Source organism: Cajanus cajan, chromosome 9, assembly GCF_000230855.2.
Source record: "Cajanus cajan strain Asha chromosome 9, NIPB_CcT2T_4, whole genome shotgun sequence".
In the NCBI taxonomy this organism is placed as follows: domain Eukaryota; kingdom Viridiplantae; phylum Streptophyta; class Magnoliopsida; order Fabales; family Fabaceae; genus Cajanus; species Cajanus cajan.
Window position 1 is genome coordinate 51,312,214 of NC_138525.1, and position 121,896 is coordinate 51,434,109.

The 121,896-nt window shown below is 32.1% G+C and overlaps 8 protein-coding genes and 1 long non-coding RNA gene across 10 annotated transcripts; 5 read left to right on the plus strand and 4 right to left on the minus strand.

Annotated features, from left to right (window-relative positions):
• Positions 1-8,748: 8,748 nt before the first annotated feature.
• Positions 8,749-9,171, minus strand: LOC145952160 (protein DOWN-REGULATED IN DIF1 11-like). The gene has a single exon (XM_083064384.1). The coding sequence runs from the start codon at positions 9,169-9,171 to the stop codon at positions 8,749-8,751; it is 423 nt and encodes a 140-aa protein (XP_082920510.1).
• A 6,034-nt stretch (positions 9,172-15,205) lies between these two features.
• Positions 15,206-21,212, minus strand: LOC109792244 (SWI/SNF complex subunit SWI3C). 2 transcript variants are annotated; one of them, XM_020351638.3, is made up of 9 exons: positions 21,046-21,212; positions 20,485-20,934; positions 18,953-19,485; positions 17,395-17,758; positions 17,250-17,323; positions 16,736-16,863; positions 16,491-16,573; positions 16,207-16,391; positions 15,206-15,973 (listed from the first exon to the last, which is right to left on the minus strand). In XM_020351638.3, the coding sequence occupies exons 1-9, from the start codon at positions 21,077-21,079 to the stop codon at positions 15,500-15,502; spliced, it is 2,325 nt and encodes a 774-aa protein (XP_020207227.1). In that variant the 5' UTR covers positions 21,080-21,212; the 3' UTR covers positions 15,206-15,499. The 2 variants fall into 2 exon arrangements, with proteins under 2 accessions (XP_020207227.1, XP_020207229.1); XM_020351640.3 differs by having other exon boundaries at positions 16,500-16,573; positions 21,046-21,211.
• A 1,799-nt stretch (positions 21,213-23,011) lies between these two features.
• Positions 23,012-31,991, minus strand: LOC109792245 (beta-galactosidase 16). Its single transcript, XM_020351641.3, has 18 exons — positions 31,700-31,991; positions 30,956-31,051; positions 30,693-30,805; positions 30,156-30,222; positions 29,856-29,948; positions 28,937-29,080; positions 28,376-28,470; positions 28,144-28,249; positions 27,926-28,010; positions 27,725-27,843; positions 26,983-27,144; positions 26,629-26,810; positions 26,432-26,523; positions 26,059-26,168; positions 25,453-25,545; positions 25,167-25,271; positions 24,423-24,568; positions 23,012-23,437 (listed from the first exon to the last, which is right to left on the minus strand). The coding sequence occupies exons 1-18, from the start codon at positions 31,880-31,882 to the stop codon at positions 23,320-23,322; spliced, it is 2,109 nt and encodes a 702-aa protein (XP_020207230.1). The 5' UTR covers positions 31,883-31,991; the 3' UTR covers positions 23,012-23,319.
• A 29,537-nt stretch (positions 31,992-61,528) lies between these two features.
• LOC145952161 (uncharacterized) lies at positions 61,529-63,382 on the plus strand. Its single transcript, XM_083064385.1, has one exon. The coding sequence runs from the start codon at positions 61,529-61,531 to the stop codon at positions 63,380-63,382; it is 1,854 nt and encodes a 617-aa protein (XP_082920511.1).
• Positions 63,383-67,257: 3,875 nt separating this feature from the next.
• Positions 67,258-72,922, plus strand: LOC109816055 (proteasome subunit beta type-3-A). Its single transcript, XM_020380918.2, has 6 exons — positions 67,258-67,522; positions 67,612-67,719; positions 70,160-70,249; positions 71,136-71,220; positions 71,902-71,996; positions 72,615-72,922. Exons 1-6 carry the CDS (start codon positions 67,335-67,337, stop codon positions 72,661-72,663), a joined length of 615 nt encoding a protein of 204 aa, XP_020236507.1. The 5' UTR covers positions 67,258-67,334; the 3' UTR covers positions 72,664-72,922.
• A 922-nt stretch (positions 72,923-73,844) lies between these two features.
• On the minus strand, positions 73,845-78,182 carry LOC145951711 (uncharacterized). Its single transcript, XR_014429599.1, has 2 exons — positions 76,913-78,182; positions 73,845-75,761 (listed from the first exon to the last, which is right to left on the minus strand). It is a non-coding gene; the product is annotated as an uncharacterized LOC145951711 (long non-coding RNA).
• Positions 78,183-79,165: 983 nt separating this feature from the next.
• On the plus strand, positions 79,166-80,155 carry LOC109816071 (uncharacterized). Its single transcript, XM_020380935.3, has one exon. It carries the CDS (start codon positions 79,357-79,359, stop codon positions 79,960-79,962), a length of 606 nt encoding a protein of 201 aa, XP_020236524.3. The 5' UTR covers positions 79,166-79,356; the 3' UTR covers positions 79,963-80,155.
• A 10,618-nt stretch (positions 80,156-90,773) lies between these two features.
• Positions 90,774-92,572, plus strand: LOC109816070 (NAC domain-containing protein 2). Its single transcript, XM_020380933.3, has 3 exons — positions 90,774-91,191; positions 91,275-91,549; positions 91,750-92,572. The coding sequence occupies exons 1-3, from the start codon at positions 90,789-90,791 to the stop codon at positions 92,119-92,121; spliced, it is 1,050 nt and encodes a 349-aa protein (XP_020236522.2). The 5' UTR covers positions 90,774-90,788; the 3' UTR covers positions 92,122-92,572.
• Positions 92,573-110,649: 18,077 nt separating this feature from the next.
• LOC109816073 (protein CELLULOSE SYNTHASE INTERACTIVE 3) lies at positions 110,650-120,584 on the plus strand. The gene is made up of 7 exons (XM_020380936.3): positions 110,650-110,694; positions 111,037-111,132; positions 111,606-114,675; positions 115,299-117,843; positions 118,600-119,054; positions 119,626-119,742; positions 120,097-120,584. The coding sequence occupies exons 2-7, from the start codon at positions 111,074-111,076 to the stop codon at positions 120,256-120,258; spliced, it is 6,408 nt and encodes a 2,135-aa protein (XP_020236525.1). The 5' UTR covers positions 110,650-110,694; positions 111,037-111,073; the 3' UTR covers positions 120,259-120,584.
• Positions 120,585-121,896: the final 1,312 nt, after the last annotated feature.

Genomic DNA, 121,896 nt, shown 5'->3' on the forward strand with positions numbered 1-121,896 from the left:
ATTGTTGTCAACTAAGAAGCTTTGATCATGGCTTTCAAATGGTTGGAATAATAATGCTATATTTATAGGTTACATGTAGTCTTAACGTCTACATATGTTAATTATCTTCTCTGGAGAAATAAAAACTTAATTTAATTGTTTGATGATTATCTATAAACCGAGAAAACGAGCACCCTTCAGTTATTAATTCTCATACTAATTAACGTTTTCACTGTATTTTTTTAAGTTTAACGTAAGAAGACATTTAATTTAGCTGCAGTTAAATCGTGGAGAAACATTAATGCACTTGACATGTAATTGGTACTGAAATAATATTATTAAATTACACAATGGTAATATGAATGACGGTTGCAATTAATATGAACTTTTAATCTTTAAAAAATAAAATTAAAATTAAATATTAACGATATAATGAGTGGTCATCTAATACTCTCTATGTTAAAGAAAAACTAATACTCTCTTTCCAATGAATTTTTTCCAATTGAGTGAAATTCATATAAGTCATACTAATTAAATACATAACATTAATTTTAGGGAGTCCAATAACTAATTTTTTATCCATATCTAATAACTAAATTAATGAACTTGTAACGACCCGTCATAGTCGCCACATTGCGCAACGCACAACTAATTACGCATATACATATACTGAAATAGTAATGTACAAAAATATAAACATATATACCACAGATGGCCCAACCTACTATAAATATATATATATATATATATATATATATATATATATATATATATATATATATATATTTACAACTAATTACAAGATATTCTACCCCTAAGGATAGTCTACAAAATATAAACATCTCCAGCTCTTGCCACTAGGTGGCCTTCATCTTCAACATGTCAGCCTATCCCTGCCCTGCTCTCATACAATGTATGATCATCACAGTCCAAACCACATGGAAACATGTAAGAGTATGCCAGGTAAAATAAACAACACATAGTATATATATATATACAACATAGCAACTTATGGTTCATCATCATCACATTCAACGCAAACAACAAACAACTCTTATATTACTCACATTTTCTACAACTTACAACACATCATCACATAACCACACATTATCATCACATCAACACATCATCACATAACCACACTTTATCTTCACATAAACCCATGTTCAACTCATCAACACATATGTGTCGTCACGCATTTCAACTCGGAGATCTCTTACAACACAGGGTAAGCAGTCTAAGTGGCTAGGTCCTACCGAACCGACAACATAGAACCTTTTTGGACTTGCTAGGTAAACAACAAATTTGGATAACAATTAACAACACGATAATAGTTTCTCAGACTTTGCCACTTAAACAAAGAAGTATAGTACTATGTTAGGATAGGACAACTGGGTTTTAGGCCTACTACGGCATTAGCTAGCTCAACTAAGCCACCTATGGAATTAGCCTACTGACTATCTTCCAAATACTACAACCCTCTGATACTCAATTAGGAACTAAGTTCCTGACTTCGTACTTTACTCGAATTGGCCGCTTGTAATTGGTATAGCTCGATCTGGCCCCTATACCGTGGTCGCTTTGTACACGTGTGCCTCGACCTTGCCCACACATGGGACCAACTAAGTCCTAGGGGAGAACAACACATCATCCACTCCAAGAGATAACTTCCCAAGGAGGGTTTGTCAACAAATTGGGCTCTCAGAGCACCACAACTATCTCAATCCGCACAATGAGATGAGCAACTTCAAAAACATCTCCCCTACTCTTAGTGATCAACAACTCATCATCACAGCTTAATCAACACACAACTCAACAACACAGTTCATCTCAACAACTCAAAATAACAACACAACAGCTCAATTTAGCTCAACAACTCGAAATAACAACACAACAGCTTAATTCATCTCAACAACTCAAAATAACAACACAATAGTTCATTATATTTTTCAGCACACAACTCAGACAACACATGACTTTTCAACTCATATATCATCTCTATATAGTTACTTAACTTCACAACTCGTTTACAACATTATGTTTCAACATGCATCTCAACATCTCACAACTCAATCATCACTATTCATATTCAACTTTAAACAACATAGTACAACTTTATAAAAACCTACACTCTCATCTAACAACTTAGCAACGTTATCATCATGCACTTCACAACTCTCAACTAAATATCTCATCATATTACACAATATATACATGGTCAACACTCAACATATAACAACTTTAACAACTTAAGTTTTAACATGCCTCAACAATATCATCTTTTAACATGTAATTGATCAACATACCACTCTTAAACAACTTCAACAACATACAACATATTTAACACATAATGTTCACATAATATCCCAACACACTATACAACTCCACAACACATTTACCAACATACAATTTATCAACATTCAACACCTAAAGTTCCTTATCATACAACATCTCTACAACTTATTCATCATCATTTAACAACAATACAACTCAAACAACAAGCTTTAGACATATAAGTCACTCATCAAGCAAACAACCAACTCATTTGGAAAAGAAAATTATCAAGCTAAGTTTCCACGCTCAACCCAAAAACTCACGCTCAACCCAGAAACTCACGCTCAACCTCAGCCTTCCAGAGGCACAACTTAGCTCCCACGCTAAGCCTAGGATCCCACGCTCAGCGTGAACCTTTCAGAAACACAATTCACTCTCACGCTAAGCCCTGGATCCCATGCTTAGCCTCAGAGTTCTAGCAGCATTCAAAATTTCCCAGCTAAGCCCCAAAATCCCAAGCTTAGCGTCCAAACCCAGAAAATTCATACCAAGAGATGAATAACTCAAATCTCCCGATCCTCTCAATCCATGCAATGATCAAGACATGCAACCCCAAATACTTCAAGTATTAACATCATATAACTTAGAAAATCAAAGAAAAACAACATGCATCCACAAAGATTCAAGAAGATCATCAATTTTCAACTTTGCCTCAAGAACAACAAAAACCCCCATTTCTACACAAAAACCCCTTTGAATTCTCTCCGCATTGTGTAGATTTCATAAGTCTACCAACATTAACCTTCAATTCATTCAATAGTACCACGTTATAAACCCAAAACCTCAAAATCCAAGTTTTCCTTACCTCGGAATGGAGTGAACGACAAACTCCGCACGACTTTGAGTTTGAAGAAGATGAAGAATGGTTGATGAACAGCCTTGGTGCTCACTACCTCAGCCTTAGGGGAAAGAAAACTACAATGAAGATTTGAAGGTTTGAGAGAAAATGAGGGTGAAGGTTCACGGGTCTTACAAAACTTACAAGAATTTACTATAAATAAAAAAAATAATGCATTAAAAAAGTGTATTACTAATCGTTTTGATAAAATATATATGAAGTTTATACTAGTTTTTTCAATACATATCATGATTTTTTTTATTATATACATGGTTTACCCTTAGTTTTTCAAAATTTACAACTAAAAATCAAAGATTAATAACGTTTCTTTCACTCGTCAACCATTATTTTTAACGATACTCTTTGATTATTAATATGATACTCATCGATTGTTATGGTTGTAATCTATTTAAGTCTAAGTATATTGTTATTATAATTTTCTTAATCAAACAAACTTTATTGTTATTCTCCTTTAAAATTTACTATTATCTAATTTTTACGTGCTTATTCGTTTGCTTTATTGGGTCAATGTATTGATAGGGTTATGGAAAAGTCTGCCTTACTAAATGATTTTTATGCGTTGATTATAATATATTTTTATTATTAGTAATAGTAAGGTTGAGATAATTTATGTCTCTATATTTATTTAATAATTATTAATATTTATTAAATTAATTGATGTTATAACTAGTCTTTGAACTTTAAAATATTATATTTAAAGTCTTAGATTTATAAGAGTAATTTATTTTTAATATTATTTTTATTATTAAAAAAATTAAAGATAAAATAATCTAAAAATTATTTTAAAAAAAATAAGAAATCACTTTTTTATATAAGTATTGATTATTATAATATTTTAAATATTCTTAAATTTTATTCTATCTTATACTTCACCACCGTAGTACGCGCTTTCTTATCGTACTTTTTTATATATCATACTTCAATTGACTACATATGTAAATGGCTATTATGGTGATCAAGTGTAGTGATGGCATGGTTGCGAACACTTTGGTCACTATAAGATTATCGATAAAATTAATTAATGACTAAGATTAAAATTTAATTATAAATATTTCATTACAAAATTTTTGTTATTATCCATTTCATAATTATCAACATCATCACTACTTATCATTATGATTGTCATCACCATTATCATTATTATTATCACTACCATCGTTATTGACAACAGTGATGATATTTGCAACAATGACAATAGTGACATTAATTGTGATAATGATAGTGACGATGATAATATATTGTCATCATCACCACTACTGTAATGACAATAATGGTAATGATAATGATGATAGTGGTAGCGACAATCATAACAGTGGTGACATTAGTAGCAATGTCATTAAAGTCTCACCATTATTGTTGTCATTCACTACAAGAAAAATCAAGATTATCTACGGAAAAATCCGTAGATAAACATAAAAATCCGTAGATAAATGTCAATTATCTACGGATTATCTATGGAAAAAAATTCGTAGATAAAATGGTCGTAGATAACGTTATCTACGGAACATTATCTACGGAATTTTCCGTAGATAATGTTATCTACGGATTTTTTTGTAGATAATGTTATCTACGGAATTTTCCATAAATAACTCGTTTCAGGAAATTTTTATTTAATTTTAATAAATTTATTAAAGTAATAACCCTCATATTTGGCATCTCAAGGATGCTATTTCATTACACTTCACTTTTCAACATGTTTTGTCCTTATTGCACATTTTCTGGGAAACTTCCCAGAAGGTCACCCATCCCTATACTACTCCAAGTCAAGCACGCTTAACTGTGGAGTTCTTATGAGATAGGCTACAGAAGAGCTAATGCATGTTATCAGTATAAGTAGTACAAATTAATTCATTTAAGTACAATCTCATACTTATACTATTTTTGGATCCCTCTCATTTTGGTATGTTCAGACCGCTATAAAAATATAAAAATATATATAATAATTATATTATCAATAATAATAATTATTATATTATATTTAATTAATATTTATTTATAAATATACTTACTTGTATAATTAACAATTTACTTATTTCTATTTAAAAATAATATTATGATACAATTTAAATTAATTATTATAAATTTAAAAGTTTAAATAATAATTTATATATTTTAAAATTATAATCTTAAATTTTCAATCATTAATAAAATACTAATTTAAAATCTTATCTAATTATATCCTAATATTTTCATATCAAATTTAAAACCATATATTAGTATGTTATTTTTTTTATCATCAATTAATTTATAAAAATAAAAAATTTAAGATGACAATTTTTAATAATATTTATTTTAAAATATTATAATGAATTAAATAAAATTTTAAAATATATTTTAATCATAAATAATTTTAAAATGTATTTTAATCAAAAATATATTTTTTGGTCAATACGATAACTAAAAGTATTATGATAAATAATTAAATTAAAAAAATTAAATCTTATAATGATTCTTTTTTTAATGATGCTAAATTAAATATTCTAATTATTTTACAATAAATTAAAATGAAAAGATAATAAAATATGTTAATTGATGTTTCAAATATGTAACCTAAGAAATTTATTTACGGGTTAAGTTATCTACGAAAATTTCCGTACATAACTTATCTACGGAATAATCCGTAGATAAGTTACCTACGGATATTTCCGTAGATAACTTATCTACAGAAAAATCCATAGATAAATTATCTATGGAAATTTTCATAGATAACTTATCTACAGAAATTTCTGTAGATAACTTATCTAATAACAATTTTAAAAATATTTATTTTAAAATATTATAATGAATTAACTAAATTTTAAAATATATTTTAATCAAAAATATATTTTTTGGTCGATATGGTGTCTAAAAGTATTATAATAAATAATTAAATTTTTAAAAAATTAAATCTTATAATGATTATTTTTTTAATGATGCTAAATTAAATATTTTAATTATTTTACAATAAATTAAAATGAAACGATAATAAAATATGTTAATTGATATTTCAAATAAAATATTTTACCTACGAAATTTATCTATGGGTGAAGTTATCTACGAAAATTTCCGTAGATAACTTATCTAATAACAATTTTAAAAATATTTATTTTAAAATATTATAATGAATTAACTAAATTTTAAAATATATTTTAACCAAAAATATATTTTTTGGTCGATACGGTGACTAAAAGTATTATAATAAATAATTAAATTTTAAAAATTAAATCTTATAACGATTATTTTTTTAATGATGCTAAATTAAATATTTTAATTATTTTATAATAAATTAAAATGAAACGATAATAAAATATATTAATTGATATTTCAAATAAAATGTTTTACCTACGAAATTTATCTATGGGTGAAGTTATCTACGGAAATTTTCGTAAATAAGTTATCTACGAAAAAATCCGTAGACAAGTTACCTACGGAAAAATCCGTAAATAAGTTACCTACGGAAAAATCCGTAGATAAGTTACCTACGGATTTTTTCATAGATAACTTATCTAATAACAATTTTAAAAATTTATTTTAAAATATTATAATGAATTAACTAAATTTTAAAATATATTTTAACCAAAAATATATTTTTTGGTCGATACGGTGACTAAAAGTATTATAATAAATAATTAAATTTTAAAAAAATTAAATCTTATAATGATTATTTTTTTAATGATACTAAATTAAATATTTTAATTATTTTACAATAAATTAAAATGAAACGATAATAAAATATGTTAATTGATATTTCAAATAAAATGTTTTACCTACGAAATTTATCTATGGGTGAAGTTATCTACGGAAATTTTCGTAGATAACTTATCTAATAACAATTTTAAAAATATTTATTTTAAAATATTATAATGAATTAACTAAATTTTAAAATATATTTTAATCAAAAATATATTTTTTGGTCGATACGGTGACTAAAAGTATTATAATAAATAATTAAATTTTAAAAAAATTAAATCTTATAATGATTATTTTTTTAATGATGCTAAATTAAATATTTTAATTATTTTACAATAAATTAAAATGAAACGATAATAAAAAATGTTAATTGATATTTCAAATAAAATGTTTTACCTACGAAATTTATCTATGGGTGAAGTTATCTACGGAAATTTCCGTAAACTAAATATTATCTACGGAAATAATTCCGTAGGTAATATTCCGTAGATAACTAAAAATTATCTACGGAAAAAATCCGTAGATAATATTTCGTAAATAACTAAACATTATCTACGGAAAAAATTCTGTAGATAATATTCCGTAGATAATAATCATTTTTCTTGTAGTGATTATTATCGTTGTTGACACTTGGTGACGGTAGTAGTAATGATAACAATAATTGTAGTAGTGATATAATTTAGATGTGATTGTAATAATGGTAACAATAGATGGTGGTCATGTTGATAATTATAGAAGAGATATAATTTAGTAATGAAATGACTATAATTAAGTTTTAATCTTAATTAATAATTATTTGTATTTATAATTTAAGAAATATGATTTACTCTTCTCATTTCTCAAATTAAGACATATTTTCATTAGATATGTTATATATATATATATATATATATATATATATATATATATATATATATATATATATATATATATATATATATATATATAATACCTGAGGATAGGCGACTAGACCGAACACGTCTAATGCGGCCGATCATACCAATAGACCTAGCCCAGTCCACCCGGTCGACTCGGTACAATTGGAGTCGGTCGGCTCGGCCAATAAGAATCATATACACGCGAGGACACGGAGTTAAGCCAAGTGAATTAGGACAAGATTAATTCACTTAATACATCGGTTTATTCCCCTAATTTCCCGGGGCTTATTCCCTAATCGCGGTCCAACAACTAGTATAAAATGGACCCTCAACGAGGTACGTAACTAACTCTAACTACTACATTTAATACGCCGATCACTTACTTGAGCATTATAGTGTCTTTTGCAGACACCTCCCCCTCCTCGGACCACCTAGAGCGGAACGAGAAAACCTAAACCAAGGACCACGATTGTGACAACTCAAATAACCAAGGTGTGTCTCCTAATACAGGAACATATATATATATATATATATATATATATATAATTGTCTAACTATTTCGATCTTTCATCTTTTATTTTTCAAAGCTCGACGATTTTGGGATCTAGAAGTCAACAACATTCCCGCACTTGGATTATCCCCTTTAGACATACGCCATGTTTTCCAGGGATAAGTTGTTTGTGTCTTTAGTTCTTTTTTTCTTTCTTTAAACCAAAAATACTGAGTTTCAATATTTGTTTAAAATAATAATTAAAAAATCTTACATTATAATTTGTTGTATAACATTAAATATGAAATAAATTATAACATTAAATATGAAATAAAATATGTTATGAAAGAAATATTCATTTTAGGTGTTCATACAATTTTTTACAAATATTAATTACTATTTTCATCATCGAATACGCAAAAAAATTTAGGCACAGAAAGGAGAAAATATCCTTTCCTATCCATGAAAATAGAGGATTATTCAATAAGCCAACAAATTATTAATTAAAATATTGTATTTTTATGAGAGATTACATTGTGTCAATAGTATAAATTCTCCTCATTCAACTCACCAACTGGTTCAAGTGCAGGGTAATCCTGTAAAACACAATGATTCCAAACTATCTCGCTTCTCTTCAAGATCTGATGTTCAATATTTTTGGGAGACTTTTTCAATGTCAAAATATATTTTGTCATTTCATCATGGCATTCTTTTCCCACATCACTCACAAGTGTGTCACAGCATTCACCACTAACTGTTTCATTACCAAAAACTATAGCTGAGAATACCTCTTTACCACAACTTGGATCTAACAAGCTTGCACAATCGGTTAAATATGATGAGGATGGTTCTGGTGCATTTGATGGTTCTGGAATATCACGTGAAAGTCCAATTTTCACTATCAATGCAAAACTAACCATGAAACATACAACTATCAGAGAAAAGTTGTTGAATGTGGCCATAGTTTGATGATCAATTATAAATTTAAGCTTTAGATTGTTGGCAACTAAGAAGCTTTGATCGTGGCTTTGAAATGGTTGGAATAATGTTACATTTATAGGTTAAATGTAGTCTTAACGTCTTTACTTCAGTCGACTAATCTTAGTTATCTTTAATCAAGAAATAAAAACTCTAAACTACTTAATTAATGTCTATAAACAGAAAACAAAGACCCCCTTTCAGTTATTAATGGCTAACTTACATTTTTTATTTTCTTATAATATTAAATTCACAATTTTAATCCCTCAATTTTTAATTTTATAATTTTAACCTATTCACTATATATTCATTTGTTAATTATTGAAATTATAATTTTTGTCATGATCAAATATTATATAAATTGATACAATAATTAATATTTAATAATATTTAGATTAAATTATACTTTAATCTGAATATTATTAAATATTTATTGTTTCTTTTTAAGGGGAATATTTATTGTTATATATTTTATTTAATGTTAAATTATGATTATTTTTATAATCTTAACAATTCATAAATAGATAATTAATGAAAGAATCAAAATTAAAAAATTAAGCATATACAAAAATTTTATAATTAAAAATAGAAACAAAATTACGAATTTTATATTGTAAAGAGATGTAAAGTTAATTTAACTTATTTTTTAAGTTATTTTAAGAAGACATTTAGCTGCAGTTATTGAAGAAACATTTATGCACTTGACGCGTAATCAGTACTGTTGTTACAACGGTGCAATTCATATAAGACAAATTTTACGGTACCCCTAATTGTGAGATAATTGTGAGAGTACCGGAATAGTCATTTTATTTTTATTTTTTTTATTGTACTTACTTGTTTTATTTTTATTTTAATTTAATATTTTTAATAATTTATTTGTATAAATTTTCTTTTATATCTTTATATTATTTTTATATTTTTTAATTTATATCTTAATGTAGCATTTATTATAATTAAAAAGTTTAATATTAATATTTTGTTAATATTTTTTAGTTTTTTTTTTATGATAGTTTTTTTGAATTTATAGTATAAATTAGGATTTCAGTTGTATTATTTGTTTTTTTTATTTTAATGTTTTTATAATATTATTATAATTTTTTGTTTTTAATTTTTTAATTTTGTCACATGTAAACAAAATTTGTTATGAAAATTGACCTTTTGATTATTTTTTTTTTAATTAGTCTTTTTGATTGATTCATCTTATACAAATTTTTAATCTAAAATTTGTTATTTTGAATTTATTTTTTAAAATTTATTTATTCACATAATTTGATGTACCAAAACCCTTCAATTTTCATGGATACCATAACAATTCCCTTCACATAAATCACTAAAACATTATCAAGTGAAATTCATGCAAATTTTATTTGATACGGTCGGTTTCAAAATATTTCGTGTATTTATATTTTATTTAATAAAAATATTTATAAATTATTAATATTTAATAAATCAATTAGTGTTGTATTTAATCTTTAAATTTAAAAATCAAGTTAAAACCTTATTTTTTAAAAATAATTAATTTTTAATATTATTTTTTATTATTTAGAAATTTAAAAATAAAATTATCTAAAATATATATATATATATATATATATATATTTATATATATATATATATATATATATATACTAAATACAAAAAGCCATTTATTATATGTTATAGATATTATAAATATAAATCACTTATCTAGGTATTTTATATTATTATCTTTTTGAGTCTTTTAAATATCTAAATCAGTGAAACTTCCATTTATTTCAACTAGCGAGGCAGAGCTTATTAGAAAAAATATTAGAAATTGTATTTTGCTAACGCTTTTCTGAAATTAAAAAAAATAGAAAAATAAATAAAGTTTACATTAGTTTTTCTAAAACTTAGTTCTTTTTAAGAATAATACATAAGTGCTCTTCAATTGTGGTTTCAATATTGTTATGTTATTCTCTTTTACAATTTACTGTTTACATTTTTTTTTTCTGTTTTTTTCGTTTGTTGTTTCTGGGATCAATGTTCTCTAAATTAAGAGAGGTTGAAAAGAGTGGCTTACTAAAATTGGAAATATGAACGTTGATAATCACACTCTGTTTATCATATAGCACCACCTTTAACACTTCGAACACGTCAAAAGGAAAGGGATCAAATCCAAAAATTATATAAATATAAGTGTGACACCCTCTACCCCAGTATTAATACACATTAAACATAAACAATAATTTTTTTTTTAGTAAATAAAATCTTTCATAGTTTAATTACATCTTTCAGGTATAAAACAATTGTCTCAAATATAAGGTAGAAGATTCACATTCGTAACTCATAAATCATAAAAAGTCAACATATAAGTATCAAAACTCAAGAAATCATAAAAAAATAATAAAGGAAATATAGATTAATTCCAGCAAAGGTGGCAGTGCCTCCTAGTTAGGAATTAATTTATAACCTCCAAAATCATGTAATAAAAATAATATGACAAAGATGCACATCTTGGTCTTTTATCAAGAACGTTCAAAATTACAAAAGAAAAGGAAACTAAAGCTTTTAAAACAATAACATCCTAAACTAAGCCTAGCTATGCCCGATGTTACATCCTATCAAAGCATGCCCAACTGAAGCCTTAAGCCTCATCACCAACATCCTTATGATGATGATTACCTACAACATAATTTAAACATATACAAGAACAACAAGGGAATGAGAAACATCTCACTCAGTTTCAGGTGCAGAAATAAAGGTTAGATAACACACACAACAATCATAAGTCATAAACACTAATCACATATAAACAATACCCATACATGATCAGTATCACATGTACACTCATTTATCATGCTATGATGTCATGGACTCGACTCATAAATGCATGCATGTGGCGCCATATGAAAGTTTCACATTTCATCACTGGTGACCCTAAGGTACACCTGGTTACATCACTAGTGACCCTAAGGTACACCTTGTTAGCTTGTTACATCACTAGTGACCCTAAGGTACACCTTGTTAGCTTGTTACATCATTGGTGACCCTAAGGTACACCTGGTTACATCACTAGTGACCCTAAGGTACACCTTGTTAGTTTGTTACATCACTGGTGACCCTAAGGTACACCTGGTTAGCTTGTGACATCACTGGTGACCCTAAGGTACACATAGTTACATCACTGGTGACCCTAAGGTACACCTTGTTAGCTGGTTACATCACTAGTATGCGGCCTCAGCGGCACACCTGGAGTTATATATGTATATGATGCATGTCATATATTCATTATTTCATTGACTCAACATTTGACTTATTACATAATTTCATTTAGTACATCATGTCATCATTTTTCATATTCTCATAATCATAGCTTGTCTCAATAGTCCATTCTTATGTCTCATGTCATTTGTGCATATTTCACATAGTCATGTCATAATTATTTCTCATAAGGTCCGCACAGGAATCCACAGGAGCATTCTTATTCATATTAAAACTTATTTATTTTTAAAATTAATTACATATTCATTCATTACTTCCAACAAGGAACAAAGTAGAGCAAACAGAAAATAAAACAGAACACATTAATACTTTGCATGTTTCTAGAAGCATCCAACAGGCAAGGGATTGGGGGTCAATCCGACAATCAGACTATCCAACAATTATTCACACACCCCCGAGCAAGGTTTCTCACTCCCCCCCCTTACCTGGATAAGCAGGAGCTGAAACTAAAGCAGAACCTTGCTAATCTCCTTCTCTGGATTCCCTATTTCTTTCTCTCTCTTTCTTTCTCTTTCTCTCTCTCTCTCTCTCTTTCTCTCTCTAAGATTTTACCTTCTCAGTTATAATTTTTTTCACAACCCCTCCCTCCTATTTATAGGCATTCAGGGGTACCCGGAACGGCTCGTTCTAAATCCGGAACGGCCCGTTCTAGAGCCATTCGTTATATGCAAAATTTACAATTGGAACGACCCGTTCTAAAATCAGAACAGCCCGTTTTCAAAAATCAGAACGGACCGTTCTCAAATTAGAACGGCCCGTTCTGGGGTTCATTTTAACACACATTGACCGTAATTGGAACGGCCCGTTTCTAACTAAACTTTTTAGGCTTTTTTAGAATCTTAGAACGGCCCTTTTCACTTTGGGAACGGCCCGTTCTGGAATAACCCAAATGGGCCTCTTTATTAATTTGGAACGGCCCGTTCCACTTTTGGAACGACCCGTTCTACTACTTCAGAAATAGTTTACTTTCATCGTTTGGAATGGCCCATTCCACTTTTTGGAACAGCCCATTCTGGCCTAAAAAATAGAATTCTATATAAAAATTTTCATAAATAATTTAAATTATTACAAACCTTTACGATATTCTATAAAAACCTTTTAATTAACTAAAATAACTATAAAAAATAATCTTCATAAATATAAAAATAAATAATAATTAATATTGTATTAGTAGAAAATTTGGGGTGTTACAATAAGATTGTATAATTGATGATAGTTTAAAAAGAATTAATTTGTATTGTCTATACTAACAATATGCATCTATTTCTCGATAGTACATTTCATAAAAACTTCACAGTTAAACATTCTTGACTTGGAGTAATTTAGAGATGAGTAACCTTTTAAAAAAAATTCAAAAAGTATGCGAGTGAGGATAAAATATGCTAAAAAGTCTTGTATTGGTTTGTGGGATCAACCCAAAGAGGGGTCGTGAAGTGTCATCTTGTAAAATACTGGAGAGTGAAACTATTATGAGGTCAAATTTGATGAGTGTTACACCAGCCATTGATAATGTAAATCCTAGACTATTTTAATAATCACTTCATTCCATCTATAACAAGTATTGCGTAAAATAAAAATAAGTTAAATAAATTTTATTTTAAATTATCAATATTGTATTAATTATTTTTTTATTCATATTCCTATTATTATTTTTTAGAAAATGATTATTGTATTGTATCATTTATAATAAAAAAATAATTGTAATGTTAATTTTGCAAAATTATTATTCTTTTATTCAGTTTGCATAAATATTTTTCAAATACACCTTAAATCTTCAAAAAGCTTAAGAAAAAAAAAATATATATATATATATATATAAAAATTCACTTACTCCAAGAGTAAATTTTAGTAAACTTATTTCACTTAATAACTCATGTTCTATATTAAATTTCAATAATCAAATCATTAAATTAAAAGTTTTTAACATATAAATCAAGTTTACAAAATTTAAAAAGATTTGAAAGTGATATTATACATTATTTTATAAATCTAACTCAACATGTAAAATAATTTATAATTATTCATAAATTTGAATTAATAAACAAAATACTAAATAATTTTTAAAGTTTAAATAAATGTATAGACTTAATCTATACATTAAGAACTTTTAATTTAATAATTAAATCGTTAAAATTTAATATAAATATAATTATTAAATGAAATAAATCTATATATGAGTAAAATTTAAACGATATTACTGTAACTTTTACCAATGTGACACTGTTGAATAACTATCAATTAAATATAAATTTTATTAATCCAATCATTAAAAATAACTTCTTATGACATCATATGTATATTGTCAAAATTTTATTAATATTGATCAACAATTTGAATATAATAAAAAAAATTCATATTTTAATATATTTTAAAATATATATTATCTCTATTTTAATATAAGAATAAATTATCAAATTATTTTACATTAATATAAAATTATATATATATATATATATATAATTTAAGAAAAAAATTAATTTAATAATAAACTTTTTTAAAAAATATTTAATTAAAAATTATTAAATAACATAATAGTTAATAAAAGTTACATTCCTGCATTGCAATAATTTTCTGAAAGTTTTTTAATGATTATTTTCGTTCCTTTCTTTGTACTTCCCCGCACGTGGCGTTGTTTTGTATATACAGGACAATAAGCTTGAAATTAGATGCCTTGAACTTTGCAGACAATCGCTGGCAGGGGCTAGCCTACAATCCGCGACAAGTCTGCACTCTGCCCGTGGCACAGACGTATATAAATAAGTAACATGAACTAGATTGTACAACAACAAAGACAATGGAGACAGAAAGTCACCAAGGCCATATCATGATTCCTCCATGTTAATTGTTTGTATAAACTTCTCATGTTCCCTAAAGCATTAGGAACGACACTAGATCTTTGAAAAATCAAATGCTACTTATTTCCTTTAAGCAACACTTTCATAGTCTACTGCAACCAATTATAGGCCCTAAAACTAAACAATTTTTTTTCTCACTACTCTTAATTACTGAAAAGAATGACAAAATAAAAACTATAATGTGGATGTTTCAAAACTACCATTGACTCCCTAATTAACCTAAACCAGAGTTAGTCCTTGACACAGGCCTCGAAAATGAATGATTGGGATTAGGCTGAACATCACCGGGACCATTGAACATTGGATTTGAAGATGCTGATTGTGATTGTGATTGCGATTGTTGTATCATTGAAAGGGGCAACCTTTGCCCTAACCCAAACATTGAAGGCCGTGGGGCAAAGGACATGTGTGGATAAACTGGTTGGCTGTTACCATAACCTGAGATGCTAGGCTGTGAGGAAGAAGCAGAAACCATTTGTTGCCTACTGTTGCTATTATTGTTAGCCATGGAAGGACCAACACCCGCTACATTCATTGGAGTGGTTCCACCATTTCCAAGACGTGCTGATACAACATGCGACCGTTCAGAAGCATACCTCTGCCTCACCTTCTCAACTTGTTCGCATTCTTTCATCAACTGGGTTTCAATTTCTGCAAACTGCTTCAGCTTCAGTTCCAATCTTTTCAACTGTCAATCAAGGCGACCCACCAACACATTATACAGAGCAAAATACTAGCACTGTCTGCTTTTAAATTTGACTAAATTGTTTTCATTTACTTAAGTCAGCAAGAAAAATATTTAACTAGTGCATACACATGCATCATATGCACCCAGATCGAAAGGGCAGAAAGGGAGATGAAGAATTTTGTCAGTTTAGGTGAAGCAATTGAGTGGAGAAATAAAAAAGGAAGCAGCTGTACCTTATTATTAACAATATTAGCACATAGTCTCTGAATTTCTCGCTCTTCATGATCAGCAAACAACTTAGCTTTCATTGCTGCAGCAGAGAGGCCTACTTTTGCAGCATCTTTGACTTTCTCAGCAGATAACAGGGTCGACCCACCATCATTTTGAGCACATGAACCAAGTACTTTTGCCTTGTCCTCTGAATTCAAAAGAAGCATTTCTCAAAGGGAATTATACAGTGGGTATTACTAGACAACGGGGGTATAATTACACATCAGCAACTGAAAAATGCAACAACCATAACTACCGTTTTTCTGATCTGAGTTCGCAAACTCTCCATGATGGCCACCATCTCTACTATGCATGATTTCTGAATTTGTCCTTCACAGATGCAAATAAAACACTATTAAATATATGTACAATGGAATAAGGCTGGTTGTTGTTGCAGAAGGAAAAGAACTTTTGTTAGCAAAGAGAAAGTGAAGAGCACAATAGCAAACGACTAAATATCCTTGTACGAGTTAAAGTGACGGTCACACTCACCTATTAACATTTTCCGGTGCTTCTATATGTGTAGTGCTCCCAGAATTATTCCCTGACAAAGCAGCTAATGCTGCATGAGCACAAGTTGCAGCTACTCTTGGTCCAACAGCCGAGGCTAAAAAGGCAACCTTTAGAATGCATCCACCAAAACAAAACAGAATGTGTAAGAATCAACAAAAAAAAACTCCGGAATATAATAGACAGACTGATTTGTTAAGAAACTAGGACACATAATCATGAATTGCATGTTTAGGAGAGCTTCTACTGGAGGAAACAATATTTCTTTTTCCAAAACCTCTCAAAGCTGTCAACAAAATGAGATTTCACCAAAGTAAACTGAAACAAACATCAAAACTTGCTCCTTCAAAGAGGAGAAATGCAACTAGAAGAAACAAGTTAAGGACAAGATATTAGATGCAGCACTGATAGCCACATCCTTGTCTTCTTAAAAAGCATAGTTCAAGCAATCTATTAACAAATGACAAACTTAAGAATATCATTACCAGTCACCTACCAGTGCCATAACTGGATTTCCAGAATTTGCAAAAGGAAGCCTGCCATCAGAATCTCGGCTGTAATGTACAGGTCCTGTGAGAACATGGATATGAAATCAAAACCACATCACAAGTATAAATTTCAAAGGTTTTAGTATGACAGACCTGCAGAATACCCATTTGAGCAACAACGCAATCTTCCATTATCATCTTGATTCATCACATTGGATGACAAAGACAAGCTTGAAACATTCATATTTTCCAATTTCCCATCTTCCACAGGTAGACGGAGGAAATGAAGAATGCATTGTGCTTTTGACTTCGTACCAACATGATCAGCAATTTCATTCCAATTGTCATTGTAAACCTCCACTGCTTCAAGCAGCAGCAAAGTCTCCTGTTCAGTCCAACTATCCCCGTCTGGATCACCATAATCTGTAGTAGAATCCACCCTTATAAAATCTATACTAGAATGACCAGTGACGAATCTCCCATCATGAAAGCAATCAGCGCAGAGTAAAATGTCAACCTGTAACATGAGATGCCAACTACAAATAATGACAAATGTTTTCAAAAGCAATCTGCAGCTTAGTTTGTATAGAGGAAGGCACCATAATGGACCCATAAGTAGTAAAGTTTTGGTAATATTCATGATTCATCAGAGAAATGCTTCCTTGCCGAAGAATGTCAAACTTTTAAAATAATCAACTGGCATTGCATGAAGATTCCCAACTAAGCTGTATTGATCAAGCACTATCTGGCAATCATTTGCCAGCTGTCGAGAGTATGTTAAGGTTAAATGGAAGATTTTCAAGTCAGAATTTTCAAGGCATGAACACTAACTGCAGCAAACATGGAAGTTCAATCATCAGATATTTCTTTATTGATACCTTCAGATATCCTATTTCTCCTATATCACTTATCTTACGTCTTTGAACTCAGAATAACACTTGAGTTAAAAAAAAAAAAAAAAAAAACAATGCAATACTTACAAAATTTTAGTTCAATATACCAATCTAACAAAACCTAATTGAACACAGAAGCCTAGTAAAAAACCAATGAATCAGTTCAAGTTTAGTCTGAACTTTTCTATTTTTAAAATACAGTGTTCCCATCATATGAGAAAATCTTGTACGATGAATTGGTCATATTGAAGTAGTAGTTTCACATCAGCACATTTTCCTGTAAATTTTCTTTTACAAATTAAACACAACAACAGAAGAAAGCATAATAAACCATAACTACGAATCAATATGAAGCAACAAATAATCAGCACAGAAAATGTTCCACCAGGTGATATCCTTACTAGAGAAGTACATGTGGCTTCATACAACAAACCAAACCAAAATCACTTGCTTTATCTTTTACTTTCTTTCCTTTTTATTAATTAGACAGAATTCAGTTTGCATGGTCTAATCATTACCTAGCATTTGTAAATTTGATTTACTTTTCAATCAATTTTAAAAGCAAGGAAGCGAGTTGCTAATTACAAAAGTGGTACAGAGAGTGTAATGAATAATCTGTTAAATAACAGAGGATTGTCTCCAGCAATTATACGTAAAGATAATTCAATATTGTGTTCACACTCTGTACATATGCACTGTTGTGTTAATACTTGACCTAAGCCAGCATATTACCAAAATGACAAAAGTAATTGGCAGCCACAGGATTATTCTTAATAGAGCGATCAAGGAATTGGATTTAAAACAAAAAGGCAGTGTACCTCTTTTTGTGATTGGTAGTATGCAACAGGAAGAGAGCGAGAACAATAATGGCAATGGTTTTCTGATAGATGCTCTCTTATTCTCCCGTCCAAATCAGAAATATCAGTATTGTGCACTGTTCGAGATGAATAAATTTCGTCTGCTTTGAATTTACACTTGGGCTTGTCAAATTCAATCAAACTATCTATGGATCTTAAAGCCACTGATGGCACACATATTGCACCACTTTTCTCCTCCTTCAGGCAAGTCTCATTGTCAGGATACTTGTGACTTGGGCACCGAGCACAGTAATTGATAATTCCCCAGTGCTCAAGGAACCGGACAATTCGAGTTAAATCTTCATTTCCAACACCAACTGACAATCCCAGGCAAGAGACCGTAATCTTCTTCCCCGGGTCCTCCATGTATCTTGCAACAATGTAATTCCTACATTCCATGTACTTCTCTGGCGTATGATCTGTCGACTTTCCAGAGAAGAAATGTGGCACTGCTTGTCTCTCAAGTCGATGCACTGTGGCTGGTGAAAACCAATCTGCTCACATATATTTCAAATTATCATTTAATTCAACAAGATCAATCAACGAGATTCATTCTTGACATCTCAGGACTAATCCCCCACAACCAAAACATTCTTGGAGCTTAACAAACTACATTTTCTTCAAGAGGATTAAACAGAATGTATATATGATTTCTTAAATTCATCACAACAGAAAAAGTGCCATATGTTTGCATAGAGAACTAAATTTTGATACATGGTCATTGTATAGAATATAGATGTTTCCATTTTCCAATATCAACCAATTAAAAATCACCCTAGGTGACTTTTACCACATGTATTACATAAGTCACCAGTTAAATTCGCATAAAAAATAGGCTTAATTATCCTTTTAGTCCCTATAGTTTCATAAACTTTATCTTTTATTCCCTGTAATTAGAGCATGTTTGGATAAAAGCCTAGAAAAGATTTTAAGAACTTCTCTACTAAAAAAATTATAAAAAAAAAAACTACTTCTAATATAGAGGCTCTTAAAAGTCCTTCGGGATTGTAACCAAACATGCTATTTTGATCCCTACATACAGATTTTACTTCCTTTTAGTTCTTATAGTTTAATACACTTTAGCTTTTAGTCCCTATACTAACCTTAGACACTAAAAGCAAACAAATATATAAGAACTAAAATAAAAAGCTATTAATTATAAGTACTGAACTACAGTTAAAGTTGATGCATAGAACTAAACCGTAAGTGAACCTCATTGCATATTAATTGTTCACCTCCAATTTTCAATGAGTTACCACAACCTCCCTAAACTAGGGAGAAAAGTTAAAGAAATAAAATATAAATGAGTCACATTGCTATTTTATATCATCATGTACACCTAGCAGCCAAATAGAAACATTCCAAAAAAAAAAAAAAAAAACAGAAAAAATTCAAATATACAAAAGATCTCATTGAATATTAATTGTTCACCTTCAATTTTCACATTCAAAAAAAAAAAAAACAGAAAAAGTTCAAATAAGAGAGCCAAAAACCTGAGTGCATAGGAACTACAAGAACCCTACTCCCGAACCGCTTAACGACGCCGGAGCCTCTCAAAACCGGCGGCGGAGCAGCAACGAAGGCCGAGCCATCGCCGCCAAGGCAGTCGGCGGTCACAGCCGACACCGCCTGAAGCTGCCCGTGCGACACATTCTCCAGAACCGGAACCTCGTGCTGCGACTGCCCCCTGCCGGACTCCAGCGCCGCAATCGCCGCCACCGCGGAGTGAGGTCGGATAACGGCGCGCTTGATCGCCGGCGGGAACTGCGAAATCTGGAGTCCGTCGCGCGACACCGCCTCGATCTCCACGCGCGCGTTAGGCCTGCGGAATTGGTCGTCGGAATCGCCTTCGTCGGGACGGTCGTCCTGGTCGGAATCGTCGCGGTCGGCATGGCGCTTGTGGGACTCCCTCCGGCGCTTCTTCCTCCATTTGGTTCGGTTCTCTGTCAAAAGCAAAAGTAAAAAAAAAAAAAAAAAGTAGTTATGAAGTGAAAAGTGGTTATGAGAGTGGAGAAAGTAAAAAAAGGAGTGAGGATTTAGGTTATTGTTGTAACCTGAGGCTGAGGGGAAGGAAGGGGAAGGTGGCATGAGAAGTTTAAGAGGGAAATTTGAGTGTGGGGTCTTTGATTGGCGCAAAGGATGGTGCGAGATTTGGTTTTGAGGATTGTTTGCTTTGTGTCAGATTTGTATTGTGTGGGAGTGAACCGACCAAAGCAAAGTGGTTGGGGACATGTAATATGATAAGGAGGAAAAACTTTTTCTTAATTATGTTGTCTACTTGTCTTCCCGAATAATTTACTTTGTCAGTGTTCTATTTACCGGAAGAGTAATCTTACAGTTATGATTAAAATTTTACAGCTACTTTTATATTTTTTATTATGAAAAAATATTATTAATGATAAAAAATATTTAAAAAATTATATAAATTATTATAGTTTTATTATAGAAATAGTATTATATTTATAGCATAATATTTAAGGTAATTTGAGAGGAGTGCTATACACGCGACCTATCAGTATTCCATGTCTTCAGCTGGCTAGCTACTGTGTAGTGTACTAGTGTTTGCGCCTTTAATTTGCCGCGTTGGCTCTTTTATTTGTGCTTGGAATAAAAGATAATTTAAAACATAGAAAGGAAAATAAATAAACTATAAATAAGAAAATAATATTAAAGAAATTCTTATTTATAATTTTAGTTAATATTTATAAAAATTTACACAAGAATGAAAAAATAAATTAATAATATATTATATTTTTCTCTTTTACATCTAATATTATGATATCTTTTTAAATTATTGGTTGATTTTTATTGACTAATAAAGAAATTAATTATTAATTAATTGTTCATTATTATTTTATTTTTTAATATCTTTTTAATAATCTGATTGTTAACTTTTTTTCATGTTATAAATAATATTTTTAATAAAAAATATTGGCTGTTATGAGATCAAACACCACCTTTGTTGGAGTAACAACAAGCTTTACTTATTTCTCAGTTATTTTTATGAATTAAATTGTAAGTTAAATTTTTATTAAAAAATTAAATATTTTTTAAATTTCTTTATTTGTCGACCTATCTTATTTTAGTCTTCGTAATTTCTTTTTATCATTTTTAAATCTTTAATTTATTTTACCATCTTTTTTAATATTTATTATTAACCCTAGTTAATATCTTACACATATAATTCAATTGGACATTGTATATACTCACGTACAAAAGAAAGATTTTCATTTTAATGAAAGGGTAAACTTATAAAAAAAATGTAATAAACTTAAAAAAAAAATCACTAAAACCAAACAGAACAGATCAAGTAGACTAAATCATTTTTTTTCTTCTATTTCATTGAATTGAATTGACATTATAAGAGTTTGAGTAATTGTAATTTGAATTACAATAGATTGTTATGACACTTTGAAATAATTGTTTTGACCCTTTAGTCCATAAGATAGGATAATTTTGCTAACTTTATTTTATTTTATATTTTATTTAAAATTTTTAATATATATATATATATAGATATTTGGACAAATAAATTTGGTAGATTTCAAACTTAAAAATTAGTAGTTTAACGTAATTTGGTTAGTCCACTTAACTTGATCAAATTAGCACAGTATTTTTTTATCACTTTCTTTGAAGTTTGGATTGTTAGATAATTGAACTAATCCATTAATATAGACCATTCTAGATACATTTAATTTTTTTAAAACAATTCAAATTTTTTTATAAATAGAGTACAATTCAATTCATCATCAGTCCAATTTAATTTTTTTTTTCTCACCCTAAAAAAGTATAACCTGATAAAATATCTAAATTGATAGAATATTAGCCTTTTTCAATTAATCTTCTATGTTCTTCTATGATAACAAGTCTAAAAAAAGATGAGACCTTATATTTTAATATTTTATATTATATTTAATTTGACTTATATAAAAGTTAAAAACTGAATTTCTTTTTTATAATATTGGTGTTATATAGGTATCAAAGCAACGCAAGTATCAAATGTGGATTTAACTATCCAAATAATAAATAATAATTTTTTAATTGAATATAAGTAGAATTGTCAAACAAGTTTCAGGGAGTGTTGATGTTGGAAATGTGTCTAACATGACAACATTTTCAGGGAGTGTTTGTGCTTAATGGTACACAACACACATAGATACACACCCCTTAACTAGTAGCTCCAATCTTTTGGGGTTGTATATCTACATTATCATGCACAATAACCATGAAGCAAAACAACTCATGCTACTTTATTTATTCTATGATGTAGAATAAAAGTGAGGTTCAAGCTATATATACTGCGTTCTTGACATAGGAAAAGATATCTTTCACACCATAGTGTAAACAGCTGTGTCCAGAGTTATTCCTAGTGGGTTTCCCTTTTCTTCTTCGAGTAGAACTAGAAGGTTACCAGCAGGTTTCAAGAAAGATCGAGGTATGTGATACCTGAATAAAACCACTCAATTGTAAGTAAACTCTTGCTTCACATAATGCATGAGACTAATAATAATATTAAGTGATAAGGCAGAACATATATAACAAATTAAAAAAAATTATAACTACAATAAAATCAGAAACAATTTATATTCCTTATAACAAAATTATTAATGAAAAAGACATACCTTGAACAAGATAGGTAGTGTTATTTAAAATTTTAAAAAGAAAAATCGTAAATATGCATTAATCAAGAAAGACCCATAAAGACTATATCATGGGTCAACTGTCTAAAAAGATAGATCGTTTATTTTTAATGTCACATTAAGATATTTGTCTGAAAAATAAATATATTTATAAAGAAGGGGTTATATTATGTCTTATTATTTTTATTGTTTGTTTACACATATTCTACAAGATAATATTTATATTGAACTTTGACTCTCATAATTTTATTTTTAGACATTATTTAAAATACTTTTTATTAATATAGTATTATTTTATAAACTCTTATTTCCCAACATTTATAACTTGCCTCATGAAATAAATTTTAGATGAGAAAAATGAGAAATGATATAGAACTTCTAGGTAAACAGTCTATATATATGAGTGTAATATATTATTATTTGGGTAAATATTTTTATATTATTAATTAATTAAAAATTAATTTAATATAAATATTTAAAAAATAATTATTGTAAAAATATATAATATTATCATGCATGTCAATCAATAGTTGGATCAGAATATTAAAAAAAGCACATTTACACTGACACTATATTTAAATTAAACTCATATTAAATTACATACTTATACTTTTAGAGTGAACCAATTTCGTTGCTAAATAATGATAATAGAATTTTTTTCATAATAATTATTTTTGGATCCTTGAGTCTAAATCATAGTTATTATTTTGCCTTTGTAAGTGTATATTGTTGTATTTTGGGGCAAATTATAATAGACAAAAAAGAAAATGAATTGTGTCTGAGAAACATACCATTGTTGTGTAGGAGTTCCCTCATGCGTGTGAAAAGATACCCAATAGCGACCAATGTTATGTTCATTAACCCAAATTTGACCCTTTCCCATTGAACCAAGGTTGAGTGCTACAGGATCGTTACCAGCTGGTGCATCAAATGTGGTCTGTGAATAAAACAGGGAAAAGATTAGAAATGTTATAAAATAACAAGGTTTTATTCAAATATATGATGAAAGATTTTTTATGAGTGATTAACATAATTATCCCCTCTCCAAATCATAAATTTTTTAATGACAACCTTAAGTAGTTTGTAATTTAACACAAACTTAACAAGTTGGATTTTGGAATAAAGTTTAAGGATGAAAAATTGAATACATTGACACAAAAATAGTTTGATGTGTCATTTAAATGAGGTAAAATTTAGAGGTCACAAAATTAAAACTTAAGATATCTATTTGCTTCGAAGGCATTGTAGTGGTGGCAAATTCTCTTTTCAATGTTTTGTTTTGCTTTTTTAATAAAAATAAACAGCTTTTTTTTAGTGTCTTTATCTAAACTGCTTATTTTAAAATAATAAGTTTTTTTTTTTACTTTTTTTAAAGAAGTAAATTCTATTTTTATTGAAAAAACAATATTTTAAGAAACTTTTTTTTTTTTATGTTTAAACAAACTTTTCCAAATTTGGATCGCACGAAATAATATCTATGCATGATAGAGAAATAATAAGTAAATAAAATTATTTACCAACAATTATATATATACCTGATACCATGTGAGTGGTTGAGCAAAGTTTCCAAGATTTCCCCAGTAAACATTACGTAATCCAGTGCTTGTATATATTTTCAATTTTTCTCCCAACAACCCAACCTTCATTAGAAAAACAACATTAGTATGTACTGAAAAAGGAAAATTTAATAAATTTTTTTTTTTGACAAACCATCATGAATTGTATATAAAGATGGTTTATAATTAAAAAAATACATAATTGAGAGATCTCATTTAACTACATATTCTATCATGTCAGTATGTCGTAGCTTAAAGTATTCACCTGATATCCCCATGATTGACTTGTGAGATCTCTGCCATCAACTTTCACATCATACAAACCAGCTGTTTTATGTTCTAGGTGTGCTCCCGAATCCTTCACAAACAAAAATATACAAAATTCATGTAATTATATGCCTTCTTGAGGCTATTTATATTTTCTATTATTTGTCTTTTTAAAATAATTTTGATGCAAGGGCAAGGGTGTATCTAGCATATATATATATTTTTTTAAATAACATCGGGATGCTTCATTATTAGTGTCTTTGGTACTTCCTGTGATCATGAATGTTTGAGAGAAGACATAAATGAAATAGTTACATGTAATTTCCTTTTTAGAATTGGCAAAGACTTGTTCAGAGTTTAATGTATAATGTTCATCACTTTTATGTAAATTAAACACTCATTTTATGCATAATTAAGACATTGTCATATTGGTTCTTAAAATTAAAAAATTGTCAAATAAATTTTTAGAATGTTAAATAAATCCTTATGATTCCATATATATATATATATATATATATAATTTGGGTGTTTCCTTCTTTTATGTGCTTTATTTATCTTATTGATGATGAATGAATTAAGAAGTATAAACAACATAGACAAATACCGGTAATCCAACTGTTGCACTGAGTAAGGAAATATTGTTCTCCCCCATTCCCAAATTGATCTTGATCTCCAAGTTGCAATGTGTATTTTTGATACTACCATGTGTAGAACCTGGAGTTGATAGCAGGGACAAAGCATACATTTAGTTTCTCACTTTATGATACATATGAAAGATAGAGTAGTTTCTTTATGTTCTTCCTTTTTTCCTTATATAAATATCCATTCTCAAACGTTAAGGAATGTAGGCAATTATGTGATTTCTCACAATAAATATGTATATTACATGAGTCATATTTTTTATATATGATTTCCATGCATGTTTTCTAGCCAAAGAAATGGGGGCTAGGGGTGAGTCGATAAGATTAGATGCTTACCTACTAATACACCATTGACAAATGCATACAAAACATGTCCTCTGCTAAATGCACTGAGAACTGATTGAGTATTGGGAGATTGAGCATGTATGCTGCATAAGCCAGATTTGACAATCAACATCTTGAACAGAATAAAACAATTTTGCTACATATAACGTTAAGCATGGTAGGTTTAACTACTTTTGTTGTTATTTTACCTAGAAGTGTACCACAGATAATCAGAAGTATCTTTTGTTATGCTGAAATGATCCAATACTTTATTTTCTCTTAATGAAGTATCAACATAGTTAGGGATGGCATCTATGTGCACTTTCCACTTTTCAGCTGAATTGAACTGTAACTGGGATTTCATTGCTCTCATTAGATGTTGTGTGTTTACCTACAAGAGCAGCATAAAAGTAAGTGCCTGTTGCCAAACATCATTATGTTATTTTAAGTCACCATACTCGGGAAGAATATTGGTAGAAGGATGATCACAAGAATAGCTTATTTGTGTCAATAGTGTTGCCTTAAAATTAATGACATAATAGATGTTGAGCATTTCATCTCACCTTTGCTGTGTTGAAGGCAACATTCTTGCAGTCTGGTAGGATACTGATTGATTGTCTGGGTAACTGATATGTAACATTTTGAAATTGGATTGTGGCATCTATATGAGCACTATTTCCCAAGAAGGCAACACAAGATGTTGAGTTCTTTTTGAAAACATAAGCCTGAAGTTGAAGGACAACAAATATTTTAGTTTTTTTTTATTTTTATTTCAAGATTAAGCATTTTAGAGTATTTTAAAAATTCCAAGATTTTCCGAGTTGCATTTTACTAGGATAAAAACTTCTCTTCTTTTTTTCTTTATATTTTAGTCTAGTCCATTAAGTTGAGAAAGTTTTACTTTGATTCCTAAAAATGTTTTGTTAGACCAAGGTAGTCATTCCATCAATTTACAATAATAACATGGTCAATTTGGTAATACATACAAAATGTGAGAGATGTCATATCAGGTGATTATTTGTCATGTTAGTCAAAATTAACACTATTAATGTAAAATAAAAAATAAAAAAAATAAAAATAAAAAAAACAGGTAGAAAAAAAAATTTTGTCTAACATTTTTTAAACTTAAGAGATCAAAGTCGAACCAAAAAATAAGATAACATCAAAAACGTTTTTAGCCTTTTTATCAATGGTTGTTTACTTTAAGACAATTCTCTACACATCCAAGGACCATTTCCCTTCACTTAAGTACATTAGTTAAAGAAAATATAGGCAATTTTTTTCGGGGGAAATCAAATTTCTTACTTCTTGTTGTGCACCCAAGTTCAACGTAGTTTGTGTTCCATACAGTAAAGGCTCAGAGCAATTCTTAATTACAGTATGTAACTCCTTTAGATGCCCCCATTTTGGTTGCTTAACCAAACCTGATTACATTGACATAACTAATAAACAACACTGTAAATCAATATTTGAAACAATGTAGATTGAGAAAGGAAAGAGAGATACCATATTCATCTAATGGTGCATCATCATAATAAGCTGTTGTTACAAAAGCAGAAGCTGTTCTGTCAAAATTTGTCCCCCCATGGTACTACATCAAATCAGTGAACATGAAAATTATCAACAGAAAAAACTAGTGATTATTTAGTTTACAATTTACATGCTTAAGAAAAAGAAAACAATAAAAAACTGCTACAACTATAGCACAAGGATGAAAACATTACCATGTAGTAGTTGACAAAGCTTCCATTCTTTGCAATGAACAAGGCAACATTATATGCAATGTCTTCAGCCGATCTTAATCGTGTTTTTTCACCAAAGGTTGGATATCTGTGAAAGAAAATTGAAGTAAAATGAAGATAAATTAATTGTGTCAAATAAGAAGTTATTATGGATTGTATTTTTCATATAACTTTTTGTCTAAAAGTTATAATACAAATTTCCACAATAATATACCTCGATGTCCAATTCTCTGTCCATAGTGAAGGCTTGTTAGGTGAGTTAGGCCCTTTAAATGTTTCCCCGCATCTCAGACCATTGCATGTGTTGATCTGTATATTATATGACATAATAGACAGATATTATAACATTAGAATATTAATCGTGTGTTATGAATCAATGGTCGTGTTCGATAAGAATGAAAATTAGCTATATACAAAGACATTTCTTGCATCTATATTCATTTTTTGTTCCAATTTGCTTATCTTTTAGCATACTCTTATTACCTAAAATTTATCTAGCTTCATTGTGCTTTTCATTTTGACTTTGAAGAATGTTTTCATTCAACATTTTTTTCCCACAGTAACTCATGTCCCTATACAACTATACTAGGCCATTTGATCTAAATGATAATTGGCAAAGGACCAAATTTGAGTTTTCCCAACACCAATGACCAAATTGACCAATTGTGTCAATTTCAACAATCAAATTGATGTTTTACTCAAACTCTTAACATTGTTATATGGAACAAGAATGATATATTCATTGAAAAGAAAATAACACATAGTAAAGACTAACCACAAGATCAGGAGCATCATCTTGCCTGCACATTACCCAAGGCACTCCAGTTTGGAGTCCCACGGCCATTTTTGCAGCCCAGCGAATATATTTAACTCCATTCTTGTGAAACGCCCCTTCAACCAAACTGTACTCATTTTCAATCTGCATGCATCATAAACCATGAATAAGTAGATCATGAAGAAAAAAAGACTATACACTATCGGTGAACAACAATTTTAGGGTTTTATTTTTTTTTAATCGATGTACAACACTTTTACAGTATTATTAAATTACAAGTCATCATTTTTTTTTTATGAGCCAATAAATATTTATATTATTATATACCGGTATAAGGGGTACCAAAACCCATATACATAAGATAGGTAGAAGATTATAGAAATTTATCCACCCACATAAAACCAAATTAACTTTTCAATTGAACCATTTCCTTCTCTCCTTAGCATAACTCCCCTCCCTAGTCGACCCGCCAATTTTGATTATGACTGCTATAATATCCCCCGACTCTTTCCATACTAAATCCTAAATTTAGGATATAATATTTTGTAGCCCTTTTTACCCTCTCACACATGATGATGATAGGCAAGCTCCTGGATTAACCACCCATTAATTAAATGAGTTTAGGGTTTAGGGTTTAGTTTGACTTTTACACCTTAAAAAAGTCAAAACAGTAATTTCTCATTGATTGAAAGTGTATAAAAGTTATACTAAGCCATATATAATCAGAAAAAGAGTTGTGCAACATTGGTGTAAAATAATTTTACATTTTTATCTAATCACAATCATGTATGATAACTTAAAAAGTCATGCCTAAAATAATTTCTGATTGGCTAATAATGTAAAACTTTTACATAAATAGTGTGTGATTGTTGAACCTTATATAATTGGTAAGTGTTTAAAGTAGTATTCAAGTTTATACCTGTGATAGTATGATGGGTCCTCCTTGTGATGCAAAAAGATTAGCTGATTTCATCATGTTGACTATTTTTGCAGTGAAATTTTGCATGTAAAACTGTCATTAAATACATGAAGAAGAGTTGTTAGGATTTTCGAATGATGTATTAAATACTAACACAAGTTTTTCGGTGTGCGATTATTCCGATTAAGCCATAAATAAAGAGTGCACTCTATCTTAAATAAATGTGACCTCAATACTTCACAATTCTTAGAAATTATGAGATGAGTTATGTTCTATTGTGAAGAAGCAAAGAGTTGGTACCTTGAATGGCTCGTTATCTGTTCTAAAAGTAATACCGGGAATATCATGCAACCAAAATGGTAGACCCCTGGAACAACAAAAGTAAAACCATATATTAAACTCTTCCAATATCTTTTGATGGATACATGAAGAACAAATTGTTTAAATCATTATCATATTATTTATAATTTAATATACTTTTAATCCGTTGAAATGACTTTTTTTATTCATGGGAAAGAAAAGACCAAATGAAAACCGAAAACAACTATATATCTAATTAACTCTATAGTGCCCATTGCATTACTTAAACTCTATTCATTAAATCTTTAAAATTTTGAAAATATGTATTATCGTTATTTAGTAATAACGTTACATGCATTTAAGTATGTCACATTATATATCATCTCACTACAAAGACTAAGAAAATATTTAATTTTATTATTTATGATTATCAAATTAAATTCCCCAACATTAAACTAGGATGTATTTTACCATTGAGTTGTGTCCCTGTGCTGGAAAATTACACCAACAAGTGATTAATAGCCATAGAGGGCTTACCCGTAAGTCCATTCACTTTCAATGAATGGTCCAATTCTGAGGATCACATATAAACCCTGTGATTGGATTTCTTGAATGAATCTCACTATGTTACGCTTTCCATTAAATTTATACTGCAAAGTAAGCCAAAAATCACAACTCCATTCTATTATTTATACATATTTACAATGAGACAAACATAAAATTACCAAAATATTATATATATATATATATATATATATATATATATTTATTTATTTATTGAAAAAGGGTTTTGAGTTTACCAGGCCTCTGTGTGGTTCGTGAAGGTTCCAAAACACATAAGTATCTATGACGTCTAATCCTCCTTCCTTGGCTTTGGCAATTAAATCAGACCACATCTATTAAAAGTAAAACTTATAGTATATTAATTAAGGGATCAAATCTTCTTCCCTGATAATTTTTTTTACTGTCTCGTATAAAATTAACATAAATCCTATAAAATGTATGGATTAAAATATTATGTAGATTCAAGTTTAGAACTAAATACAATGTATGACAAAATAAGAAAATTGGTGGGATTTGATTGGATGACTAAATTTCTTCTAAAAAATTATACAAACAACAATCCACCTTTTTCTACCCTGTATTATAATTTTTTATGAGTCCCCATTCTTTAAAGCATGATAACCTCTGTACTTACCCGTGCAATCAAGTGTTTTTCTTATCTTGTGATATGTGTTGTATGGACATTTATATAAAATCATTTTTTTTTATAAATTATATATAATTAATCTCAAGAAAGTTTTATTTTTATTAATTATTTTAATTAATATTATGTATAATTACATGTAATAATAATTCCCGAACAAAATAATATTTACCAATTAAACTTTTTTATTTATATTTTTTTACATTATAAATTTCAATTACCTATATATTTTTTTAATTATTAATATATATATATATATATATATATATATATAATCATTGTAATTAGAGTATTTGGTTCTTCTAGGGCATATAATATGATGATAAAAATAAGGTACCTTAGGAGTGCTACGAGGATAGTGAATTGAACCAGAGAAGAGGATTTTATGTTGACCATCAATGATCAATGATCTTCTGTCATAGGTGACACTGCCACCATGGACAATACCAAAAGCTACCATTAGAAGTAGTGCAAGGGAACACCAAAACCCCATCAACACCTTCATCACTACGTACACCATTAAATCTTCTAACTTAATTGAAAGCTTTAGGTAATGCTTCTTTCTCTAAGAGACACTCTTTTTCATTGCTTATGTTTGGTGTAATCACGTCTATATATGTAGTTTTGGTTTCACTCGAGTTGGACATTGCTATATACATATATGGAACATTCCTTTCGAATGAAAAGAAATCAACAAGTATCTTATTTACTATATAAAAATTAATATGAAAGACATAAAATGAAGATAAAGTCATTATCATTATAAATGCATTCGTGCTATTATAAATATAGATGTGAATTCAAGTGTGAATAACATCATTAACATGTCAATTTTGTAATATTTCGTAACATAATAATCTTTTACCTAATTTTGTGATGAATGAAACAATAAATGAAATAACAATCATATAAATTATATTATTATACTCTATATATGGAACATAGCATCGATATGATGCTCATATATTCGATTTTCATTTGAATTAAAATAATGCTTAAAGAAATCACATCCCGCCAATATAAATTAATTCTTAATTATTAGTTTTTGTGTATTATATCAATAAAAATAAATATTTACTACAATAAATGTTATATATAGTGATATATATATATATATATAAAGTGTCATTATAGTTATAATATATGTAGATAATATATCTATTTGACATATATATAATTACACACAATTTTAGTGTTAATTTTGAATAAGATTTAATAACATATTTTATGTGTCACTATAGTTTATACATATATTTTTTAACAATATACCAATATATATTGTATTTCTGTAGATAAAAGTAATTTTTAGTGACATATATAGTGTCACTATAAGATATATGTTACTATATTTTTTGCAGTGGTTCGACAAAAAATACTTCTTAATAATAAAAAATATATAAATCATATGAAATAATGAATCGACATTAATCATAATATATTTTACAATAATCAATATTTATGTTATACAAATTATTATCATTTTTATTTTCTAATTATAAGATATAATTCTTGAAAACTAGTTAAAAAATTATTTTGAACTATAAAAAATCCATATAAATTATTTAAGTATAAATAAATTATAAATTATAAAAAAAATCAACATAAAAGCTAATTATATCAACGTAATTTTATAAAAAAAAAATAGTTATTAATAAATACGTAAACCTAATTGGATATTATTAATAAAATCAACATAAAGCTAATTAAATTATTCAAAATATACGTTTTTATCTATAAATAATTGCACGATTAAATACGTAAACCTAATTAGGCTATTACTGATAAAATCAACATTAAGCTAATTAAATTATTCCGAATATACGTTTTTATCTATAAATAATTAGACAATTAAATACGTAAACTAAATTTGGCTAGCTATTATTAATAAAATCAACATAGAGCTAATTAAATTATTCAGAATATACGTTTTATCTATAAATAATTAGACTATTAAATACGTAAACATAATTAGGCTATTATTAATACAAGTTTTCTTTAGATATAATTAGGCTATTTTTTCCAATTACATTCATTTGATTTAGAGTATTATTTTCATATACATTTTCAATCGCAAGACTATTCAAAAATATTCCATTTATTTATTGAAAGCTCCTTAAAGATTTTTATTTCAATTTATAAAAAAAACGAATATAAAGATTAAAGTATCTATGTTTTATATGGCTATGTTAAATTAAAATTTTCACCAAGTAATTATAATTTGAATAATTAAAATTTATTAATTTAAAACTTTTCTAAAGTTTATTGTCCTATAGTTTATATGAGTTTGAAATGTATCGACGAATATTTAAATATAAAAAAACAATATATTCATTATGTTTAAATCTATTGAATGACGAGTATTCTATAAAACCTCTTAATTAAATTTTTTGAGGGGAACCTCTTAATTAAATTTTATTGAGTATAAAAAACATACATTTTAATAGTATTTCTTTCATATAAAAAAATAATTAAATTGATTGCACTAAAAAAAATCATAATTTCACACAGTTGTTCGATAATTACATTAATTATATAGTAAAAATAACTATAATAATTATTATATATTTTTAAGTTTAAATTGTACTTTTGATCTCCTATAATATTAAATTTGTAGTTTTGTCCCTTAGTTTTTAAATCTATAATTTTAGTTTCTCAATTTTATAAAATCTACAATTTTAGTTTACTCGCTGCATATTCATATATTATAATCGTTAAAAATATAATGTTTTCCATGACTTAATATTAGATAAATGATAGAATAATTAATATTTAATAATATTTAGACTAAATTATGTTTTTATTTCTCATTTTAATCTTATTTTATTATTTTATGAGATTAAATAAAAAATAAAAATTAAACTTAACCTAAATATTATGAAATATTAATTGTTATATCATTTATTTAATCTCATATTGTAACTAACATTACAGTTTTAACTATCAATAGATAAACATCCAATGAGAGGATAAAATTTGTAAATTTTATATAATTGGGAGACTAAAATTACATAAATAAAAATAAAGAGACCAAAATTATGAATTTGATATTATAAATAGACCAAAGTATAATTTAACTATATTTTTATTTATTCAATTCATTATAATCATTATATAGGTTTGGAGACAAAAATAAATAAATAAAAATCTTCTCCTAAGATCATCACTTAAAATATTTAGTATAAACTTGAAGACTTTTTCAACGGGAACTCGCATAAATTTGGTTTTGAATAAGGGAGTTGCTATGGTACTCTCAAAAATAGAGGGGTTTCAATACATTTTTTTATATAAATTCATAAAATATTTTAAAAAAAACTAATTTAATTATAAAATGAATAATCTAAATTATACTTATAAAATAAAAAGTAAGATAAAATTATAGAAATTAAAATTATAAGATTTTAATAATATTATAAAATATTAAAAAAGAAAAAAATTAATAAATAGTAAAAATAAAAAATTATTAAAATTACAATATAAAAACTCTAAAATTTAAGACAAAAAGACAAAAAAAATATACTTAAAAAATTATTAAAATTAAAATATAGAAATTCAAAATTTTTAAATAAAAAGATAAAAATATACTTAAAAAATTATTAAAATTAAACTATTTAAATATAAAATAATATTATTACAAATAAACTGGAATATATAAAATTAAAATAAAATAACTAAATAATTTAAAAATTAAAAGAATAAAATATTATAAATATTATTTAAATAAATTATTAAAAATATAAAATATAAAAAAACTGTACCGGTACCTCTCAAATAAGATGGGTACCGTAGAATTTCTCTTTGAATAATATGTTCAAAATTAACCATTTTTAACATGAAATGGATCGATTCATTTTCATTTTTTTTCATTTTTTTATTTCTAATTCTTTTAAAAATCAATAAAATAAAATTGATGCATATTTTAGGATGAGTTACATTTATATTTTAAAATTTTAATAATAGAAAAAATAGAGGAAAAAACATTGGAGAGGAATCTAAGCCCTCAACATTATGGGGGACTTCATATAAAGCATTGAGAAGATTGACGTTTGGCTACACATCAAGGAGGATAAATCGTCCAAAGCAAGGCAATATACCATGAATCAGTCTTTTTAAATTATTTAATGTAAAATTTTAAAGGTTAAAAATAGTAAAATTTTGATCATGCCTCTTTTTAAAGCTTTTTAAAACATTTAATTGATTTATTTTATGTAAAACAATGCTAAATAAATCAGGCTTGAGGGGAAATTTATGAAATAAGCCTTAAGAATCAAGGGCATCAATTTTTTGAGAGGAAAAAAAAAAAGTTACGCATGAATTAACATGTAAGTAAATGTACAATTATAATTTAATGATATGAAGATTATTTAAGTTAAATAATATGATGATTTAACATATTGCTTCAGTGGCTATTGTGGTTTAAACATCCCTACCAACCCAAGTCGAGTCCTAGCTTGCCAAGAGTTCCACGCATTCTTATTTTGGAGTTTTAAATTCAACTTCCTAATTTTTACCTTAATTAAAAAAGTTAAATTAAGATGCTAGTTACTTCAAAAAATAAAAAATTGATACTTATCCTAAAATCAAAGTTTAACTGTAACCTCAATGTACTCAAAATTTAAATGAAAAATAATGTTGTTTATATTTTAGTTTAAAAGAGATAATTGAAACTTCATAATGTTTCAATTTCCTTTTACTCAGAAAATTCTCCCTCAAATTTTTAATTCAATAGAAAATGTGAGGGTATTATTCTCTAATTTTGTCCTACAATTTTCATGTAGCATCTTTCATGACTTTTTTTTTTTTTTTTTTTGCAAGTTATTAATGATGGTTTGAAATTGTCTAAACATATGTTTAATGATTTTATGGTCTTTCATCTTAAATAACTTTTATTATCTTACCAACATGTTTATTTTGGAATCTTACATGTGAGGTTCCCTCATATGAAATGGCTAAAGTGTCTCACATTTCCTAAACCCTAAATTCCAAGCAAATCTTGGAAGTTCATTACCTTTTTTTTATCGATGAACATGTATGATTGTCATTCTCAACTATGTCCCACATATCTATATAACATACATTAAGGAATGCAATCATTATACTCTTCTAATAATTGTAGTTTTGACCTTTGAAAAAAAAGGGGTCTAATTGCTGATTTTTGATTATCCTTCATTTTGATATAATTTTAAATTAAAAATTTTTATTAAAACCTTGAGTGGAAAAATCTTATCATATTTGATCACGCATTATGTAAGAATCACATGGTGTTTAAGGTTTATCTCTTGTAGTGTGTTTTACAAAGACAACATGTGTTTGGGTTGGAAGCCTACATGAAGTTCTTTGTTGATCACCAAACACAAAAAGGATGATGTTTGTGCTCAATCTAAGCTAACAACCCAAAATGGGGTGTCATTACTAGCCAATTGATGATAAGTGTTAGAATTTTGTGTGATGTCGTGATGGTACAAAACCTAGCAACTTTCTCTAATCACAAAAGTGCGGTCAACATGTTCTTTTATATATTGTTGCAACTTTATCTTAATACCTTATTTAGTTTGTATGTTATAAATCCAAAACCTATCAATTTAATTAAACTTTTGTCAATTAATCAACAATTAAATTTAATTTAATTACTTGCTTCAAATATTTATTTTATGTATGTGATCATGTAAGCTTTCATTTATATTATAATAATATTAAATATTATAAGCAATGATTGACATCTAAATGTATCATTGTGACCCACCAATGAGAGAAATTGATGATTCAATTTTAACCTCTATAACCAAACCCTTCATCCATATGTTTTGATCGAATATGAAACATAAGATTGTCATTTTTGTTTAATTTGATCATCTACTCAAGTTGACATTTAATCACAAATAGGTTAATACCATATATTGGCTCATTTTCGTGTGGTCAAACCTATGACATAACTCTTATTGTGTAATAATAGGGTTGAATCTTGTCTATATCATTCACACTTCTCAACATGATTCATTGTGTGTCTAACAACTACTTTTATAATTACTTTGCTACAAATAACATTTCTCATCAGGGTGATAAAAGAAAGTAGAGTATTTTCCCAATTCCTCAAACTTAGAAGCATATTCTCCCGCTGTCATGTTCCCTTGTTTTAATTGCATAAATTCTATTTCTTTAGCCCTCCTAACATCATTAGGAAAATATTTTTCAAAAAATTTGGCTCTAAATACTTCCCATGTAATGATTATTCCGCCTCCTTCTAATAATCTCCTGGTAATATCCCACCAATATTCTGCTTCTCCTACTAACATAAATACTGCATAGTTCACTTTTTGGTTATCAGGACAGTTCATAGCTCGAAATATTTTTTCTATTTCTTTAATCCATAATTCAGCTTTTCAGGATTATATCCTCCGTCAAATTGGGAAGGTTTATTGCTTCTAAATTCTACCAGTCCCTGTGATTCCCCCATTCTTTCCGGTCGTTGATTCCTTAACAAGGCGGCAACCATGTCTGATGGAAGAGCATGGGCTAAAGGCCCAACCACTAGAGCTATGGCCAGGAGGTTACTTGAAGATTTGACTGCTTCAGAGCTTAGTGGGCCCAATGGGCTTGGTGGGCCTAGGGTGCTTCTTACTTGGGCTTAATTGATTATACACCATGTTTAATTGTACTTTCTTAGTTTAGGAATCTATTTTCATGTTGGTCTTGTATTTTGACCATAGATTAGGGTTTAGGCTAGTTGGGCCTAGTTTTGGGTTTCATGGGCCTTTGGGCTTTTGGTACCCAATATTGGGCTCATTATTTTCCTTGTAATATTTCCTATTGATTGTATTCATTAGACCATTGTATTTTGGTCATTAGTTTAGGGTTTAAGGAGGTTTAATAGTTCATTTGAATTAGGATAAATTAGGTCAAATTTAGGATGAATTTAAGTTGCATTTAGGTCACACTTTTGGCACCACCTTGGTTGCACAAGTGTGACACCGAAATGCAACCCTAAATTCACTCTAAATTCAACCTAATCTCTCATTTAGCTCTACATGACCGGTCATGAGCATGTGACACAAGGTTTGAATTCAAATTTGAATTTGAATTCAAATCTTGGCGCCAACATGTGACCAATCATGTGGCGCCAAGTGTTCTCCTCAAATTCGGATGCTATATGTTTCCCTCCTCTCATATATTGTACTCACTTTGAATATTGAATAGAAATTTGAGAGCCTTTGGCCGAGTTTCTCCCCTTCAAAGCCACCAAGATTACTCACCTTAAAACCTTAGGAGTTCATCTTCTTCTTCCTCTCTTTGAAGTGAGTAATCCATTGCTTCTTGAGCTTGGATACTTCCCTCCATAGCTTAGGAAACCTAGATCCGAGTTTCTATTGTCTTCAAGTGTTCTTCATCACGGTTTCTAATCTCCTTTGAAGAAGATCCTAGCATTGGCGGATTCAAGGAGGAGGCCTTACTTCACTTCTCCTAGTCTTCTCCATCATTTTTGGTATCAAGAGCAAGGTTCTTCAAGGAGATAAGTGTTCTTCAAAATTTTGTGTCCATTTTGTGTTTGTATGTTCTTGTCTTGTCTTGTTTGAGTTTTTCAATTTTCGGATCTATATTTTGAAGTTCTTGTGTTCATAGATCCATTGGTTGATTGTCTTGAATTTCTTCCTCAATCAACTTGTTTAGGAACTATTTGCTTGTGCTATTTTGATTTTATTTTGAGTCTCTCCATTCTTGTATGTGTCCGTGATTGGACCTCATGCATTGCATTTAGATTTTGGTTTTGAATCTATGTTTTGTCTTAGAAGTTTGTGTTTAATCCTTACATGTTGCCAATTCCTTGAATAGCATGTTTAACCTAGTTTTATTTTGATTTTTGTGTCTACATATTGGTCTCGGTCATTGCTCATTCTGTGCCTACCTATATGTGCTTTTTCTTTACCTTTTTGTGTTCATAATTTGCTATTAGTCCTAGCAAGTTTCTTTAGAGTTAGGTTTCTATTATGTTCTTAAGTTTTCAAATCACATTCCATTGAAAATCTTATAAAAAATTTTGTGACTCAAAAAATTTCAAGTGTAAACCTACTTCTAGTGCACTCTTCTTGTGGATTCAAATTTTAAAAAAATTAGAGGCTGAAAACAGAGATAAAACAGAGCCTAAAGTGTTCAAAAGATAAAAAAAAAAAGAGTTCAAAAGGAATCCAAACCAAAAACCTAAAGACTAGTGCACTAGTTATTCAAGTTACTTGAAATTTGACCTAATTTTTGGCTGATTTGTATTCTCGGTTTCTATAGCTTGGAATCATTGAAAATTTTGAAACAAAAGGCAAATATACTCTCTGGACTCTTAATTTGATACTGAAAAAAGAAAGAATTAAAAAAAAAAAATAGAGAAAGAAAATTAAAAGGAAAAAGCCGAGAGGTATACAAGTTGAAAAACCTACTTGATTCCTTGTTATTGTTTTGGCTACTACTTTTGCTATACTTGTCCAATTGTCTTCAAATTTTTTTTGTTTTGTTCATCTATTCTAGTGCCTATCTAGGAACTCTTTTCTCTGAGTGCTAGCTTTTATTTGGAGTCTTAATTTTCAGTTTTACTTGTTGAACATCTTTGAGTCTTGTCATATACATCTATTACTCTTAATTTTGGTATAAGCTTTTCAAATTGTGCTTTTATTGCTTGTCTTGTTTTCTTTCAATAAATTCCTGTGCTGGAAGTGGCCTCAAATCCTTGCTCAAGGATCAAGCATTGCTCAACAAAGATTAGGAAAAGTTTGGACACTAAGACCTAAAAAAAATTTGACCTAATCTAGTGGCCAAAAACTTATCCTAAACTTCCTTCACTTGAGTGACCTTTTCCTTCACCTTGTGAGGCAGCCAACCTTAACTTCTTGTTGTGTATCTTTTGCAGGTCCAGTAGCATCCATTTGAAGGATTAGTGGCGGATTAAGACATTTAAACAAGTGTTAGAAAAGTTGAACACAAAACCGCCACTAATTGGTCACCAAAGCCGCCACTTTATTGCTTTTTAGGCTAGTTTAATTTTTGTCAATTCTCTTGTATTTTTAAACCAATTTGTAAAGCTTGGAGGGAGTATTAAGAAGCTGGTCAGGTATATCTACATCCTTGATAGACTCTCACGTGTAGTACTAGTGGAAGTGGCTTGGAAATTTCATATGTTTCAAGCTTCCACTTAGGATATCCGACTAGTTGCTTAACTTGCTTCTTTTAAGTTTTCTTGTACTTAATTGCTTTACTTTGTTGCCTATAAACGTCTAGAATTGTGTAGTTTTATTTGCTCACGCTTAGTTAAGTGTCAAAAACAAACAAAGTTGTAAAAAGCATACAAAAATTTTTGTGAAAAGTTTTGGGGAATTGGAAATACCACAAAGGAGTTTAGTGATTTCCACTTGAAAAGGCTTGGTTATTAAGTGGCTCTTTGTAGCTCACCTCCCTTGATAGTGCAACTTGTACACTTAGACTTCCAAGTGCTATTTTCATTCCTAGAAAATACCAAAAACATTTTATAACTTTTTGCATAGCATACAAATTCTTTTTGCTTAACCATGAGTCATCATTCTCAAGGTAGTAGTGACTTTGATACTCCTAAAAGTTTTGAAAGAATTGTCAAGGAGGTTGAAGCACTAAAACTTTGGAAAAATGATGAGATGCTTCAAAAACAAAAAGAGAAACTTGAAAAAGAAGTACAAATCATGGCTTTGGAACAAGAAATCCAAAAGATTAAGCAAAGGGAAGAAAAACTTTTAAAAAGATTAAATAAAAATAAAAGTCCAAAAGGTTCTTCTAGGAGCTCAACCAAGAGCTCCAATGATTCTCAAAGTCAAGATAATGATGGTAGTATGCATATGGATGCTTACTATCAACCAACACCTAGGAGAGTCATTAAAGAACACAAAGTGAGGGAATCAAGGGTTGATCTCCCTTACTTTCATGGAAAAGATAATGTGGACACCTACTTAGATTGGGAGATGAAAGTGGAGCAAATTTTTACTTGTCATAAAGTAGGTGAGGAAAGAAAAGTTCCTTTAGCCACCCTAGCTTTTCAAGGACAAGCCATGTATTGGTGGACATCCTTGGAAAGAGAGAGAAGACTTCATAATGATCCTCCCATCACTTATTGGAATGAGTTAAGGAGTGCTATGAGAAGAAGGCACATACCTTCTTATTATAGTAGGGAGTTTATGGATAAGCTCCAAAGACTCCAACAAAAGGGTATGAGTGTTGAGGAGTATAGGCAAAAGATGGAGTTATATCTCATGAGGGCTGGGATAAGGGAAGAAGAAAGATTGACCATTGCTAGATTTCTAAGTGGTCTTAATTTTGACATAAGAGATAGAGTTGAGTTACTCCCTTATAGGGACCTTGATGATTTGGTCCAACTTTGTATAAGGGTGGAACAACAAAATTTGAGAAAATCCTCTTTTAAAGGTAAAACTCAATCTAGCTCTTATGTTAAGAAAGACTACAAGAGGGAGGGTCACTTTGATTCCTCTAAGAAATTTGGCAAAGAAAAAGAAAAAGAAAAAGAAAATGAGAAAAATAAAAATATTGTCACTTCTAGTAGCAAAACTAGTGATATCAAATGCTTTAAGTGTCTTGGGAGAGGACACATAGCCTCTCAATGCCCAACTAAAAAGGTGATGATTTTGAAGGGGCAAGACATTTATAGTAGTGTTGATGAATCTAGTTCCACTACTTCAAGTGATAGTGAATCAAGTGAGGAAGACCATTCCATTGAAAGTGCATATCCTTGTGATGGTCAACTTCTCATGATTAGAAGGCTTCTAGGAAGCCAACCTCATGAGTCCCATCTTTCACAAAGGGAGAACATTTTTCACACAAGGTGTAAAGTTTTAAACAATGCTTGTTCTCTCATTGTAGATAGTGGGTCTTGTTGCAACTGTTGTAGCACAAGGTTGGTGGAGAAGCTTGGTCTTACTATTATTCCTCATCCGAAACCATATCAACTTCATTGGATTAATGAAGATGGGGATATTAATGTTAATCAACAAGTGAAAGTCAAGTTCTCTATTGGTAACTATGAAGACCAAGTGGTTTGTGACATAGTTCCAATGGAAGCTTGCCATATTTTGTTGGGAAGGCCATGGCAATTTGACAAGAAAACCATGCACAATGGCCTTACCAATGAAATTACTTTCACTCATAAAGAAAAGAAATTTGTACTTCATCCTTTGTCTCCTTCACAAGTGATAGAGGATCAAGTACAAATGAAAAAGAAAAGAGAAGAAGAAAAAAAAAATTTGAATAAAAAAAAAGAAAAGAAGGAAAAGAAGCATAAGTTTTCAAAGAAGAATGAAGAGAAATCTTTTCTAAAAGAAGGAATTCAACAAGAACCTTTAAAAGAAACTTTAATTGTTGAAAAACCTTCTTACATTCTTCTTTGTAAAGGTATGCTTCAGTGTCATAATTTAAGTATTGAACTTAGTTCTTTATCTCCTCAAGTTTCTCATTTATTAAAAGAATTTGATGATATATTCCCTAGTGAAGGTCCACAAGGCCTTCCTCCTTTTAGGGGTATAGAACATCAAATTGATTTTGTACCTGGGGCTAGTCTACCCAATAGACCAGCCTATAGGACAAATCCTCAAGAAACTAAGGAGATCGAGAATCAAGTCAATGAATTATTGAATAAAGGTTGGGTACAAAAGAGTTTGAGTCCCTGTGCTGTGCCTGTATTGTTAGTGCCCAAGAAAGATGGAAAATGGAGAATGTGTTGTGATTGTAGGGCCATTAACAATATCACAATCAAGTACAGGCACCCAATCCCTAGACTTGATGATATGCTTGATGAGTTACATGGTGCTTCCATATTTTCTAAAATTGATCTTAAAAGTGGTTATCACCAAATAAGAATTAAAGAGGGTGATGAGTGGAAAACTGCTTTTAAGACCAAATTTGGATTGTATGAGTGGTTAGTTATGCCTTTTGGTTTAACTAATGCACCAAGTACATTCATGAGGCTTATGAATCATGTCTTGAGAAAATGTATAGGAAAATTTGTTGTTGTTTATTTTGATGACATATTAATCTATAGTAGGTCTCAAGATGATCATTTAGGACATCTTAGAGAAGTTATGATGATCCTTAGGGAAAACCAATTATTTGCAAATCTTGAAAAATGTACTTTTTGTGTGGATCATGTGGTTTTCCTAGGGTTCATTGTAAGCAAAAATGGGGTTCAAGTGGATCCCGAGAAAATTAAAGCCATTCAAGAGTGGCCCAAGCCTAAAAATGTTAGTGAAGTTAGGAGTTTTCATGGTTTAGCAAGTTTTTATAGAAGATTTGTACCTAACTTCTCTAGCTTTGCTTCACCCTTGAATGAGCTTGTCAAAAAAGATATTTTATTTGAATGGACTTCCAAGCATGACCAAGCATTTCAATTACTTAAAGATCAACTTACTAATGCACCCATTTTAGCTCTACCTAATTTTGAAAAGACTTTTGAGCTAGAATGTGATGCATCAGGAGTTGGCATAGGAGCTGTGTTATTGCAAGGAGGACACCCCATTGCATATTTTAGTGAAAAACTAAAAGGTGCCTCCCTCAATTACCCTACCTATGATAAGGAGTTGTATGCATTGGTTAGAGCTTTACAAACTTGGGAGCACTATCTTGTGTCCAAAGAGTTTGTCATCCATAGTGACCATGAGTCACTTAAATATTTAAGAGGTCAAGGTAAATTAAATAAGAGACATGCCAAATGGTTAGAGTTTCTTGAACAATTTCCATATATTATTAAATTCAAGAAAGGAAAATCCAATGTTGTAGCTGATGCTTTATCTAGGAGACATACCTTGCTTGTGTCCCTAGGGACTCAAATTCTTGGATTTGATAATATTAGGGAATTGTATGAAGAAGATCTTGAATTTGGTGTTAATTATAAAAAATGTCAACAAAAAGCTTTTGATGGTTTCTATATGGCTGAGGGGTATTTATACAAAGAAGGAAGATTGTGTATACCCCAAGGATCCATTAGGAAACTATTAATTAAAGAGAGTCATGAAGGTGGGCTTATGGGGCACTTTGGTGTTGATAAAACCCTTAGTTTGCTAAAAGAAAAATTTTATTGGCCCCATATGCGAAAAGATGTCCAAAGGCATTGTTTTAGATGTTTAGCTTGTTTACAAGCTAAGTCTAAAGTAATGCCTCATGGAACATACACACCTTTGCCTGTTGCTTCTTCTCCTTGGGTGGATATTAGCATGGATTTTGTGCTAGGTTTACCTAGAACCCAAAGGGGAATGGATTCTATTTTTGTGGTAGTGGACCGTTTTAGTAAAATGGCTCATTTTATTCCATGCCACAAAGTAGATGATGCAAGCAACATTGCAAAACTCTTCTTTAGAGATGTGGTTAAACTTCATGGACTTCCTAAGACTATTGTTTCAGATAGAGATACAAAATTCCTAAGCCACTTTTGGCGTGTCTTGTGGTCAAGACTAGGAACCAAACTCCTTTTTTCAACTACTTGTCATCCTCAAACAGATGGCCAAACTGAGGTAGTGAATAGATCTCTGTCTACTATGCTTAGGGCAGTCCTAAAGGGTAATCACAAATCTTGGGATGAGTTTTTACCTCATATTGAATTTGCCTACAATAGGGTAGTTCATAAAACTACCAATATTTCTCTTTTTGAGGCTGTTTATGGGTTTAATCCTTTAACTCCTTTGGACTTGATACCTCTTCCTAATGTTGAACATTTCATTCATAAGGAAGGGGCTTCAAGGGCTGATTTTGTTAAAAAACTTCATGAAAGGATTAAAATTCATATTCAAAATCAAAATGAGAAATATGCAAAACAAGGAAGTAAAGGCAAGAAGTCTATGATCTTCGAGGAAGGTGATTGGGTTTGGCTTCATTTAAGAAAAGAACGTTTTCCAAATCAAAGGAAGTCTAAACTCAGTCCTAGAGGAGATGGTCCCTTTCAGGTCTTACAGCGTATCAATGATAACGCTTATAGACTTGATTTACCCTCTGACTATGGAGTCAGCACCACTTTTAATGTCAGTGATCTTAAACCTTTTGTAGGTGCTAGTGATGATGAGGAAGAGTCTTCAGATTCGAGGACGAATCCTTCTCAAGAGGGAGGGAATGATGGAAGAGCATGGGCTAAAGGCCCAACCACTAGAGCTATGGCCAGGAGGTTACTTGAAGATTTGACTGCTTCAGAGCTTAGTGGGCCCAATGGGCTTGGTGGGCCTAGGGTGCTTCTTACTTGGGCTTAATTGATTATACACCATGTTTAATTGTACTTTCTTAGTTTAGGAATCTATTTTCATGTTGGTCTTGTATTTTGACCATAGATTAGGGTTTAGGCTAGTTGGGCCTAGTTTTGGGTTTCATGGGCCTTTGGGCTTTTGGTACCCAATATTGGGCTCATTATTTTCCTTGTAATATTTCCTATTGATTGTATTCATTAGACCATTGTATTTTGGTCATTAGTTTAGGGTTTAAGGAGGTTTAATAGTTCATTTGAATTAGGATAAATTAGGTCAAATTTAGGATGAATTTAAGTTGCATTTAGGTCACACTTTTGGCACCACCTTGGTTGCACAAGTGTGACACCGAAATGCAACCCTAAATTCACTCTAAATTCAACCTAATCTCTCATTTAGCTCTACATGACCGGTCATGAGCATGTGACACAAGGTTTGAATTCAAATTTGAATTTGAATTCAAATCTTGGCGCCAACATGTGACCAATCATGTGGCGCCAAGTGTTCTCCTCAAATTCGGATGCTATATGTTTCCCTCCTCTCATCTATTGTACTCACTTTGAATATTGAATAGAAATTTGAGAGCCTTTGGCCGAGTTTCTCCCCTTCAAAGCCACCAAGATTACTCACCTCAAAACCTTAGGAGTTCATCTTCTTCTTCCTCTCTTTGAAGTGAGTAATCCATTGCTTCTTGAGCTTGGATACTTCCCTCCATAGCTTAGGAAACCTAGATCCGAGTTTCTATTGTCTTCAAGTGTTCTTCATCACGGTTTCTAATCTCCTTTGAAGAAGATCCTAGCATTGGCGGATTCAAGGAGGAGGCCTTACTTCACTTCTCCTAGTCTTCTCCATCATTTTTGGTATCAAGAGCAAGGTTCTTCAAGGAGATAAGTGTTCTTCAAAATTTTGTGTCCATTTTGTGTTTGTATGTTCTTGTCTTGTCTTGTTTGAGTTTTTCAATTTTCGGATCTATATTTTGAAGTTCTTGTGTTCATAGATCCATTGGTTGATTGTCTTGAATTTCTTCCTCAATCAACTTGTTTAGGAACTATTTGCTTGTGCTATTTTGATTTTATTTTGAGTCTCTCCATTCTTGTATGTGTCCGTGATTGGACCTCATGCATTGCATTTAGATTTTGGTTTTGAATCTATGTTTTGTCTTAGAAGTTTGTGTTTAATCCTTACATGTTGCCAATTCCTTGAATAGCATGTTTAACCTAGTTTTATTTTGATTTTTGTGTCTACATATTGGTCTCGGTCATTGCTCATTCTGTGCCTACCTATATGTGCTTTTTCTTTACCTTTTTGTGTTCATAATTTGCTATTAGTCCTAGCAAGTTTCTTTAGAGTTAGGTTTCTATTATGTTCTTAAGTTTTCAAATCACATTCCATTGAAAATCTTATAAAAAATTTTGTGACTCAAAAAATTTCAAGTGTAAACCTACTTCTAGTGCACTCTTCTTGTGGATTCAAATTTTAAAAAAATTAGAGGCTGAAAACAGAGATAAAACAGAGCCTAAAGTGTTCAAAAGATAAAAAAAAAAAGAGTTCAAAAGGAATCCAAACCAAAAACCTAAAGACTAGTGAACTAGTTATTCAAGTTACTTGAAATTTGACCTAATTTTTGGCTGATTTGTATTCTCGGTTTCTATAGCTTGGAATCATTGAAAATTTTGAAACAAAAGGCAAATATACTCTCTGGACTCTTAATTTGATACTGAAAAAAGAAAGAATTAAAAAAAAATAGAGAAAGAAAATTAAAAGGAAAAAGCCGAGAGGTATACAAGTTGAAAAACCTACTTGATTCCTTGTTATTGTTTTGGCTACTACTTTTGCTATACTTGTCCAATTGTCTTCAAATTTTTTTTGTTTTGTTCATCTATTCTAGTGCCTATCTAGGAACTCTTTTCTCTGAGTGCTAGCTTTTATTTGGAGTCTTAATTTTCAGTTTTACTTGTTGAACATCTTTGAGTCTTGTCATATACATCTATTACTCTTAATTTTGGTATAAGCTTTTCAAATTGTGCTTTTATTGCTTGTCTTGTTTTCTTTCAATAAATTCCTGTGCTGGAAGTGGCCTCAAATCCTTGCTCAAGGATCAAGCATTGCTCAACAAAGATTAGGAAAAGTTTGGACACTAAGACCTAAAAAAAATTTGACCTAATCTAGTGGCCAAAAACTTATCCTAAACTTCCTTCACTTGAGTGACCTTTTCCTTCACCTTGTGAGGCAGCCAACCTTAACTTCTTGTTGTGTATCTTTTGCAGGTCCAGTAGCATCCATTTGAAGGATTAGTGGCGGATTAAGACATTTAAACAAGTGTTAGAAAAGTTGAACACAAAACCGCCACTAATTGGTCACCAAAGCCGCCACTTTATTGCTTTTTAGGCTAGTTTAATTTTTGTCAATTCTCTTGTATTTTTAAACCAATTTGTAAAGCTTGGAGGGAGTATTAAGAAGCTGGTCAGGTATATCTACATCCTTGATAGACTCTCACGTGTAGTACTAGTGGAAGTGGCTTGGAAATTTCATATGTTTCAAGCTTCCACTTAGGATATCCGACTAGTTGCTTAACTTGCTTCTTTTAAGTTTTCTTGTACTTAATTGCTTTACTTTGTTGCCTATAAACGTCTAGAATTGTGTAGTTTTATTTGCTCACGCTTAGTTAAGTGTCAAAAACAAACAAAGTTGTAAAAAGCATACAAAAATTTTTGTGAAAAGTTTTGGGGAATTGGAAATACCACAAAGGAGTTTAGTGATTTCCACTTGAAAAGGCTTGGTTATTAAGTGGCTCTTTGTAGCTCACCTCCCTTGATAGTGCAACTTGTACACTTAGACTTCCAAGTGCTATTTTCATTCCAAGAAAATACCAAAAACATTTTATAACTTTTTGCATAGCATACAAATTCTTTTTGCTTAACCATGAGTCATCATTCTCAAGGTAGTAGTGACTTTGATACTCCTAAAAGTTTTGAAAGAATTGTCAAGGAGGTTGAAGCACTAAAACTTTGGAAAAATGATGAGATGCTTCAAAAACAAAAAGAGAAACTTGAAAAAGAAGTACAAATCATGGCTTTGGAACAAGAAATCCAAAAGATTAAGCAAAGGGAAGAAAAACTTTTAAAAAGATTAAATAAAAATAAAAGTCCAAAAGGTTCTTCTAGGAGCTCAACCAAGAGCTCCAATGATTCTCAAAGCCAAGATAATGATGGTAGTATGCATATGGATGCTTACTATCAACCAACACCTAGGAGAGTCATTAAAGAACACAAAGTGAGGGAATCAAGGGTTGATCTCCCTTACTTTCATGGAAAAGATAATGTGGACACCTACTTAGATTGGGAGATGAAAGTGGAGCAAATTTTTACTTGTCATAAAGTAGGTGAGGAAAGAAAAGTTCCTTTAGCCACCCTAGCTTTTCAAGGACAAGCCATGTATTGGTGGACATCCTTGGAAAGAGAGAGAAGACTTCATAATGATCCTCCCATCACTTATTGGAATGAGTTAAGGAGTGCTATGAGAAGAAGGCACATACCTTCTTATTATAGTAGGGAGTTTATGGATAAGCTCCAAAGACTCCAACAAAAGGGTATGAGTGTTGAGGAGTATAGGCAAAAGATGGAGTTATATCTCATGAGGGCTGGGATAAGGGAAGAAGAAAGATTGACCATTGCTAGATTTCTAAGTGGTCTTAATTTTGACATAAGAGATAGAGTTGAGTTACTCCCTTATAGGGACCTTGATGATTTGGTCCAACTTTGTATAAGGGTGGAACAACAAAATTTGAGAAAATCCTCTTTTAAAGGTAAAACTCAATCTAGCTCTTATGTTAAGAAAGACTACAAGAGGGAGGGTCACTTTGATTCCTCTAAGAAATTTGGCAAAGAAAAAGAAAAAGAAAAAGAAAATGAGAAAAATAAAAATATTGTCACTTCTAGTAGCAAAACTAGTGATATCAAATGCTTTAAGTGTCTTGGGAGAGGACACATAGCCTCTCAATGCCCAACTAAAAAGGTGATGATTTTGAAGGGGCAAGACATTTATAGTAGTGTTGATGAATCTAGTTCCACTACTTCAAGTGATAGTGAATCAAGTGAGGAAGACCATTCCATTGAAAGTGCATATCCTTGTGATGGTCAACTTCTCATGATTAGAAGGCTTCTAGGAAGCCAACCTCATGAGTCCCATCTTTCACAAAGGGAGAACATTTTTCACACAAGGTGTAAAGTTTTAAACAATGCTTGTTCTCTCATTGTAGATAGTGGGTCTTGTTGCAACTGTTGTAGCACAAGGTTGGTGGAGAAGCTTGGTCTTACTATTATTCCTCATCCGAAACCATATCAACTTCATTGGATTAATGAAGATGGGGATATTAATGTTAATCAACAAGTGAAAGTCAAGTTCTCTATTGGTAACTATGAAGACCAAGTGGTTTGTGACATAGTTCCAATGGAAGCTTGCCATATTTTGTTGGGAAGGCCATGGCAATTTGACAAGAAAACCATGCACAATGGCCTTACCAATGAAATTACTTTCACTCATAAAGAAAAGAAATTTGTACTTCATCCTTTGTCTCCTTCACAAGTGATAGAGGATCAAGTACAAATGAAAAAGAAAAGAGAAGAAGAAAAAAAAAACTTGAATAAAAAAAAAGAAAAGAAGGAAAAGAAGCATAAGTTTTCAAAGAAGAATGAAGAGAAATCTTTTCTAAAAGAAGGAATTCAACAAGAACCTTTAAAAGAAACTTTAATTGTTGAAAAACCTTCTTACATTCTTCTTTGTAAAGGTATGCTTCAGTGTCATAATTTAAGTATTGAACTTAGTTCTTTATCTCCTCAAGTTTCTCATTTATTAAAAGAATTTGATGATATATTCCCTAGTGAAGGTCCACAAGGCCTTCCTCCTTTTAGGGGTATAGAACATCAAATTGATTTTGTACCTGGGGCTAGTCTACCCAATAGACCAGCCTATAGGACAAATCCTCAAGAAACTAAGGAGATCGAGAATCAAGTCAATGAATTATTGAATAAAGGTTGGGTACAAAAGAGTTTGAGTCCCTGTGCTGTGCCTGTATTGTTAGTGCCCAAGAAAGATGGAAAATGGAGAATGTGTTGTGATTGTAGGGCCATTAACAATATCACAATCAAGTACAGGCACCCAATCCCTAGACTTGATGATATGCTTGATGAGTTACATGGTGCTTCCATATTTTCTAAAATTGATCTTAAAAGTGGTTATCACCAAATAAGAATTAAAGAGGGTGATGAGTGGAAAACTGCTTTTAAGACCAAATTTGGATTGTATGAGTGGTTAGTTATGCCTTTTGGTTTAACTAATGCACCAAGTACATTCATGAGGCTTATGAATCATGTCTTGAGAAAATGTATAGGAAAATTTGTTGTTGTTTATTTTGATGACATATTAATCTATAGTAGGTCTCAAGATGATCATTTAGGACATCTTAGAGAAGTTATGATGATCCTTAGGGAAAACCAATTATTTGCAAATCTTGAAAAATGTACTTTTTGTGTGGATCATGTGGTTTTCCTAGGGTTCATTGTAAGCAAAAATGGGGTTCAAGTGGATCCCGAGAAAATTAAAGCCATTCAAGAGTGGCCCAAGCCTAAAAATGTTAGTGAAGTTAGGAGTTTTCATGGTTTAGCAAGTTTTTATAGAAGATTTGTACCTAACTTCTCTAGCTTTGCTTCACCCTTGAATGAGCTTGTCAAAAAAGATATTTTATTTGAATGGACTTCCAAGCATGACCAAGCATTTCAATTACTTAAAGATCAACTTACTAATGCACCCATTTTAGCTCTACCTAATTTTGAAAAGACTTTTGAGCTAGAATGTGATGCATCAGGAGTTGGCATAGGAGCTGTGTTATTGCAAGGAGGACACCCCATTGCATATTTTAGTGAAAAACTAAAAGGTGCCTCCCTCAATTACCCTACCTATGATAAGGAGTTGTATGCATTGGTTAGAGCTTTACAAACTTGGGAGCACTATCTTGTGTCCAAAGAGTTTGTCATCCATAGTGACCATGAGTCACTTAAATATTTAAGAGGTCAAGGTAAATTAAATAAGAGACATGCCAAATGGTTAGAGTTTCTTGAACAATTTCCATATATTATTAAATTCAAGAAAGGAAAATCCAATGTTGTAGCTGATGCTTTATCTAGGAGACATACCTTGCTTGTGTCCCTAGGGACTCAAATTCTTGGATTTGATAATATTAGGGAATTGTATGAAGAAGATCTTGAATTTGGTGTTAATTATAAAAAATGTCAACAAAAAGCTTTTGATGGTTTCTATATGGCTGAGGGGTATTTATACAAAGAAGGAAGATTGTGTATACCCCAAGGATCCATTAGGAAACTATTAATTAAAGAGAGTCATGAAGGTGGGCTTATGGGGCACTTTGGTGTTGATAAAACCCTTAGTTTGCTAAAAGAAAAATTTTATTGGCCCCATATGCGAAAAGATGTCCAAAGGCATTGTTTTAGATGTTTAGCTTGTTTACAAGCTAAGTCTAAAGTAATGCCTCATGGAACATACACACCTTTGCCTGTTGCTTCTTCTCCTTGGGTGGATATTAGCATGGATTTTGTGCTAGGTTTACCTAGAACCCAAAGGGGAATGGATTCTATTTTTGTAGTAGTGGACCGTTTTAGTAAAATGGCTCATTTTATTCCATGCCACAAAGTAGATGATGCAAGCAACATTGCAAAACTCTTCTTTAGAGATGTGGTTAAACTTCATGGACTTCCTAAGACTATTGTTTCAGATAGAGATACAAAATTCCTAAGCCACTTTTGGCGTGTCTTGTGGTCAAGACTAGGAACCAAACTCCTTTTTTCAACTACTTGTCATCCTCAAACAGATGGCCAAACTGAGGTAGTGAATAGATCTCTGTCTACTATGCTTAGGGCAGTCCTAAAGGGTAATCACAAATCTTGGGATGAGTTTTTACCTCATATTGAATTTGCCTACAATAGGGTAGTTCATAAAACTACCAATATTTCTCTTTTTGAGGCTGTTTATGGGTTTAATCCTTTAACTCCTTTGGACTTGATACCTCTTCCTAATGTTGAACATTTCATTCATAAGGAAGGGGCTTCAAGGGCTGATTTTGTTAAAAAACTTCATGAAAGGATTAAAATTCATATTCAAAATCAAAATGAGAAATATGCAAAACAAGGAAGTAAAGGCAAGAAGTCTATGATCTTCGAGGAAGGTGATTGGGTTTGGCTTCATTTAAGAAAAGAACGTTTTCCAAATCAAAGGAAGTCTAAACTCAGTCCTAGAGGAGATGGTCCCTTTCAGGTCTTACAGCGTATCAATGATAACGCTTATAGACTTGATTTACCCTCTGACTATGGAGTCAGCACCACTTTTAATGTCAGTGATCTTAAACCTTTTGTAGGTGCTAGTGATGATGAGGAAGAGTCTTCAGATTCGAGGACGAATCCTTCTCAAGAGGGAGGGAATGATGGAAGAGCATGGGCTAAAGGCCCAACCACTAGAGCTATGGCCAGGAGGTTACTTGAAGATTTGACTGCTTCAGAGCTTAGTGGGCCCAATGGGCTTGGTGGGCCTAGGGTGCTTCTTACTTGGGCTTAATTGATTATACACCATGTTTAATTGTACTTTCTTAGTTTAGGAATCTATTTTCATGTTGGTCTTGTATTTTGACCATAGATTAGGGTTTAGGCTAGTTGGGCCTAGTTTTGGGTTTCATGGGCCTTTGGGCTTTTGGTACCCAATATTGGGCTCATTATTTTCCTTGTAATATTTCCTATTGATTGTATTCATTAGACCATTGTATTTTGGTCATTAGTTTAGGGTTTAAGGAGGTTTAATAGTTCATTTGAATTAGGATAAATTAGGTCAAATTTAGGATGAATTTAAGTTGCATTTAGGTCACACTTTTGGCACCACCTTGGTTGCACAAGTGTGACACCGAAATGCAACCCTAAATTCACTCTAAATTCAACCTAATCTCTCATTTAGCTCTACATGACCGGTCATGAGCATGTGACACAAGGTTTGAATTCAAATTTGAATTTGAATTCAAATCTTGGCGCCAACATGTGACCAATCATGTGGCGCCAAGTGTTCTCCTCAAATTCGGATGCTATATGTTTCCCTCCTCTCATCTATTGTACTCACTTTGAATATTGAATAGAAATTTGAGAGCCTTTGGCCGAGTTTCTCCCCTTCAAAGCCACCAAGATTACTCACCTCAAAACCTTAGGAGTTCATCTTCTTCTTCCTCTCTTTGAAGTGAGTAATCCATTGCTTCTTGAGCTTGGATACTTCCCTCCATAGCTTAGGAAACCTAGATCCGAGTTTCTATTGTCTTCAAGTGTTCTTCATCACGGTTTCTAATCTCCTTTGAAGAAGATCCTAGCATTGGCGGATTCAAGGAGGAGGCCTTACTTCACTTCTCCTAGTCTTCTCCATCAATGTCCCTAATAGCTTGCACAGCCTCAGTCACTTCTGTATTTCTCCTTCCTGCCATCTGAAATTTATAGATTAGTTTATTATACTAGAAACATGGTTAGCACATTTCCCCAAGTTACACATGGAACGTTGCTCTGATACCATTAAAATGTAACGCCTAATCGTATTAATATTAATCTCAGTAATATTTTATATATAATATTTGTAGCTAGAAAACACATGTATAATAATATTATACATTATACCATACCATAAATATTTTCCACTACGCGCGTAGGTTCTTTCCTTACATATATATAGTACAAATTATTACATGTCTATCTACATATCATAGTTTTTCTTTTTCTACTTCTATAATAATTACATGGGTGGTTAGAACAAATTTACGATAGGGTTCACATGATTTGCTGGGGTAAGTAAAAAGTAACAACGATGGGTCCATCTATCACCGTGGGAATTTCTTGATAGGGAGAAAAAGTGAACGAAGACACAGCTACTCCATTGAAAGTTACTGAGTTGGCTAGAACATCAACACTCCATGTTGTGCCAGAGAAGACTGCAGAAATTACTGAAGGAAAAGGAGTGGGAATCGCTGGAACATCCATTTATATTTATTTTATGATTTTTATGATTTTATTACACAAGAAACATAAGGAGTGAGAACGAATTTCAAATAAATATTTATAATCACATAACATGTGTAGCAATAATTAATAAAAAAAATATGTATATATATATTAATAATGATTAACATTAAAATTTGAATTAAACTTGTAGTGACTAGTCTGGATAAATGAGCATTATCATATCAACCAATAAAAGGATATTTCATCTTAATCAACAATAGGATATTTCACCTTCATTTCTTACTCATTTAAATCCCCAAGGTCAAACCTCCAGTTACAAATAATTCAAATTTTATCTTCTATGGCCATAGAACAATATTTATCTTTAAAACGAATCAAAGACAATTTAACAAAATTATATTATAATCAATCATAAAAATAATCACGCTAAATAAATTTGAGAGTTTATCATTATTTAAGCTTTAATCAAATAATATATACGTATATAACATATTTTAAGAGCACCAATTAATTAAATGACAATGATAATTATTATAGAATAATTAAACAATATAAAATATAAGCACCTTAACAGTTATTATAGATAAAAATAATCATAGATTAAGCAAATAAATGAGGTTAAGGACACCTCACTAGATAAATGTACAAAGAAAATAACATAAATAAATAAACATAATGGTATATAAAATTTTAAAGAGACAAGGTTCTTCTCCCCCTTACCTTGAAACGTAGACTTATCAAGAAGGAGTTGTGTAAAAGGAATTTTCTTACTTCGCTCTCTTTCTCTCTTCTTTCTCTCTTTTCTTACCGTTGTTACAATGTTTTCTTGTTTTTCAACTTTCTGTTGAGGTGAAAGCACTATTTATAGGCGCGGTTTCCTTTTCCATTTCGTAAGCGCTTGCGTAATTTTTTTCTTATCTACTTATCTACTGCTGTACGGGGAATATTTACCCTGAAAATAATCTTAAGCATTTATGAACATTGTTATTCTCTGATGCACGAAAGAATTCACTGACCCAGGTGTATTGCTAGCATGTGCAGATAAGGTAATTCTTATCTTTGAGCTGTTCAGAGTAAATTCTTTAATTCCTTGTCCTTGTGCCACGTAAATGTTCACGGTACTATGCCACGTAATGCTCACGGTATTGAACTTACACATCACATTATTGGTAGTCACGTTGCACATTACGTTTCTCTTTTTGCCACGTAATGCTCACGGTATTGAATTTTGCACAGCACATTTTTGGTAGTCACGTTGCACATTCCCTGCATATATATATGCACATTTCCAATCGTAGCATTTTTTTTTATATAAAAATATATAATCTTAATATTATAAACATTTATAATATTATTGGATGTCATCTATATATATATATATTTATATATGTGTATTTTAAAAATGATTTATATATATATATATACATGATGTTTAAAATATTATTCTAAAAATGTGAATTATAACTATCTAAAAAAATTAATACAACCAATTTTTATTTTAAGTAAGGTAACTAAAATTTAAAAGAAATATTATTTTTAAATATATATATATATATTTATATATATATATATAATATAACATTGTATTATAAATTTAGAATATTACACCTTCCAACTCCATACAGACACAAACAAAGGATATTTTTCCACCATCAAACCATAGGTAATGTTAGCATAGGTTGAGGAAACAAAGGATCCACCATCAGCCTGCTCCATCCAAGAGATTGCATTCATACCTCTCAATGCATTAGGAGGATGGATGACCTTAATACAATCCACAACCAAACTAGGAAGAAAATCCTTAAAAGCTAAAAATTCTAATCTCCTTCAACAATAACAAAATCATTCAGAGTTTTGTTCTCCCATTTATTAGGAATCTTCTTTAAGGCTTCCAAAGAGAGACACCTATGCCCTGGCATCCAAACATCCTGCCAAAAATGAACAAGTTCACCATTACCAATATACTAGGTAACCATTTTCAAGAAGTTGTTCCAACTACTACACAATCCTTTCCAAGGATTTGAACCAAGTCTTTTATCATCAATAATAAGTAACACCAAATTCCCACAATGATACTTAGCCCTCACCATTTGCACCCAAAGAGCATCCCTTTGCATACACAAATCCTAACCACACTTCATTAGAAAAGCAATATTAAACTTCTTTCTTGATTGTAAACCTAAATCACTAACATATTTAGGTTTGCACAGTTGACTCTAGGCCACACCATATGCACCTTTCGATTGCCAACTACCTCCCCCTACAAAAAGCTCCTACATTTTTTTATCCAATTCCTCACAGATGGAAATATGAAGCTTAACATACTGCATAACATAAGAAGGTAGTGATTGAAGCACTAATTTAACTAAAGTAAGATGCCCAACAAAATATGGTTGGCAATCCTTCCAACTAGATAGCCTTTGATTGACCTTATTAGACATGATAAATTGAAAAGAATCCTTCAAAATACGCTTATGAAGAATAGGAATCCCAAGATACATACCTAGATTACTAAACAACTAAAATCCTAGTTTTTGACTAAGGAGTTATTTTCTCTGTCAACCCACATTCTTGGAAGACTCTTGTTTTATCTCTACTAACCTTCTAGCCCAAGCTTCTACAAAACAAACCAAGAACCTGACTGATGGCCTCAGCCTGATCCTCACTTGCCTCTACAAAAAACAAAAGATCATCTGCAAAAGCTAAATGAGATAGCTTAGACGCCCTCCTAACTATCTTAATTGGCCTCCAATTCTTGGTCTCAACCTCTAACTGAATCGCCTGAAATAAATGTTCCATACACAAAACAAAAGGACAAGGTGAAAAGAAGGTTACCTTGCCTTATGTCTTTAAGTAGGCATGGCAATTTAACCCGCCCTTGTGGGTACCCGCCCCGATTTGGACGGGAAAAACCCGTGTTTATCGGGTTCAGGTTTGGATCTTCCCTGACTAATAAAATTCGGGGCGGGGGCGGGGACGGGGATGTTAATACCCGTTCCGCCCCCACCCCCGTCCACGTAGCTGCCCCGCCCCCACCCTCGCCCCGCTTAATAATATAATTAAAAAATTATATATATATATATATATATATATATAAACCAAAATTAGAAATATTTACATGTAAAAATTTGTATTATCTTACTTTCTCTTTTTTTTTCATATTTATTAGAAACAAAAAAAAAGGTTCAGGAGCGGGGACGGGGGCGAGGTGGGGAAACCCGAACCCCGCCGAGGACGGGGATGGATACCCAAATTTTATCCCCAGCAAGTATCGAGGGCGGGGTACGGGGAACATAAAACCCACCCTTGTCCCACCCCGTTGCCATGCCTACCTTTAAGCAGCTTGAAATCCTCCAACATATCCTCATTGCAAAAGCACATTCATAGTAGATGACAAAATACAACACCCAATAATCTCAATAACATTATCAAGACAACCAATATTCAGAAGGGCATCCTGAATGAAATCCCACCGAAGTCGATCTTAATAGTCATTAATCCATAACCCTTTTTATGCCTCATGGCATAAAAAACTTCCTAAGCTAAGATGATATTATCCCTAATCTAGTAATTAGGGATAAAGCTAGATTAATAAGGGCTCACTAAAGTGTCCATCAAAGGCCGCAATCGATGCACCAAAAGCTTAGTGAGCACCTTATAAAGAGACATTGCATAAACTTATAAGATGAAAATCCTTCAACCTAGATACATTCTCCACCTTAGGAATGACAATAATGAGCATTGCATTAATCTTTGCCAATCGCAAAGGATTTCGAAAGATATCATGCACCAAAGCCAAAAAACTATCCCCGACCACCTCCCATTGAATCTAGTAAAAACTAGCTTGAAAATCATTTAGCCCTAAAGCGTTAAAACCCTCAATACTATTAATAATTCCATATACCTCTTGTTTAGAAATGGAAGTGGTTGAGCAATTGATCTAATCAACAATAAGAAAAGGAAACATACCATGTAGAGGGAACACCTAGTAGACCTCTTTAATAGCAAACAAACGCTTGTAGTATTGCGTGACCATACCTTGTAGAGCACTAGGATTAGAATTCCAACAACCCTCATCATCTTGGAGGGCCTTCACCTTATTATGTTTCCGCCTTATCACAATAGACTTGTGAAAAAAAATTAATATTCCAATCCTAAAAAACAATCAATGAGATCTCACTTTTTGGAACCACAAAAGTTCCTCCTAAAATAAAATTGTTCCATACTCTTTCCAAATATATGCTAAAATGTCCTCGTGAAATTGACTCCTACTAAATGCTAAGTACTTAAACAAATGAGCTTAGCTTTCAATCCTCATGATTTAACCAAGATGCCTCAGAATGAAAAGGTCGACGAGATAGAGACCTAGCCACAAATCCTAATCTAACTGATGGAGGACCATCCAAGGAGGCTACACACTTGAAGACCATTGGGCCTTTAACTAGGTCCATGGTTAGGAGGCTGGAGGAGGCTTCTACAGAGGAGGTGCTTCTTAGACCTATGTTCTTCATGAGCATGGAGTATGATCCCTCTTATTAGTCTCTTAGCTTCCATTGTATATATATTGTATAATACTTGTACATAGTAGTTACTTGTATAAGTGTATTTTGCCTTTATATTTGTGAGACACTTTCTTTTTTTTCTTATAGGTCATACCTTTAGGAATTTAGGATATGTTACTTGGAGACTTTTGCTTCATTTGACCTTGTATTAAGAGTCATTGATTTTTATATTTTTAGTAGCAGAAGTGGGGTGACAAATGGTAAAACGTGTAGGTATAGCTAGTAATTGGGCCTTTGGTGGGCCTAGGCTAAATTTACATATTAGGCTTGTTCTCCTCCATTTTTTTTCTAAGAAATTGATTTAGCTAGGTCTCACCATCACTTGCTGAACCTAACTAAACCAATTCCAGGAGTTTTGGATTGGATTAAATGAAGGAAACAAGCTTGGCCAAATTACCTTTGGCTTCTCCCACACACTTGGATAGCTTGTGCTACAAGCTTCTATCTTAGCTTGCTCCCCAAGTTTCAAAGCTAAAGCTTGTTCCACAAGCTTCCAAGCTACTAGACCGGTTAGTTTGAGTGTAAAAAGGCTAACCATGGTTCTCTTTAAACCATGGTTAGCCTACCTTGCACCACAAGCCACTCCCTCACTATATAAGTCTTTTCCTTCACTTTGTAAACACTTTTGATGCATCTATTGAGAGATTTCTGAAAATTACTCTCAAATTTTCTTTCTTCCAATTCTCTTGTCCTCTTTATACAAGAGTGTGGTGAGTTTTGAAGTGGCTAATCTTCCTCCAAGGAGTGGTGCCACTTGAGATTATTTTTCATCTTCTAAGGTGAACCTTGGAGCTTCTACCTCCATTGGAAGCTTCAACAAGGCTTAACGAGAACCAAAGAGTTAAAGATCTAGGGAGGAGCTTGGAGAAGATATCAACACCAATCCAGTTGTTCAACAATTTTTCCATCACTAACCAGTAAAGGTCTATGATTCAATTTATAGAACGAAAGATAAAACACAGAAACAACCTGAAATCTCACCCTCTAGTGTAAGTTAATCAACACCCTATCCAATCTCTACTCTAGGTTCCCTTTTCATCAAGAAAAAGGATAACCTTAGAACCTAACATCAACAAGTTCACAATCATTAATCATTCCCCGAAAACTAGCAATACTCCTGAATGAAGGATTATTAGAGCCACCAGTTCTTTCATGCTAATGATGGATAGAATTAAAATCTCCAACTATAGCTCATGCCCCATAAATGCCATATGCAATGTTGCGAAGAACGTCCTAAAACCCTTGATGTAACTGATAATAAGGACTATTATACACCACTATAAGAAACCAAGAAATATCATTCTTCCACCGAATACTTTCATATGGACACGGTACCGCAAATTTCCAAGAATCTCAACTTTTGAAATGCTAGAATTCCAAAGACACCAAATCCTGCTAGAGTGACCTAAAGCCTTCTCCACAAAAGCGCCCATCCAACCTAATCTTCTTAATAATCTTTATTGTTGTAGTCCCACTAACACGAGTCTCCAATAGAAAAATTAACAAAGATGCATATTCTACCATAATATCCTTGATCAAAGCAGCAAAACTCCTATTTATCATACCACAACAATTCCACGAGATGATATTCATTAAGACTGATGGAGGGTAATGGCGTCGACTGACCTAGAAGAATCCTCAATGCAAATAAGCATGTCACCATTGTCCAACACAACATTCTCTATATTATTAGGGGAAAGAGGAATAAAGGATGAACCTCCCAATATAATTACATTAAGCTTGTTGCTAGGGCAAACAAAATTTGCAACAGGTAAGCTATTCACCATCGCAAAGGCATCCCCCGTACGTTGGAGTATTTTGATCAAACGCAATTCTTCCTCCTTGGTTAGTTGTTTCTCCTTTAGTATCACTGCCTCATCCACCATCGAAGTCTTCTATGAATTGATTTAACCCTGAACTACTCAACCTTTGCTGATAGCAGCAAGCCCATTGACTCAAGCTCTAGTATAGATGAGGCTGGATCCATTAGTACCAGGCCCAAGAGGGAGTACAAGAAACCGAGCTATCTCAGTGACTTTGTCACAAAATAGGGATTGTTATTTAGTTTCTTATTTGCTGAGGTGTACTTTCTAGATATTTCCTAGTATGGAATATTTTTCTGTTATTACCAAATCATGTACAACCAATCATGTGGTGTCATGAGAACTTTATATTCAGCACAGTATGAATGAAAAAGGCAGAAAAAGTATTATCTAATTTTCTCTCTTTTACTTTTCTAGGAGGTCCTTGATCCTCGAAATCAAGGCAAGTACTCATATACTATCAATTTGGTGCTCTCGTTGCACTTTCCTTTTCCATGGGTGACCACAACACACGTTCCAAAACCATTGATGATGCCCTCCTCAAGCTTACCCAAAACCAGTCCATTCTCACTGCCTCCCAAACAGACCTCAACACCAAGCTTGATTCCCTCCTCACACAACTAGCCAACACCGCCTTCACCGCCACACCCTCCTCACCGCCATCAGATCCACCCTCCTCTACCTTCTTCAAACCCCATATGAAACTCGATGTTCCCCGTTTTGATGGCCATGATGCAACCGGGTGGATTTTCAAAATCACCCAATTTTTTGAGTACCACTCCACACCTGATGACGACCGCCTCAAAGTGGCCTCCTTCTACATGGACGGCGTCGCCTTGAGCTGGTATCAATGGATGCACAAAAACGGCATGATCAAGTCATGGAACGGTTTCATTGAGGCCCTTGAAACCCGTTTTGCCCCTTCTTACTACGAAAATCCTCGCGGCTTACTCTTTAAGCTCACTCAACGAGGGTCGGTCAATGAGTACCTCACCGAGTTCGAGCGGCTTGCTAACCGTAGTCTTCCTCCTTCATTCCTCTTGAGTTGTTTTGTTTCAGGTCTCTCTCCTGACATTAAAAGAGAGGTCCTCGCCTTACAACCTCTCACTTTCAACCAAGCTGCTGCCTTGGCCAAACTACAGGAAGATAAGTTCCTGGATCAGAAACGCCTCTTCAGATCTCGTCCTTTCTCTCCTTCCCCATCTCAATCTACCACCCCACCACCACGTCCTCTTCCTCCCCTCCTCCCAACACCACCTAAAACTAACTACAAAAAGCTCACCCATGAAGAGATGCTGTCCCGTCGCGAGCGTGGCCTCTGTTACAATTGTGACGAGAAATTCCACCCCGGTCACAAATGTAAGGCACGTTTCTTTCTTTTGGTTGCAGAGGAGGATGACGATTCTACCACACCTGAACCATCCCCACTTGACCCAGACCCGGATCCACTTTTATTAGATAATGCACCTCCAGAGCTCTCTTCAGCCCAAATAAGTTTCAATGCTCTTTCGGCCCTTCCTGCCCCTGAAGCACTTCGGTTACCGGGCCTTATTGCAAAACAACACGTTTCTATTTTAGTAGATGGGGGAAGCACTCACAACTTTATTCAGACCCGTATTGCCAAATTCCTCAACTTACCTATGCAGCCCACAGCCACTTTCAAGGTAATGGTTGGAAATGGCAGTGTTATTGAGTGCACCAATATTTGTCCAGTTGTCCAGCTTAGCATCCAGGGTCATATTTTTGCTGTTGACTTACACGTGCTACCCATAAGTGGTGCTGATGTGGTTCTAGGCATTCAGTGGCTTAAACCTTTGGGCGCAATTGTCACTGATTACTCCAAAATGTCCATGCGGTTTGTTAGGGATGGACAAATGATCGAACTCAAAGCCAACTCTCCTTCTGGGCCTAGTGATATTTCAGCCCAACAGCTTAAACGAATCTTTCAAACTAATTCTGGGGCTGCCTACTACCACATCCAGGTATTGCCTTCCTCTCCTACTCTCCATACGACCTCCCTTACCCACCCCATTCCACTCATCTCTTCCCTTATCCTCAAATATCAACCATTATTCCTACCACCACATTCCCTTCCACCCACCCGTTACACTGATCACCACATCCACCTCTTACCCAACTCTTCCCCCGTCAACGTACGACCTTACCGATATCCTCACTACCAGAAATGTGAGATTGAAAAGCAAATTGAAGAGATGCTGCATTCTGGTCTGATCCAACCAAGCAATAGCCCATTCTCATCCCCTGTTCTCCTTGTCAAGAAGAAGGATGGTAGTTGGCGTTTTTGTGTCGATTATCGGGCACTCAATTCCATATCGGTTAAAGACTGATTCCCACTACCCACCATTGATGAGCTCTTAGATAAATTGGGTGGTGCACAATGGTTTTCCAAGCTGGACTTACGACAGGGCTTTCACCAGATTCGTATGCACGAATCTGACATTCATAAGACAGCTTTTCGTACTCACTTGGGGCACTATGAGTACAGGGTCATGCCTTTCGGCCTTTGCAACGCACCCTCCACATTTCAGGCTACCATGAACGAATTGCTCAAGCCTTACCTACGCAAATTCGTTATCGTTTTCTTTGACGATATCCTGGTTTATAGCCCTTCCTTGGATGATCACTTAACTCACTTGGATTTAACCTTTAAAACACTTCTTGCAGGTCAGTTTTTTTTGAAGGATTCCAAGTGTCTCTTTGCCCAACAGCAGCTTGAATATTTGGGTCACATTGTGTCCTCTAGAGGCGTGGCGGTAGATATCTCTAAGGTCCAAGCCATGGTGGATTGGCCAACCCCAACTTCTGTTAAGTCACTAAGGGGATTTCTGGGCTTGACAGGGTTTTACCGGAGATTTATCAAGGGTTATGCATCCATTGCCTCTCCTCTTACTACATTACTTAAGAAGGATTCCTTTTGTTGGTCCCCTCCAGCCCAACTTGCATTCGAGCATCTTAAGAAGGCCATGACTGAGGCCCTGGTCCTTGCCCTTCCCGATTTCAACTTGCCTTTTCAGCTTGAAACAGATGCTTCGGGTACTGCTATGGGTGCGGTTTTAATGCAAGAAGGTCACCCAATTGCTTTCTACAATAAGCCTTTTTGCCCCAAGCTCCTTCGATCATCCACTTATGTCCGCGAATTGCATGCCATCACCTCTGCTGTTAAGAAATGGCGGCAGTATCTCTTGGGACACACTTTTGTCATCTTGACTGATCACCGCAGTCTTAAGGAGCTCATGTCTCAAGTTATACAAACACCTGAGCAGCAAATCTATTTGTCCAAGCTTCTGGGATATGACTACACTATCCAATACAAAGCTGGGAAACAAAACGTAGTCGCCGACGCTCTCTCACGACCTGCAGAACATACAGAAGGCAGCTATTTTATCCTCTCTATGCCAAGATTACTTTTCTTGGATCAGCTCCGTAAGTCTCTTCAAGAGAGTCAAGCTTTTGTTTCATTATTGGCCGCTGTTCGCTCCAATCCCTCCGATTACCCTTGTTACAGCATTCACAATGGGTTCCTTTTATTCAATGGCAAGTTGTGGTTGAATGTTGATAATCCACTCATCCCTCTTCTTTTGGAAGAATTCCATAAAACTCCACTAGGAGGTCACATGGGTGTATCCAAAACCTTGGCGAAGGTACAGGGCAATTTCTATTGGAAGGATATGCGTGCATCAGTTCACAAATATGTCTCTCAGTGTGGTACTTGCCAACAAACTAAATATGAGACTCTGAAACCGGCTAGCTTGCTGCAGCCACTTCCACTTCCTAATGACACTTGGGAGGACCTTTCACTTGACTTCATCACAGGGCTTCCTCCGTCTTCGGGGCAGACGGTTATTCTAGTTGTGGTTGATCGCTTTTCAAAGGGGGCTCATTTCGGAACGCTACCAACCCACTTCACTGCTTACAAAGTGGCCCAATTGTTCCTTGATATGGTTTGTAAACACCATGGCATGCCTCGCAGCATCGTCTCAGATAGGGACCCGATTTTCATTAGTAAATTCTGGCGTGAATTGTTTCGTTTGAGCGGTACGAAGCTGCGCATGAGCACTTCTTATCATCCTGAAACCGACGGGCAAACTGAAGTTCTGAATCGTACGCTGGAGCAGTACCTGCGTTCGTTTGTCCATGCTCAACCTTCTCAATGGGGCAGGTTTATTTCACTGGCTGAATGGTCGTATAATACCTCCACTCACTCTGCAACTGGAATGTCCCCTTTTCACGTTACTTTTGGCAAGCCTCCACCCTCCATTCCTTTTTACTTGACAGGTTCTTCTGCAATTGAGGCTGTTGATTCTCTCCTCACTGCACGACAGGATCTCATCTCTATGCTGTGCAAGAAACTTGAGAAGGCACAACAGAATATGAAAACCATTGCTGATCGTAAGCGTCGTGACCTTGAATTTCAGGTTGGTGATTGGGTTTATCTCCGCTTACGACCCTATCGGCAGCGATCACTTTCTGCTGCTACTAGCCCCAAGCTTTCCAAGCGATACTATGGGCCATTTCAGGTTGAGGCTCGCATTGGACCAGTGGCGTATCGTTTGTCTCTTCCCCCAGACTCAAAGATACACCCCGTTTTTCATTGCTCGCTGCTGAAACTTCACAAGGGACCCTTGCCTTCGACCCCTGACCCGCTCCCTCCTCTTGCTCAAGATCACATGCCTATCATTGAGCCATTGGCAATCCTTGACACCAAAATGGATGCCTCTACTGATCCCCCTACCAGGCTTGTTTTGGTTCAGTGGGCAGGATTGTCTCCAGAGGATACTTCTTGGGAACACTGTGATACACTCCTCTCTGATTATCACCTTGAGGACAAGGTGCTTTCCGCAGCAGTGGGTATTGATAGCAGCAAGCCCATTGACTCAAGCTCTAGTATAGATGAGGCTGGATCCATTAGTACCAGGCCCAAGAGGGAGTACAAGAAACCGAGCTATCTCAGTGACTTTGTCACCAAATAGGGATTGTTATTTAGTTTCTTATTTGCTGAGGTGTACTTTCTAGATATTTCCTAGTATGGAATATTTTTCTGTTATTACCAAATCATGTACAACCAATCATGTGGTGTCATGAGAACTTTATATTCAGCACAGTATGAATGAAAAAGGCAGAAAAAGTATTATCTAATTTTCTCTCTTTTACTTTTCTAGGAGGTCCTTGATCCTCGAAATCAAGGCAAGTACTCATATACTATCATTTGCCCATACTACTTAACAGAACAATATTTTTGGGCCTAGAGGAGTATGCTAGGGGCAATGGGGTTGGCCCAACCGAGACCCCTATTTTAACTTTTCCTTGACTTGAAGACTTGGTACATCCTTTGTGAATAGGATCGTCTATCTGAAACTGTTTTTAGCATGCCAAGGTCCCCATTTGTCAACAACCCTTTTTTCATGGGATGTTTCTACTTGCGATAAACCAGCATCCAAGGTCTAATTGCATTCTCATGAACCTACTTTGTAATCTCTACTACATTAGTTGCCAAATTCAAAAAAATTTGTGCCTTACTTGGAGATTTATTTTCAAAATTTGAATTTTCTATTACATTTCCAGCAGCTAATGAGTCATTGTCTCTAATGGATCCCTTCTCATCAATTAGGATTCACTATGTTTTTAACACCATGCAAGGGGGACCATCAACCTTCAACCCACATACAATTTCCTTTTGCACATATCCTCCATATAAAAAACACAAAGAATGTAGTCCCTCATGCTAAATATTTAACAATTAGCCCCTATCAATAACCTTAGGTAATAAAGGCTTATCCAAATTTACATTAAGCTTACGTTTCACTTTTCTAATACTATGAAGAAGCAAATCCTCCTCCTTCATAGAACCCTCCATGGGAATCCCGTAGAAACCCTACTAGAACCCATTTTTGAAAAATATTTGTAACGTAGGTTATAAATTAACACTAAATAGATAATACAACAATTAACATTAATAATATTTAAGTTAATTTATTTTTAGTTTTAATTTATCACATAATAGTTATAAAATAAGATAAAAAAATAATAATTAAAAATATAATTTAACTTACATATTATTAAATAATAACTATCATGTTATTTTATAAAATTTAAAAAAATTGCAAATTAAATATTAGATGAAAGAAAATTGTAAGCTTGGAAATAAAAGAAGGAATTTAATATATTTATATTTGGTGGCTTAACCACAAAGAAAACTAGGATGCTCTTAAATACAAAATTTCATTTCACGACTTAACTAACCCTTGAATCTGCTTGTGCGATCAAATTGAAAGCATAAACATGTCGATCTTCGAGTACAACGGAAGTGCCGTCGTGGCCATGGTCGGCAAGAACTGCTTCGCCATTGCCAGCGACCGAAGGCTCGGCGTTCAGCTCCAAACCATAGCCACCGATTTTCAACGCATTTTCAAGATTCACGATAAGCTCTTCATCGCTCTCTCTGGCCTCGCCACCGATGCGCAAACACTGTGCCTACCCTTTGCTCTTCTTTTTCCTTCCCAATTTTCAATTTTCAATTTTCAATTTTTTTTAATTGGCTTTCTTTCTTTCCGTTCAGGTATCAGCGTCTCGTTTTCCGCCACAAACTGTATCAGCTTCGCGAAGAGAGGGATATGAAACCGGAGACCTTTGCCAGCTTGGTCTCTGCTCTGCTCTACGAGAAAAGGTAATGCCATTCAGATCTGAGGGGGAAAAATCTCTCTTTTCAAGGAATATGTGTTGAATGTTTTACTTTTTTGCTGTGGTTTAAAATGGGGTTTGCCTAGTGAAGTCGTGTGAATGAAATTTGATTATGGGTTGTTGCTAGTGAGTTTTGAATAAATTGATTGATGCCCTTGTTTATACAGTGATTTTTTCTGTATATGATTCACGGTTTGCTTTCAATAGCTCGCTGGGGTTAGACACTTTTTTATGGGGTAAATTTGTTTTTTTTCCCCCCAAATTTAAAATTGATTTTATAGTGTTAAATATATATATATATATATATATATATATATATATATATATATATATATATATATATATAAATTAGTCTCTTGGCACTAAAGTCATTAGTGAATCTGTCAAACAAAATTTACCTATTACTTAATCTGTCACACAGAGCTCACTCATTAGTGTCCTAGTTAGTGAAAATGTCATATTAAACTTAGCTACAGTTGTTAAGGAGTGTATTGTTAGTGTTTTTCTAATAAATATTCCTTTCGGAACTTAGCTGAGACTTGAGAGTTTCTTTTGCAAAATACCTGTATGTAGAAATACCTACTTTTCTTAGGAGCTTAATTATTCCCTTTTGTTTGTTGCTTACTTCAGTCCTTTACATACCCCTTCCCATTTTTCTTGTTCCCTTTAAAAACAGAACATATTACGAGGAAGTTTAGTGTCCTTGTTTTGAATATAAAATATGCATATGGCATTCCGGAGTTGGTTACTCTACATGTTTTTCCATTTTTCCGTCATCCTTCCTGTTTAAATTTTTATGAACAAAACAGTTTATTATGAATTTTCTTGTGACTTGACTTGGCTGGATAATGAGCTAGATTTTGGTCTTAAATAAATAACTAAATAAGAAGCAGGACTGTACATAGTGGTGGAATCTGGTTTGTAATTTGTGTACTCGAGTACATTTTCTTACATGAGCTTACTAAGGCAGTGTTTGGCTCATCTTGTTTTTTTTTTTGGGCTTTTCTTCTTAAAAGGAGAAGTTGGGGCAAACATTTGGATAAAAGCTCTGAAGGAGTTTAATTTTTGTAAAAGAAAGGAGGTAGGTGGGTGGGGGATTTAAATCTAAAATTGCTGAAGTTAGGGCCTTTGGGGATTTTTTTAGTTGTAAGTTTCAAAATTTTCAAAAACTGCAACCAATTTTTAGTTTTTGATTTTTCTCCTTCTAATTTTAGTTTCAAAATAAAACCACTTTTAAAAGTTCCTTATCCTGATAAAACTAGTTAAAGTGTGTTTGTGCAATAGAATGGCGACAAGGATGATGGTGGTGGTGGCAGCACTAATGGGAAGGGTTATTTCCAAATGCAACGAGATTTCTTTTTTAAACTAAAAACCAAATTTACACATCCTTTTTTTCTTGGTTTTGAAAATGAATATAAAAGTGTTTTGAAACTGAGTTAAAAATCATTTCAGCTCCATTTTAGCCAAACATGTTTTTTTTTTTAAATTGCATTTGAAAACTAAAATCTAAGAACTCACAACCACCCCAGGTAGAACTTCTACTCTATTTTAAAGCTCTTATTTTAAACTTTAAATAACTTTTAAACTAAAAAAAAAAAAAAAATTAGGTCAAACTTAGCCTAACACATGTCAAAAAAGTAACTGAGTCCAGAGTTATGATAATATTAGTCTAGACTCTAGATAAGATTTTTCATTGCATAACATGTAGAGGTCTTATTAATTTGTTTTTGCAGCTTAACTTTAATAGAGTTTTTGTAATTGAAATGAAACTAAGTTATCAGTGTTATGTGAAAATTTATTTTAAACATGGTTTGACTAATTGTCTTTTTTAACTCAGCTTATGGTGAGAAAGTTTTGGTTGCATTGTGGTTTGGATCTCCCTGATGGGAAACTGTAAACTGTTACCCACCATTCTGATGGTGGAGGGCATCCTGCATGGTACTCTTTTGGAAATTCATTGATCCTCACCATTCTAATGGTGGAGGGCAAACATGATCGGGAAACTTATGATTTTGTTTTGAGTCTTGTGATTAAATTGTTTTGTTTTCAATTCCTAGTTTGAAACTATGAGTGTATATACGTATGTACATTCATACATATATATGTCTGTCTATACACACACACATACATGTGTATGTGTTTGTATTTATATATCTCAAAATTTGATCTGATATGATATTGTGTACAGTTCACAACTCAAAAATTAGCTTAGGAATTCACAATTTTCATGCTGACGACCAATAGCTCATTGTAGGTTGAAGTTGATCCATGTTAAATTTTGTATTTATTTTTGACTCCCTTTTACTTGTTTAGATACCTGGTTACAACAAATCATAGTAAACTATAAGATTTAGATTTTTCATGTTATGTGAATTAACTCTAATTTGAAACACTGAAAACAAAGTTTGCATTCTTTTGCTTTTCAGGTTTGGTCCATATTTTTGCCAGCCTGTAATTGCTGGACTAGGGGACGGAGATAAACCATTTATTTGCACAATGGATTGTATTGGAGCAAAGTAAGTTGAATTATTCTAGCCCATATTTTCTTGTTGAGGGAAGTCAGTATGTGTTACAACTTGCACATGTTAGCAACGTGAGCAATGTGTAGTATTAATGTATAATGCCATTTTAGTGATATGTATGCGCCATATACAATTCTGAGCAATGGTTTTTTCTTTGCATTTTGCTGAAAAGTCTGATGCTGTGGGGTACAACATGGTCTACATATTTGAACAATTTTTCAGACCTCTGTTAATTCCAGCTACTTGGAGATCAGACATGAGAACTAATCTTAGAAATGTTTGTTCTTCAAATCTTCAACAAGTAAAAAAATTAAATGTGGGATTAATTAAAGATAAAAGCAAGTTGGAGTTTGACAAAACATGGTTTAAAAAGTGATGGAGATAGACCAAATTTGTGAAACTAGAAGATAAGAAATATGTATCCTCGTAAATATGTAATACTGATACATGTTGCTGTGTTTTGTTGGAACAGAAATTCTCTTCTCCACATTTTAAAGTAGGTTTCTTTGACACAAAATTTCATTTAAGATAAGATCAAGTGTTGGTGCATGTTTCATGAAAAGAAAATTGCCTTTTTTATCCGGTTTCACTAACCTATGTTAAAATAGCAGCTTTGCTACATTTTTATTTTCTTTGCTGCTATCTGTTTTATTAGTTTGCTTAGAAGGATTCCCTATCCTCCATTATATTCTGTCTCTCCCCCTCTCTTACATGCCTACTTTTGTATCCTCTAATCTGAAAATGTTCTAGATTTATGTAGTTTCGATGGTGCCTTTTATGCAAGATTGTTGTTCCCTTAAATTAAATAACCTGTAAGTTGTATATTGTCATATGAGTTGGATGTATGTAATTCTTTATCTTGCTATTTTCTTGTATGCAGGGAGCTTGCAAAAGATTTTGTTGTTTCTGGCACTGCATCTGAGTCGCTATATGGTGCTTGTGAGGCGATGTTTAAGCCTGACATGGTTGGTTACAAAGATTAACTTCTTTTGTGTTTTGTGGTTTTGCAAATTGAACTAGTCATGTTCTACAATACTTTAACATGGATAATTTCTTGCAATCGACCCAGAACACAATCCATTTATGGGTACTATTGCAGACATTATGTTGCACCATTCTTGTAGACTAAGCTTAATTGTGACGGTATAGATGAATAATCAAAGCATCATAAGTTTTAAAGCCTAATAAGTTTGATTAATCATAATGCAAGTGAATTCACGGTGATATTTTGTTTGGGAGAGAAAGTTTGTATAAATATATAATAAAAGGCTATTGCATATGCAGACACATATGAGGTTAATTTTCAAGTAGTTATCAAATGCAGCATTAGTGCAATGGAAGTTTGGTTGACGTGTTAAAAATACATAAGCCAGCCACCGATTGGGCTTGGGTAGCTGTTGTGATACAGCTCACTTGGATCCCTCTTCACATTTGGGGTCCTAATAGTTAGCCAAAGGGATTCAAAGAGAAAAGGCCATTAAAGCTTTAATAGTTCCTTGATTTTGCTGTCTGATTTTAGCATCAAAATTTTCCACTGTCATACTTGTGATCCAACTTCAAAGATTTTTAAGCATAGTTTCTCAATGTTTGTTAAGGGGACATGGCTTATATTTTTTTTTTCTGTTTGGTCTGTAATCTTGACACAGGAACCAGAGGAATTGTTTGAGACCATCTCCCAAGCGCTGCAATCATCTGTTGATCGGGATTGTTTAAGTGGCTGGGGAGGACATGTCTATGTTGTGTAAGCTTACAAATTCTGATTCTTTTAGTGGTTTGGTCTTAATACTTCTACATGCTGTTATCAATTTCCGAGCAAAGCACATGAACTGTCCTACGTTTACTTTATATGTACTTGTCCATCATAGAAGCCACTTGTCAGATGTTGTGAAAATTAATTTTGACAAGACATGATGAAAACAAATCCTGAGTGGGGAAGTCCACTAGACCTGAAGATGTTGAAAGAGAAATAATACTCTATTTATTCCTGAAGATGTTTGTTCTCCTTCCTCTTTTAATTAATCTTTTGATTCCTATACTTGCGTCAAATTTTTCTTCTAGTTTCTATACCTAAAAGTTCTCTGTTTTTAGTTCTTATGAGTTATTTTTTTATTTTTTTTATTTTTATGTTTTAGTTCCTTTTAGTTTTTGGCGGGGTGTAATTCGGCCACAAAATGTTTGTGTAGGAACTAAAACTTATAACTCTTTTAGGTGTAAGTATAGGGATCAAAAGATTAATTAAATCTTTTGTTTTACTTTTATTATTATATTTCTTCCTTGGAAATTTGGACTTTTTCATTCTATGCCTAGTCACAATGTATTATTAAAAGGGCTTATTGGTGTGTTAATTTGTCTTCTGCAGCACGCCAACTGAAGTAACGGAAAGGATTTTGAAGGGAAGGATGGATTAGCTTTTAAGCCGCCTGGGCTGGGTTTCTATTTAGTTTGGATCTGAATGACATTCCATTTACAATCCTTTGTTAAAGGGTACCTTGTTATTGTGGCTCTTTAGATGTACCCTGAAAATTATCTATAGATGGTTTCACTTGTTCTATGATTAGATTATCAGTGAAAGGAGATTCTTGTGTCGGGCACGTTGTGAATTAAATTGAGGTGACCTCTTGGAATGTTTTCAGTGCAAAGAACGTCAATGATACAGAAATTGCCTCATATTTGTCTACCGTTTTTTTCTTCTTCTTCAGCTATCCTTGTATAGATTAATTTCAAAAAAATATAAATTTTTCAAAAAAAAAACCAATTATTTTTCTTTAAATAAGCTTTTTTTTATAATTTTTTTTCAAAAAGTTAATAAAAAATTGGTATTTTCATACTTTAAACACATCTGGTCTAAAATGGAAAGAATAAACACGTATTGACCTGCTTCACGTTAAATATGTTGTAATAGTAACATTTATGGGTTTGTTTGGTTTATGAAAATATTTTCTATTTTTGTTTTTTATTTTTATTTTCTAAAAGCAGTTTTTTATTTTAAAATTTATTAGATTTAGAAATATGTTTGGTTTTGAGAACTTATTCTGTTTTCAAAAAATGAAATAACTAAACATGTTTAGTGTAACTACTTATTATACTGAGACCAAAGGAAAAATTACACGAACCACTTGAAAGAAAGTTGATGCCATACTACAAATTTAAAAGAAAATCTGAGCCAGCAGACATTTTCTTTTAGTAGCCTTGCCTAGTCCGTTAGGGCTAATCAAGCCAGGCCAAATAGACCCAGTTATTGGGCTTTTATTTGGAAAATTCAGCAAGGACCTAATTACAAGTTGTTTGGGTGAGTCCATTGGCACGGCTTAAATTGGCTACTTTAGCTTTTATTGCAAGAGTTAGAGTCATGTGATACAATATGATTTTGAGAAATTTAGGCTGTTTTTTGAGAATAGTAGCGGGGGGGGGGGGGGATATTTTAATGGAGGCAAAAATAATGGAAAGTATAATGACTATAGATTATTACTCTTAATATAGTTCAACTACTATGTATCGGAAATAAAATATAACAATCAATTATCATAGGATTCTCATGCAATAGTTACTTAGTCATTCATGAATCTATATATGTATAAGACAAAAAACATAATACTAAAAGTATAAAATTTCCTCATAGGGTTATATACACACATAATCTACTACATAAGATCCTTAATCGTCAATTAAGCGTATATACAAAATTGAGCTACATCAAAATAATATCTCCAAAGTTGGGTCATCACCAACATAATCTTGCACCGGATAAACAAGTCAACTTCCTAATCATGTCTTACTCACATATAAACTATGATCATTACAGTTTCAACTACAATGAAAAGAAAGGGGTAAGCTTGTGAAGAATCAACATAGCATTCACAACAACTTGTAAAATAAATATAAACAACTTAATCAATATTCAATGTAACTCAACAATATAACTTTTAATTTGTTAACAATATCATCACGCCAACATCACAACAACTTACAACATAACAATAATATCATCATAAATAGCTTTAAACAATTAATGCATCGTTAAGTATATTAGTTACGGAGATCTCCTACAATAAAGGTGAGTAGTATAAGTGATTAGACCCTACCAAACCACAATGCTTGACCTATCATAATTAGGTCAAGTATAGACAACGTTAAGCCTCATAGAGTGTCAGGTATATAACTTAAATTGATTTATCAAGTTTCGTCACTTAAACTAGAAAGTTTAGTATTAATGTCTAGATAGAACAACTTGGATATGAGTCTACCACAATATTAACTTGCAACACTAAGCCTTCTATGGGATTAGCTCATTGATTTCCCTCCAAATACTATACCCTCCAAACCATTTATTAGTCCTCAACCTTGAATCTTACTTGGTTGGTAACTTCAACTACAACATGGATCGATCACACCACCATATTGTTCCACATAAATCCTAGAGGAAACAACTTAAACAATGTAATTATTCTTTAATCTTTATGTATCTTTACTAAGACACATTTTCACCACATGCCTAACAACTTGATTCAACTATAGTATCGTACAACTTTGCAACTTAATCATCTACTAAATTACCTCTTGACAACATAAACATCACTATTCATTACATCAACTTAAAGCATAATGAGTTATCATCAAACAAAATTCATCATACAACTTAATCATCATTTTTCAACTATTAATCAACTGAAAACATCATGTTTTATCATGCAACTCATACACGTCGCAATTTCCAGTGCACCCAACACTATTAAAATAGGGGTTTATTGTCTTGCCCACATCCAGTGCCAATACACCGACACCTTGCATGGATGAGGCAAAGAACTTCTAGGTTTCTTATGCTTAGTGCGGTAAAACTCCACGCTCAACCTCAATTAGGCAAAGTATCTTTCCCTGACTCATGTATGACACCACAATAATAGTGCTTGATGCTAATTCAGGCAGAAATGATTCTTTATCCTCTCACTCAACATCATTTAAACATGTGCTTGACATGATCAAGTTAGAGACAATTCTTTCTCCTCACACCCAGGCTACCAATCCTACGTCATCAGAGTCGATAAATCCCTAACTTGAGTTATGCTCGACACCATGAAGGCGAGCTCGACGTGATGATGAGTTATACACTTGGTAGAAGCTTATTTTAGCTCATTCCACTTGAAATTCAACAAACATCAACATGCAATAGGGAATACAAGACACATGTAACATATAGAACTCGAAAACAACTCCAAAAGCAATAAGCAACCAAAGATTTACAAGAACCATTAATCCATTTTACAACCACCTCCAAGAAACCAAAAACTCAAGTAACCAAATTCTCATGGAATTCAATTCAAAAAAATCATCCTTGATGAATATCAATAACAAACAACCATTACAATCCAAAAATAATCATATAGACAACTTTTCCTTACGTCTAGTCGATTAATTAAGAAAAGGAGAAGGAGAAGGAAGAAATTTGCGTAACTCCACCTTGAGGTTCTTATCTCGAGAGCTCGAATCTCCAACAATCACCTTGGATTAGCTATCAGGACGGGAGAAGGAAATATTTTTAGTACAAAAGAAAGAGAATAAGATTTGGGTTCTAGAGAACTTCTTTCTAATGTTTCTTAAAACATGAATTTACAAGGTTTACGTGTTAAAAAAATCTTATATACCAATCTTTAAGCCGAACCAACTTAACATCTAACTCAAACTATCCTAAACCCTCAAAACTCTAACACAACATCAATAATAATACAACAACATTTAAATTAAAGTGTTATAGGAAGAGATAAGTTAGAAATTTTATATGGTTGAGAAGAGAGGGGGGGAGGAGAAGTAGCTTTTTCTTGTTTAGTTCACAAGGAGAGAAGAGATATTTTAAAAATCAATTTACTTTTGTATCCTTATGATTTTAAATTTTATAACATAAATTAAAATATTAGATATTATATTTAAGTATGAGTAAATGTTAAAATTTAACGATTAGTAAATATCAATTTGATGGAAAGACCAAAATTTTGTAATTTTAAAATTAGAAGAACTAAATATCTCTATTTTAAAATAGAGAAACAAAAATTGCATATGAAATTTAACATATTAATTTATACCTTGTATTAAATGTATGATTGTCTTGATTATAGAGGAAAAAGAAGAATATTTATAAATAAAAAAAAGGAAATGCATATATCATCACTAAAAAGTTAATTAGAAAGGTATTTTAGAATTTTTTCTTTTGAAAAAAAGGATAGGAAGTGTATTTATAAAAAATAGGAAATATATATACTATGAGCCAATAAAAATTAATTACACTTTTTCTCCAATATATTTATACAAAAATATATAAAAAAAATGTATACATTATCACTAGAAAATTAATTAGAAATACATTTTAGAATTTTTCTTAAAAAAAGGATAAAAACTGTATTTATAAAAAAAATAGAAAATAAATATATCATGAGTCGATAAAAATTAGTTGCAATTTTTTCCAATATAATTAAATTTAGATGCGGTTCAACCTCGAATGGAGGAAGGGTTAATTTTTTTAATTTTAAAATACAACTTAAAACAAATAAATAAAAACTAATTAAAAAATATTTTAGAATTTATCTTCTAAAAAAAGGATAGAAAGTGTATGTATAAAAAATAGAAAATGTATATATGATGAGGCAATCGGAAATTATTTTTTTTTACCTCAAAGGGTGGGATAATTGGCCCCAAGATTTAACGTGGCTGCATACACAAGGCAAGATTCGAACCCCTGACCTTACTTAAGCGTGGATCAACTCCTACCGCTGAACCACACGTTTGGAATTGAGGTAAACAGAAATTAGTTACATTTATTGCTCCAATATAATCAAATTTAGACGTGGCCCAACCTCAAATTTAACTAGTTGAACTAATTAAATTATAATATGAAAAAAAATTAAAATATTTTTAATTTTTACAATTTTACTTATTTTATTTGTTAGTTTTCATAATTTAAAATATATTTTTTAGTTCTTATATTTTTATTTTTCAATTTTTTTAGCCTTTATAATTTAATATCAATTTTTAAGTTTTTATAACTATAATTTTTTTTAACTTTTTTGTTTTTTTGTAACATAATTTTTTTTGTGTTAACATAATAAAAGTTTTCAATTTTGTCGAGGTAAAAAAATGTCTCAATAATAAACGTTACAAGTAAGAGTACAAAAAAATACAAAGTGTTAAAAATCTTAATTTAAAATGATTTTAATAAAATAAACTTGACATCAGATATATAAAATTAAATTAATATATCTGTCAACACAAAAGAGATAAATTTATTAAAAAATATGAAGATTAAAAAGATTAAAAAATTGTAAATATAAAATTAAAAAATAGATATAGAAACAAAAAAATTTATTTTAAACTAGAGAATAAAAGGTAAAATAAGAGAAATTGAAAGAATTAAAAAAAAATATATTTTAAAGTATTTTAACCTATGAAAAAATTGTCGATTTAAATTTTAGTTTGGTTGTTAAAAGAATGGTTTTATTTATTTTGCATTCAAATACGATTGTTATCACGCGTAGAAAACAATTTCATTTTTTTCCTATCGCGTGAATCTTTACTTTAATTATTAGTTATATTTTGTGAAGGAGATGAATTACGTTAATTAAGATTAGATAAAATAAATAAACATGTAAATATTTATTTTTTTAATATTAATTAATTAGGTGATAAATGATGAAGTGAAAAGAGAAAGTTGATCTTGAAAAAATAATTTAAATTATTGAAAAATTTAATAGTCTTAAATAAATTAGCTATTTTTTTAAAAAAATAATAACTTAGTTGAAAGGTTTTATTACAAACATAGGTAATACAACTTAAATAATAACCAATCCCAAAAATTAAAAAATAATACAACTAACAATGAGAAGCAATCAAACAATCTCAAGCATGTGGAAAACAAACAACCAAAAAAACATAGGGATGAAAAATGTACCTTGAGCATGCAGAAATGGAAGTTTTGTGGAGGAGATGAATTAGGTTAATGCAACAATGGAAGTCTTGCATGGCGCACTGATGCCACAAAATGGAGAAAATGACCTTGAACGATGGTTGAATGTTGCATGGAGTGGTCGCGACAGTGAGAAAATGAAGAAGTGAGCGCAAAAAGAAAAATGACCATTGGTAGTAAATTAAAAGGAATTTTTACATCTGTTATTGTTGTTGAACTGATATAGAAAAAAAAAAACCATTTTACATTGGTTAAACCACATCCAATATAAAATAATTGATCTAAAGTCATTTTGTTAAATATATTCTTTCTACCGGTGAATACTAAAAATAAAATTATTATTTTTGAAAAAAAGGAAGATAAAGGGGACAGACACAAGGCAAAAGTTCTGTCTCACAAGTGGAGATTATTGTGATTAACAATGTCTTGCCCATGGAGGTTTCTGCGGCTTAGGGATCATGCGAATGAATCATTATGCTTGAATTGGAATTAAAAGAGATCTTATATGATGCATGATATTTTTAAGATTTAATTTAACAATTATACTTTCTGTTAAAAAAATATTTAAGTGTAATTTTATATATATAAAAAAATGTGTATGCACATACATGTCTGTCCCAAAAAAAAAAAAAAAAAAAAAGAAACACACATTTGTAAACAACTTAAGGGGAAAAAAAACAATTTATGGTTAGACGATAATATAAAACATCTTTATTTTAGTTGAATTTAAATAGGAATGAAATATAGAACAAAAGTACATTAGTATATAATTTATACAATGAAGGGTTCACAGCTTAAGGTAACAAACAGCAGCAACTGCTAGCCGAATTCTTCAATTATGGAATAAGGTATATTGCAACTTAAGGATAATGTTTTGCTATATATTGCTTTGCATGTAAACTGCGTTATCCAAAAAGAGAAAAGTTAACGGGTGAGAGACCTAGGAACCCTAGGAACCCTAGGAATTGCCAAGAATCTAGAATATTGACAATACATGAAAAGGGTTTTCTATTACTTGACATGCAAGTTTTGTTCATCCTCAAAGAAATCTCTAAACTCATTCATCTCCACAAATACCACCATCACTTTCTTCTGTTCCAACCCATCAATTTTTTTGTCTAATTAGTAATTACCCTTTTTTTGGTTGTCCTTAATGGAACGTGAAGAAGGCAAACAACCCCCCCAGAAAACCCCTATACACAATCAAAATGAGCAAGTTAATGATGATAATTTTGTTCTAGAAAACGGCTTGCAAGAGCAAAGTGGCACATTCACAACGTTTGCAACATTTGAAAGTGAAAGTGAGAGTGAGTCATCTTTTGGTGACAATTATGATGATGAGGATGCTGAATTTTTCCTGAGCCAAGAGTTTGAAGCAGATCTTCAATTTCTGGAGAGTGAAGGAAGCAATGATGATTATGATGATGAAGGAATGGAAGAAGAAGATGAGATTGATGTGGATGAATTGACTTATGAAGAGTTGATTGAGTTGGGAGATTTTATAGGGCAAGAGAAAAGAGGGTTATCAGCAAATGAAATTTCTTCATGCTTGCATTCTCACACTTTCCATTCTTCTCAAAACAAGAGTGGAATTGATCGATGTGTGATTTGTCAAGTTGAATATGAAGAAGGTGAATCTTTGGTGGCAATTCAGTGTGAGCACCCTTATCATACAGATTGCATAACCAAGTGGCTTCAAATTAAGAAGGTTTGCCCTATATGTAATACTGAAATTTCTGCTCCCAAGATGGTTAGTTAGTTAAGAATATACAAATGGATTTTAGATAGTATTGTAAGATTCATGCTTCCTTAATTTGTCAATAATATGAATTTGAATGAAAATCAAAATAGAGAATATTAATAAAAGCTGCATTTGAGCTTTGTAACATTGTAAATGACAGAAAATTGATGTTTCAAGATATACAAAATGATTGAAAATCACATTACTACTATCCCAATCAAATTCTTAACAATAGGTTAATAATTTTCATTTCTTTAAAAATCAATTCGTTTGTTTATCGCATTAATTTATTTTGAAAATGTAAACTATCCCATCATAATACAATACTGTAAACTTAGGGGGGTGTATTGGTTTAGGATTTCGTAGGATTTTAAAAGACTTTTTTTGAGTAAAAAAATTCATTGGTATTCAATCAGGATTTTATGTCACTTAAAAACAATCCAGTGGTATTCAATCTGGATTTTTAGGATTTTTTAAAGAGTCCATTAAAATCCACTGGTATTCATTTGAGATTTTTTACAACTTAAAAACAATCCATTGGTATTCAAAAATTTAAGGATTTTAAAGGATTGTTGTGTGAGAGGGATTTTGAAAGACTTTCTAGTGTTATCTATAAATACCAGATTCATAAAACAATCCCATCCAAACCCATCGGATTTTGAAGGATTGTTTGAAATGATTTTTCAAGTGTTTTAAGAATTTTCAAGTGAGTTTTTCATCTTTTTTTTCTATGCTCCTGTCTTCTCCATTTTTTCTCTACTAATAATACTACACTATTGTTCATTGCTCATATATAATACTATTCTCATACCATTCTCCTATTTTGTGAAACTCTAATATGTAAATGATAGTTTCATTGACTTGTTTTATTTTTCTGTTCGTTCTCTTTAATTGACTTACTTTATTTTATTCTATGTAGTTGAATTTGTTCCTTTATATAACACAAAAAAATACTTGAAATTTTAACTTTTAAGTGGTAATTTTTTTTATGACACACGTTAAGAAAAGAAAAAGGTGAAAGATGAAATTGATATCATAATCTCAACAATATATATATATATATATATATATATATATATATATATATATATATATATAAAAGATGAATTTGTTAGGGTTTTTGTGAGTAGAATGAGATAAAAATGGATCTTAGTAAGGGGAAGAACCCTCTTAGCATAAAAATTGCGAATTCTCTCTTTCCCTTGAATTTGTTACTCTTATCCCTCCTCCTTTTATGACTCAACAATTATTTTATTTTTTTTACTATGAAATTTTCTTTTTTATTTTTATATTATGAAATTAAGATTTTTTATATTTTAAAAAAAGAAAATTAACATAAGACATTGCAATATCTAATTTTTTAGGGTTTAGGATTTATGCCTTCATTAACTTATTTTTTAAAAAAGAAAATATTGTTAAAATATTTGTTAGAATAATTTATATTTATAAATATCGTTAAAAATTATCATATATATATATATATATATTCTCTATATCTAAATACTTCTGTTTATATAAAAAAAATTATATATCTAAATATTTTTTCAGTATCGAATATACTAATTTTTTTATATAAAAAATTATCTTATGTTTCTATATTTTCGTTTTTACATTTTTTTTTATAATAACTGAGGTATTTGATCCATTTGGATAGCAAAAATATATTTGATCTTGTATGATGGTGTGCTTCTAAAAATAATAATATAATTTTATTGATTTTGTCTATTATCCGTAATTATTTATATAACTATTTTTTAACATATATTGTTTTAGTAATTCAAATGGGAGATTCACAAGGAAATAATAAAGAAAAATGAAAAGAGAGAAAACTATGAAGCTTGGATTAAGGATGATTCCGATGAATTGTTACAATTGATAGTGGATGCTATAAAAAGAGGATAGAATATTATAGAGAATTATTATTATTATTTATCTAGACATTATTTTTTTTATTTATTATTTTTATCTTTGACTCTTTTTAAATTTGAATGTATAATTTTTTTTAAATCTTATCAAATGTCAAAACTCCACAAAATCTCACAGAATCCATTAAAATCCTAATTTAAAAGTCTTGCAGAATCCATTAAAATCCTGATTTTAAGTCTTGTAGAATCTTGCAAAATCTTAAAAGTCATGAAAATCCTGCAAAGTCTTTTAAAATCCGCAGGATTTTTTTTAACTAAAAAAGTCCTTTAAAATCCTAATCCAATACACCCCCCTTAAATTATATTTTTCTGCCTCAAACGTGATTTGAGATTCAAACGGACTATTTTTATGTTTTGCAGTATACTGGTCAGTGAATATATGTAGAAAGCACGAGGCAAAAATTAAATGAAAACCATGTTAAACATGATATCTAAAGTATATATAGAACTACGACATTTTTACTCAGTTTGGAAATTGGAATGCATGAAGTTGAAGATAGAAAACTCAATGGAAAAAATATATTTTAAGAAAATATAGTGATAATTTGAAGCCCATAAAACTATACTTAAGACTGATAATCTGGATTAAGAAAATGAAAATTTGATAAAGAAGACATTATAATTTTTTTAAAAAAAATAACATTATTACTGAAATAATACCAACTAAAGATTTTTTAAAATTTGATTAAAAAAATAGGATAAATAGAAATAAGTTAGTACAAGAGTGAAAATAATTAATTAATTCATGACCAATCCTATATTCAATGTCCTCTAGGTGAAATGATATATATATACTTTTTATATTTTTTTATAATCATGTTATTTATATAAAATTTCTATTAATTTTGTTGATAATTTATTTTTGTTAAGTAACCTAGTTGATTACCCAAATGCCTTGTTTAAGTAGAAGATCAAATCCAAAACTATTCAAATTAATGATTTTTGTGTGTGTATATATATATATATATATATAGACTTTATATTTGTTTTTGATAATCATGTTATTGATAATGTCTATTAATTTTGTTGATGATTAATTATTGTCAAATAACCTAATTGATTATTCAAATGCCTTGTTTAGATGGGAGATGGAATCCAAAACTATTCAAATTAACAACTTGTTTGTGTGTGGTCTTATATATAAATATTTTAAAATAGAAACATTTATAACATAAAAATAATGTATGATTTAATTAAAATGACAAATTTTATTATATTAAATAAATAACATAGTGTTAACAAATCTCATAAAGATGTATTATGTTTTTCATATTCAATTTAATTCTATGTTGTTGTTTATTATAAAGTACTACATAAATAACTTTGAGGACCAAAAATGGTACATCTTCAAATTAGAAGAATCAAAATAGAATAAAGTTTTAAAAAAATTAAAACTAGATTTAAAAAAATTTATAATTAAAGACCAAAACATATTTTAATTATCTTTTATGAATATAATAAAATGATAATAAGTATAACAAAAAGTTATAATTACATCAAAATTTTATATTTAAATATAAAAAAGATATAAGGATAATTTTATTTTTAAAAATAATATAAAAATTTATCACACAAGCATATAATTTTTTAAAGGTTAAAACTCTTATTTGGTCCTTATAATATTTTTTTGTTTCAATTTAGTCCCACTTTAATTTTTTGTTTCAATTTGGTCTCCAATAATTTAAATTATTACAATTTGGGACTTCCGTCCAAAACGACCCGTTCCGCATGCACATGATATGTGTTAATTTTGCAATTGGAACGGACCGTTCTAGATTCAGAACGTCCTGTTCCAGATTCCAAATTTACACACTAATAGTGTAACGAGAACGTCCCGTTCTGGTTTTAGAACGGGCCGTTCTGGTTCCAAGTGTATTCATGAAATTTGATATCCACCTATGCATCCACGTAGCATCCACGTGGCCAACAGTTAACTCCGTTTAAATCATTAGAAGGGAAGTACCAAATTATAATAATTTAAATTATTAGAGACCAAATTGAAACAAAAAATTAAAGTGGGATTAAATTGAAACAAAAAAAAATATTATAAGGGACCAAATAAGATATTTAACCTTTTTTAAAAACGGTTTTGAATCCTTCATGGTCATGGACCTAGAGTGGGCCAGTGGCTAAGTGAGTGTTACACATTTTTATCCCTCTCCTCTCTCATTTATTTCCAACTAAATACATTTACTTTTTTATTATTCTACCTTTTTTTCCCCTCTCCATCCTATTTATTCTGCACCTTAAAGGTAAGGGAGTGCAAACCCATTATCACTTTGACCAAGTACTTAATAAAGTTGAAATAACTTGTAAAGTTTATCGCATAAAAACCCTATTTAATGCTTTTTTTTATCGTTTTAAATCATTTAAATAGTGAAAATATTCATCGTGTGAATAAAGTCTATTTTTTCTACATATTATATAGTTAATTAGTGCTTGCATGATGATTAAATTAGAAGAAAAAAAAAACAACAACAATAACAAGTGATTATGATCATTGCTAGATTCGAAACAGTTCGAGATAGGGTCAAAAGCTGAGGCTTTTGTGACGGCTAGCACCCTTTTTATTTATTTATTATTATCCTTTAAAAGTTTTCTGTTGTTTTCCAAATACTGAATTGTAGACAAAGACAAGTCATATTCTTCTCTTGCCGACCTCCTTCCGCGTGATTCATTTTTCGTCGAGTTTCATATTTCTTCGGCCAAGTGGAACAAAGGAACCAAACGTGTTCATTTCATTTGGACACAATAGTGGTTTTAAGAAATTTGAAAAATGTGAAAATAAAAGAAACTTTACATTGAAAGGTCAAGCCAAGTTCAGTGGAGTTCTTAGTGTTTGTGTTCTTGATTAAACCCGAGTTATATATTCGCTTTCATGCCTCGGACTCGAATAATACCTACCTTTGCTTCAATCTAGTTATAATGAAGCTATTAACTGAGTTTAGTTAAAGGTGTTCCCCACTAATTATAAAGTTGCAAAAACGCTTGCTATGGAATGGAAAAGTTTGCCAAAAGCCTTTTCCCCAATGTGAACTGAAAAGAGAAAGGAGCTTATTAACTTTGTGTGCCATTAAAGTTTGTGTTCGTGATTCTTGTGAGGAATTAGTAGTGGAACTTAAGCGTAATGAGTGAGATCTAACTCATTCGATGGAGCCCACATGTTAGGCGATCCAATCTTTTAACATCAATGTTTGTTTCATGAATAGGGATTTGTGAAAAAGTTTTTTTAAAAAAAAAAAAACATAATTTAACTTTTATTATTTTTTCCCCTGAGTTTTACACTTATTTCAAGTTTAACTTTATATTCAAGAGATCTTTACAATTTACTTAATTGCTTAATATATGAAAAAAATTGAGAACAAACAATAGAGTTTTATCCGGATAATTTTAAAGAATAAAACAAAAGTTATATTCTACAATGTAACTACTAATATAAAAGAGTTTTTAACGTTGTTAATTCTATATAGATTAATGATCTAAAATTGATATCGACCATATGAAATATAATGGTTTTGTATGAATTTAAAATGGATATGGATATAAGTAGATGATGAATAAGTATATATTCATTTTTATTCTTATACTCAATTTAATAAATTAAATATTATTTATATTTGTATTTATATTTGATTAATATTTTTTATCAAAATTTGAACGATTTTAAATATTATTCACGAATATAAATTTACTTATCATTCCGGTCAACCTTTGTCTCCAAACACACTTCCTCTCCTCGATGAACCATCATCACTCTCACGGTGAACCTCCGGCCTATCAGCACCGTCTAGATCCACAACTCTATCATCATTTGTGGCTCCAACCAAATCTACAACCTCTCATGTCCTTTCCGTTTTCTCAAATTTGTAAATATAAAAAATAAAATAAATAACAAACACAAACAACACAAGCATATATAAAATAAAAGCTTAAATATGTTTTTAATCCCTCAAATTTAAGACAAATTTGTTTTTGGTCCCTCAAATTTAAAACTATTGTTTTTAGTTCCTGTAATTTTCAAAATTCTTGTTTTAGTCCCAAGTCACCAATAACATATTTAAAAGTGACTAATTAAGATAGTTATGCAATATCAACCGGATTTAATGTGATATTTTCACTAATAGGGACATGAATAGGTAGATTTTATGCAATAATATTTAATAAATTACTTAACAAAATTTGAATATAAGAACTAAAATAAAATTTTTTTAAATTACAAGGACTAAAAACAACAATTTTAAATTTGAGGGACCAAAAATATATTTACCCTAAATTTGAGAGACTAAAAACATATTTAAGCCTAAAATAAAAGTGAAAGTGAGGGCATTTCACACCACGTCCACATCGCACCAAGCATCTATCAATATTGAAAAAATTGTTTGTTTATAAAATTTTAAAGACATTACATCTATTATGTAATATACTATTTTCTACATTGGTTTAAAGTTGAACGGATTTACTATAATCTTTTTACAACAATTAAACTATGATTAATGTAAAAAATAGAGTAAATTATATTGACATTTTCTATGTTTTTAAAATATTACACTCAATATCTCTTTATTATTTAAGTTTATGGTGAGATCTCATAGTTCAAAAAAATGTTACACTTGTACTTTTTGTATGTTTTGATATCACACTAAATATTTCTCAATTATTACAATGACACTCCTTAAAAGCTGAAATAATATTATATTTATATCTCTTGTATTTTTTCAGTATTACAGTCAATATCCTTTTATGAGTGTAATTTACTAAAAAAAAAACATTAATTATCCTCTTTATCAATAATAACTATTTTCTTATGGTATAACCATCTTTGATCTTTAGTTTTGTTTAAGATTATTTTATTCTTTTTCAATTATGTATTATTTCATTTTTTTTTACATTTTGTAACCTTTATTTTTTAAAAATATTTTTAAACAAAATATATAGAGACATAAAGTAACTCAATTTCACTATTATTTTTATTATTTTAAAACAAAACACATTTATTATTAAGTGTTAGAGTAAAAAAAACAGAGTAACTATTGAATATTTTAATTTTTGTCTTCATTCATTGATTATTATAAATTTATTTATTATATTTATGAAATGACATAAAATATATATTTTTAGTCATGTAAAATGATTAAAATTAGATTTTAATCCCTGTAATTTTTTTCTTTATTTTTTATTCTTCTAAAATTTAAAATTATTATTTTTAATCATTGTTATTGTATAATCATTTTTAACTACTTATTTATTAAGGACTCTTATTATAAATCCAAATAACAAAAGGATATTGATATAATATAAAATATAAGTATAAATAAAAAAAAACACAGAAGATATAACTGTAACATCTTTTCAATTTTTAAAGAGTTTTACTGTAGGTCAAAATAATGGAGTAATATAGGATGTAACCTAAAAAAAATATAAAAATTAAGAGTGTTACATCTTTTTAAGTTTTGAAAGATTTCACTATAAATCTAAATAACAGAAAAATATTAAATACAATCTTAAAAAAGCACACAAAAAAATGCATATATAATTTACTCTTTTAAAAAAAACATTATACTACATAGGTTAAACTATATCTGATAAAATATAGTTGGTATTATTTTAAAAATTGCCACCACACAGCATATTACATTGATTGTTACAACCGATGTAATATTGCGTTGTTAATTTTCGTTTTTCTACTAGTGAAACTTTATTTTATAAACTTTAGGTTTCATTTAATTCTAAATTGAGAATTCTCTCGATAAATTTTGACATATGACAAGGTCAGGATAATGAAAATAAAGGATAGTTGAATTATTCTTTAATTGATCGTTTGAATATTCATTCCACATTAAATCTTCTTGTTTCAATTGTGAAAAATAAAATAAAAACATATGAAAGATGAATTTCTAGCCAATTATTCTTTTACCTACATCCAAAGAAAGATGGCTATGTATGGAGATTGATATGGATTCTATCATTGATGAGTTTTAAGACACGAATAAGAGGGTGAGCAACTAGTTCCTCACAATTCTGCACGATTCCAAAACCCATCGTTCACCCTCCATGCACTTCCATTACACCAAATGGAGTGTTAGCGGTGGACTTTGTACGTAGTTTAGAAAATTTTGTTTTTGCTGGTCTGAGTTTTCTCTTAATTTTCAAGTTTAAAAAATATATTTTTGGTCTGGTACAGTAACTCTCTTAAATTAAAATGATCTTTGTCTCATCTTTTTATATTAAACGGTTTTAATATTAATTAATGTAGGAAACACTCATATGATATGATAGATTTGTTATATGTTATCAAATTAACTGAATTAATATGACAAATTGAAAAAAAAATGATCAATTTAACTTAATATAAACACTTTAAAATATCAAAATGAAATTGTTGAACTTAAATAATCAAATGAAATATAAAGGAATATAATTCTTTATTATTAAATAAACTTTTATAAAAAATAAAATGATATTTTTTGTCACACCTTCATATATAAATCAAGAATCGAATTTTAATTTTTAATTACAAGAAATTACTTATATTAACAACTTTTATTATCTCTAAATTATAGATTAAATATATTTTTGGTTCTTAATTTTATTTTTATTTTTTGCATTTTCTCTTAGTTCTTAAAAATTTTCTTCATGAACAAGAATTTTTATGTCAAGAATTAAAAATATTAACAATAAAAATTTAGGAATTTAAAAAGAAAATTGACAAAAGTTCAACGATTAAAATTTATAAAAAAAATTATTTAAATACTTAAAAATAATGACCGACAAAAGTTTAAATAATATAAAAATATATATTCTTATACTTTCCCATATATCTTTCATTTGACATTTTATTTATTTGATATAGTAAAATATTAGTACCAAGAAGAAATTGTAAAACAACACCGCAAATTATTTTAAGACGCAACCTATTCCTATATATAAAAAGATGTTTTGGTGTACATAATTTTTTTTAACTCTTTTATTATTAAATTTTTAAATAACAAAAAATAGTATTAAAAATTAATTATTTTTCTAAACTTAAATACTAAAATCAAGATTTTAAAATTTAAAAACTAGATATAACATCAATTAATTCAATAAATTTTGATAATTATTAAATATTTTTAGACACACAATGTCATTATTTTATTATAAAGAAATTATTAAGACACAATTAACATTAATATATCTATAGTTATTATAAAGAAATGCATTCATATAATTATTTTTTCTCTTGATTATAAGTTATAAATTAATTTTTTTAAATTATAAATAATAATTATTAATTTTTAAAATTATTCATTATTAAAAAAATAAACTCTTTAATTTTAATTCTATTTTTTTACATCCATTTATAACTATTATTAAATATAATAATCACTTAAAATAAATAGTATAATTAGAATAAAATTTGTATTTATGGTAGAATTAATTAAAAATAATTATATTAATTATTATTATTTTATCTTAATAATTTGTCATATGTAAGTTACAATTAGGATTAGAAGTAGTATCAATGTACAATAGACATTGTATAATAATTAGGCATGGCAATCTAACCTGTTTCCATAAATACTCGTCCGAACCTGCCCCGATTTGGATGGAAAAAACTTGTGTTTATCGAGTTCGGGTTTGGGTTCGGATTTTTCCCGATTGATAAAATTGGGAGCGAGGGTGAGGATGGCGATGTTAATACCCGCCCCGCTTAATAGTATAATTAAAAAATTATTTTTATATATATATAAATAAAAATTAGAAATATTTATATGTAAAAAATTATATTATTTTACTTTTCTTTTATTTTTTTAAATTTTTTCATATTTATTTAAAAGAAAAAAAATAAGAGCGGGGGCGGGGCGGGAAAATCCGAACCTTACCAGAGATGGGGATGAGTACCCAAATTTTACCCTTAGCGGGTATCGAGGACTGGGGTGAGGGCGGGAAACATAAAATCCGCCCCCATCCCGCTCCGTTGTCATGCCTAATAATAACTTATACAACATCACATATGTTTATTTCTCTTTATTATTTCATTTATTATGGAAAGATATTATTACCTTCATTAAAGACCTAATTACCTAATTCACTAAAATTTAAAAAATTGTCAATTTAGTTAATAAAAATTAATTTTTCCTACTTATATATATGAGGAGGGTTCAAACGACACCGGTGTAACTTTAACTAAGTGTTACACCGCTTAATAACTTTATATTAAATGTGAATTTTGAAAATCCAACCGTTAGATTGAAAGTTCATATCTCTTAGATCATATATGTCAAATTTTGTTAAAATTGAACAACAACTTGAAGGTAATCAAATTGTTCATATTTTAGTATATTTTAAAATGTATATATTACGTCAATTTTGTTTTATGAGAATGAAGTATCAAATCATCTTAGATTAATATAAAATTTGACATATATGATCTAAGAGATATGAACTTTCAATCTAACGATTGGATTTTCAAAATTTACATTTAATATAAAGTTATTAAGCGGTGTAACACTTAGTAAAAATTACACCGGTGTCGTTTGAACCATCCTCTATATATATATATATAATCTAAAATTATCTCTATATATATTTTATAATCAATTCTAATACATATCTTATACTATTTTTTTTAATTAATACTTATATTTCTCCTAATAAACAGATTAGAATACATATTTTTTAAAAAGTTTATAATTAATATAATCAAGTTAAGGTAATACACTTTAATTAAAAATAATTAATATATAAGATAATATAAATTAAATTTTATACCATAAGAGAATAAACAATTATTATTTTAAGTTGATCCATTGAAATAGAACACAGAGATAGTATTAATAATAATAAAAAATAGAAAAAATAAAAAAAATATTAAATTATTATATAATTATTGTTTTGCAACGTAGGATTTGAAAAAGAATAAATGGGAGCGGCGAGTGCATGCGAATGAAACCCTACGAAAAACAAAGCGGTAGGTCCGGACCGACAGACACGGCGCCAGAGTCCAAAAGCAATGTCGTAAGCAGTGACTATACCGCTTCGTGTGGGTTCTGGACACGCACGCACCGCACTTTCAATTCCCACACGTGTCCATCCTCGTCACCCAAACCCTACCCTATAAAACCCCCTCTCTCCCTCACGCTCCAACTTTCAAACGCCGCCACTCACACAACAATGGCCGCAACCGCACCGCACCTCCACTTCCCCCCCGGTTTCCGCTTCCACCCCACCGACGAAGAACTCGTCGTCCACTACCTCTGCCCAAAATGCGCTTCCCACCAAATCGCCGTTCCCATCATCGCCGAAATCGACCTCTATAAATACGACCCGTGGGACCTTCCAGGTAAAAACACACACACACACACTAACCCTTATTATTTCATTTTTTTTCCAATTAAATAATTAATAATATTTTTTCACTAACAGGACTGGCCTTGTACGGAGAGAAAGAGTGGTACTTTTTCTCGCCCAGGGAACGCAAGTACCCAAACGGCTCGCGCCCAAACCGGTCCGCGGGAACCGGATACTGGAAGGCAACCGGAGCGGATAAACCCATTGGTAAACCCAAACCGGTTGGAATCAAGAAAGCTCTGGTCTTTTACGCTGGAAAAGCTCCCAAGGGAGAGAAAACCAATTGGATCATGCACGAGTATCATCTCGCTGACGTGGATCGTTCCGCTCGCAAAAAAAACACCTTGAGGGTATAATAATAATAATAATAATAACTAAATTACTCTTTTACCCCTCGCCAAAATAATCATTTTCACTTTAAATAAATAAATAATAATAAATGTTTTCGTGAATCAATTGTTATCTTAATTATTCGTTCTTATCTCGATGAAGTTAGGAGTAATATAATTAAAAATTAAAAAAAATAAAATGTGTGTACCTGATTTTGCAGCTGGATGACTGGGTGCTGTGTCGAATCTACAACAAGAAAGGCTCCATCGAGAAGCAACCACCGAGTGTGACGCGCAAAATGGAATGTTCCGAAATGGAGGAGAAGCCTGGGATTGCGACACGTGGCGGCGCGGCGGCGGATAGCGTGCACTTCGAGGCTTCGGACTCGGTGCCGCGGCTGCACACGGCGGACTCGAGCTGCTCCGAGCACGCGGTGTCGCCGGAGTTCGCGAGCGAGGTGCAGAGCGAGCCGAAGAGGGGAAACGAGTTTGCGTTTAATTACGTGGACGCCACGCTCGGGTCGCAGTTCCAGAGCGGGGATCAGATGCTGCCGCTGCAGGATATCTTCATGTACCTCTCCAAGCCTTTCTGAAATTGCTTGCCGCCACGACGTCGTTCGCGTGTATTTTTGCATTGCGCGGAAGCACGAGACTGAATATGAAAGTCCGTGAGTGCGCCCGTGCTCGTCGCCTAGCTGATTATTACTTTAAAAAAATAATTTATGAATTATCAGTCTATTAAATTAATAAGATACTAATACATCATTAAGTGTATTAATATGTGGTTTTATAATAACGCTTAATGACGTGTTGATAATTTATTAACAAAAATGTTGGTGAAGAATTGTAGTAGATCAATCGAGGTGTACAGCCATTGATTTGGTGCGCAATGTATGGGTAGCCATATATATCTAGTGGTAAATTTTGGGTTTGTCTCTAGGTAAGTTTTTTTGTTTTTTTCTTAAGCATTAGTTGTAGGAAAGTAAATTAGCATGGGTTCATAATGTAAATGTAATTAATAGATGTCGTTATGACTTGGAACTCTTTCTTAAGGTCTTTAATTATCTTGTTAATTACAGTGGGAATTTGTGCTAATTAAGACATATGAAAGAATTTTCTAACTGCCCTAAAATATAAACTAGAAAATCTGAAGCTACGTTGTGTGAGAGAATTTCCTTAATACACATGCCAATTACCTTTCTATGTTTCTCCTTGGGTCCTAACAGTCTTGTTGCTCTTGCACAGCATCCAATCAGTGTAAGAAGAGAAACAAAATAAATAAATAAAGGTATAGCAAACTAAATGTATGAGACCAGATAATCTAGTTTGGCAGCAGATATGATGTCAGATACATTGTGTCTGCCTTAACAATTTTAGTGAAAACAATTCTGATTAGAAGAAATATCAATTAAACATACATTCAATCCAAATGAAGTAATTACGTGAAGGAAATTGGCTTTGCAGGGAAAAATAGAAAATAAATTTGTATAAGAAAAAAAAACACATTTTTTTAAAATATAAATAAATTTTAAAATCTTTTTCATTTAATGATATTTTTTAGTATTCTTGATTATTTTAATGCATAATCGCTACTTTAGTTGACATTTACAAAAAATAATCTTAAAATTTTTTATAAAATTCATAAAAATTTAATTCAGATAATTAATTAAAAAATTAATATATTTAAACAAAAAAAACTTATAATAGAGAAATCAGGGAGTATTATACCTCCTTTGTTTTTGAGCCTTCTTACATGAAGTATTTGGTATATAATTTTTTTATATTTTTTTATGAATTTTAAATTAAAATTTTTAATTTTTTATATTTGATAGTTATTAGAAAAAATTCTCAAGAGACATAATTTTCTTCGAGAGGAGTTAGAAATTCGAAAATTTCAAATTAGGAAGAAGATTTTGTGAAAATCATAGTATTTTTTTTAAATAAAAAATATATGTAATTAAAATTAATCTTTTCAAATATCTTTCTCCTTTTATTTCTCTTTTTCCTTCTATTTCTCTAACTTCCTTCTGCCTCTTTTATTTTTCTTTTTCGCTCTCTATCTTTCTTTCCCTCTTATATCTTTATCTTTCTCTTTTTTGTTTGATCTTGTTAATTTTAATAATATTATTAAAATTTATTTTATTTTTTATAATTTAATGATATTTGTTAATATTTTTTAATTAATTTATTTGAATGATATGAAAATATTTTTATTCTTTTTTATTATAAGATAATATATATATATATATATATTTGAATTGTATATTTAATTAATTATAAAATTTTAACTTTTTAAAAATAATTTAATGTCATATTTATAATAAAATTTGAATAAATATATATAATAATATTTTAATAAAAGATATTTTATAAAAATATTTATATACTATTAAAATCAAACATAAAAATAATTAATTTTTGATAATCCTGTATAAATATTTTAGGATTTAGAATTTATAAATAATCATAATTCTGAGTATTTATAATTCTAAGTAATTAATAATTCTAAATATTTATATGGTTTAAGATTTAAGATGTATAAATATTTTTAAGTAATTAAATATATTTTATTATTTTCAAAAATCATAATTCTCGGTAATTATAATTCTATAAAAATATAATTTATATGTATAAAAATAATTCTCTCTTATCAAATGTTTTCTTAGTGACACTAGGTCTCGTGTCGTCATTTTTTTTTTTTTTTATGTATCCTGCCACTGAAATTACCACATGCTTCCTGGTGGAGGAAATTAAGCTAGCTGTGAGATACCATTATCTTCTACTAGCACGAAGAGTGGCTCCTTAAAAGAACAGAGAAAGAAAAAATTATGGCAGTTTTTGCGATTATTTGTGTATATGTATAGTTTTTTTAACATGGTTTTTGTACAGTTATTAAGTTGGTTACAAAATATGCTAAAATTAGCTGGCTAATTCAACTGGAAGTGGTGCGAAGGAGAAAGGTAGTAACCAGGATAGGTTTTTAGACGAAAAATAACTTGTTTAGCAATAATAATCATATATATATATATATATATATATATATATATATATATATATATATATATATATATATATATATATAAAGAAATGTTCAAATTCTAGTTATGTCCTGTCTGTTTATTTGAGCCTGGAACTACTTTACATTGGCTATTTTTCAATCCATTAAATTATCAGGTATGGATGAATTGTTATTGTTAGTTAGGACATTTAGTGATCATGCCCTTAGACCGTACTTCACATATGTAGTATCATCTTGGGTTGGGGAGTGAGAATAAAGATAGTAAGGTTTTGTGTGTAATTTGGCTGGCAACCTTATGGTCTATCTTATTAGCAAGGAATGTGACTATATTCAAAGGAAAATCATTCCATGTGGAATCAGTGTGGCAAGATGCCTTGCTAAAATCTTAGTCATGGGTTCGAGGTCTCTACGAAAATTCAACTTTCTCTTTCTATGACTGGATTACGCAACCAGATTATTATATCAAAAGTCTGGTAAGGATAAGGGGATTTCAATCTATAGTGACTCGTCTGTTTGTAATGTTTGGGGTGCGTTTCTTTTTCTATATTACTCATTATATTTTGTTTTGTGTTGTATGTGTTCTAATTTGTACTGATAATATTGGAAGCTCTTTTGATTATTTTTTATGATTGAAAGAATCTTTACTTGCTAAATAAAATTTTGCCTTTTAAAAAAAAAAGGTATAAGTATTTAACAATGGAGATTAAGAATATTATTTAACAAGGTTCATGACATAATAAAAATGGAATAATTAAATCAAAAGTCATCTTAATAATACTATTTCTATTACTAATTATATGTTTAGCAATAATAACCATATTACTGAATGCCTGAAATCAAATCATGAACAAATAATATAATAATAAATAAATAAATAAAGCAAGCAAAACTAAAAGCATTAAAAGCAAAACTAAAAACATTAACCGCCGGATATGTTAATGGAGAGGATTTGGGGCATGCCTGTGGGGAGCCAGCCACCATCGGAACCGCCGGATGGGGGCGCTGGGGGCTCCAGGATGAGTCAGACGGTGACTTTCAAGGAGAAGGTACTGGGTGCCCCGGCTAAGCGGGCGACTGTTCGCGATCTTGTCAAGGAGGGGGCTATGACGTTAGAGTTTGAGGGTGGGGATCGTTTGCTACCCAAATTCAGTATCGCGGCACCCACATTGAAACAGTTGTGTGAACCATGGGAACAATGTCTTGTGATAAAGTTGCTAGGGAGAGATGTGGGGTTCTTAACCTTGCGGGACAGACTACCTGCGTTGTGGAAGGTTCAAGGAGGTCTCGAGTTGCTGGACGTGTCAAATGGCTACTTTATGGTGAAGTTTGATTTGGAGGCGGACAGAGAACGGGTCATGCACGGGGGCCCTTGGATGCTCTTTGATCACTATCTGATTGTTAGACCATGGTCCCCAGAGTTCGTAACTTCAGCAACGAAGGTCGATAGTACTCTTGTCTGGATCAGGTTCCCAAGTCTCGGGGTTATGTTCTATGATGAGAGTGTCCTCCTAACAATTGCTTTGGCCATAGGGAAACCAGTCAAGGTGGATCTTAATACCTTGAACATGACGAGGGGACGGTTTGCACGGGTCTGTGTCGAGATAAATTTAAATGAACCAGTCGTGGGGAGGTTTTTTCTCAATGGTGTTTGGTATAATGTGGAGTACGAGAGATTGCATTTGTTGTGCTCGTCGTGCGGTTGTTATGGACATGTCCTACGGAACTGTCCGCATGCAACCAGGCCTGAGCTAACATCACACGGCGTCGGTGAGCAGGAGGTTACGGAGCAGCAGTCGGGGGAGCCACCACATAGTGCAGTTTCGGCGGCTTCAATGGGAGAGGAATCAGCTCCGCAGGTTAGGGGCGATATCGCGCCAGATCCGCATGGAGATTGGCTGATTGTGAAACGGCAAAATCGGAAACATAATATTGGCAAACCGTTTAGCAAGGGACGATCTGCATCTCATAATGGGATTACGGAGATTAAGGAGCGGGATCGGAATATGCAAGATTACCCCCACGAAGGGTGTGCAACTTGACGTACCACGTGCGAGTTTTAAAACCCCACGTGTGGTGACTGTACCTCCACGAGAACATAGCCATGTAGCTGGTTCCATACATGGTGATAGGGACCACACACCGAATAGGAATCCTCAAATTAAGGGCGCCAATAGTGAACGAAAGAAACGTATCAGAGGGGAGGAGTTTCGTGAACAATCACGGCCCATTCCAGCTGGCGCGAACACGGACTCCGTCGTGGAAAAGAATAAGACCCGAAGCCCATACACCCATTCTTCTCTCGGTGACCCACGTGTGCACGAGGAGTTGATGGGGGAATTGCACCAGGATATGATAACAAGTGTGCCCCAATCAGGTTTCACGATTGACGCATGCCATGCTAACGAGGATGGTGGGCAGGAGTTACCAGGGATGGAGGATATTATGCAATATGACCAGCCATTGGAAGAGAAGGCCATGATGGCTTGAGTATCTGCCGTGTCTTACCGTTTTAATGAATACATATTTTAATATTTTAAGTTGGAACATTCGAGGGGCTGTTAATGCCAAAGGTAAAAGGAGGGTTTCGGAGTTAGTAAGGCTCCATCACCCGGCTATTTTTATTGTTTTGGAAACCCATTGTCAGTTTTCTTCGGTGGCAAGCTTTTGGAATAAGATGGACTATAAGTTGTGTTTTAGTATCGAGGCTACGGGGCATTTTGGGGGTATTTGGGTTCTGATGGCGATGTCTTGCTCTACTAATCTATCTGAATTTGCCTCTCACTCTCAGGCCATATCGTTTACGGTTGTGGAAGGAAGAAAGAGTTGGGTGTGTACTGCCGTTTATGTTAATCCTCAAGTGGAACTCAGACAACGGGTTTGGGATCATCTACGAGAGTTGGGGGGACGGATTACGCTACCATGGTTAGTGTTTGGGGACTTCAATGAAATTATGACGTCAACGGAGTGTCGGGGTGGTCGCTTCTCGATGGCAAGGGCATCCCAATTCATGGAGGTTTTGAATGATTGTAATCTGCTTGACATGGGGGCTAAGGGCCTTCGCTTTACTTGGTATCGTAATCAACATGGGGTTGTGCTGGCAAAGCGTTTAGACCGTGCGGTGTGTAATGTTGCGTGGCAAGCAATGTTTCCGGAAGCGTATGTGGAGAATCTGTGCAGGGTCTACTCTGACCACTGCCCTCTTTTACTGCTGCGTGAAGGCTCAAGGGACAAGGCTCAGGATCGACCCTTTCGGTTCCAAGCTGCATGGGCCACTCATAAAGATTTTGAGCGAGTTGTTAGGGAGGCGTGGTACCGTAGTATGCCGACCCTTGCTAATGGGCTACAAGCTGTTCGGGTTGATGCCATCAAGTTCAATACGGATGTGTTTGGGAACATCTTTACAAGGAAGAAGGCGCTCCAACGACGTCTTAAAGGGGTACAGCTACAACTTGAGAGAGGGGATTCAGAAAGCCTGTCACGCTTAGAAAAGGCCATACAAGCAGAGTTGGATGAAACTTGTCTTCAGGAGGAATATTTATGGTTTCAGAAATCTAGAGAGAAGTGGGTGAGGTTTGGGGACCGTAATACTTCCTTCTTCCATGCCCAAACTCTTGCGCGAAGACGGAGGAACAAAATTCAGGGCTTGTTTCTGCCCGATGGGTCTTGGCACACGGACCCTGTGGTAATGAAAATTGAGGCAGTCAGGTTCTACAAGGAGCTTTTCTCGGTTAATAACGACCAAGGGTTTCTAGACATGCAAGATGGGGTTCCACCTGGCCTGGGGGTTGAAGCCCAATCCGCCTTAACGGCCCCAGTCACAAAGGAGGAGGTTCGCCGGGTGGTGATGAGCATGAAATCGTTCAAGGCACCAGGGCCAGATGGGTTTCAATCGTTCTTTTCCAAGAAGTATTGGCCTATTGTGGGAGATGAACTATGGCGCACAGTGAAGGATGCCTTTCGTTTGGGGTTCTCAGATAGTTCACTCTTGGAGACACAGATGGTGTTAATTCCGAAGGTGGACCACCCGGTGAGCCTCAAAGAATTTCATCCAATCAGCTTATGCAACGTTGCTTGGAAGGTTATTTCTAAAGTGCTTGTGGCTCGTCTTAGACCCTTCCTGCCAGGCATCATTGGTCCTTTCCAGGGCAGTTTTATTCCCGGGAGGGGGACGCGTGATCACAGTATTATTGCTCAAGAAGCCTTCCACTTCGTACGGAAGGAGGGCTCACGTGTGGGCTCTTTGGCTTTAAAAATTGACCTGGAAAAGGCATATGACAGGGTCAGGTGGGATTTTTTGGAGTCTACGCTGGTGCAGTTTGGGTTTCCGTCAGTCACAATCCAACTCATCATGTGGGGATTGAAGAATTCGTCCATATCACTACTCTGGAATGGAAGCAAGTTACCGTCCTTTGTTCCGTCCCGTGGCCTTCGGCAGGGAAACCCTCTATCCCCGTATCTGTTTGTATTTTTCATGGAGCGGCTAGCCCTTAGGATCTCTGAGTTGCTCCAAGAGGGTCGGTGGAAACCGATTAAGCTCTCCCATGGGGGGTTCCTGCTCTCACACCTTTTCTTTGCTGATGATATTTTACTGTTCTGTCAAGCTTCAGATGATCAAGCTCGCTTGGTGGCATCAGTTTTGGAGGCGTTTTCGCGATCATCAGGACTGAGGGTCAATTTGTCTAAGTCTAAGTTTGTGAGCTCGAGAAGGGTTCCACAGAGGATAATTGACATACTGGGGGGTTGGCCACACGGCTCGAATAGGGAAGTATTTGGGGGTTCCCATGACGCATGGTCAGCCAAGGTGCGCCGATTTTTATGATGTGATGGATAAGATTCAGGGTAGACTTGCAGCTTGGAAGTCCAAGCTTCTTAATAAGGCAGGGAAGTTGTGTCTGGTGAAGTCCACCATCTCCTCTATTCCAGTTTATAGCATGCAAACACTGTGGCTTCCTCAAGCAGTGTGTACTAGAATTGATCAAGCTTGTCGACGTATGCTCTGGGCAAATTCTGACAACACACGGTTCTGGTCTCCGGTGAGTTGGGATGTTGTGACTCAACCCACAGAGTTCGGTGGACTTGGTGTTAGGGAAGCGCGCAGTGTGAATGTTTCACTCTTGGGGAAGTTAGTTTGGGATTTGCTTACGACTCCAGAGAAGCCTTGGGTCCATCTCCTCAGCCAGCTATACCTACAGGGAGACTCAATCCTGTGTGCTCAAAACAAGCGGGGTGCTTCTCCGACCTGGTCAAGTCTCACCAAGGCCCTTCCTTATCTCTGTGAGGGATTCGTGCCTCAGCTGGGGTCGGGTGCCTCATCCCTTTGGTACAAGGACTGGTCAGGTACTGGGCTTTGGTGTGGGAAAGTCCCATTCGTTCATATTGCGGACACCAACAGAACAGTTGCAGATTGTTGGGTTAGTGGTGCTTGGAACTTCACTGCTTTGTATACTGCTCTCTCGGAGGAACTGATACAGTCGGTCCAACAGCTGAGTGTCGTCAATTCCCCTTTGGGGCTGGATCACTTCGCTTGGAGGGGGGATAGCTCGGGCTGTTACACAGCGGCGTCTGGGTATCGTTTTCTAACATTGGGGTTGTCCACGGCAGGGGATGACGTGTGGAGGAAGATCTGGAAGTTGAAGATTCCTGAGAAGGTTAATTTCTTTCTGTGGCAATGCCTTCATTCAGCTCTTCCAACGAATCAGGTTCGGGCGGATAAGAGGTTGGCCGACTCTGGTGCATGCTCGCGTTGCTCTTGCCCTCACGAAACCATTTTACATGCACTTCGTGATTGCCCGTCTTCGCGGGAGGTGCTGGTGTCTGGTGGGATCAGTGTGGGGTGGGCTTTCTCGGTAATGGATTGTTTCCAGTGGCTGAAAAGGATTATTTTGCATAAGGATGCTATTAGGCTCTCCATCACTTTATGGTGGGTTTGGCGGCTTAGAAATAACATGCTGTTTACCGATGAGCTTTGGACGATTTCGGCGGTCCGTCGGAAGGTGACACTGTCTCTGGTGGAGAATAGTGTGTATAACGTGAAGAGGCGCTTAGGGGAGGAGTCAGCCCTTTGGAAGCCTCCGGAGCATCCGTGGGTTAAACTAAACACGGACGGGAGTTGGTTGACTGGATCTTATGCTATGGGGATGGGCGGCGCAATTCGAGATTGGGCAGGCATGTGGCGGGGGGGTTTCTCGCGTGGAGCTTTACATGGTGATGCGTTATGTGCCGAGTTATTGGCCTTGGAGGATGGTTTAACGCTTTGTTGGGAAGGTGGGTTTCGGAAGGTGACATGCGAATGTGATTACCTGGGAGCTGTTACGCTGTTTCAAGAGCGACCAACGGATAGGGATTACCTGCATAAACACTATGATGTGATTCGTCGTATTAAGCGCATTCTAGCTAGGGACTGAGTTGTTTATGTGAGTCATATCCCTCGAGAAATTAATTCAGTAGCACATACGCTGGCTAATTGGGGTGGACGGAATATAGGTTCCAATGTATTTTGGAGGAGTCCTCCAGAGTTTGTACTGTTACAGTTAGGGAGAGACTCTATGTCTTGAGTAGTCTGCTGTTTTTAGTTTTCATCCTTTACCAAAAGCAATAAAAGGAAACATTAATGTAAAAGAATAAAAGAAGAATAACTCTCTTTGGTTTATCGGCAACGTTAACTAGTGGAGAGTGCATCTTCCTCTGAACAGAGGTCCTGCGTGTAGTCATGAAATCTCAGTCAGATTTTCCAATGGAATCTGTACCATTTTTTTTTATCAACAAACTCTCATACGAATTCTTTATCATGGTATTAGCACATGCTTCTTTATCAGTGAGAACACATGAGTGAGACTCAGATATACAAATAAATAAAACACTGCAAGAATGGGTCTCCAAGGCATCGAATTCTGCAAAGAACGGGTGACAACAAAGTTGTTTACTGTACATATCCTTTATCTAAAATGATTTTTTTATTTATTTATTAATTTAAAATGCTGAAATTTAATTATAAGTACAATCATATTTATTTTGAATAAAAGTTCACATTATACACGAGTCTGAATAATACTTAAATATATATAAGAAAAACATAAATAACGGAATAAAATAGGCCTTTCAAAACTAAAGATAAATTCATAAATATCAAATTTAACAAAGTTGAAATCAAACCAACTAATGATTACGAGCGGTTTTATTCTCAAAATCTTGGTGTCACATTTTTCATAGTATAACCTAGAATGAAGTAAAGTAAATTTGAAGTCTAAGTTTTGCTTCCAAAATCATTATCATATTTAGCCCAACCTCATCTATAAATGACATTAAATTCGAACAAAATAAATATAAAATAATATCTCGTAACATATCTTTGTATGATAAGATTGTTAAAAAACTTCTAAACACACAACACAATAAAATGTCTAATACAATATATTCGGAGGGCATACAACTTTTTTAAGTCATTTATATTCCTTTATTATATTTTAATTTTTTTTCATTAATGTATTTCTTAAGAATAATATAAGAAAAAAATACGTATAAAAAAATTAATTGTCTGTCTTGTGAATAATAAATATCAACTTATTTTGTTTTCTTTTAATGAAGGCATATATAAGATGTCTTTTTGATACTATTATATATAAGATGAATCCACCATGCACATTCACAAATTTCATGACACATTAAATATCACTCTTATGCTTATATTAATTATCAATATGCATGTGATAGTATTAACTTTTCAAATCGTACATAAATAGACTAAAGAAGGGAGAGTGAGCAACGACGCAACAAGGTAGAGTGAGGGCGTAAAGAAAGAGTTCAACAACAAAATGGAGAGTGAAAACACAAAGAGAGGGGAAAAGAGAGAGCGTGCATGTAATGTTTTAATGTGATATATCATATCGATTGTTTCGTAACCACATAGTACGTGACATAATACAACATTAATTATAAAATAATTGATGTTGCATGCAATATATGAATTAGCTATGAAATAAATATAAAAAATTTGTTATTTTTAAAAATGTTACCATGTCAACTTTTACATCGGTTGTAATACAACCGATTTAATAATAGCGTTATATCTTGCTTTTTTTATATTAATGATTTAACTTTTAAATTTTAATGCACAATTTTTTTATTATTTCATTTTATAAATTAATCCAAAAAATTAAGAAATAAGGAAAATTTAAAATATCATGTTATTTTCAGAAGAAAAAAATTAGTTAAATTAAGGAGAAGATACTCAAGATATAAAAAGTCTCGACGTTAATAAAAGGTGAATAAATTTTGGACACCCCAAAATGTAAAGCTACAGTTAGAAAAAGAAAATTAAATAATTAATAAAGAAATAAATTAATAGAAATATGATGGGATAGAAAGAGACATAGAAAGAAACGTGAAATGTTAATGAAATATTCGAAATGGTTGGATTTTCGAATACCATTACTCTAAAAAAAATTAGAGTTACCACATGTGAGATGATATTTTTGTTCTATTTCATGGGTTATTGATTTTTTTTTATGTAAAAAAAAAGTTATTGATTTAAAAAATGATTTTTTTATACTATAGGATTTCGTTATTTTAAAATGAAAATTTTAATGTATTAAAAATCAATTAAAAAAAACAGAACATGAAAAAGTTATATAAGTAGGAGAATCATTGACATACATCTCGACACAACCGAATCAAGTGGATTAAAAAACAATATCACAACTAACCCAACAGTTAAAAAAAAACCACAAAGATTAAATTAACGAGATTTCAGATGCAAAACATGCAAAGTGATTTGCTTCATTGGTTCATCTTGATAAGGTATTCATATTGATGATCTGCATGTATTATAAAACATGCATTCCCTGTTAAAGAAAAAAGAAAGGGTCAAGGTAGGTGACCTGAAAGCACATGGAGATGCAGCACGGTAGATTCTCATGGATCCATTGAAACAGACCTGTGCTACAAATAATAATAATAATAATAAAACAGATCATAGTCACTGTTATTCTCACAATTTTGAGTCCAAGCATGTGTCATTTTCTCCACAACCATCCAAATTCAATCAATTCGTGCCACCCTAATGTCCTTATAATATTAACCACGGTTCAGACACAACGACCTCTGTATCTAGATACAGAGGTCGTGTACTCTCATGAATTGTCTGTCTGCTACATTTGTATTTTGTGGGGTCCACTCATTGCTTCACCAAATAATGTAATGCCCTACTTAATTTAGATCCGGTTCCACTAATAAATAATTATACAAATTATTTCATCATTATCAAATTCTGGATTTCTCTCTGTTAACTCTCTTTCCTGGGTGGAGCATATAACAAATGTAATTAATCAATGTAGTTTAATGTTCTATGCAAAGAAATATGGTATAGTAACTAGAAAATAAAAATATATACTACAAGTATTGTTGTTAAATAGCTAAAGTTATATATCTTAAACAAAATGTGAAATATAATTAGAAGATTTAATTTCAATTTTGTTGATACTTTTATTCTAGATTATGTGTTATTTTTTTGTCCCCTTTTTTCAAATTAATTTAATCCCTCTATTTTTTTTAAATTAATTAAATTTGATTCAATTGTTAGATTTTCTTTTGCTTAAACGCTCAAATACTTATGTAGGAATAAATTAAAAGTATAAGATTTTCAAAGTTGAGAAAATTACGAAAATGAATTAAACATTATACTCAAATTTAATATATAAAGGCTAATTAATTATATACTACATAAAAAAAATTATAAACATTAAATATCACCCTCACATATATAGCAATTAATATAATAATGTAAAAATAATAATTAACATTAATTTAAAAATATACAGCAATTAACTCCAAATATGTTATTATTATATGGAAAAATACATACATCAATAGACATCAACTCATTATTCAATAGTATTTTAATATATAACACATTCACAATTTATAGTCAACTAAGATATGATTATTATGCATGCTAATGTAATGGACAAGGAACACTCATAAATTATATGTATATGGTGCTAGTAAAAACAATTGTCAATTATCAATTGTTGCAAGGCTAGTTAAGAGTAGCCTAAAATAATATGTCAAGTCACAATCATCATAACATTCTATACTAGGATTATATACAACAGGGCACATCATGATAGCAGTGTTATACAAACTACACCCTATGCACACAATGGACAAAATTGGGGCTCCTAAACCTGCCTATCTTTATGGTCATGAATCCTAAAATTTTTACATAAGTGAGACCTTCCTTAGTGGCATATTCTACATTGTACCCATTCAAAAATCAATTTATGCACATAATACATGTCATATAGGGCTCTTATGCAATCTCACATTGAACACAATTCATTAATTATGCTTATATACATATATTCATCAATTGTATCTAAACACCACATTAAGCACAATCAACTCGACAAACTTTCACATAGTTAAGTTAAACTTAGACTTGTATTTGTATGACCATCACATGGTCCACACAGACCATCACATGGTCCACACAGCACATCACATGTTCCATCATATTATCAGCCAGATGTACTCATTCAATTGGATTCATACCAATAATATAATGCATTTATTCAAGTATAACATTCTCCACCAACAAATCGCAGTACAATATAATTCTTATGAAGCAAATACTTAGGAATAGTGCTCAATGTAGTCTAAATAAAATAATACTTTATTCTCTATAAGGGTAACGCCCGACATAACCCCTTGTGCCCAATGAATTTACAATAGGTAACTTTTAAAACTCTTATGTCTACTCGACATCAACATTATAAATAACAATTTGAGGTTCTCACACCCAACGTGAACGTTACAGTGAGCAACCTATGTTCTTTGTCATGATTACACCTAGGGGCCACACATGGTGCCTGATGTTGCATCAGTACAAACATTGTTACAACAACTCACAATCTTACACGATCTCAATCAACATATACATTTGTGAATTCAATCAATAAAGTTGTACATACATCATGAATATTAAATTCTAAACTATCAATTTACCTACTCTTAATCCTCACTCCTATTAATCTAGTTCATTTCATCCTTAGGGTTCCTCTAAGAACCCATGGACTATTATAGTTTCACAATCACTAATATAGATTATAATCATGACTACTAAATATATATAATACCAAGAGCATATAAGAAGACATATTACAGATTCATAATTATATTCATGGTTTGGGGTTTTTTTCCTCATACATCATGCATGAAGAAAGGACTGAGGTTAATCTCATTACCCTACAAATAACCCATACCTTAGAGTGAGGTTCTCACTCCCCTTTACCTCAATTGATTATAGGCTTCAAGTGTGGATCTCTGAAGCCATATATGAATGCCTCTAGTTTTCCCTCTTATAAGAGAAACAAGAAGATGAAACCCCTCAAAACAAAGTTGTTACTATGAAAGGATCTTCTCCCAATCCAAGCATTCTTTGGATGATCCAATCATTGAAAATGAAGAATCACATCCTATAGACCTGTTATCCAAAAAAATTGGCCTGATCCAATAGTGAATGAATCCTTGGTTGTAATTCAAAAATCATTGTCAGGTGGATATGCGAACTGGATAATAAATTTTCTCTCATTTCTCTATGTTTTATTGTTGTTTCCTTTTTAGAGCACAAAAGTATGAAATTTAAAATATGCAATGAATGAGACAACCCTAATTTACTACATTTAACTTGTCATTAAAAACTAATTAACTACATTTAATCTCTATTTTTTACTAATTTAAAACTTAAAGATAAATAAGACAAACATATATTTTTTAAATAATTTTAAAATCTTATTTTTCTTATCTAAAATATTCTTATCCATAAAACCTCTAAATTAATTAATTTTAAAATATTTTTTAATTAATAACATTCATAATTATAAGATAATTCCAATTAATTATTTAAAATTATTTATTAATTAACTTTAAATATTTTAGGCCGTTACATGATGTATATAATTTTTTGTAAAATTTAAAAATTATTTAATATTTTACTACATAAATTCAAATAGTGCATAATATGCTATTATAAATAATCATTAATTTGAATTTATATAACAAAATATCAAATAATTTTTAAATTTTATAAAATTTATAAACTTATTTTATTTATTAAAAACTTTTAATTTAACATCTAAATTATTGAAAGTTAATATAAATTATAAATTATTCAATAAAATAGTTATAGGAAGAATTACTCTTAAAGAATAAGTAACGTTTAATTATATATCATAAATCCTTATTTATAAATATATAAATTTCATAATAAAATCTCGTTAAAGTTTATAATATTCCCTAACACATTACTATGAGATGTGTCTTTTCTTAATCTAACTTTTGTATAGAACACAAAAAATGATCATGTAACTAAATTTAGATGTGGGGCAATTAATTTTTTTGGGTGTATTGAGGTAAGAGGATGAGCTCCAGTTTTCGTATATTTATTTCAATTTTTATTATTAAGAATTTGTTTAAATACAAGTTTACACGTGTTTTTTAAGAGAGTTTTTCTATTAAAAAGATTTTTTATTTATATTATTTTAATATAATTTTTTCAAAAAAAAAAATAGAAACTCTAAATCAAATGTAGTGATTTTCTGCATCAGTGAATCTGTTAGTAAAAGTTGAAAATAAAAGAAAAAATGGCACTTGGTTTCCAAGTACTATTTTTTCGTTTTGTCAGAAATACTTGTTCTAATACCGACAGCATCTCATAATCGTGGTATGAAACTTTGACCGAAAAGGGATGCAGATCGCATAGGATTTCAGACAAGCATAGCTGCGTTTGAACCCACACATGCTTCTGGGTACAATTCAGGTATAATACCTTCTGTGACTTTTGCATCTTACAATCTAATTCGAAGGTGTGACACATATTTTTATTAGAAATGTTTATGAATCGGTTTTTTTAACAATTTAAATTGAACTAAACCGATTTATTTTATAAAAGTGGATCAGTTAATTGATTCTTTTTTTATAAAGTAGATCAGTTTGGTTTTTTTAAAATATGAATCGATTTTTTTGAAATTAGATCGGTTCGGCGCGGTGTAATTATCTATTTTTTATTCATATATGAATTGGTTTTTTAAAAAATTAAACCGAACTGAACCAAATTACTTTGTAAAAATAGATTGGATAATTGAACCGATTTTATAAAGTAGATTGGTTCGAATTTTTTTTCAAAATGAATCAGGTTTTTCAATATGGATCGAATCGATTATGAATCGGTTCGGATCAATTTAGATTTTTTGCACACCCTTAATTCCTATACACTCAAATAAAAAATATGACTGTGGATGGATTAAGTTAAACATCTACTTAACTATTATAAACGGTAAAACAAGCATGCACTAACGTTCAATCTTTATCTTTCTCCAAAATAAAATGCACATACAATTTTTTTTAGCACATTTCTTACTTGAAAAAATTTGCAAAAGAAAATAATAAAAACACATCTTGTTATTATCATTTTCTTCAAAACATCTCGAATATAAATAACAATGTAAAAATAAGAGAATATTTTTATAGTTATGAAAATAAATAAAAATAAGAAAGTGTAATTCAAATTTGTTTACCATAGTTTTGAGTGAAGCCCGGATAATAATCCCTGCAAAGGCCAAATCTCATCCTGCTTTCCAAGAGTTATATAAACTTCTGTCGTATTAATCTTTCACATAGAAAGATAATATTAATTATCAAGTTCCTATAATGACTAATATTAATCACATTTCTGAATTTCAATGATTTAAAAATTGGGGTTAATTTGGTGTCACGATCAAACCCATCCTTTCATGGATAGAGAAGTTGTCTGCTAATCACAAAGCCATAAAACTGTAAGATCTATTGAGGTATCTACCATTAAATGTGTGTTATTATTGAAAGAAGTATGTTAATAATTGATTGTATTTATAATTAATTATTGTCATTATTACTAATTATTAAAAATATGTTTTAATATATGTAGATAAAAGTGTTTTTAAGATAATTTATTTTACTGAATTGCCTGAAACCATTAATTACTTCGTAGTAAAATTATGAAAACAGTATTAAATTAATTTTACTAGTTGGTTTTGTATTTAAAATGATTAATTATTAAAAAAACAACTAAAATATAATATGATCACTTTTTTATTATAAGTTTCAATTTATGGTTTATAATAATATATAAAAGGTCTATTTTAATAATTTGATTTATTTTATCTATTATATATATACGAGACATCAAAAAAAAATTCCTTTTTTCTTAAAAAAGCTTTAAGATATATAATCGCATCTAAAAACACACAAGCACTATATATATTTGGCCAGTCATATTATCTAAATCGCGTTTACAAAATATATTTAATTTTAGCCCTTTAAATAAGTTGATCAAAGACTGAAAATACATTATTTATTTAAATACAAAGACTAAAAAAAAGACTAATTCTAAAAAAATATCATATCTTCTACCGATAAAAAACATATTCAAAACTTCTAAATATTTATGTTAATATTTTATATTCAATAATATATACTAACATACACTAATGAGTGAAATGACAAATTACTTAAGAATTTTGTATAAAAAGGAAATAAAACTTTAAAAAAACTTAAGTTTCAGATAATATCCCTCTACATAGGTAATAATATTACAAACAAGACTAAATAGTTGATAATGGAACCATTATTAAAACTTTTGTTCATCTAGAAAACTCATCGGCAATTCAAATCGAAAACATTCAAATTAATGTCGTAATTCCTCTCCTCTTAATCTTTGGACGAGGTTATATACTTGTATTCAAATTAAAAGATGGTATAAATCGTATGTTGATTGTTGACTCTAAATTCAACCGATAACAAATTAGTTGTATTTAGATGAGTTAGATGAATTTTTTAGTCACATTTATAATTCCACAATTACATGATATTTTAAATAAAGTGAGTAGTACATAATTATCATTATGAAAAATATTAGTAATTGATTGTGTCTTTTAGAATTTAAGGTTTAAATTTAATTTTATAAAATTAATTTTTAAGGTAACTTTATATATCAAAACATATATCTTTATGAGTTAATCACCTATACACCACCAGTTTACATTGATAGTCAATCAGAGTCGTTAATAATATTTTTTTAATTTTAATTTAATTAATTAAATAAATAAAAAGATACTATTAACAGTTCTGATGTACTTCTAATATAAAAAAAATTTACACTTATAAATGATTAACTTTTAAATTATTAACCTTTATGAAAATACTATCGTACCATTAGGCATTAATGTTTACCAAAAAATCATAATAAATCAAAATAAAGGAAAATAATGTAAGCCTTTTAATTTTAATTCTTGAACTACGTCCAAAGTCCACACCCTGAAAAAAAAAAAAAGTCATCGTAAAAACCAAAATATGCACAAATCCCAAGCAAGTAAAAAATTGGTTAAAATTGGACTGATAGTCATAGATGCAAGAAATACTAATAACATGGACGAACCAACTGTCATTCAGACTTTCAGTACAACCCGATCCGGACACGTATTTTACCCCCCAAATGGTACCCGCCGTCAAAACTAATTTATTTATTTACAAAAATTAATAATCCTCCAACAAAGCAAAAAATATAAAATTAAATAAATAATTCGCAAACGAGGAAGAAGAAGAAGAAACAAAAACCATGGAAAGGAAAGGAAAAGACTGAGACACACACACTCACTCGACGACGCACTCCTTTCACTCTCTCTCTCTCTCTCTCTCTCTCTCCATTTCTCTGTTTTCGTTTCGTTGTGCTTTCATTCCCTTCACTCGCGTTGTTCTCGGTTCCTTCTCGACATTCTGAATTTCGAGGTATAAATATGTGAGTGTGAGTCGTTATTTTTCGTTTTCCAATTTCAGCGCGCGCTTCAATTCGATTCGTTCTTCTCTCTCTCTCGCACACACTGTGCCCTAGCTTCCGCGAACGATCTGTGCTCGTTGGATCTGATCTTTGCTTCCTTTTTTCAATTGTTCTTCGCGAAGATCTGAATTCGGTTACGCGGCGGATCCGATTTCTTGTTTTGCAGGTTTCCGCTGCGTTGGATCGGTTTCGGAGGAATTGGCAGAGAATTGAAGATGTGGCGGCGTCGGAGGTAGGTAGAAGGAGGGAGGAGTTCTGCGGCATTTGCATTTCGGCGAGGTAGGCTCTTTTGGTTTAGTGGATTTTGGTCTTTTTGGCTTGTTGTGGTGTGTGTTTGATGCGAACGTGGTTCCTCTGTAGTGTGATGCGTTGTGAAATGTTTTCTGGAATGTGGCGTTTGAACAAAATGTGTGGAACTTAGGTACTGAAATGTTGGTTGATTGCTTTGGATTTTGGATCACTTAGACTTGGTGTAAAATATTATTGATTGCATTCTGATGCGGTGCTCTTTAGCTAGATATTGTTGTTGTTGCAATTGCTGCTTGGAAATTTTTGGTTGTATGTCAATTTGGGATAAGTGTTTGGAATGATTAAATTTTAGAAAAATGTGTAAATTTTCAGGCGGATGCAAGGAGTGTAAACTGTGGAATTGGTGCAAATGTCAAAGTCTCCCTCTCATGAACAGCGGCAATCCATTTATTCTGCCTCTCAGACTTGGTCAGTGATTTTGTTTTTTGCTCATTAGGAATTTATTGTTGATGAAAGTCTGATAAAAGAACTAAAAATAACATTAGTGATGAATTAGTGCTAAACTTTTTGGTGAGTAAAACTAGTATATGGTCTGTTTGGAAAATTGGAATTTAGTGTTCAAAATTGATGGTTGGTTAGGACTTATCACTTGTCCTGTTTGGATAAACTTCTCAATAAGTACTTATAGAAGAAAAAATAAAAGGGTAAAATGAATTAAGTTTGTCCCATCTGTCAAATTTAGCTCATGCATGAGTGAAAGTTAGCTTTTGGACAAGTTAAATGAAACCGTTTCTATAAATTAGCTTATGAGTAAGTTAATTTTAACTATAGGAGAAACTTAATTCATTTTATCTTATTTTCTTCTCCTATAAGTGTTTATTGAGAACTTGTAAATTTGAAAATAGTAAAATTACTAACATGTGGAAGTTAAATATACGCAGGGATTTTAATGAGGCAACAGGAATGGATGATGCAGAATCTACAATGGCGGCAGTTGCTAATTTTGTGGAGCAACTGCATGCCAACTTGTCATCACCAGTGGAGAAAGAAAGTATTACAGCACGCTTACTAGGTATTGCCAGGAAAAGAAAGGATGCTAGAGCACTCATTGGTTCTCATGCCCAAGCTATGCCATTGTTCATAAACATTCTCAGAAATGGAACCTCTCTTGCAAAAGTTAATGTTGCTTCCACTCTCAGTGTCCTGTGCAAAGATGAAGAGCTGAGGTTAAAAGTACTTCTTGGCGGTTGTATCCCACCATTATTGTCACTTTTAAATTATGAATCCACAGATGCCAGGAAGGCAGCAGCTGAAGCAATATATGAAGTTTCCTCAGGTGGTCTTTCTGATGATCATGTTGGTATGAAAATTTTTGTTACAGAAGGTGTAGTTCCAACATTGTGGAATCAACTAAATCCAAAGAACAAGGAAGACAAAATTGTGGAGGGTTTTATTACTGGAGCATTAAGAAATCTTTGTGGTGACAAAGATGGCTATTGGAAAGCAACATTAGAAGCCGGAGGTGTGGATATCATAGTAGGGCTCTTGTCTTCTGATAATGCTGTTTCTCAGTCAAATGCAGCTTCTCTATTAGCACGTTTAATGCTGGCATTCAGTGATAGCATCCCCAAAGTAATAGACTCTGGGGCAGTCAAAGCTTTACTTCAGCTTGTTGGTTGGGAAAATGACATTTCTGTAAGAGCTAGTGCTGCTGATGCCCTAGAGGCCCTCTCTTCAAAGTCTACCAACGCTAAAAAGGTCATTGTTAATGCAGATGGTATTCCAATCCTCATTGGAGCTATTGTTGCTCCTTCTAAAGAGTGTATGCAAGGTGATGGTGGCCAGGCTCTGCAGGAGCATGCAACTCGAGCTTTAGCCAACATCTGTGGTGGCATGTCCGCTTTAATACTATATCTTGGAGAAATTTCACGTTCTCCTCACCTTGATGCTCCAGTTGGTGATATCATTGGCGCTCTTGCTTACACACTCATGGTCTTTGAGGAAAAAGTTGATGACGATGAGAAACATTTTGATGCAACTCAAATAGAGGATATTCTAGTAACTCTTTTAAAGCCTCGAGATAACAAACTGATTCAAGAGCGTGTCCTCGAGGCTATGGCTAGCCTATATGGAAACATCTGTCTCTCAAAGTGGCTCATTCAGGCAGATTCAAAGAAGGTTCTTATTGGACTTATAACCATGGCTGCCACTGATGTGCAAGAGTATCTTATACTTTCATTGACAAGCTTGTGTTGTGATAAGATTGGAGTATGGGAGGCCATAAAAAGAAGAGAAGGTATCCAATTACTAATATCATTGCTTGGATTATCCAGTGAGCAGCATCAAGAGTACTCAGTTCAGTTACTAGCAATTTTAACTGACCATGTTGATGACAGTAAGTGGGCAATCACTGCTGCTGGAGGGATTCCACCGTTGGTGCAGTTGTTGGAGACAGGATCACAGAAAGCAAGAGAGGAAGCAGCAAATGTTCTGTGGAGTTTATGCTGTCACAGTGAAGATATCCGTGCTTGTGTTGAAAGTGCTGGAGCAATCCCAGCATTTTTGTGGCTTCTCAAGAGTGGTGGACCAAAAGGACAGGAAGCTTCTGCTATGGCACTCACAAAGCTTGTCCGAGTAGCTGATTCTGCCACAATTAATCAGCTATTAGCATTGCTACTAGGGGATTCTCCAAGCTTGAAAGCCCACATAATCCGAGTTTTAGGTCATGTTCTTACTATGGCTTCGCAGAATGATCTCCTTGAAAAGGGTTCTGCAGCTAATAAAGGCCTAAGATCTCTAGTTCAGGTCCTCAATTCATCAAATGAGGAAACCCAAGAATATGCAGCTTCTGTTCTAGCTGATTTATTTATCACAAGACAAGATATCTGTGATAGTCTTGCAACTGATGAGATTGTACTTCCTTGCATGAAGCTTTTGACTAGCAAAACTCAAGTTGTTGCCACTCAGTCAGCTCGAGCATTAAGTGCTCTGTCTCGTCCAACAAAGAACAAAGCTGCAAATAAGATGTCTTATATTGTAGAGGGTGATGTTGAGCCACTAATCAAATTAGCTAAAACATCCTCTGTTGAAGCTGCTGAAACTGCTGTTGCTGCATTGGCCAATCTTCTCTTTGATCCTTTTATTGCTGCTGAGGCTCTAGCTGAAGATGTTGTTTCAGCTTTAACAAGAGTTCTAGCAGAAGGAACCTTGGAAGGTAAACAAAATGCATCTCGTGCACTTCATCAATTATTGAAGCATTTTCCAGTAGGTGACGTTCTCAAGGGGTACGCTCAATGCCGTTTCACTGTGCTTGCACTTGTTGATTCCTTAAGAGCTATGGACATGGACGGAACTGATGCTGCAGATGCTTTAGAAGTAATTGCACTGCTAGCCAGGACAAAACAGAGTGTCAACTTCACTTACCCTCCATGGTCGGCTCTGGCTGAAATACCATCAAGCTTAGAACATCTTGTCTACTGCCTGGCTGAGGGCCCTTCTCTTGTGCAAGACAAGGCAATTAAAATTCTATCTAGACTTTGTGGGGATCAACCAGTTGTTCTTGGTGATTTGTTATCTTCTAGTTCCAGATCCATTGGTTCATTGGCTGACAGAATAATGAACTCCTCCAGTCTAGAAGTAAAGATTGGAGGGGCTGCCTTACTAATTTGTGCTGCAAAGGAGAAGAAAGAGCTTTCAATGGATTCACTTGATGCTTCTGGGTATCTAAAACCATTAATATATTCTTTAGTTGAAATGATAAAGCAGAGTTCTAGCTATTCTTCATTAGAAATTGAAGTTCTCACTTCTAAAGGTTATATGGAGAGAAATGCATTTCAAGAAGTTGATGAGTTTGGTATTCCTGATCCAGCCACTGCCTTGGGAAGCACTATTTCCATGTGGTTACTTTCTGTTATTGCTTCTTTCCATATAGAGAGCAAGCTCACAATTATGGAAGCTGGTGGACTTGAAGCTCTCTCTGACAAACTTACAAGACATACTTCAAATCCACAGGTATATTTCATTTCAACTTTTTATTAAAGCTGTCAGTATCAATTCCCTTTGTTTTCTGGTTTGCCATTGCTTCGACTTAGTTACTTATATTCATATCCTGTAAATAACAAATACTGAAATGTGCCATATCAGTCTGTGAATCTGTGGTGATAACGCTTTGTGCTTGCTGGAAAATATCTATTTGCAATTGGACAAGCAACAATAACTTTGAAGCTGTATGAATTTTCAATTTAGAATTCATTATGAGTGGATCATATTTTGGATAATGTACAATAAAGAAGCTGATTTGAAAAGAAAGATGAGAACAATGAAGAAAACTTCTGTTTTTCATTGAATATCTTTTATCATTTGAAAATATTGAATCATATGGATTTTTAAAGTTATTAAGAAAACTCAACAAAAATATATACTGATATTAAAATTTTGTTAATATGAAGAGAGAAAATATTAAAGGCTCAATTAATGTACATTGTACATTATGTTTTATCCAAATACTAAATTTAGTTCATATGGTTATTGATTTGTACTGCTGATCTGTATATGTGAATTTCACATTTGTTTGTTTATTTGGTGGTCATATAGTTGCTGAATTAAATAGATTTTCTGCGTACCACTTTTGACAGGCAGAATATGAAGATACAGAAGGAATATGGATTAGTGCCTTGCTTGTAGCCATTCTATTTCAAGATACAAATGTTGTTCTATCTCCCATAACAATGCGCATTATACCTTCTATCACTCTTCTGCTAAGATCTGATGAAGTAATTGATAAATATTTTGCTGCCCAGGCTATGGCTAGTCTTGTTTGTAATGGTAATAAAGGAATAGATCTTGCCATTGCAAATTCTGGAGCTGTAGCTGGATTGATAACTATTATTGGGCATGTAGAGTCAAATATGCCAAATCTCATGGCTTTATCAGAAGAATTTTCTTTGGTACAAAGCCCTGATCAAGTTGTTTTGGATCACCTTTTTGAAATTGAAGATGTAAAAGTGGGGTCTACCGCCAGGAAATCTATACCCCTCTTAGTGGATCTCTTGAGACCAATACCAGAAAGGCCTAGTGCTCCACCAGTTGCTGTTAGACTCTTGATATCCATTGCCGATGGAAGTGATACCAATAAATTAATCCTGGCAGAAGCTGGAGCACTGGAAGCTTTGAACAAATACCTGTCCTTGAGTCCTCAAGACTCAACCGAGGCTGCTATATCCGAGTTATTGAGAATATTATTTAGCAATTCTGACCTTATTAAACATGAAGCATCGACAAATTCATTGAACCAACTCATAGCTGTTTTGCGTCTTGGATCAAGAAATGCTAGATATAGTGCAGCAAGAGCACTTAATGAGCTTTTTGATGCCGACAACATTAGAGATTCAGAGTTAGCTAAACAGGCCATTCAGCCGTTGGTTGACATGCTTAACACAACATCAGGGCATGAGCAGGAGGCTGCTCTCATGGCTTTGATCAAGTTAACTTCAGGAAATTCTTCAAAAGTATCTCTTATTACCGAGGTCGAAGGAAACCCACTTAAATGTTTATACAGAATACTGTCTTCTTCTTCATCCTTGGAACTGAAGTGCCATGCTGCACAACTCTGCTTTGCTCTTTTTGGCAATAGCAAGATCAGAGCAGATCCAGTTGCCTCAGAATGCCTAGAACCCCTTATATCACTGATGCAGTCTTGTTCCGAGACAGCAATAGAATCTGGGGTTTGTGCTTTTGAGAGGTTGCTGGAAGATGAACAACAGGTAGAGCTTGCAGCAGCCTACAATGTTGTGGATCTCCTTGTGAACTTGGTTTCTGGTACAAACTATCAACTTATTGAGGCTGCCATATCTGCTCTTATCAAACTTGGCAAAGACAGGACTCCAAGTAAATTAGACATGGTGAAAGCTGGCATTATTGATAATTGTCTCAAGCTACTCCAATTAGCACCTAGCTCTTTATGCTCTACAATAGCTGAGCTATTTCGCATTTTAACTAATAGTAGTGCAATTGCAAGAAGTTCAGATGCTGCAGAAATTGTAGAACCTCTTTTCCATGTTTTGCTACGTCGAGATTTCAACTTATGGGGACAGCATAGTGCCTTACAAGCTCTTGTAAATATATTGGAGAAACCACAAAGTCTTGCAACCTTGAAGCTTACTCCAAGCCAAGTTATTGAACCCTTGATTTCATTTCTAGAATCCCCATCCCAAGCTATTCAGCAGCTTGGCACAGAACTGTTATCTCATCTTCTTGCACAGGAACATTTTCAGCAAGATATTACAACAAAGAATGCAGTTGTGCCTCTCGTACAACTTGCAGGAATTGGAATATTAAACTTGCAGCAAACAGCTATAAAAGCATTGGAAAAAATTTCAACAAGTTGGCCAAAGGCAGTTGCTGATGCAGGAGGTATTTTTGAGCTTGCAAAAGTTATAATTCAAGAAGAGCCTCAGCCACCACATGCACTCTGGGAATCAGCTGCTTTAGTTCTTTCTAATGTATTACACTCCAATGCCGACTACTATTTTAAAGTTCCTGTGGTGGTTCTCGTAAAACTTTTGCACTCAACACTTGAGAGTACAATTAGCATAGCCCTTAATGCTTTAATAGTTCATGACAGAAGCGATGCTTCAAGCGCTGAGCAGATGATGGAAGCTGGAGTTATAGATGCTCTGTTGGACCTTTTAAGATCTCATCATTGTGAAGAAGCATCTGGTAGATTACTTGAAGCTTTATTTAACAATGTGAGAGTACGAGAGATGAAGGTATCTAAGTATGCTATAGCGCCTTTATCCCAGTATCTATTGGATCCACAAACCAGATCACAGTCTGGCAAGCTTCTTGCTGCTTTAGCTTTGGGAGATCTTTCCCAGCACGAAGGACATGCTAGAGCTAGTGCCTCTGTTTCTGCATGTCGTGCATTAATAAGCTTACTTGAAGATCAGCCAACAGAAGAAATGAAGGTGGTGGCTATATGTGCATTGCAAAACTTTGTCATGAACAGCAGGACCAACAGACGAGCTGTTGCAGAAGCTGGGGGCATACTGGTGATTCAGGAATTGCTGCTGTCTCCTAACACAGAAGTTGCTGCTCAAGCCGCTTTACTGATCAAATTTTTGTTTTCTACCCATACGCTGCAAGAATATGTGTCAAATGAGTTGATCAGGTCTTTGACAGGTACTTCTTTATTTGCCCTATTGACAGTGTTCCATGCATTACACTGATGCACACTTCAAGAGAAATTACTTTTGGCATGTCTCAGTGAGTCAGAAATCATGTCTTTTGTTCTATACTTATGATGAAGGCCATTCATGTAGCAGTCTATGGTTTAATGGATTTAATGGATTAAATAGAAATTCATTAAATTGCACATTTTTTTGCATGGATCAAGCTCATTCTTGTGTGAAAGCCTCATGTTAATGTTTCATGGATCAAGCTCTTTCTTGGGAAATGCTTTTTATTTTAAATGCTTCTTTGAACCAATATTGTTAGAATATGAATAGATGTCTTCAACCTGTGTTTCATTTTGGACTGTTGGAACCAGAAAACCAAGTTTTGATTGGTTGATATTTTTTTTTACTAGCATTACCAAGTTACTCGTTACAATGGATGTTTTTCAGAGTAATTGGCAATTGTCAACATGTACAAATAAATTAATCTCCTTCCTGTTTTATTTTCTCTCCTAGTATAAACCTTTGGTTCAATGTATATTCCTGTTTTTAGTTTTATTTTAGAGAAATGGAGGATGTGTAAAAAATTTGTGCTGTGTGACAACTAGTGAAATAAATTTTTTTTTTTAAATTGTGTCAATGCTAAATATTTATTAATGAGAAAAATATATTTTCACATATAGATTGAGGTGTAAGTGTAATGCTTTTATTTTACATCTATTAAAAATTCACATTTCATCAATAAAATAATTTTGTTATGCAGCTGCACTGGAAAGAGAGTTATGGTCAACTGCCACAATCAATGAGGAGGTTTTGAAAACTCTGCATGTAATATTCTCGAACTTCCCTAAGCTCCACACATCTGAAGCAGCAACTCTTTGCATTCCTCATTTGGTAGGGGCACTTAAATCTGGTGGTGAAGCAGCTCAGGACTCTGTACTCGACACTTTTAGCTTGCTAAGACAATCTTGGTCAGCTATGCCAATAGATATAGCAAAGTCTCAAGCTATGATTGCTGCTGAAGCCATCCCCATTTTGCAAATGCTCATGAAAACCTGCCCGCCCAGTTTCCATGAAAGGGCAGATACTCTTCTACACTGCTTACCGGGTTGTTTGACTGTCACCATTAAGCGTGGAAACAACCTCAAACAAACTATGGGAAGCACCAATGCATTCTGCCGGTTGACAATAGGCAATGGTCCTCCAAAACAAACCAAGGTATTCTCATAAATAATTTGAAAATTCTGCAAAAGCACTAATATTATGTCTTAGCCAATGTATATGGTTGAATTTCTTCAATAATTTTTAAGCTGAAACTGTTGGTGTTTTGTTCTTTGTAGTCCTTTTTTTTATACTTTTTCTTGTATTAATTACAAGCTTTTTTTTTATTTTTACTATTCCTATTTCCTACTCTTCATGTAAGTACCATGGCGATTACCTATTGCATTTGATAGATATCAGAAATTATGAAATCATTTTACTTAAAATATTCATAGATCAAGGAGTAACCTACACTTAGTATTTCTGTCATAATTTTCAACTTTTCAAATTTCCAACAACTTAAATAGAATTCAGTTTTTGAATATAGAATTCCACTTAACTGAATCATATAGGATGTAATTTAACCGTAAATCACTCCAATTTTACATATGGGAAAACCACTGATTATTTTTCTGTCCAAAATTTATTTTAAAAAAGTTACTGATTGATTTGTCTGCTGTCTCTAAATGAGGATTAAATTTTATCATACAAGTTTACAGATACGGTTTATGATTTTTGCTTCTTTTAGGTAGTGAATCATAGTACCTCTCCAGAATGGAAAGAAGGATTCACTTGGGCCTTTGATGTACCTCCAAAGGGCCAAAAGCTACACATCATATGCAAAAGCAAGAATACTTTTGGGAAGGTAACTGAATATTCATTCCCTAATTGATTTACTCATTCGTTATTTTTTTCGTGTGTAGGGTAAGTGGTGAGTGCTTACCTATTCCTTTTCTGAAAGGATGAATTGCTACATTTCTTTGTATGATGGGTACTGGTATTATGTGGGTGATAACTGGAATGATCCCTATCTATTTCTGCAATAATAACACTGCCTTCTTATTCTTTATTCTATTGCCTTCGAGGGTGACATACTTGGTCTGTGCTTCACTCTTGGTTGAAAATAATATTCTTTGTTTTTTGTCGCCTTCTCAACCAAGCACATGCTAAATCTTTAATGCTTTAATTACTGACTGGAAGTGTTGTGTTTTTTCTCCAGACAACCCTTGGGAGAGTCACTATCCAAATTGATAAAGTTGTGTCAGAGGGGGTTTATAGTGGATTATTCAGTCTCAATCATGATGGTAACAAAGACGGTTCTTCCCGAACACTTGAAATTGAGATTATATGGTCCAATAGGATTTCGAATGATGACATTTGAAAAGGATAGCAAGCTACTTGTCGGGTGGAAGCATAGAAAGTAATCTGCAACATGAATGAGATGTTGGAAATGGTTTTGCTTGTAATTATCAGCATATTTGGATGATCCAATTTTGTAGTCTGGCAGATTAAGTTGCTTCAATTGTAAGTGTAAATTAAATTATAAATATCTAGAGGCAAGCGTTTGAAAAAGATGCTCCCACGGTAAACTAAAAAAATGTTTACAATTGTACAGGTAAGTCCACAGGTATTAGAAACTTGAATCATAGGGAAAAAAATGGCATTTTAATTAAATTTGTCAAAAAGCTTTTTTATTTTTGTTTTTCATTCGTTGCTGATGTTGGGATGTACACTAGCTTCTGCTGTAAAGTGGCATTGTTTTATGTTTTTAAGCCACAAGAGATGATACACTGACGATATGTCATCTTCTATTTGTTTTGGGAACATGCTCTTCACCACCATGGCCCCCACCCAACACACAACTGCCTTTTTTAATTGTTTCGTGGACAATGTTGTAGGTTTAAATTCCATTTAAATATTTATTCTTTGTGGGGAAAATAAACTTTACAGAGCATAACTGTTTTTGTTTTTCATTTTCTTAAATCGATTGCACTCATCCTTCAGCATTTTCCTTTTATCATTACTTCTCAATATATGAGCCCCATACCCCGGCCATCCTTAGCAGTACGATGTATAGCAATTACTTTAACCTGTACCAGCTCATCTATGAAGGATGATGAAATAAGTGATGATATATAGTAGTTGACAATCATCTTTGTCCCACATCGTGTATCACTTGCGTCCACCGTATTACAATTCTTTTTTGTTTTTCTTTTATTTTCCGTGTCAGACTTTTCGCATTTTTGCTTATGTTACATTTTTTGTGGGTGTTGATGCTTCTTAGGATTTAAGAAATTTCTTTATTTTTGTTTTAATGGAAGAATGTAACTTGAGTTTCTAATTTATTTTATAGAATTTACATTTATTTTTATATTTAAGAATGCGATTAAAAACTCTTATTAGAAATGAATTAAGATGATTAGTTAACATATCAATCATTTACAATGATATAAATATATTGTAATTTGTGAAGTTTTTCTTTTTTTGTTTTTGGGAGGTCAAGTCTTGCCCTGTCTCGTACCTGACTTCCAATAATAATGATAAGACGATAGTCAAACCATTAGATCAGATCGTAGACAGACATTTCATTCCTTTCTCTCCTTAATATGACAACAATTTGTTAGATCACCTCCAATGGGATGCTTATTGTGTTGCTTATTCTTAAGCAATATTGTTTAAAAAAATTTCTATTATTTCTACAAGCAACGGTGCTTAGAGCTGAAAAAAGAAATTTAATTGGTTGAATTGGATACGTGGAATATGGACCAAAGTTATGAAAATAAAAAACACATCCATCACCTCATCTTCATCCGTCCGGGGAGGGTTGCCGACGCCGGCCCGTGTCGCGGGTTGTCGGTCGCGCGTCGCCAGCGGTGTGTCTCCGGCCAGACACCTCCACCTCGCACGCGATTCCAGACAACCAGTCGCGACGGCCCACGCGCGAGCCCCCTCTGCCCCGCGCCAAAACCCTCCAGTCGAACACCTCTGCACCCGCGCACCCACTCCGGCGATAGCCACG

Excerpts from the sequence above, each read along its gene's own strand:
- LOC145952160 (XM_083064384.1), bottom strand. The coding sequence starts at position 9,171 with ATGGCCACATTCAACAACTTTTCTCTGATAGTTGTATGTTTCATGGTT.
- LOC109792244 (XM_020351638.3), bottom strand. The coding sequence starts at position 21,079 with ATGCCACCTTCCCCTTCCTTCCCCTCAGCCTCAG. Across the intron at positions 17,759-18,952 it reads ACTACCAATCACAAAAAGAG|GTTGACATTTTACTCTGCGC; the intron begins GTACACTGCCTT and ends CTCATGTTACAG. Across the intron at positions 16,574-16,735 it reads GCACCGGAAAATGTTAATAG|GACAAATTCAGAAATCATGC; the intron begins GTGAGTGTGACC and ends GCATCTGTGAAG.
- LOC109792245 (XM_020351641.3), bottom strand. The coding sequence starts at position 31,882 with ATGGTGTACGTAGTGATGAAGGTGTTGATGGGGTTTTGGTGTTCCCTT. Across the intron at positions 29,081-29,855 it reads GACCCATCATACTATCACAG|ATTGAAAATGAGTACAGTTT; the intron begins GTATAAACTTGA and ends TGATGCATGCAG. Across the intron at positions 24,569-25,166 it reads AACCACTCACATGGTATCAG|ACCACATTTGATGCACCAGC; the intron begins GTATATATATAA and ends TTTTATTCACAG.
- LOC145952161 (XM_083064385.1), top strand. The coding sequence starts at position 61,529 with ATGGGTGACCACAACACACGTTCCAAAACCATTGATGATGCCCTCCTC.
- LOC109816055 (XM_020380918.2), top strand. The coding sequence starts at position 67,335 with ATGTCGATCTTCGAGTACAACGGAAGTGCCGTCGTGGCCATGGTCGGC. Across the intron at positions 67,523-67,611 it reads GCCACCGATGCGCAAACACT|GTATCAGCGTCTCGTTTTCC; the intron begins GTGCCTACCCTT and ends CTTTCCGTTCAG. Across the intron at positions 71,221-71,901 it reads CGATGTTTAAGCCTGACATG|GAACCAGAGGAATTGTTTGA; the intron begins GTTGGTTACAAA and ends ATCTTGACACAG.
- LOC109816071 (XM_020380935.3), top strand. The coding sequence starts at position 79,357 with ATGGAACGTGAAGAAGGCAAACAACCCCCCCAGAAAACCCCTATACAC.
- LOC109816070 (XM_020380933.3), top strand. The coding sequence starts at position 90,789 with ATGCGAATGAAACCCTACGAAAAACAAAGCGGTAGGTCCGGACCGACA. Across the intron at positions 91,192-91,274 it reads CGACCCGTGGGACCTTCCAG|GACTGGCCTTGTACGGAGAG; the intron begins GTAAAAACACAC and ends TTTCACTAACAG. Across the intron at positions 91,550-91,749 it reads GCAAAAAAAACACCTTGAGG|CTGGATGACTGGGTGCTGTG; the intron begins GTATAATAATAA and ends CTGATTTTGCAG.
- LOC109816073 (XM_020380936.3), top strand. The coding sequence starts at position 111,074 with ATGTCAAAGTCTCCCTCTCATGAACAGCGGCAATCCATTTATTCTGCC. Across the intron at positions 117,844-118,599 it reads GTTGATCAGGTCTTTGACAG|CTGCACTGGAAAGAGAGTTA; the intron begins GTACTTCTTTAT and ends TTTGTTATGCAG. Across the intron at positions 119,743-120,096 it reads GCAAGAATACTTTTGGGAAG|ACAACCCTTGGGAGAGTCAC; the intron begins GTAACTGAATAT and ends TTTTTTCTCCAG.